General features: G+C 48.4%; 5 protein-coding genes and 1 long non-coding RNA gene across 8 annotated transcripts; 1 reads left to right on the forward strand and 5 right to left on the reverse strand.

The window, feature by feature from the left end:
• Positions 1 to 14,376: 14,376 nt before the first annotated feature.
• UBL4B (ubiquitin like 4B) lies at positions 14,377 to 14,874 on the reverse strand. The gene has a single exon (XM_061119982.1). It carries the CDS (start codon positions 14,872 to 14,874, stop codon positions 14,377 to 14,379), a length of 498 nt encoding a protein of 165 aa, XP_060975965.1.
• A 2,737-nt stretch (positions 14,875 to 17,611) lies between these two features.
• LOC133040210 (uncharacterized) lies at positions 17,612 to 56,726 on the reverse strand. 2 transcript variants are annotated; one of them, XR_009688921.1, is made up of 4 exons: positions 56,643 to 56,726; positions 53,440 to 53,510; positions 51,902 to 52,102; positions 17,612 to 17,976 (listed from the first exon to the last, which is right to left on the reverse strand). It is a non-coding gene; the product is annotated as an uncharacterized LOC133040210 (long non-coding RNA). The 2 variants fall into 2 exon arrangements; XR_009688920.1 differs by lacking the exon at positions 17,612 to 17,976 and having other exon boundaries at positions 51,789 to 52,102.
• On the forward strand, positions 55,778 to 65,907 carry ALX3 (ALX homeobox 3). Its single transcript, XM_061119961.1, has 4 exons — positions 55,778 to 56,054; positions 61,108 to 61,424; positions 64,413 to 64,541; positions 64,911 to 65,907. The coding sequence occupies exons 1-4, from the start codon at positions 55,778 to 55,780 to the stop codon at positions 65,217 to 65,219; spliced, it is 1,032 nt and encodes a 343-aa protein (XP_060975944.1). The 3' UTR covers positions 65,220 to 65,907.
• Positions 65,908 to 70,080: 4,173 nt separating this feature from the next.
• Positions 70,081 to 88,568, reverse strand: STRIP1 (striatin interacting protein 1). Its single transcript, XM_061121201.1, has 21 exons — positions 88,347 to 88,568; positions 85,899 to 85,968; positions 85,104 to 85,178; positions 84,548 to 84,682; positions 83,737 to 83,857; positions 82,904 to 82,972; positions 81,801 to 81,907; positions 81,567 to 81,694; positions 80,136 to 80,318; positions 79,541 to 79,758; positions 78,284 to 78,349; positions 78,112 to 78,175; positions 76,959 to 77,030; positions 76,396 to 76,470; positions 76,103 to 76,200; positions 74,735 to 74,861; positions 74,426 to 74,526; positions 73,616 to 73,682; positions 72,959 to 73,063; positions 72,107 to 72,311; positions 70,081 to 71,014 (listed from the first exon to the last, which is right to left on the reverse strand). Exons 1-21 carry the CDS (start codon positions 88,524 to 88,526, stop codon positions 70,767 to 70,769), a joined length of 2,514 nt encoding a protein of 837 aa, XP_060977184.1. The 5' UTR covers positions 88,527 to 88,568; the 3' UTR covers positions 70,081 to 70,766.
• A 9,351-nt stretch (positions 88,569 to 97,919) lies between these two features.
• Positions 97,920 to 138,281, reverse strand: AHCYL1 (adenosylhomocysteinase like 1). 2 transcript variants are annotated; one of them, XM_061121202.1, is made up of 17 exons: positions 138,112 to 138,281; positions 112,946 to 113,057; positions 110,628 to 110,771; positions 109,179 to 109,279; positions 108,671 to 108,773; positions 107,002 to 107,096; positions 106,313 to 106,419; positions 105,378 to 105,494; positions 105,059 to 105,122; positions 103,935 to 104,023; positions 103,533 to 103,603; positions 102,862 to 102,956; positions 102,684 to 102,782; positions 102,216 to 102,284; positions 101,695 to 101,773; positions 100,471 to 100,591; positions 97,920 to 99,978 (listed from the first exon to the last, which is right to left on the reverse strand). In XM_061121202.1, exons 1-17 carry the CDS (start codon positions 138,229 to 138,231, stop codon positions 99,972 to 99,974), a joined length of 1,593 nt encoding a protein of 530 aa, XP_060977185.1. In that variant the 5' UTR covers positions 138,232 to 138,281; the 3' UTR covers positions 97,920 to 99,971. The 2 variants fall into 2 exon arrangements, with proteins under 2 accessions (XP_060977185.1, XP_060977186.1); XM_061121203.1 differs by lacking the exon at positions 97,920 to 99,978 and having other exon boundaries at positions 100,467 to 100,591.
• LOC133041142 (M-phase phosphoprotein 6-like) lies at positions 120,442 to 121,050 on the reverse strand (the record flags this gene model as incomplete). The annotated part of the gene is made up of 1 exon (XM_061121534.1): positions 120,442 to 121,050. A coding segment is annotated over one exon (537 nt), but the record flags the coding sequence as incomplete, so codon positions are not given.
• Positions 138,282 to 141,992: the final 3,711 nt, after the last annotated feature.

The raw sequence follows: 141,992 nt of genomic DNA on the forward strand, positions 1-141,992 counted from the left end.
CTGGCCCCCTCCCCCATGCCCACACTGCTCAGCCCGTCTTTGGCTAAGCCGTGGTGTGGTGGGCAACACGACCTCCCGCAAACCACACGCAGAAGGCCCAGAGAGCCAGGGCCAGAGCCTCAAAGTGGAGGTCAAGGTCCCTGATGGCATTGAGCTCTGAAGTGCAGCCCGCTGCCAGGGAAGCCTGCTTCCCCATTCCATTTTCTTCCCTTCCCCACCCCACCACCGTCACAACTACTTAGAAGTCTCTCCTTTTAAGAGGTACAGAACTGTTGGGTGGCCAATGTCCAATCCATAGGCAGTCTGTCAGGGAGGGCCTGGAGTCCGCTGCAGTGTGAGGTTCTCAGAGACTGGACTTCCCACCGCCTTCAGACGCCCAGGCACCCCCTTCAGGCTGGTGTGAAAGGAACAGAGGAGCCCCAGGCATGAGGGCTGGTCATGGGATTACGGCTTTCTGGGACACCTGGCCCTGGGCCCCCAGGGCCTGCGAGGACATCAAAGGCAGACGGCCCTGCCCCCACTGGCCTTGGTACTCCATAAGCTCCCAAGAATTAAAGCAGTCCCAGGGAAAGTGTCCGGGTTCCCCACCAAAGCAACTGAGGTGACATTTTCACCACCTCGTGGCAATAGAGTCAAATGAGGTTTTAACTGTCATAAGAAAAGAAAGAAAATTTGGTTTGTCTTACCCCCGAGTTAAGGGGCTTCCCTGGTTGCTCCACGGTAAAGAACTCACTCGGCTGCCAATGCAGGAGAGACAGGAGACGTGGGTTTGAGCCCCGGGTCGGGAAGATCCCCTGGAGGAGGAAATGGTAACCCACTCCAGTATTTTTGCCTGGGAAATCGCACAGACAGAGGAGCCTGGCCAGTCCATGGGGCCGCACATAGTCACAAGTTAGTGACTAAACAACAACCACCCCTGAGTTCAAGATTAAGATTCTTACCTTCTACAGTTTCCTATTCCTGTGTCTTGTTCCCTCTTCTGGTCTGCCCCTCCAAGGTCTCTTTTTAACACCCCAGCTCTGGTGTTGTTCGCTCTCTGAATGCTCCCACCTCACTCCTCACCCCCAGCCCCATGATCCCCCCCAGAATAAATCACCCTCTCCTTTGAGCTTCTCCACAGACAAGCCTCCTGATACTGCATTTAAGTGTCACACACATGTCTGTCTCCTCCTGCAGGGCTCTTCCAGGGCAAAGAGGGGCCTTGGTCATCTCTGCAACCTTCAGGGTTCAGCTCAATCCAGCCAGAAGGAGGGCTTGGCTCAGTTCATGGAATCTAACTAAACAGGGTTCATGTGTATGTTAGCGACGCAGAGACCCTAAGAAGACAAGCAAGGGCTGGAGCCCTGGGCTGGGAGGTGGGGATGTCATCAGACTCTGCTTCTCTGGGCGCCTGTCCCCAGAGCCCTGGACCTCAGGGCTCTGACAATCTTTGGTGGGAAGCAGAGCCGTGTGCCTGAAAACCTCAGTCAGAGTCTATCCCTAACCTCAAAGTCCTGGCCTGGCTCCTCACCTCACTGGGATAAAAAAAACCAAAGTCCTTAGCAAAACCCAAAAGCCCTGTGTGACCTGGTCCCCAGTATCTCTAACCTATCTTATGCTGTGCTGTCTCCTTTCTGCTCCAGCCACAGCAGGCCTCCTTCAGCACCCACCTCAGGACCTTTGCACCTGCTCTCTCCCATTGCTCAAGTGTTACCTCTAGGAGGCCTTCTCTGATCAGCTTATTCAAAACCACATACATGCACACACATACACACAAGCATGCTCTCTCTACCCCTTCCCTGTTTTCTCCTTATTATTGATCAGCAACTGATACCTATTATATTTTATTTATTTATTTATTTATTATTTCTCTCCCCAAGTAGAATGGAGATTCAATCAGAGCAGGAAATTTTATCTGTTTGATGTTTGTTCTTCTCTTAGTTAATTCATGCTCCTCCTTTATTTATTTATTGTTTTCATTTATTTTTATTTGTTGGAGGCTAATCACTTTACAATACTGCAGTGGGTCTTGTCATACATTGACATGAATCAGCCATGGATTTACATGTATTCCCCATCCTGATCCCCTCTCCCACCTCCCTCTCGACCCAATCCCTCTGGGTCTTCCCAGTGCACCAGGCCCGAGCACTTGTCTCATGCATCCAACCTGGGCTGGTGATCTGTTTCATTATAGATAATATACATGTTTCTATGCTGTTCTCTCAAAACATCCCACCCTCGCCTTCTCCCACAGAGTCCAAAAGTCTGTTCTATACATCTGTGTCTCTTTTTCTGTTTTGCATATAGGGTTATCATTACCATCTTTCTAAATTCCATATATATGTGTTAGTATGCTGTAATGTTCTTTATCTTTCTGGCTTACTTCACTCTGTATAACAGGCTCCAGTTTCATCCATCTCATTAGAACTGATTCAAATGAATTCTTTTTAACGGCTGAGTAATAGTCCATGGCGTATATGTACCACAGCTTCCTTATCCATTCGTCTGCTGATGGGCATCTAGGTTGCTTCCATGTCCTGGCTATTATAAACAGTGCTGCGATGAACATTGGGGTGCACGTGTCTCTTTCAGATCTGGTTTCCTCAGTGTGTATGCCCAGCAGGGGGATTGCTGGGTCATATGGCAGTTCTATTTCCAGTTTTTTAAGGAACCTCCACACTGTTCTCCATAGTGGCTATACTAGTTTGCATTCCCACCAACAGTGTAAGAGGGTTCCCTTTTCTCCACACCCTCTCCAGCATTTATTGCTTGTAGACTTTTGGATAGCAGCCATCCTGACTGGAGTGTAATGGAACCTCATTGTGGTTTTGATTTCATGCTCCTCCTTTAATATCTTGTAAAAATTTTTGAGATATACAGTTATTTACTCTTTTAAGTTACATTAGACGGTGAGAACAAGAGAGGAAGAAAAAAATATTTTCTTAATACAAATATGCATACAAGCATATTCGTAAGGAAATCTTGTCCTTGTTTCCACAACTGGCAGAGTATTTATAATTCCCTTATTCCACTGGATGATCCCTGTTCCCTATGCCCTCAGCAGGTACCTCCGTCAGTTGCAGTCTTTAGCAAGTGGGGGTGGGAACGTTAGGGCACATAGCAGGCCTTCAAATAATATTTACTACATCAGTAAGGAAGAGGCTGGTCTACATGGATCATTGGAAGTAGAAAGAAGCCTGTCTCTGATTTGTGTAGACAACCAGAATAGATAAACCAACTAGAAAGCTCTACTCACCACATAACTATGTGAGCTAACACCCAGGTCAGGAGATAGTCTCTTGTTAGTTTTCGTTTTCCAAGGTGCTTGGACACACAATCAGAGAGCTGTCCCTTGGGCTCTACCCACGTCAGGTGAGGTAGGTGAGGCCCTACCTGCCTCAGTGGCCCCACATCTGTGGAGCGCTCTCTCGGGCTGGACGGGTAGGAGGGCTCAGGCGCTGGGAGACGGTGTGGAGGAGGATGAAAGGCAGTCCTCAGCCCCCTGTGCAGCACCTCCTTCAGTACTTCCCTCTGGATGACATTTTCCAGTGCCCTCATCAGCGCCACTAATGAGACCCAAGGGGCCCTGGGGAACTGCCACCAGGGCTTCCGCTGGTGCGCTGAGGGCTCTCCACTCTGCCTGGGCTCAGAGAACCTACCTCCGTAGCAGCTTCTCCTGAGAACTGCTCAGGACAACCAGGTTCAAGCAGGCAAGCCAACTCCAACCCACAGCTCCCTGAAGGCCCAGCATCAACCCTCATGCAGCCATAGACCCAGAGAGACACCTAAACTGGAAGCTCCGTGAGGGCAGGGGAACAACCTCATCACCCTTCTCCCAGATCTCTGACTGCAGCACTGGGACTTGACCCCAGCGAGGCACGTGACACACTCAAGCAGTTCCAAAAGCAACAAGCAAATGAGCAGTGCTTCTGAGAGGGTCCTGGGGACCATCCACTCGCTTCTGCCACTCCTTGGCTGAGTCACTTGCATTCTCTGAGTGCTGATTCTGATTCTTTATCTCAAAGGGGAGAATAACAATGCCTGCCTCACCCACTGTTTAAAGGTCCTGATGTGACCCTGTGTTTACAGCCAGAGACTTGCAGAAGCTCCACAAATGCTGCAGCCGGGCAGGCAGAGGCAGAGCTCCCCCAACACACCCACATGACAACCTCGGACCATCAGACACACCTCCCTGCTCTTTCACCGACGCCTCCTGCCCTGCTGTGTGCCAGCAGGAGCACCCTGTGTCAACCAGTGAATCAGACCCAGTAGGAGATGTGCATGGGTATGTTACAGGAAGGGGCTTACATGAGTGTGGAGCTGGCTAAGTGGGTCCAAGATCTGTGGGGTGGGCAGGCAGGCAGGAAGGGAAGATTATGGGTAGACTGAAATCCACAGGCACTAGTTGAAGCTGCTGGCCAAAGGCCTGAGTCCCTCTCAGGAAAGACCCAAGTTGTCTCTATCTTTTTAAAAAAAATATTTTTTATGTATTCATTTATTTGGCTGCTCTGGGTTTTAATTGCAGCATGCTGGATCTTTAGTTGGGGCATGTGGGGTTTACTTCCCTGTCCAGGGATTGAATCTGAGCCCCCTGCATTGGGGGCACAGAGTCCTTAGCCACTGGACCACCACGGAAGTCCCCCAAACCTTCTCTTAAAGCAGGGATCCCCAACCTCCAGGATTCAATGCCTGATGATATAAAGTGGAGTTAATTAATAATAGAAAGAAAGTGCATAATATATGCAATGTACTTGAATCAACCTGAAACCATTCTCCACCACCCCAGTCCTTGGACAAATTGTCTTCCACGAAACTGGTCTCTGGTGCCAAAAAGGGCTTCCAATAGAGTGAGCCAGGCCCACCAGGATTATCTCCATAATTTAAAGTCAACTGATTAGGTGCTTGAATCACCTGTGCAAAAGCCCTGTAAAGCAGCACCTGAGTTAGTGTTTGATTTAGTAACTGGTAGATGGGAAGTGTATGCTACAAAATAGCTGCTTCTTCCTTTCTGTTGTCCAACTCCATGAAAGACTAGCACACAGGGATTCTAGCCAAGTCAGGCTACCAGGAAGCCCTTACATATCCCATTTGCTTAAACCTGTATAAAGACACTTCTTGTCGACATACAGTCATGGTTTACAAAGCACATTTAAATTTCATTGTCTCACATAATCCTCATGACAGCTCTTTGAAGGGAATTTATTTTATTGCTGACTTACCTAACCTCACACACAGCTGCTAAGTGACAGAGTCGGGACTTAAGCCTGTGTTGACCTGATTCATTCACATCCTCACCAGAGAGTGAATTTGATAAGCAGAGGAAGGAGAGAAAAGCTTCAGTTTCTGGCTACATTTTAGGAAAGGGCAAAGGAATAGAGACCCAGATTTGTGAAACAATCTTTGCCTAAATGTTGGTTTTGCTGGGGCCCATTCTAGATGACAACAAGATAAGAAGTCACAAACAGGGGATTTTACTCTTCTGCATATGGTGCTTAAAAAGTCCCATTTCGTTCCCCCAATTAAATTTAACCTGTCCAGAGGGAATTCAAGGTGTTGCTATTGGAGCTTCCTTGTCCACTATCCATTAGAGGTGAGCAAAGATTCTGGAGTCTCCCCCATCACAGTACATTCAGAGAAGGGCCCACTGGCCTCTGTGTGCGCTGTCCACACAGCTCTGCTCATGACCAGTCCTCATTTGGTCTCTGCCAAGAGTCAACTTTCTCAGGTCATCTTGCTGCCATTGTCCTCTGGCTCCTCCCAACCTCCTGGGAAGCCCTGTCCCTTGCCCTTTAGCCTGTTTTTCTCCAAACTGCCCTTCCCATCTCCTTCAGCATAATCCCTTCAATGAACCTGTATTTTTTTTCTTTTTCTTTTTGGTTTTGGCTATTATTTTTTATTTGTTTATTTTAATCAAAGGATAATTTCTTTACAGAATTTTGTTTTCTGTCAAACCTCAACATGAATCAGTCATATGAACCTGCATTTTTACAAAACAAAATCCAGGAAAGGGTAAGAGTGGTCTTCTAGGTGTCCTGACAACCAACTGTTGTAGTAACAATAAACTTACTGAATATTTATTGTCTACTAATCACTTATGTTGCCTCATTTAATCCTATTAATAAGGCACTATTATCATTAACCACTTTTAAGTATGAGGGAAACAGAGGCCTGAAGTCACATGTCCAAAGTCAGCTCAGCTCATGAGCATCTCCCAGCTTTCTGACTCCAGGGCCTGTGCTCCAATCTCTGCCCTGTGCCATCTCTCCCTAACACTGGTGTCAGGAAAGGGGGCGCAAAAGCCTGCCTGTGTGACCTTGGGAGAGAGGAAGGACAATTAGCCACAGAAGCAAAATCAAGTCACAAAACAAGTTGCGGTAAATTATCTCATGCAGGTGGGTGGGGAGTGGGGAAGGGGAGTAAAGGAGCCAGATTATGGTTCTGCCATCTACCAGCTCCCTGACTTACCCTCTCTGTCAGTCTCCTCCCGCACAAAATGAGGTGGGTGAGCCCAACCTTCCAAGCTCGATGAGAGGATCAAAAAAGAAAAACTATGGAAGAGCTCTTTGTAAACTCCGAATTCTGTAGATGTTTCATGTTAAGAGTATGGGCAGAACATATGCCTTGCCAGCGCCTGGGCTTAATAACATCAGTCGTGGCAGCCCTAAACAAAAGATAGCCTTGTGCCAAGGTTAGGTCACTGTTCTGGGAGCTAGGGAGCCGGGCAAAAAATTCTCTTAAAAACTGAAACAGAGAGTTTGCTTTCCTGTGCTAAAGATGCTGGAAAACACAGAACTACATTTCCTATACTTCTTTGCAGCCAGGGCCCACGAGTGACCGACTTCCACCAGGAAAATTCCTACATGAGACTTGGAGGGGCTGGGGAAGATAGGTGTGGAGAAAGAAAGAAATGTAAGGCAGAAGCGGGGTCAGGGGAAATGAAGCCTCTTGGGTGAGCTGTGGAGGTTTCCAGTGCCTGCTCCCTGGGTACAGGGCCGCAGAGCTGTGTCTTCACCATGGCAGCCCCCTGGGGTGCTCGTGGAATTCTCCTGGCTCCGTGATGTCTTGGCCCTCTCCAAGGTTCTATAAACTACCTAATATCCTCTAATAAATTCCTTTCTGCTTAAATCAGCCAGAGTGGAATCTGTTCTCCCAGACTGGTATTGGAAGAGATTCCGAGCAAGAAACCCTCGAGGATATGAGAATCTGGGACTGGTTTCCGAACACGTTGCATTTCCAGACAACAGCGAGTCAGCACCAGAAGACGGGATTTCAGTGGTGGTCGGCCATCGCGATGGAAGAGCCACTGCTCTCAGTCCAAGGGGCCCACAGGAAGGAGTCCATGGGAGGCAAGGCTTTAGCAACTTGGCCGCTGCTGAAGTAAACCTCTAAAATAAACTTTTATATGAAAAATTTCAAACCAACACAAAAATAGAGTAGTATGCACAAACCCTCATGTACCCAGTTTCTACAGTCACCCTGCTATCATTCTGTCACTGCAGGAACTTCCTCTGTCCCAGTTCACTGGACTGTTCTGAAACAAATCTAATGTAACATTTCACCCCGAAGTACTTCAGCGTGCTTCTCTAAAAGGTGACTTTTAAAAATATAACCATGACAATATCTCACTGCCTAGAAATTGACACTAATTCCTTAATGCCACCAAATATGCAGTCAGTGTTTATATTTCCCCATGGTCTTGCCTTCTTAAAAAATTTTTTTCATATGGACCATTTTTTAATGTCTTTATCAAATGTATTACAATACTGCTTCTATTTTATGTTTTAGGTTTTTTGGCCGCCAGGCATGAAGGATCTTAGCTCCCCGACCAGGGATCAAACCTTCATCCCCTGCATTGGAAAGTGAAGTGGACCACCAGGGAAATCCCTTGCCTTTCATTTTTTAACAGTTTATTTGTTCAAATCAGGATCTAATTAACTCTATACACTGCGATTAGTTGATACACCTCTTAAATTTCTTTTAAATCTATAAATTTCTCTCTCTCTTTCTCACTCATTTTTTTCTTCTTGTTGAAGAAATTGGGTCATTTGTTCCATAAAATTTCCCATAGATCAACCTCCCCAACTAACTTCTTGGAAAGTTAAAATCCACATATCCAAGACTCTCTTTTAGCTAAGCTTTCATCACAACCTGGCTTCTCCCAGGCAGACCACTCACCTGGTACTTGTAGGTGGAAGTGGGCTAGCTCAGAAGAGGCAGCTCTTCATCGTGGGGCTGGAGACAGCAGAGTCCCTGGTGCATCTGTCGTGGGGACTCTGGATCATCCCTGGAACCCAAGGAGCCAAGTGGTAGGTGAGATGGCAGTCTGGGTGTCCCTCCTGGCTAAGTGTCCAAACCTGGTCACTTGGCCCTCCCAGGGATCCTGTAAACCATAACCCCTCCATGCAGTACACCCCTTTAGGTGTGAACTCGTCAGAGTGCATTCTGCTGACTGCAATAGAAATCAATGTGGGTTCAGGGCAAGGGTAGAATAAACCTTAATTCTGCAGAGCACGTTAGGGTTCATAAAACACTTTCACATCCAGTGGGTGCTCTTAACTACCCCAATAGAGGGCATTGAATAGATGTGTCAGACCAAGCAACCAAACCTCCCAGCTAAGGAGTACCTCAAGCTCAATCTCAAATATTCAGATTCCAGGCCTCACACTGTTCTCACCATCCGCCTCCATCTCCTCACGGGCTGCCAGACTCACAGCACAGACGAGGGGTGTCTGGGGCTACAGTGGCCCAGGAAATAAGCCAACACAGAGAGATGCAGAGGCTGTAGGAAGACTCTTCCCTTTGGGTAAGAGGAATGCGCATCCTCCCCCAAAACTCCCTGCCCAGTGGTGTCAGGGTTACTTGGACAAAGTCCTGGGGCTTGAGCACCCCAACACTCCTCCTTTCAGCCAGGCTGTGCTGGAGGGAGGGGCAGCAGTGGTCAGGAAAGACAGCCCTCCAGGCGAAAGCCCACTCTGTCACCCCAACTCTGTCCCCAAAGCCTCTCAGAGTCCCTGTTCCAGTGTGTGTGTGTGTGTGTGTGTGTGTGTGTGTGTGTGTAAGTGGGTGCACTGCGAATTGGTCAGGGAAATAAAGTGGAAGGGGGTTCAGGGGACCCTGAGAGGACCAAGGCTTTCTCCAATGCATGGTCACTCAAGTTTAAGTAGTGGCAGTGGCCTGAAAATATCTAGGTAAGAGGAGAGGCTGGGGAGGGAGCTCTGAGGGCCTCCTGCCCTTTCTGATGGACAGCAGTTTTGATCCTGGAGTCTGAGGCTCACAAATAACATCCCAGGCGCAGGTGCCCTGGGACTTCTCCAAGGGCAGCTGGCTGACAAGACCGACTCTGCCAGGCCTTGCAGGCAGGCCTGGCCCCGCTGCAGCGGGCCATGACGGGTTTATGGCCAGCAACCGACAGTAGTTACCTCAGATTTATCACCCGTCTACAAGGGCAGGGGGAACCACTAAAGGCTGCCAGGGAGCCGTTCAATCACCGTGATGGGAAGTGCAGTCGGACGCGGCGGAGAGCAAGGAGGTAGGAGCATCCTGGGAGCCTGGGCTTCCTGCTGGCGCCTTGGGTTACAGTCCGTTCCTGAGGGGGATTTACAGTCCTGGAGCCCACAGGAGTCAAGCCACCTTCCGAGAGGGAGACAGCTGAAGGAGAATGAGGATGCCAGTACTGTTGGACTGGCCCAGGCAGAGCCGTGAGGGGAAGCGCGGGGACCCAGCACCCAACCTGCTGGCCACAGTGCCTGTGAGAGGCAGCTTGCCACCTTGGCCAGCACTGCCTGATCGCCTGCCTGGACAGTTCTGGCTTCCTGGGAGCACATCCATCTTCAAGCAAGTCTGTTCGTGGCAACCCTCTGTGTGAGAATACCCATGCCCTTTCTCTGGATGTGTGTCTGTTTGGGGGTTTACATCAGCAAGAAAGGTGCATGCATGCAATGAGGCCATTTCCCATCGTGCTCAAACACCAGCCTGGACAGCTATGTCTATGAATTAGTACCACATCAGTGCACAGGTAGGGTGGAGGGCGGGGACATCATCAAAGGCAGAGGGTTCTGGGTCCTTGTCCACGCCTATCTAATGGGTGAGTCAGTAATACAAGAATACAAGAGAGAGGACACAGGAGGACAGGGAGAAGGGCTGGTGGGGTTTAATAGAAGGGCAACTATGGATGGAACGGATGGGAGGAAAGAGAAGCTGGGTAGGGGTGGGTGGAAAGAGACTTAAAGATTAGAGGGAGAGCCAAAAAGCGCCCAGATGTCCACACAATGCAGCCAACTCGGCCCCAAATGTGGTCACGAACAGGAGGGAAAGGGTGGAAAAGAGGTACGGGAAGAAAAGCAGAAAGGACAAGGGAGGAGGAAGCCAACCCGAGAAGGGGGAGCAGCGTGAGGCAGCTGGTGGGAACGTCATCTGCTCCAGGAGCCTGGGACCTGGCTCTACAGCTTTCTCACCTCAGCCATCTACACCAGTTCTAGCTGGCTCGGCAGCTGGACCTGAGCGCAGGTCAGCCTGCCCTCTGGCCACTCCGCAACCACCCAGGCCCAGCTCAGAGCCCAGAGAGAGTGATCCAGGGCTGGGCTGGGTGAGAAGCAAGCTTGCCACCTTGGAGATTTCACGCAGAGAAAGAAGTCTCTGTCCTCAGACGTGAGTGGGCTCATGCCAATACAAGTGTGGAGCACCATTGCAAGGCCCAACTGCTACCTAGCACACAAGTGTGTGCACCCACATGGCCATCTCCATGTTCCTACATGTCCTGTGAGCACCTGGGTCCTGACCATATAAGGCATCACTTGAATAGTGCAAAGCTGGTCCAGGTCCCCTCTTCCTGCAGCCCTAGGAATTCCTAGGTTCAGCTCTGCAGTCTTCTCTTTCTGTTCTTGCATTTTCCGTGAGGGATCTTCTGGCTGGACTGCCTGGGCTCCAGCAGCCTGAACCCCAAAAGGCCAGGTGTGAACCCAGACACTGCAAGTGGAACAGAGCCTAAAGCTTACTTCTGCAAGCCTGGTTCTGCCACTACAGACCACACCCTATGGGTGTGAGGTGTTGAGGAGGGTGTCTGTGTGTTTGCCAGTGTGCACCTTGGGTACGTCACATGACTCTGGGTATCATGGGGCACCCAGCCAGCTCAGATGCTGGGTGTGCTGAGCCCAGCAACAGTTTTCCAAGTGTGACATGTAGACCCCTGGGTGTCAGGAAAAGTCCTTGAGGTAGTCTTCAACTTTTCCCCTTTCCTATGCTGCACTGGTGTCCGGCCCTTTGTGAGATCCCCTTTCTCTGAATGTGGGCAAGACCTGTGACTTGGTTCTACTGTAGCATCAGGCGTCCAGCGTCTCTGGAGACCTGGGAACACTGTAAGCCCTCTCCCTCCCCAACATCTACAAGAATGTTCATCCTGACAGACCGTTCCCTGCCCTACCAGGGCTGCAGGTGAAAATTCATACAGCCAGTTACACACGCGTCCCCACATCTCAATCCTGGGCTATGTGGCAGGGCTTGCTTCCCTGAGCCCCTCCGCAGCAACAAGCAACCAGGGGCAGCAGGGGGCGCACTCCTCCCCGCACTGTCTTCTCGGGGAGCCCAACCCAGGTCCCCAGCACAAAGCAGAGCCCATGGTAAGACCACCATCAACCTGTATTCATCAAAGACTAAGGGGCTTATGAAATAGCACATGAACCAGGGTGCGACACCTGTTTCCATCAGAAAGACGATTTCGCCAGGGACCAGGGGACAGAGGCTGTTGGCCTGTGGTGAGGCAGGAAGGAGCTCGGAGGAGAAGGCAGATTTCTGTGTGGCTGAGAATGCAAAGCTGGAAACCTAGATGCCGTGGCTGCCCTGCGATGACTCCCACTTGAGCAAAGCGGTTACCTCTAAAGGGATCTGTGTGTCCTTTTGTGGCAGGAGAGAGATGCTGTGGGGAAGTGGCAGAGCTACATGCCCAGGGCTGCAGTTTAAGAACAGCGCGCCCTCCCATTCCCATGGTCCCTCAGATGCTGACAGCAGCCGAGGGAGCCTTCAGTGGGTTTGCTGGCAGAGGTTCCAATCCACCTTTGAAATGAGGTGAAACTGAGACAAGGAAGGACCTCCAGGGCAGGATAGGAGCCAAGTTTCTCCACACAGGGGAGGATTCTAACCCGTTGCAGGAGTGTGAGTGGCCACTCTGCCCCCAGCCTCCCAATAATCCCTAATACCTGTAAGTTCATCCATTAGGGGACAAACCCCACAGTGAGAAATGCAGCATTGAATAAAATATCCCTGGGAGAGAGAACAGAGACACGTTCTTGCTCAGTTCCACGAGGCAATGCATTCTGCCCTGGGCTCAGCTTTGTGGGGAGGGCTGGGAGCAGGGCCATCCCGGAAGGGTGAAGTCAGAAGAGAGAGGCCATCATAGGCACTGAGAGCAGAACTCTCCTTCCTCCCATCTGGGACCTGGAGTCCCTCCCCCACAGCACCTGGGATTAGCAGCAGTGGTTGCCGGCCCTGACACTCCCACTAACCAGGGAGACAACAAAGCTGTCCCCCATCCCCTCGTGCCAGCTCCTCTTGACAAAAGGAATAAAACGGCCCACTTATTTTTATCACTCACAGATTTCCCAGGAAATGGACTATTAGTTCCCCTAATGTAAAGATAATAGGCTTGTCCCCCTCCATACGTGGCACAACCCAGCATGAACATACTTGAAGCTCCATCAGGAGGTCTCTCCTGCAGAGGATGGGGTACCTGGGAGCAGGGCCTAGAGAGGAGCCAGAAGCTGGGGTTCCCCCACCCCCAATAGCAGAGACACGGTTTCAGGAGTCTCTCCCTGCCCTGTAGCTGACCCCATCCTACTCTCAATTGTAATCTTCATATTTTACCCTCACAAACACCTATGGGGTAAGTAAACACTGCTATCACACACCCCAACAAATAGGATGTGGGGGCCCCATAGGCCAAGGACAGGATGCTTCCCAGGGACCTGTGTATGCCTGTGTGTACTAAGTCTCTCCAGTCGTGTCCAACACTTTGTGACCCCATGGACTGTAGACCACCAGGCTCCTCTGTCCATGGGATTCTCCAGGCAAGAATACTGGAATGAGTTGCCATGCCCTCCTCCAGGGGATCTTCCTGACCCAGGGGTTGAACTCGTGTCTCTTACGTCTCCTGCACTGGCAGGCAGGTTCTTTACCACTAGCGCCACCTGGGAAGCCCTGGAACTTGGGTGCCTCCAGTTCCTTTCTAGATTGTGCTTCATCCATTTCCCTTCCTCTCTGCAGACCCACTGTGGAAACAGCACTGCCAGGACTTCAGAGCGCCAGGCTCTCAGTGAGTTCCCTGACCTCTCGCACACGGGCTGTGGGAGCTCCTCAGCCCTTGGCGAGGGCCATTCTCACACAAGAACAGAGAAGGGGGCCTGGCTTTCCTGTGGTCTGTGAGGACTGCGCCCTGCAAGGTGGTGGCTGGTGCCTGGGCATGTAGTCACACGGGAGCACTCTGGTTTTATGTTGCTGCTTTACTTGTCACACGTATGGCCTCTCTCTCCACCCAAGCTGCATGCTCTGTGAGAGCAAGAGCCCTCACTGATACTCTCTTTGCTCCCAGGAAGCCTGGGCAGTGATGGGCAGGAAATGAGGGCTCAGTGAGCCCCCGTGATTGATGAGATTTGGGGCAGGGCACAGGGGGGCCCGGCCCTGTGCTGCTCATGCTGACCACAGTGAGTGTGCAATGATGCAAGCTGCCTTTTCAGCCTGAGCCTCGGCTTCCTGCTCTCCCGGGTGTGTGTGTGTGTCCCTGAGAACACCAGGCCTGCACACAGTAGGTGCCCTCCCCCCACTCCTACCTGTGCTGCCCCTTACGCTGTGGAAGCACAAGCAGGCAGAAAGTAGGGACAGCCTCTCCTAGAGGGCAAGGGCCAGCTACCAGGCACTCCTTTCCCCTTGGCCATCGGAGGTCTGGGGGTGGGCGCCATGGCCTGGGGATGGAAGAAATAAACTCACGTTATCTGTCTTTCTGCCCCCAAGGTGAAAGACAGTCTGTCTGGAACCACGAAGATTCTGAGCCAGGAGGTGTGCTGACAGCCTGGGCTGTTGTTGGACAAGCAAGGTCAAAGCCATCCAGCCCAGGAGGTGCTGCCCTTCCAGAGGGGCAGAGGGTGGGGGCAGCCTGTGACTACCCCTTTTGGGCTGCCCATGGAGTAACCAGAGCCACTTCTAGTGATGGGGAGGGAATTCCTCTGTGTTTCAGAGGGAATCCACAGGCCCAAGAGAGAGAAAAAGGTCCCAAATCCCTCCAGTTGCTTTGAAATTTCAAAAAGAGGTGAAGGTGCATCTATGCCAGCAAGAACTTGTGAGGAGTCACTGGGGGAAACTTAAGGATAAGGCGGGGCAAATTTGAGTGTGCAAACAAGCAGGATGGCCGGTTTACTGAACAGCCGCCTTTTCCTCCTCCTTATCGGGACTCGGAGCCTCAGGCTCCCCCTCCCCAGCAGGCTCTGCCAGCGGCTCCTTGGGCAGGAGGTACCGCGCCAGCTGCTCCAGGTCCCCCAGGCTTATCCTCTGCAGGCGCTCCTCGTGCTCCCGCCTCAGCAGCTGCAGCACTGCCTCGGTGTCCTGGGGCCCATAGTGTTTGGCCAGGACCTGGCCCAGATGGTGCCACAGGGGCTGGGGCTGGCGGGCGTCCTCAGTCGCCGGCTTCTCCAGGGGCCGCATGACCACACTGATGGAGGCATTGGGCCCGATGCGGTAGTCGGAGAGCTGCTTGTCATCTGCCAGCAGCTGGCCGTGGACGAGCAGGTGCTGCTGCTCCTCCGGCACATGCAGCCGCTCGGACACCAGCTTCTTCAGCATGGCCACGCTCTCCTGTCCCGACACCTTCAGGCTACATCTCCGGCCCAGGAGCAGCTTGACTGTGAGGAACATCGGGCTGCCAGCAGATTCAGGAGGGATCCATGCTCTGGCGGCTGCCCTGAGGGTGAAGGGGTTCTGCAGGAGAAGGTTTATGTGTGTGGCTTCTCCTTATCAATGGAGGGCAGTGGTCCCAGGAGGCCGAGGGCCGGGCCCAAGACGACAGCCATTGGCTGATGCGTGGTGATGTCACAATGCCGCTTATCAGAGGGCTAATTTCCAGAGTGGGAAGGGAAATGAGAGGGGCATTTGGGACACAGAACATTCCTTCCTCCTTTAGAGGAGAAATGAGGGGAGAAGAGGGGGGGAAAAAAGGAGGGTAGGGAAAGCCAACATAGGACTAGGAGAAAGGAGAGCAGGAGGGTGAAACAAGAGGGTCCAAAGGACAGGGTGGCAGAAGGAAACACGTCCATGTTACCTCATTCAGCACTATTTCATGCCCTTTCTGCTGGAATCCATCCCCAAAGAGAGATCATATCATGATAGATACTTCCTGCTCTAATTTATCAAGGGTCCTCCTTCTGTCACACACTTGACATGCTCTCTTGGATTGGGTTTCCCAGACGCAGAGACAGGGATTCTCAAGCACATACATAGTTGGGAGGTAACCCCAGGATTCTCCTGTAAGCAGGAGCGAGGAAGCAAGACCGATAAGGGTGGGCAGCCCACACTGCATCAGTGAGCAGATGGCCTTTGTGGTCAACTAGGAGCCCTTAGTCCCACCGGGCACCTTGGGAGGCCACATGGAATACACCAGCCGTGCTGTTGGGGAAGTAAAACCCTGAATCTGTGTGCTCTCAGTCCTGCCTTTGGTCAGTGGGGTGCTAACTTGGTACTGGTGGTCTGAATGCGTGCAGAGCAAGCTCCAGGGACCAAAGGAGACCCTTAGGCAGAGACTTGCAGGAGCTGGCAGTAACTTTAACTCTCTCCACTCCCATCTCACCCCCATCCCCTACTCACAAATAATTCTCTCTTGTCGAAGTTAAAGCCCACTCAACCAAAAGAATGAGACAACCTGAGGGAGGCAACCAGGACACAAAAGTCACTGTAAAACCTGGCAATGGCGGCTAGCTGCTCCCACCCCAGGGTCAGGCCACCTGGGATGATACACTCTCCTCTCATGGGTTGAGACAAGATAAAAACCTAGAACCTAAACAAATCCCTTGTGACCTTTGAATTCCAGAGCCAGCTAACCCCACCTGGGCCCAGCCCCTTTTGCAGAAATTAATCTGCTGGAACCCATCTTAAGCAACAGGGAGCATGGAGGGGCTCAGGCTGGGCCGCCGGCAGCGTCTGCTGCAAGGCCCGACCTTAGTGAATCCTCCCGGCCTCTGGGGCAGGTACTGTCCTAGCCTCCACCTGCCCGAGGAGACGGTGGGGCTGCTTACTCTCACCACCAGCGGGCGGCACACTAGTTTGGCCTCCTGCGACATCTGCTCTGTGCCCTCTGGGTGCCCAAGGGTGCCCGGGGCTCCGAGGCCAATAAGGAGGGAACATGCTTGGGGCCTCTGGTGTCAGCAACTTCTGTGGCCTCAGTAGTTTTCTGTTCCACTTGAAGGTCTCCTGGGCTGAGCCTGGTGAATGTGCTGACACATTTAAGTCCATGAGGAAGGCAATGGGTGCACTTTGGAAATGAGTGAGCCTGGAGGCCTGGCTGACGTCCCACAGCTGGTGGGGAATATTGTCAGGGGTGCACTCACTTCTCCCCAACGCTTTGTGCTCCATGGCTGCTCTCGTCAAGAACCTGTTCTTTCCTCTTGTCCCCTCTTCTTCCCCCTTTCCTTCCTCTCCCTAGGGCCTGGGCTACACTTGATTGAGACTGTTGCCAACAGCCCTGGATTTCCAGACCTCACCCTTCCACAGCACTGGGCTGATTCCCTACCCAGGTTGCGCCTGCCTCCACCCCTCTCCTCTGACTCTAGCAGCCTTGGACAGCAGAAGAACACACCCACGAATGCCACAGACTCAGCTGCCTTCTTCCTTCCTCCGAACCCATGTTCTCATCTCCAGCAGGGGACCAAATTCTAGTCCGTCAAGAAACTAAGCTAAAAAGTCAGGAATCTCACCCCAAGAATGAATGACCCTGAGGGAGCGGGACTGGAAGGAGGCGATGCGCTATGAATTCTGAGCCACTGGCTGGAAGAAAGTGAGGGTCTGAACTGGGCTGGGATTGGTGGAGATGCAAAGGAGGAGCAGATTTTGGATTTTGTTCCAAGGAAGAACAGAAATAATAAGAGGGCTCCTGTGGTTGGGAGAGGAGAGGAGGAGGGAGGTGGGGAAGGGGCAGCTGACCAGGTGGCACTCTTCTGAGTGACACCATCTGGTTTCACCCTTTTGCTTTTGGAATCAAACCTAGCTCCTCAGCCTGGCATCCAAGGGCATCATGACCTGGCTCTGCTTCCCCCCAGCCTTCCCCACTTGGCATCCTCCACTCCAGCCACACCCACCAGCCTTTTCCTCTACTTACGTGTTTCATTAGAATGCTTCAGCTCATCCTTCTAAACGCTGGTCAAAAACCACTTCCTCCATGAAGCCTTCCCTACTTTCCCTAGTTCTAGGTGGAGGTAATCCCACATGCCTCTGTGCAGCCATTACCCTCCTTGAACATTACTTGTGATATATCTATACATGTCTGTGTCTCCCTCATTGACTCTCAGTGGCAGAGAATGGGTCTCATCTGTTTCTCTAACCCCGCCTCCAGCACACAAAGACTGGTACACAGAAGGCCTCACATGCATGTTTATTGAGTGAAGATGATAAATTTCAACACGCTGAGCCATGCAGGCAGATGCAGGGTCCAGAACAGCAGGCTGTGGAAGCAAATGAACCTGCCTTCAGCCTCTCTATCTCCCCCAGAGAAATGAAAATCCAAAATTACATAAAAAAATAAATCGGAAAGTGATTGCAGTCTTTACCAAAGGATCTTCTATAGTATTCTTTAAATAGCCACCTCCCTTGGTGCATTTGAAATAAGATAGAATTTGCAGATGTTCATACAGTGCGGGGGGGCCCCGTGGACTCCATGATGGCAGGACGTCTGTCTTGCTGAGGGAGCTGAGGATGGATGAGGTTTCTCCTCGGCCATCTGAGAGTTCCCAGCCTCAGGAAGGAAGGACCCTGTGATGGACAAACCATGAGATGGACAAGGTTGTGGTGGGGGGAGCTACTGTGAAAGATGCCCAGAGCAGAGCTAACCTAGGAAGGCTTCCTGGGGGCAAGGTTTAAGTCATCTTCTGCTGGAGATGGAAGGAAAGTGAAATGGGGAGGGGAGTGGCCTGCAATCTCTCTCCCAGGCTATGGAATTTATGAGGAAAGAGTAGGGGCCCGAGTCCTGGGCTTGGAGGAAGAAGAGAACCAGCTACCTGCCTCAGCCAGACCTCTTAGACTTGCCCCAGCCACTGGGGAAGAAAGGTTGGGCCTGGGCTTCTAGAAACAGGTAAGGCCATACCTCAGGCTCCGGCTCCTCAAAGCTAGTGACCACTTGCAGACTGGCACCTCTGTGACCAAGGCTTCAATGGCCAGAGCTGCTGGGTCACACTTTCCAAAACCACTTCCTGGTCTAGAGAGTCCCAGTGTGCTAGGGGGCTATAAGGCAGAAGCCTTAGAATTAGCGGTATCCCCATTAGGAGAGATGGTCACCACTGACCCCTGCCTCTGTGTTGGAGCCCCCATTACCCTCCCCAGCGAGGGGAATGGAGGAACCTTGCTGGGCCCCCAAATCATATTTGGAGCTTGGAAATTTCATAATTTTTTCCCAGGCGATTGCTTGTCTTCATTATGCAATTAGCATGAGAAAATGCAGTTGTGTAATCAGAGCCGGCAATCAGACAACGATTGTCATAATTAGGGAGGAAGATTAGTGGGAATGAGTGGGTTTTGTGACTTGAGGGAAAGGAACAAATGTGTACAGAGAGAACGCTGGTCAGTGGTGGGTCCCAGCCCCTCTGAAATACAACTTTAAGTGCAACTGTGTCACGGGAAAACCAGCATAAAGTCTTCAGGAGAGGAGGAGGGGGAGGGAGAACACTTGGTTGCCTGGAGCCTTTGGTGTAGGACTCTGGGACATTGGCACACAAGGGCCTGAACTCCAAAGGATAAAAGCCAAGGGTCTAGCGGTCAGCCTGGGGCCACCTTGAGCAGCCTGCTCCTTGAATCTCGTTTGCTTCCTCTAATGCCACCTCTCCCTTGTGAAGGTCTCAAGAGACAGGTCATGCCCCCAGGACCCAGCACAGTGACTGACCCATAAAGACATTCGGTGCGTATTTATAAAAAAAAAAAAAAAAATTATAAAAATTTGGAAATGTGAGCTGTTACCCCCAACTGTCAGGGGAAGACCCCATTGCATGAAGCCAGATACCCACGTGTGATGACCCACAGGCAGGCTGAGCCTTCCTGCTGGCACAGGTAGGCAGCCCAGCAGTCTCTTCAGACCCAGCAGGCCAAGGGCAGGAAGCGGCCAGAAGATGCTGGCTGACAGCTGGCAGTGGCAGTGCCCTGAGCTTTGGTTAATCTACAGCCACTGACTGGGGCTGCTCAAAAGGCTCATGAGCAAGGAACACTATGCCTCTGCCCACCTCACTCTCCGGGTAAGTTATCAAGTTATTACTACACTTTAGAAGTGTCAGGGGAGTAGTGGGGGTGGGATGCTGGCTGGAGGGGGACTGAGAGATACTGAGAAGCCGGGGAATGGAGACAAAGCAAGCAGAAGAAAGGCAGGTGGAGCCACAGAAACAGTGGAGAGAGGAGAGGGTAGAGAATGCAAGGGCTGAGCACAGACCATGCTCAGAAAGGAGAGAAGTCTGGAGGGATAAGAGGAGTGAGGAGCAGGCAGAGGAACCGTACAGAGGCGGCAGGGAGAAGGGACAAAAGGACATTTGTGCCTGGAAAGGAAGGAGGGGGAGAAGGGGAAACAGGAAGGAATTGTTACTGCAAAAAAAGGACAACGAATACCTCTGCAGGCCTCCCTGCTGAGAACAGTGTCCCTCATCCCCTCTCCTTACAGTCTGGAAATGGTTCACGGGAAAACTCTAGCAGAGAAAGTGGAGTCCAGGCGTGGAGAGCCTGAAGTCCTGGTTCCAGCAGCCCCTGCCTCCTCCATTCCAGGTAGCCCCACATTCAGCACTTCCTGAGCACACACGCGGTGCTCTGCAAGGCCCGCAGGAGAGAGAGCTGACCAGCAGGCAGGCAGAACACAGGCCAGTTCCCGGACGCAGCCCCGCGTTGAACCTGCCCTCAGGCCACCACTGGGGAGTCTGTGCCGCTGCCTGTAGCAGTGATCAGGGAACCCCTCCCTCTTTGAGGAGGGGTCTCCCAGAGCTGCTCACGCCAGGCCAGTGAGGGCTGGCCTGGGACCAAGCAGGCAGCTCTTTGGGTGGCCCTTGCCTTGGGTGCTTTCCAGGATGCCTGACACACAGTAGGTGCTCAGTAGGTAAATGAGGCCCATCATTTGTCCCTCATTCGCTGGCTGGTACTGGCTGTCTCAGCAGCCGTACCCAAGTCATCTGTGGCTGCTTCAGTGGGGACCCAAAGCCCCCAAGGGGCCAAGGTTGAGGTAGATGGGCCCAAGCTTGGGCAGGCAGGAAGAGGGAGCTGGAGCAGATGGAGGGTGGGGGATCGCAGGCAGCCTTGGGAGCCCAGGGGATGTGACTGCAGCTTCTGACTGTGGGCTGCCCAGCCTCTCTCCAGGCCTCCATCCTTGCACCCCCAACTTAGGTCCTGCCCTGAACTGCGGGCCTGCCGCCCTGGAGATGTCACACTGGCTGGGAGCCCCTCAGAAGCCCAGCACAGTGCACACATGTGCCACTCAGACGCACACCTTCTGGAAACCCTTGTGGGGCTGCAGCCTGCTGTGACCACTAGATGTCACTGGTGACCTCCCTGGCCAACTCCAGCAGTCCTAACCAACCAGACCAAGGGCCTCCACCCTCTCTGGGCCTGGGCACACAGTCCTGGGACAGGGTCCAGAGCCTCATGGGGGATGAGCCCTGTCCTCCTGCAGATGGCAGTCACCCCCCTTCCACCCTCAGGGGCAATGCTCTGGGCAGCCGTGCTCCGGGCGCAGACATCGGTGCCCACCCTGAGCTGGGCACAGTGCCAGGTGCTGCGGCAGGGAGAGAGGATAGGAAGACATGTCCCTGTGCGGAGGACGCATACACAGAAACCTGTCATTTTAGCACTGGGCATAAACGTGACCATGGAGGGGAAGGAACCCCCAACTCCACCAGGAGCGAGGTCTAGGTCAGAGAAGCTTCATCCGGGAGAGCGCTTGGTGTGTCTGAAAGGGGAGCAGGAGCTTGACTGAGAGCCCAGGCGGCATACGGCTGTGTGTAAGAGTGTGGGACTCACTCTAGCTGGAGTGGCTAGGGGTGGGGTGGTCAGGGGGCGAGAGATGGGGTGGGATAACTGGGCAGGGGCCAGTCACCTTCACACAAGAATTCTTTACTGCAGCCAAAACTGAATTATCCACGTCACAGCCTAAATCCTTGCAGTGCATGTAGGAGCAGCCCTCAGCTATTGTTCACTCTTACACACACACACACACACACACACACACACACACACACACTGCCAACCTAAGCTGGGGTCCGCAAAGGGCTTTCTTTCCCACACCATCTCTGCTCTACCAGGGCTGTAGGAAGGCCCAGCCAGCACTGCTGCGGAGTGGGTGTTCCCTGCTTCCCAGGCCCTCTCCTGGTGAAGACCCTGCCCATCGTGTGGCTGGTGGCCCATCATCTCCGTTGGGGGTGCTTCCACCATGAGCCACACCAGGCATCCTCTCAGCCCATCTGCACCCTTAGCTGCGTCGTTTCAGATGATAAAAAACAGTCAGCTTCAGGCTGTAGCCATGGTACCTGACACTCATTTAAACATACTAAATGTGCTCTGAACTTCAGAGGGGTGCATTACAGTGCATTCTGAGGTGCAAGCCTCAGAAGTCAGCAAGATGACCTCTCAGAGGTGGAGCCATCAGCGGGTCCTGGGAGTGAGGGTGGGTGGGAGGGTGGTCAGCTGCTTGGAGCCAGAGCTGGTTATTCATGATGCATCCATGCCTGCATTCCACAAACATTCCTCACACACTAAATCTGGGCCAGACGTCTGCGCTAGACCGTGGGGAGGAACTCTGCACTGCCAATTTACCTGGAGTAAGAGGTGGGGCTCAAGCTGGACTCAGACTTGGCAGGTGGGGCAACGAGAAGGGCAGGTGAGAGGGGGAGAAGCAGGGCTCTTCTGTCCTAGAGAAAGGACAGATACGGGGCTCTGGGGAGAAAGCTCAAGCAGAGAAAGCCATGACCAGCTTCTCAATGTCCGTCAGGGCAGCATGCAGGGGCTAACCATGAAAGGCCTTGTCCCAAGCCAATGTTAAAGTCCGCTGGGAGGTTATGGGTGCCAGAAGCCTGGGGCGGGGTTGTTGTTGTTTAGTGGCTAAGTTATATCTGACTGTTCGCGACCCCATGGACTGTAGCCCACCAGGCTCCTCTCTCCATGAGATTTCCCAGGCAAGAATACTGGAGCGGGTTGCCATTTCCTTCTCCAGGGGATCTTCCCGACCCAGGGATCAAATCCACATCTCCTGCATTGCAGGCGGATTCTTTGCCGCTTAGCCACCAGGGAAGCCCCTAGGTCGGAGTTGGGGAGAATGTGTGGGGCCCAGTAGGAATCTGCCTTCCTCATCTGGGGTCAGGGAGTAGGGAAAGCTACAGGGTCCTGGTGGCTGAGGTGGGGGCTGATATGCCAGGCCAGGCACGGTGTTATAGGGCAGATTCTGGTTCCACTAGGACTGATGCTCTGTAACCCATCATGTGTCTTCCAGTTCCGGAGCCCTATTCCCCCCTTAGCTTCCTAAAACAAAACAAAATTATAGTCTTATCTCGGCTGCAACAATAGAAAAAAAGATTTATTCACATCTAAGCCAGATTAAGTGGAGAAGCAAAAGGGCTTCAGGATCAGGCGGAATGGTGGCAGCTACAGAGAGTTGGCTGAGGGACAGAGGGGTCCCAGAGGGCCTAGCATTGGTGGATACACCCCTGGGAAGAGCTTTGATTAATCTTCCCTCCCTCTAGGGATGACAGCTCCTTTGAAGATCTGTGTCATCAATCAGAGTGGCAGGAACCCTCCACTATGCAGCAAAGATCAAACATGATATGTTAAAAGCGAAGACAGAGGAGGTGCCCACAGAGTCCTGCCCTGAACCAGCCTGCTCTTGCTGGTTTCATGAGTCTGCCATGGGGTCGGGGTGGAGAAGTCTGTAGGCATCTCTAAAGATGCTGCCGCACCCATTCTGCAGGACCAAAGGGGCCCCTTGTTGCTCCTGGGGAGATGCCAAGGCTGATCCTCCAACAGGGCAGCTTGTGCCACCCTCTCAGCCTGGCTGTTGACCTGAGGATGCTCAGGCCAGCCTTTAGTTGAAATTCTTGCCCACCTGCCCCTTCTCTGAGTTGAGCTATAGGCAGGCTCTTGCCAGGGAAGATGGCATATAACCACCCATGTGACTGCTGCTCCAAAGACGCTGGGACCAAAATAGAGGTCCAAAGAGAAAAGATGAAAGAAAGCTGGGAACAGACCAGGTGAGGCTGCGCTTGGGGGAACCAAATGACTCGGCAGGCAGGCCTCTGTCAGGAAGAGAAGTGCTAAACTACAGTCGACAAAGCAGCTGGTCAACTTGGATTTGATTTGGGCTTGGATGACCCCAAGGAGTTTCAGCTGGCAGGTGGGGCACTGGGCTGGGCAGACTGCTGATCTTGTAGTGGGTGATTTCTTGCTCCTCTAGCTGACAGCACTAACCACATGCAGCTGGTCATTAGAAAAGGCAGGAGCCAAGAGCAAGACGGAAAATTTCTAATCCAGCCCACAGCTGGTTGGATGTTCCAGGGAACAGCATGGAGTATATCAACCAATGGAAGAACTCGGGCCCAATCAGGGGGCTGCCTCACCTCCTAGGAGATGATCAGAACTGAGTCAGCCTGGGTACTGAAACCCAAGAGACCAGTTGCTGGACCGGCAGCCTGAGCTCCCAGGTGATAGCCTTCCTGAGGTCACCAACAAGGGCTCAAGAGCTTCTCAGCTGGAAAAATACCATGCTGGACATTAAGTTCATTCACTAACAAGTGCTCCTGGGTCTCCTAGACAAGTCAACCCATTATTCTTGCTCACAGGGACCTGATTAAGAGTTAAGTGTCTCGAATGGCAGGGTTAGGATTAGGGCAGGAGCTCTTTGTCTTGAAGAGAACCAGAGAATACCCAGGGGACCATGAGCAAGCTGTCAGACCTGTCCTTCCCTTGGCCTCTCCAAAATACTGCCCCCCCATTGACACTCTTAGTATATTAATACCCATGTATTCCCGCTTACAGAACCCTACACCTCAGATTCAGTAACTGAATCTGAAAATTGGCATTTTCAGTTGATCTGGACACAAAGTGCTTCAGAGAGGCCTGGGAGGTGGTGGGCAGTGGCCGGGAGACAGGAGATTCAGGCTGATTGGAGACTGAGTTGGTCTTGCAGCCCTAACTCTGGACACAGGCTTGCAGATGCCCATCAGATGCCGATGTCTATTCAAGTGGTGTGTCTGCAGTGACAGCCTGGGACCAGGAAGCAGGGTGTGGGAGCCAAGAGGGGAAGAGGAAGCCTCCAGCCTGGAAAGCTGTGGGGAAATGGAATTGAGACCCTGGCTTCGGACCAAGTTTATGTGCTGGAGATCTGGTCTTCAGCCCTGAGACCCTCTGGCCCCTTGGCTGAGCAAAGACAGAAGTAACCGGGCTGGGTTCTTTGCCAGACAGAAACCAGTGGCCCAAGAATGGGGTCTGGTGGGAATCTCATGGGTTGGCAGAGAGGCTCTTCTCCCCTCAGTTGCTTCAGGGGTCACAGAGTGGTCAGAGCAGGAATCTCCTGAGTTGTCCAAAACCACAGAGCATCCTCTCTAGCTCATGACTGGGGAGAAGGGTAAAAGGGGATCTTGGTGCAGAAGAATTTAGGGTAACAATTAGGGGAAATTTTCTGATATAAAGCTGGTATGCTGCTTCCTGTAAACTTTTAGCAATAAAGAGAATGTGCATGTCTGCATGCTAAATCACTTCAGTCATGTCTGACTCTTTGTGACCCTATGGATTTTGCAACCCTATGGACTGTAGACAGGCTCCTCTGTCCATGGGATTCTCCAGGCAAGAATACTAGAGTGGGTTGCCATGCCGGCCTCCAGGAGATCTTCCTGACCCAGGGACTGAACCCATGTCTCTTATGTCTCCTGCACTGGCAGCAGGTTCCTTACCACTAGTGTCACCTGGGAAGCCCAGTAAAGAAGAAAAGCCTTGTTTAATTGAACCAGTTAGCCAGCAGCAGGAGAATGGGCAAAATGACCTTGACACGCAGATGTTTTTGACAAGCCTTTGTGGTAAACTCAAGCAGAGGTGCCTGGACAGAGAGAACCCTGAGCTCCCAGTCCACCAGGCCTCACACTAATGCAGCAGGAAGAGGACAACTGAGGTGTAACCCTCCTGTTCCACTCAACAGAAGAGGTGATGAGACGGTCCTACCGTGGCCTAGCCTGGAGACCCCAGGGTGGTAGAATCATAGACTGCCAGAGGAAAGGGAACTCAAAGAGCCAGACTTGCTACCCCCAACAAGAAACTGGGGCCAGAGAGGTAGCTTGCTGCTTTCAGCCTTCTTCTGGAGGGTCTCCATGCCTGTGGACCCCTGGGAGAATGTCTTCCAGGAGAAGAGCCGGCACCTAGCCAGAGGAAGTGAGGGGGGACAGCCGTGGGGAGCTGGGTGTGGAGAATGGTCCCCATGACCCTAGCCAAGCTTCTGGGCCCCAGATGAAGAGTGCATCGCTGGTTCCCCCTGGAGGGGAGTAGTCAGTCACCCCGTAAAAGTTTATTTTTATACATGTCTGATCTATCTCACATCCGCTCAGATATTTTGACACATATACAGGAAATGTAACTCTCTCCCATATGGCAGTGTGTGTTTGGCCAGACCTGGGGAAACTCAATAGGGTCACAGAGGAGCAGAGGGGAGCTGCAGTGTCAGGGAAGAATGCCAGAGGCCTGAGGCCACAATGGGCACCTGGGGCCAGCAGGCTGGGGACAGGGGTCAGAGCAAGGTCAATGCAGAAATCCTCTGCCTGGGTACAGGGCCCCAGGGTCTCATGCCTAGGAGGCTGAGAGTGCTGTGGCTGCTGCTCCCCAGGAGGGATGAAGTGATCCAGGAGAGGGCAGCTAGAGCCAGGGGATGGGGCGGTTAGAAAAACAAAGACAAGTCAGGCCTGAGGGCCAAAAGCTGAGACTCCTCAGACATCAACAGAGGAGTGGGGCTCTTCTCCCCACTCCCACGTGCTGGCATCTGGGCACAAGCACCGCAGGAGACCCACAGCTCAAGTGAAACAAAGGGAGGGGTAAGGCACTCTGGGCTGGGTGCTACCCACCTGGACCTTCCCCGAGTCAACGAACTCCTGTGGGCCTCCATTTCCTCATAAGCAAATCAGGGTTGATATTCTTAGCTGGGAGGTAGGGAGGATGAAAGGGGAGAAGGCACATATTGTTTTTTGGATGGGTCTGATGCAGGAGAAGAGGTTGGCACTTGCTAGTTCTCTGTTCTGAACTATAAAATGGGGAGGATGCTGGTGTCTTCCTCACAGAGCAGTGGGAGATGGAAATGGGACAATATGGGACGACGTGAGTGAATCACCAGGCACAATGCCTGGCTCCAGGGGTGTGCTTTCCACGTGGCACCGTGGTGAAGAATCCACCTGCCAATGCAGGAGACACAGCAGAGGTGGGTTAGATCCCTGGGTTGGGAAGATCCTCTGGAACAGGAACGGCAAACCACTCCAGTATTCTTGCCTGCAGAATCCCACGGACAGAGGAGCCTGGCAGGCTGCAGTCCACGGAATCACAGAGTCAGACATAACTGGGCACACATATGCACAGCAGTGGGTTCCTGGTTCTTTCCTTCAGAACACGCTGGGTCTTCACGTGATGCTGGCAGGCCCCATGTGGGTGTGAGCACAGCATGGTCTGGAAGAACACAGAGGAGCACCTTGCCCCTCCACACCGGTCAGGGAGGGTCCTTCTCAGCTCTCGCAGAGAGGAAAGTAAACTCATTGTTCCATGATGGATGGTAGCCAGAATAGCGCACTAACTTTATTGGGCTTCTCCCTTTTTATTTTTTGAAGTTTAAATTCATTGACATAGCATTCCTACAGGGTGCCCCATGGAGGCAGGTTGATGGACAGGCATCCATAACTCTCAGAGTCGAGAGGGGAGCGGATGCCCGGCTCTCTCCCCATGACCCCTTAATGCTGGCATCAGACACAGGGCACGGCAAGACTGGTCACGGGACAATCTCTCCAAACAAAGCCATGGGACTCTCCTACTCCTGTGTGCTTGAACACCACACGGGTAGCCTGGCCTCTGCCTCTGTTTCCAGGGACTCCTTCCCCACAGCTACGGGCGCTACTGGCCTGGAATACGTCCCTGCCAGCGAGCTGGTTCAGGATCTCAAAGGGCCGAGGAGGAGCCTCGCAGTCCCTGCTTGGTAAATGGGGTGTGACAGCCGAGAAGTCACCAAGCCCTCCCCTTCCTCCTTTCTCCTCTGGGACCCAGAAGGCTGAAGCTCCGAAAAGCCCAGGGAGTGTCAGTAGGTGGAGGCTGCACTTGGCCTCACCTCACCCCACTCCCCCACCCACCTCCCTGTAAATCCTGGCGACACAACAGGAAGGCCCTTTAACTAGCACATAAAAGTGCTTTGGGCTTTCAAAGGCCTGCTCTGCATTTATGGGGAGCCCGAGGCTTTTACGGGCCATTTCTAGTCCCCCTGCCCCTGACCTACTGATACACTGTGGTTTCTAGCTGTGGTGTGGGGAATTATCACAGCCCAAGCCTAGTGACCAGTGGGGCAGGGAAGGAGAACGAGGGAGCCTTGCACCAGGGAGGCAAGGATATTTCAGCAAGGCCCAGCCAGTCATCCAGCCTCCATGGGCCAGGCAGTCTTCTGAGGTGTCCCTCTGACTGGCCTCTCTGTCCTTTGATAGGGCTCAGAATAAGGCCTCACCAAGCTGGTGCTGACGGGTTGACTGATCTAAAGCCACAGTAACCATGGATCAGCCTCAGAAGGGGCTCAGCAAATGCTCCTGAAGGGCAGGCAGGGTCTTGTCCTAAGAGATATTCAGCCCGTTCTGGAGCTGGCCAGGCAGGTGACCCAGTCAGACTAGTGTTCAAACAATGCATTTTTTTCTTATTTATTTTTAATTGAAGAATAATTACAACATTGTGTTAGTTTCTGCCATACATCAACACGGTTCAGCCATAGGTAAACATATGTCCCTTCCCTCGTGAGCCTCCCTCTCACCTCCTACCCCATCCCGCCCCTCGAGGTTGCCACAGAGCCCTGGTTTGAGTTCCCTGATTCATACAACAAATTCCCACCGGCTATCTGTTTCACATATGTTAGTGTATATCAAACAATGAATTTTGAAGATCTTGTTTGGCCCTGAAAGACTGAGCCTATAGGCTTGTAAGGATGTGGCACGGGGGGTGGGGTGGGGGTGGGGGGTGCAGATTGTTAAGCATCTCTCCAATGTAGAAATGTAGAGCTGGAACTTCATCTCAGCAGCCTTGCAGGAGCATTTTCCCCAGCTGGGCCTCTGATCCTCCTTAGTACAGAGAACGCTCTGGCTCTGAGTGTGTGGGCAATGGGAATAGAGTAGGGGGTGTGGTCCCCAGCTTGGGAGATGTGAAGGCTGGTGGAAAGGAAGAAGTGGCCAGAGTCTCCACCTGCTCCCATCTTCTCCTGCCTCCAGGCTCCCAAAGTAGACCCCAAGACCCCTCACTGAGGTCTGCCAGGAACCCCTCTCCACCCTGCTCACTGCCCCTCCCTTCTTGATTGTCTTCTCTATCAAGCCCCTTCTCTGCTATTTTCTTTTTTTAGTTTTTCCTCTCCCTTATTCTCTCCTCTTCCTCTTCATTGGTCTCCCTTCTATTCTCATCCTGTGGACCATTTCACTTTGCTTTTACCTTTTATTTCTCCTCTTTCCCTTTCTATCTTTATTTGATTTAACCATCTTCCTCCCTCCTCTCTTGTATAAGACTGTCCCTTAAGGTCTCATTTAACAATGAAATCACATAATTTTTTAAGATCCCATAAACATAGGCCATGCACAGTGTCAGGCAATTCCCTGCTTATTATTATGTTTAAACCTCACCATTATCCTCTGAGGTTGAGGCTCCTCGCACTTTATAGGTGCAAAACTGAGGCACAGAGAACAGGCATGATTGCCTAGGACCACACAGCTATCAGATGATAGACCTAGGATTACCTCGATAACAACAATAATCAAGATTTCTTATAGCAGTGGCATATAGTACGCCTCCAGAATATAGTACAGTACATGCCAAATAGAGATAGTACATTTAGTGCAGTTTACGATACACGGCCAGATACTGTTCTGAGCGTTTGTGTTCTCAGCTCACACTCCTTTGAGGCAGGTACTGCTGCTTCCACCCTCATTTTACAGACGACGAATCTGAAGTGTAAGAGATGAAATAACTCTCTATACTATAACTAGTAGGTGGCAGAGGAAGATTCATGCCCAGGCCCCTGTATACACTATCATTGGGCCCTCCCTCCTCTCCATGTTCTGTGGCAGGCGGTCCTTTCATTGGGAGTTTCCGGGTGATGGAGGCATCACCTCTGGCTCAGACAGTAACAGAGTCCACGGGGGCCTATGGGCCAAACCTACCAAGGGAAGGTGTCCACAGCACATGTCTGGGGCTGTGTGTCCTAAGGAATGCCAAGGCCAAGTGCTAAGCACGGATGTCACAGGCAGGGGTTGGCTGAGACAAGAGGATCTTGTCTTGTTTCCAGACTAGACAGAATAAAGGCCTCTATTTGGAGTCCCTGCCCCCCAGCTGGCTCCTCTGCTCCCGGAAGGGCCTCTCATTCGCCTCCTGGGAAGGCCTGGAGAACGTGCCCTTCCTCCTGACCTGCTCTGGGAGCAGCAGCTGACTCCTGCTCAGGGAGGGGCCCTCTGCTAAGGTCAGGCAGCACCCCACTTGGGCCCATGGCTTCCCCAGCCACTGGAGAGTTCTTGGCGGGTACCTAGTCTGGTTCTCCCTCACCCTGGCATGGCAAGGAATGTGCTTCTGTCATCCTATCCTCCCTCCCCAACCCTAGCCCAGCGCAGAATTGGATTAAGAACAAAAATATGAGCTGTGTTTGTTTTAATCAGCTTCAAGACATGGGGGCTTTTAAAGGGAAGGAGAGCAGGCCGGAGCTGGCCCCGGGGCAGGCAGGCTGGGCGGTGATGCCATCCCAGGGTCAGGAGCACGCCGAGCCATGAGTGCATCTGCAGGTCAGATCCTGGGGCAGATAAGGGCTGAGAGGGAGAGGACCTGGGGGGCCAGGGGGCTGGAGGAAGGATGAAAAGGATAGGAAGGAGGGAGGGAAAGACAGGGTTTTCCCTAAGAGTGCAGAGGGCCGGCAGCCAGCAGTCCCTGTGCTGGCATGGCAGGAGGCAGGAGGGGAGGATGCTGTGAGGCTGGGGGAAGCCCCTGGAGCCCAGAAAAGCCAACGGAGAATCATTTTTTCCAGAAAAGGGCTTCCTCCTGGCCTTTGGAATGAGGGATAATGGGAAGGAGTCGAGGGAGAGTCAACTGCGGTCTCCACCACCCGATGGCAGGAAGAGCCCCTGCCTGGGGTCACCAGAGTCCGAGCAAGGGTATCTGGGCTGGAGCTGGCACCAGAGGGGACAGGTGCTGACACTGAGTCAACCACACAGAACCCAGTGGAAATTGCGAGGTGTCAGGGTCACGTTGAGGGAATCAAGGCCTCAAGGAGCAAGGGGCTGGGAAAACAATGATCTCCCTGGGTAGATCTCAGGTTGCATGAAGACCTGGGGGCCATGGGGTATGGGGAAGGATTCTGAAGAGGGAGCCAGTGGGTGCTCTGGGATCCTGGAACAACTGCTTTTTTAAAAGCCCCTGTGGCCATACGACTGTACACTTGCAATACAAGAGGTTATCCTTACATGTGCCCTGTGAGCCAAGGAAAGCTGCCCAGAGAGTTTCAGGGACTAGTCCAAGGTCACAGAGCCAAGGAGAGAAGAAGCTGGTACAATCACCTCAGGCTCAGGTTTTCTGGCCAGTGCTCCAAGCTCCATGGATGGGACAGCCTTGGCTAATTCTCAGATCAAAGCCTCCAGATGGAAACGATAACCTCAGACAGCTCAGGGCAGAGCTCCCAGAGGCCTTCCCCAGAACTCTCCTATTCCCCAGCCTCTGGGCATCAGGAGAAAGGCCTGGACTGGCTCTGTCCACATGCCAATCACACTCCAACACTGTGGGCCATCCTCGCCCGGAGGGGACTGTAAGGTGATAGCTGGATGTCTGAGCCAATCCGCAGTCCCCTTTAGATCAAAGCATGAGCTCCTCAGGACAGAACCGGGTCTTCTAATTCAGGTTCACAGACGGGTTTCGGTCCATGATGACACTTTTGCCAGTCAGAGGTGAAAGAGAAAAATCAGTAATCCTTATATGGTAACATTTGGATTTCCCTGGTAGCTCAGTAGTAAAGAATCCACCTGCTAATATAGGAGACATGAGTTTGATTCCTGGTTGGAGAAGATCCCCTGGAGAAGGAAATAGCAACCCTCCAGTATTCTTGCCTGGGGAATCCCATGATCAAAGGAAACCTGGCAGACTCAGTCCATGGGGTCGCAAAAGATTTGGACACAACTTAGCAACTAAAAACAATAAAATATGGTAATATTTAGTCAGCTTTTAAATTTGAAATATCATTCCTGTTCTGATTTAAAATGTTCTTTTTTTCTTGCTACAAAACATGATGAAAGTGGGACTTCTGGAAAACCTACTCTTGGGAAAATTCTAATTGTCAAACCTATGTCCATCCCCTTAATTTTCAATTGGTCCATAAAATCCACAAGTTTGAAAACAACTGTAATATTTTATTTGGAGACATTCTTACCTAACCTGAGGCATAGGCTTCCCAGGTGGCACTAGTGGTAAAGAATCCACCCGCCAATGCAAGAGATGCAAGAGATGTGGGTTCAATCCTTGGGTTGGGGAGATCCCCTGGAGGAGGAAATGGCAACCCACTCCATTATTCTTGCCTGGAAAATTCCATGGACAGAAGACCCTGGTGGGCAACAGTCCATGGCTGAAAAGAGTCGGACACGACCGAGCATGTACACACACACACACACACACACACACACACACACACATGCGCGTGCACACACACACACACACGCACACACACACACACACTGAGGCACAGTGCAGAGCTCTGCACACTAGAAGTACTCAGTACATGTGGAGCAGGGGATGTCTTACAGTCCAGGTCAGCAGGCACTTGGATGTGGAGACCTGAGCCGTAGAATCTCCAATGGCTGGGCAGGCCTGAGCAAATTCCTGCCATTTTCAGCCTCAGTTTCCTCTTCTGGAGGATGAGACAGGAGGAGACAGGACTTTCAGGCAAACTCTAGGATGAATCCCAGGGACAACATTCCACGGCTCCCAGAAAAGAGACCCGCCAGCCTCAAGCACTGAGTCTGCAGCTGTGCCCCAGGCAGAAGACTGACGGGGGTGTGGGGGGCACTTGAACAGATGGCCCATGTGAAAGAAGCTCTAGTAACAACAACAAAGATCTGATGGCCCTGAGAAAAGAGACTCAGGCCCAAAGCAAATGAATGCCCACTGGCCCATTGGCCCATGCCTCTGGATGCATCTCCCAGTTCTCCCAGGCTGGGATCAGGGTCAGAGCTGCCCTTTCATTGTGAGTCTTGCCACCCTTCTGTGGGTCAAGTGGATCCAGTCCAAAGCAGCCAAACTGGACTTTGCCCCTTCTCTGTGCCAAAGGCCAGGGATGCACACATTATTCAGGAAGATGTGCATACAGTAGTGCCACATTAGTCAAATTTCAAATAGAAGTGTTCCTCTATTCATGAGGAGGGCATGGCAACCCACTCCAGTATTCTTGCCTGAAGAACCCCCATGGACAGAGGAGCCTGGCAGGCTACAGTCCATAGGATTACAAAGAGTCAGACACAAATGAAACGACTTAGCATGCACACACATGTAAGTACCCCAGCGTGTTAAGTGGCAATTGGACTAAAGAAATATAAGCAGCCTCCACTCTCAGAGACCAGTCCTTGACAAATACCCTACTGACCCAAGGGGGATACAGAGGGGAGGAGACCCAGTCTTCCCATAACGAGCATTCTGGACCACAGAAAAGGTGGGTGTCATGCACAGACACAGCAACAAGGTAAAAACAGGGGCAGAAGGCATGGACTGCTGGCTGTCAATGGGATCTGGAATGAAGCCATCTCTCTGAATGCTGGAGCAAGATCAGGAAGGGCGTGTGCTGATTCAGAGCCAGGCACCGGTACCCCAGGCGCTGTCTCCAGTGTGTGGGTGACTTTTTAGCTTTGGTCCAGCTGTGAAGTAGAAAGAGGTGTCTTTGCCAGGGTCCTCAAGTGCAGGCGGAATGGGTACAGCTGTCCACACTGAGCATGGAAGGAACAGGGACCGTGGGGGCAGGGTGCTCACAACCCTTCCACCCCCTTGGGCAGCTGAGCTCTGCACAGTCTCAGCCCCATTCCCCAGACACCAAGGGACACCCGCTGCTGACACCACGGCATTGGGTTTCCCCTGGGCCGGCTCAGGCTACTGTCACCAGTCTGCCAGGAAATTGCTGCTGACACTCGGGGAAGGGCCCGGGGAGTGGGGAGGCCGGGGATTGTGAAGTCGGTGAGTTCTGAGCAGGCGCTAGACGGGGCTGGAGCAGGGGAGACAGCTCTGGTTCTGAGTCTCCATCCCACTCCTGCCCCTTCTGGGTCACTGCAGAAGGCCAGGGAACCTGGCAGCTTGTGGCTAGCCTGGCCACATGGAGTGCCATGGAGGGGAAGAACAGGACTCCCTCCATACCCCAAACCCAGGGTTATACAAATCTGTCCCTTAGCATCCCTCCAGGAGGAATGCCACGCCTGCCCCATCCTCATCCGGCCATGTGCCCAGTACACTGAAGGGTCCACCTCAGGCTTTAATCTGGAGAAAGACCATGTTCCTTCATTGTGGGTCCCGCCAGGTCCCAGGCAGTTCGCCATGCAGCCTCACCTGGGCCTGTACACCATGTCTTTCTCACTCTCTCTGCTGGGTTTACTAAAACAAAAACATGCAGTGGCTCCCAGGTGCTCCTGAGTATTTCAGAAGTTTGGGACGAAAATGGGAACAAGGCCAGGCGTAAGCGGCAGGAAGGGGAAGGGACCTTCAGACTGGGAATTGGGATCCTCTGACTGTCACTGCCCCTCCTGTTCTCTGACAGGAAGTACGTGCACATGTATGAACATGTGCACGTGTGTGCACACCTGTGTGTTTGCATGCATGTGTTGGGGACCTTGGGGATGGAATGACCATCAGGGCCACAGAGGGCCACAGAACACTCTGGGCTTCCAAGGGCAATAGTTGCAGGATTTGGGGGCCCAAGCCACTTGGAAAGAAATATCTGAACAGCACCACTCTCCCTGCTCCCCCATGAAAGCCCTCAGTCCTGGAATGTGCCATCCACCCTGGCTTTGATCCTGGATTGCCCCACCCTAGTCCCCGGCCAGGAAGGGGAAGAGGAAGGCTAGAGGTAGAAGCCGACCCTATGAAATTCTGAAAGGGGCTGGGCCTTCTGGGAGAGAACCGGGGAGTGCTGGGAAGGGAGGTGAGCCTCCTGTGAGTGTGGGGTGGGGTTGTGGGTGTCCAGCCAGGGGACTCCAGAAGGCGACGGACAGTTCCTGGTACCAGGCTGGGAGCCACTGATCTCGCCAGCCAGCAGCTTGGAGCCTTCGACCCAGACAAAGATAGGCCTCTCCCTGGGAGCCCCTCCAGGGCAGGGATAGGGCATCTCAGAGGAGGACCAGTCAGTCTATCCATCCATCCACCAGCAGGTGTTTCAAATACCTGCCAGAGGCCAGACGCTGTGACAAAAATGCAGAATTTTCTCAAACAGGCCCGCCTCTCCCTCAGTCTGGGAGACCGCAGAAGGCGCCTGACAGCAGGGCTGGGCAGGGGAAAGCAGCGCCTAATTTCCCTGAAACTATTACCTACTGTTCTCACTCTTCATTTAATCAAGTAAGGACATTAAAGACAGATAAAAGCATTTTAACACCTTCTTTAAAATAAAGAGGATAAAAGGCAGTTCTTCCCAAGATCAATTAGTGACAGAGGTTAGACTAGAGGTTACTTTGTGGGGAACTGATTCAAAGCGACACCAGGAGGCCTGGGGGACAGTAGGCAAGCGCTAGCTTCAGATCGGGAAAACACGGAAATTCGCTGGTCTGTACTCGGGTTAGTGCACTTTGTTCACGTAACTTACACCTCAGTAAAAAAAGCAGACAGACAGAAGTCAGACATTAGCTCATGAAACCACATGGACTCGGGCAATGCTTCATGAATTCAAATTTTAGCTTCACCTCTTGGTATCTGTGTGGCTTTGAACAAATTACTTAGCCTCTCTGGGCTTCAGCCACCTCAGCTCTAAATGAGGGTAATAATTACACTTACCTCAAAGAGCTCTTGTGAGGATTAAATGAGTTAAAACATGTGAAGCCCATCCAACCACGTTTGCCATATAGTAATCACTCGGTAAGTGCTAGGCACTGTTATTAATATTATTTCAAGAAAGTGCAGCTGCCAATTTCATACTGAAATACAATAATAAATTTAAAAACTTCACATTAAGAAAACATAAAATGACACTTTATAATGTAAATTACATGCTGTGACATGGCTTTCTTGCACAAACATAATTAGAGACTCTGTATGTGATTACTCATTAATTATTCAACAAATATGTATTGAATGCCACTAGCTGCTAAAACTATCCCAAACAGTAAAATAAAGCAGTGTATCAGTCACAATCCCTGTCCTCATGAATTAACATGTGGGAGACAGTACAGAAATAAGCAAATAAATGTGTAACACAGGGCTTCCCCAGTGGTCCCGTGGTTAAGAATCTACCTTGCAATGCAAGGGACACTGGTTCAAACCCTGACCTGGGAAGATCCCACATGTCGCAGAGCAACTAAGCCCATGTGCCACAATTACTGAGCCCACACTGCAACTACTGAGGCCCGTGCATCTAGAACCTCTGTCCACCACAAGAGAAGCCACCACAATAAGAAGCCTGCACACCACAACGAAGAGTAGCCCCCGCCGGCCACAACTAGAGACAGCCTGCATGCAGCAACAAAGACCCACCACAGTCAAAAAATAAAACAAAAATAAATAAACAAATCTTTAAAAAACTTTACCGTATACATTAAGCATCAACAGAGGACATCAAGCAGGATAAATACCAAAAGATCTACACAAAAACCACACCACACCGAAATGGCAGAAAACCAGGACAAAGAACAAAACTCAAAAGAAGTCAGAAGGGAAAAAAAATGCAAACGCTTTACTTACAGAGGAACAAGGTAAGAATTACATCAGACTCCTCCTCAGACACCAAGCAAGCAAGATGAAAGGGAAGTGAAATATTTGAAGTGTTGAAATAATTCTGTATCCAGTGAAATCATCCCTTAAAAGTGAAAGAAACGGACTTTCTCAGGCAAACAAGGTCAATAGTGGTAAATGCTGTGAGAAAAAAGAAGGCAGGCTAAAGGGTTAGAGAACAATGAGGAAGGTGCCGTCTCAGGGAGGTGAGGACATCTCCCGAAGGAGGTCCATTTCCATGGAGACCCGAACAAGGAGAAGGAGCAGAGCAGGCGCCACACGAGGACAGAGGGACACACGGACAGAGGGAACGGCAGGGACAAAGGCCCTGAGGTTCGGGGTGTGCTGGAGGAGCAGAAAGATGCCATCCCAGCTGGAGTAGGAAGAGCCCGGGGTGGAGGATGTGAAGAACACAGTGCCCGAGGCCTGGGTCACAGGAGGAGTTTGAGTTCAGTTCTGAGTGCCAGGAGAAGCCACAAGAGGAGTCTGAGCTGAGGGCTGATACCGTCAGGCCTCTCTCTTCCAAAGATCACTCTTGGCCTTGGCGTTTGAAGAATGGGGAGGAGCAAGGAGAACAGGTCCAGGGCAGCATCCAAGCGAGAGATGGTGGGGCCATGGACCAGGATGGGGGGCAGAAGGGGGTGATTCACTGGATTCTGGATACTTGGTGGAGCAATCGGATGAGGGGCGGAGTGGATGTGGGGGGTGAGGCAAGGAAAGGGACCATGTGGGTCTTTGGCCTGAGCAACTAGAGAGGGGCAGTGCCTGTGGCTGAGATGGCGCGCCTGCGAGAGGAGCCGATTTTTGGCTGAGTCGAGGGTTCTGCTTTGTTAGGTTGAGGAGAGGACACGCGGACAGCTGGACATACCAGTCTAGAACTCAGGGGAGCGGGCAGAGCGGAAAATACCACTGGGAGTCATCAGCAGCAGCAGGAAGTCAAGCTCACATGCCCTGCCTGTTCTCACGCTTGGGGTTTTCTCATAATCATTATGGAAAATTCCCTGTAGCTCTGCTAAGAAAAGTGGAAACAGTTTTTCTAGGGTTGTCTCATTAAGGCTGGAATATTCTGGGCAACATCAGAGAAGGCGAGACCAGCACACCTCCCCGTCTCCAGTAACTCCATCCGTCCTCTCCCTGTGGGTGGTGAGCAGGTGTCTGATGGCCGAAGATCCAGGGATCCAGGAAAGGCGTGGTTGACGCTTTGTGCCAAAGGCCAGAGAAAAATACCACCTGGGCAGGACCACTCAATGCCCTGGGTAGAACTGGAAACAATGTTAGATGGTGCTCTGAAGAGAATGAAATAATCATTCCCGTCCACTTCTCCCTCAGACCTGATCGCAGTATGCCCTTTGGATAATAGCTGCGTCTGGTCACTAAAACTGTGGCTGATGGGACTTTAACAGCCTTTTACAGTGGCTGACATTCCTGTTTAACAAAAGAAAGCAAACTTTAGACTCAAAGCCTTCCAAAGGCAACTCGAGCTACAATGTAATCACATTCTATGCCTTAGTTTTATTTATTTTTCTGGCTACCCTCTGTTTAAGACAAGTGCTACTGGTGTTCCATTTATAGTAGGACTGTACAATGTCCTTTGAAAAGATACTCATGTGTATGTGGACATGCATGCGTTTGTGTGTGTGTGTGTGTCTAGTGAGTTAATTTAAAGAAAAATGTTAATAGTACAAGTGGCACTCAGATGTGGCCGAAATCATGAAGGTGCTACTCACATTACGAAAGCCTGAAAAAAACATGACTATAAAAGATGAAAAAATGGAAACAAGAGCCTTGAGTCTCAGATTGGTACACAAACCCCATAACCACCCAAATCACCCAGGATCAAGGGCAGGAGCATTTTACTTTTCCTTTATAGCCCCAGCGGGCTGCAGGTAGATAACTTTTCCGCTTCCACAAAGAATGTTGCTTTTGTATTTGCTGTGGCTATATTCCACCAAAGGGCTTCTCTGGTGGCACAGACTGTAAAGAATCTGCCTCCGATGCAGGTGACCCATGTTCAATCCCTGCGTCGGGAAGATCCCCTGGAGAAGGAAATGGCAACCCATTATACTATTCTTGCCTGGAGAATCCCATGGACAGAAGAGCCTGGTGGGTTACAGTCCATGGGGTCACAAACAGAGACCACTGAGTGATTAACACTTTCACTTTCACAGGTTTCACCAAAGGCAAAAATTCTCTGAATATACAATTCTCACCATCTCAAGTCCACAAATTTGATGTTATTAACACAAATGGTATTTTCCCAAGCACTGCAAACTTATGAAATGCTTCTGACTCAGCAAAGACTACAATATGCTCTTTAAATAACAGCTGCATCCAATCATACTTCTAACTCACGGAGATGGAAGTTCTGGACCAAAATGTTGCCAAATGGTACCCTTATCAAAAACAAGGAGTGGGTTTGGGCATGACTCGGGGCTTTAAGAGGCATCTGGCCTAGGCCAGACCTCAGGTGTCTCTGTGTATCAGGTGGTCCCCACACTGGACTGCCTGCCCAAGTCAGATGAGAGTGTCCATGTGGGGTCCCTAGACCCAGGCAGAGAACGGAGCTCAGGAAGAACAAGAACAGAAAACATTCAGATGTTGGTCTTGCTGTCCTCCTAGGACCCCAAAGAAGCCACCATACCCCTCCCCTGGAGACCTTTTGGCCTGCTGATGCTATCCCAAAAGTAGGAATTATGGGTCCTGGGTTCTCAGCACCTCCAGCTGTGACCGGGCTGAAGGAGGCACAGCTGCCTTGCCCGAGGCTGTGTCTCTTGTGAAGGAGAAACATCCGGCCAATTCCACCAAGAATGTCAGTCAAAATGCAGGGCGGGACTCGGTCAGCTCAGCCATCCTGTCCAGCAGTCCTTGTGTCCTGGGAGCAGGCACCTGGATAGGCCAGGATAGGACCTCATCCCCACAGTCCTCCCCCATCTAAAACCTGCAGCCTGGGGGGGTGCAGGATGCGGAGGATGTGACCTAGGATGTGGGGACCCGCGGGCTCCGTGGAGAGATATGCAGAGGTGAAAGGGCAAACCTGCTTCTAGTCTCCTTATCAGGAATGGCCGAGGGAAAGGGAAGTGGGCAGCCCTGGAGGTCAGGCTGGGGGGTCATGGCTGGGGCAGAGTGAGACCCAAGAGACCTGAGAGGAGAGCCTGCTGGGTGGGGGAGAAGGAGAAAGGGGTGGGGGTGCAGAGGGAGGGTCACGGAGGAACCAGCTGCATGGCCCTTTCCCGAGGTGGTGGGCGGGGGGAGGGTGGTGCAGAAGCTAGGGTGGCCAGCCCTCCAGGTTTGCCTGGGACTGTAGGGCTTCCTGAGAGATAAGACTTACAGGCTTAAAATGAAGGTGTAGCTCTGGCTGGGGACTCACCACACCACCGTGCTAGAATGCCTTCTTACTTCTCCCCTCCAGTTCTCCACACAACAAATAATGACACGTCCCCTCTGTGCTGGGTCTGCTGCCAGACACAGGGAGCTCAGCAGTGAAAGGACCAGCATGGCCGGGGCCCTCGGAGCCCGCAGACTGAGCATCCTCCCCAGCACACGCAGGTGGACTCCGCATCGCACACCCGCCCGGCCAGACCTCTGCAAGGTGCCTCTGGGGCACATTTCTGGGAAGCTTTTTGTCTACCCCACCAAACCCCAAAGGTGGGGACTGGGTCTCCTTCACAGCTCTGCCTCCCAGTGAGCCGGCCTAGGGCCCTGAGCAGCATGGGTGCTTAATACATGTCTTTGGCTTGAGGGGCTAAGGCACTCAGGGCAGACTGGAAGTGGGGACACCTGTGAATGACCAGTCCCTCACCTGCACCAGCTCACAAACATACACACACGTATGCACACGCACACACCCAGACTTCGAGCAACATTCTTCCTGACTCAGCACAGATGGGTGCCCAGCCCTCTCAGCTAGGAAGGGTGAGGAGGACACACGGGAGGCCTGTAGGCAGACCCCAGCCTAGGTTAGGGGGAGGTGGTCCCCTAGATGGGGGGGGGGGGGGGGCAGAGCTGGCTTGTTCTCCCCTAGCTGTGAGGTCTTAGCCTAGGGCTCCATCATTCTAGTCCCTGAGGGATCCCACCTGCAAGGAGCTCACAATAGTCAATGTACCCCATGTATGTCTGGGGTCATCACAGGGAATCAGAGACACGCTGAGGCTCCCTTGACCTTGGTCCTTGCAGCTGGAGAAAACAGTGGGGACCCTGAGGGGAGGCTAGGCCTCTGGGGGCACATAAGGGTCTGCAGGGGTGGAGGGCAGTGCTGGAAGAGGGTAGGGGATCCAGCTACAACTCCGACCAACTCCTCTGCCTGCTTAGAGAGTAAGGGACTGTATCACTGAAGTCACCACAGGACTGTAAGCTTCTTGCAGGCACACAAAACTGTGTGCACTCATCTTAGTCTACCCAGAAGGGCAGTGCTCAGATGGACTCTCCACACTTTCCATGGATGACGCCCTTAGAGAGCAGCGCCCCACGTTTCTGTCCTGCCCCCTGCTGACGTTTTATCATATTGCAACTCATGAAATATAACGAAAAGCAAGAGGTGGGATTTCTGACTGGCTGTGATCAGCCCGCATTTGGGAAGTCTGGTCTTGAGATATCATTAGGATAAAACCCCTGAGTGTTCCAGGAATAGCTGGAACCTAGCCACTCCCAACCAACTGAGGAGTGGCAGAAAAGAGCAGGATGTGGCGAGACAACTTTAGAGAAAACAGCAGCCTGCGGCACACGATCCACAGAACACAGACAGCAAAAGCACCAAAGGGACCTTGGGCCTTTTAAATCAAAACTTAGGTGTCCAGAGTTGGATTATCACAATCTTTGGCAAATGCACACTCATGCTTTCCTTTAGTTAGTTATTCACTTAGCAACTTTTCATAATTCATAAACACGCATGAACTAGGAATTTTCTTTCTTTTTAAACAGTAGAGACCCCCCCCCCTTTTCTTCCAAAGGAAATTTCACCAGAATCCTGGTAAATAAAAAGTGGAACCTCTCTGGCTGCAGTAGGGGTGGGGGCTGGCTGCTGCCTGCTTGGCCCCCTCTTTCACTGCCCCAACTGCCCTGAGAAGCCCCTTAGACTTCTGTGGAACACGATCTAAAGCAACATGATCTATGCCCAGAATGGCAGGAACCTGTCTTTTTCATTCCTATGTCCCAGCACCCAGCACATGCCCAGTTCAGTGCCTGGTTTCAACAAATCTTGGGTGAAATGAACTGAATAAGCGAAGCTTGCTCCAGTGTCTACCCAGGTCTGATTTGGGAAGAGGACACTGAGAAGTGTCTCTGCCTCCAAATGTCTCCCCCATCAGCCTACCACAGTGCCCACCATTCCCCATCCCCACGCAGTCTAACTCTGCCTGTTCCCTGGGATTCAGAGCAGATCCGCCTCCTCCATGAAGTTTTCCCAGATGTCCCCAGCCACAGTCATCTTGCTGCCTTTGAACGCTGTGGCCACTTTATAACACCTCTTTCCTGCATTCTTCACACTCACTCAGCCCAAGGTATTTGCATACATCTCATTTCCCCAACCGTGCAGATGCTGCCCTCCTTAAGGGTAGGACAGGTTTGACTGACTGCTTCCATCTCAGCGCCTTCAAACAGTAAAAATCAATCAATGTATTCGAGGTAGAAGTCTCCTGATTTAAGGACACTGTGTCTCCGGGAAGGCCCGTTAAAGTTCTCAACAGGGGCACCTGGAATCAATCTGACTACTAAGACATGAGCGCAAAGTAGCTTCTCCACTCCAGGAACCATCACCAAGGAGAGAGCATGCAAGGAGATCCAAAAGAGGGAAGTCTGGCTGGAAAAGAGACACGTAGGGCTGCACTAGTGCCAAAACTGTGTGAAGAGGTTGGGTCCCTGGCTCTGAGAAGGATTTGGAAAACGTGGTCCAGGAAGAGCTGGAGGAAGGGAGAGTGAGAGTCGAGACGGGCTGGAGGAGGGTCCTGGGTCCTGGGGCACTTGAGTTCGCCTCCCCACGCCTGTCTCCAATGCCTGGCAGGCTGGGACAGGGGGACCGGTTCCCTTTTCCTCCCCTAGAACATCTGGGGCTGCATCAGACTTAACGATCTGGTAAAGAAAATTGTTATGGAAATATGTAACCGTGAGACGTTATCAAAGGCGTCTTTAAAGTCCCTTTTCAACCCCCAGCCGGGTGGAGGGGATTGGAAATTGGAAAACTGGGAGACGATTACAGGACCATCAAAGTGGCCGAAATTCAATCCAACCTGGAGGTTTAAGGATGGCTAACAGACCCCTGCCCCAGCCCAGAAGGCTGCAAACCCACTGTTTAAAAACCAAATCAACGGCATCATCAGATCCGAGTCTGGAGCAAACAAACGGCGCCCACAAAGGCTTCCCTGGATTTCCCTTGTGTTGAGGAAATCTGAGAAGTGAGGCCCTGGGGAGGCGCCTAGCCCTGGGAAGGCTCCCAGCTTCCAGGGCTTCTATCTTCTCCACCCCGCCCTACCCCACCCCACCCCCATTCTGGGCTCCGCTCTTTGTCTCTTCATCCTTCTTGATGCCTTTCTTCTACATCTCTTTGTGCCTACTCTTCCTCCTTCCATCTGTCTGTCTCTCTTCTCCTTCCATCTTTCTTTATATATTTCTTGTCCTAAGTGTTCTTCCTCTCATTTTCCTCTCTGTTTCTCTCTCATAGTCTGTCTTTTGTGACTTCCCATCTCTTTGTTGTGAATTTCCATCCATTTTGTCTTTCAGCACTGCATCTGTCTCTTTACATTTTGTCTTCTTTCTCTTTTTCTCCCTTGCGATCTTTCTCTTCCTTTTTCTTTCTTTCACAGCAGAAAAAACTTATTTTCTTCAGCCTCTATTGAATTTTTCTGCCTTTTTCTGCTTGAGGATTTCTTGTACTATCAGGCTACCTATGAAAGGAAATCCTCTTTGGCTGGTATATTTACCATTATGAATCCCAGGTATTTCTCCCAGGTATTTTGTATTTCTAAATACAAATAGCCCTCCATGCACGCCCATCGAAAGACCCTAGTCTCAACCTCCATCACCAAGAACTGTCCATAGCGGCAAGATTACTGTGCCCTGTGCCAGCATACACAGGCACTCAAAATGGACATGTGGTTTTACCTATGAGCAGGCTCTGCAGACATGGAAATTTATGTCCGGAGGGGTGGAATGCTACAGCACATAAAACTGATACAGGCTGAGAACCTCGGTAATTTACAATTCTTTTTTATGTGGAGTGAGAGAAAGAGACTATATTTTGCTACTAATAAAGTTCTCCATATTTATTCTCAAGATGTGAGGGTTTATCTTCATTCATATTTCTTGCGGTCGTAACCTTGAAGACTCTGTGAGATCGCAGGTTTGTAATTAGAAAAGAGTTCAATTCGCACGTCTCTTTGGAAACACCGAGGAGTTTCATTCCGCCCTGCAAAAGTTGTCGGTGACCAAGCACGAGAAGAAAGCTCCATTTAGTCATTCACCTTCTAAGAATCGTTTCGGAGGCGCAAAGGGAAACACATACATGTTTATGAAAGAACGGGATAGAGAAAGGGCAGAAGAAAACGAAAGCAAGCGCACGGTCCGCGCCGCAGGAACCCCGGGAAGGCGCGGGAGCCCGCAGGCTTGTTGCGCATAACAGACGGGAAGCCGCAACCCGCTGCTGGGCTGCTCACCACAGCCTGAGGCCCGGAGGAGAGCGGACGCGAGCCGTAGCGGCGGGTTCGGGGCAGGCGGCAGCCACCCTCCGGTCGGCCACCCGCCCGTCGTGCCGTCTGTCCGTCGCGGGCTCCCGTGCTTAGAGCTCCCGGCTCGTGCGTTTTCTCGGCCCGCCGCCTCCACTTCGGCTCCCGGAGAGCCTGGCCGCGCTGCGGACAAGCCGTTAGTTCACCAGGCCCCAAGTTCACGAGCGCCGCGCGGGTTCCGCTGGCGTGCGCAGCAGCTGGGCTCAGGCCCCAGGCTGCGGTGGTGGAACCCTCGGCCCCGGCTGGAGAGAAGAACGCGCCGGGCAACCGTAGGCTCGACCCCCGGCGGAGGGCCCCCCTGAGCCCCAAGGCCGCGGGTGATCCGGGAAGAAACCAAGCGCCCGTTCTCTTTGATCTGGTTTTATAGAGATTTGATGTTGACATTAAACTTTGAATGCTTTTATCTATTTCGATCTTTCTCTTATTCCCATTTTGGGCGGGGCTGCTGTGCCAGAGCTTAGGGCTGGCGAGGGCACGCGGGCGGGACGGGCACCGGGGTCGGCGGGCCCAGAGGGCACATGGCGGTGCGAGGGCAACGCTGGACGTAGCCACCTACCCACATCCACATGCAATTCCTGACCCCCCCCCCCCCCCCGCCCGCCACGTATCCCTCCTTCCCCCACTCGCACGCCAGGCCGCTCTCCGTCAGCAACGCCGGCGCGGAAGGCCGAGCAGAGCTGAGGCGCCGCGGAGAGACCAAGGCTCGGAGGGGCGCAGGGCGCGCAGTCCCGGAGGAGCTGCGAGCCGCCGCCGCAACTCCGGTCTCCCTCCGCAGCCCCTGTACCCATGCCGAGAGGCTCAATTACTTTCAGGTGTGGACCACTTAATAAAATAAATCTTCCGGGGCAGGAGGCGAGTTTTCAGGAGCTTAATTCAAATCAGCAGACTTCGCATTTGTAAAGAGGGGCTTCCCTCAAATCCTGGTGGTTGGGGGGCGCGAGGGAGTCAAGAATAGAGGTCTCTTTCTGGGGTGATACTCTCAGTGGCTGGGTTGGAGAACCCGGGGAGCCTGTCTGTCTGCGTCTCTCCTCGGCCGTGTCTTTTTCTGACTCTGTTCCGGTACATCAGAACGGAATCAACCATTTGGGGACTGAATCACTCTGTTAAACCGACTAGAGCCCTCTAGCCCAGACAGGAGACCCAGTAGAAACCAAAGGTCCTGTCTCTCTCCATGCCGCACCCCCCCACCTCTTTCTCTCTTTTCTCCTCCTTTGTCTCCATCATCCGTTACCCAATGTCCTCTCCGTCTGAGATTTCCAAACCTGGTTTTGCAACACTGAAGGGAAACTCCAATTATCTCCAAGGCTTTGTGAAATGCTCAAAATGAAATAAACCTTTAATTAACTTTAATTATTTAACTGCAGGTTATGGACCCCCCAATTGGCAGGAAAAGCAGAAGAGAAGGCTGATGGATTAAATAAAACATCCCAGGGTGTCACAGCTCCCTGAAGGTGAGAAATGCCAGCTTTAGGGATTTCAGGGCTCCGGAAAGAATCCCAGGCTCAGAAAAAGAAAGTTCCCTGGAGGACAGGGGCTTAGTTTATTAAGGTTTGGGGCCAGGGAGGGCTCTCTAACATGAGGGGCCAGAGACTCTGCTCTGCCCTAGGCTTTCTCCCCTCACCCTCTTGCCAACTGTCCCCATCTAGGCCTTTAGGGGAGGGAGTGGGCTACTCTCTTCCTACCCCACCCCACTCCCATTTAAGATCCTTCAGTGAGGTCCAGTTTACATCAGACAAAGCAAACTGGTTCCTTCCTCTTTTTGCTAGGAAATTCAGACCACAACTGAATTCTTGTATGAATTTCCCAGGAATCGGGCTGGCGTAAACATTCTATCATAGTTCTGCTCTTTTAGAAGAGTTACTCACCCCAAAGTCTCGTCCTCATACCACAGATCTAGGAAACTGCCTTTCTCCTGGGCTCAGGGGCGGGAGCCCCCGAGAGGTGACCAGATGGCTGAGGTGGAGGGCAACTCGCTCCACAGCATCTGACAAGGGCCCACATGTTTCCCGTACAGAGAACAAATCTGCCCCATTAAAGCGTTACTCCGTTGGGAAAAACACTGATGCAATATTGGAAACATGCTGGGCCCACAGTGAGCGCCCGGAAGGAGAGGCAGTTCTTCTCAGGAAGGCAGAGGCGGCCAGTAGGTGAAGCTAATCCTGCCACGTCTACCCTCGCTTGGCCCAGCAAACTGAGGGAGGGATTATGGACCAAAACATCCAGACACAGAGGGAGCCTATGGGGCTGGTGGTGCATTTACAGAGAGAGCAACTGGGGATAGACAGGGGGAAGGAGGTGCTGGTGCCCCGAGGGCGGCAGCAGGAACAGGACTTGGGGCCAAACTGGAAGGAGAGTCCACTTCCCGGAGCCCAAGCTTTACAACCAATAACTCCATGGTTTGGGCCCCAGCGACACTGCTGATCTAAATAGTTTATTAACAAATGGAAAATACATAAACACATAACAATTGCCTCTAAGAAAAAAACTTATTAAAATCCCCCTGTGTTGTTTGTAAAATAAATAGCCGAGACCATATGGGTGAGGGGGAAAGTGGTCGTGTCCTAATTGGCTCTCTGCTCCTGGCAAAGGTTCCCTCTTTAGGCCTCAGTTCCCTCCTGTGTAAATGAAGATGACAGCCTAGACGCAGACTGGTGAGTCTCAAGTTTTAGATGGCGTCAATATCACCCAGAAAAAAAAAAAAATTAAAAACTGCTGGCCCTACCCCGAGAGTTTCTGACTTAGTAGGTCTCGGGGAGTACCAACAATCTGCCCGTCTCACAAGTTCCTAGATGTTACTGCTGTTGGCCTGAGACCCATACTTTGAGAATCTTTGGACTAGATGATATTTAAACTTCCATCTAGATCTAACACACTCTTCCATCTCCATACTCCTGTGTCTGCCCCGTCAAGCTCTGAGGAGTTTGGAGCCACATTTGAGAGGGGCTGATGTTTTTACACTCGAGCATCATTACCCCTGTCACCAGTGCAGAATAAATCCTTCCCTGGCCAATAGGGACTGGTGCCCCTGCCCACTGAAGGATCCCAGTCCTCTCACTACACATATTCCAGTCTGAATTAACCCCAGCTGGCTGGCTGTAGGGCCTGAATCTCCTGCAATGGCTAACACTGCTTTCCCTTTGTACCAAGCAGGGCTGGGCCTAATCCTACTTAAATGTCAAGCAGGCCTGTTGTGTACAGGGCTGCCTTCAGAGGGGCTGGCAAGAGCCCAGGGTACATCTTCAGGCCCCTCGATGTAGCCTAGTGTCTGCCAAACACTTGGTCCGACACACACCCGCGCACATGCATACACTCCGTCACACGCAGAGCCTGGGTCGTCAGGAGAGCTAGTTTTACTTTGATGTACCTCTCCGCTGCACATTTGTTTCAGCTCCCCTCCTGGAGCCATAGCCTTATTTATCTTCTTGGCATGGGTTCTTAGAATACTTCCATTCAGGCAGCAGCAAAATCACTCAGCTCCACTGTTTTACGAAGTTTATCAAACAGCAAAATATCCGGTCTCTTTGTCCAATGGATCTGGTGTGAATGTGCCTACAGAACTGCCTTTCCTAGACGCCCTGGGGTCTGTGTGTGGTTGCATATACCCTCCCCTGAGAGGACCCCACAAAATTCAGGGCCTGCCTACTCATGCTGCAAGGGGCCCCCCAAAGCAGCTGCAGGACTCAGAGGCATCTTCCTGAATCAGGAGACCCAGCCACATATACTCCGCACATGCACGTGCCATGCTCATACTCCACCAGCAGAGCCTCAGAAGCCCACAGCAGACTACCAACCCTGAGCCCCACCCCAGTCGCCCCTTCCCCAGGCCTGCCATGGTGCCCTCACCCCCCAAAGGACGAAGCTTCTTCTAAAATCACTGCTGTCATCTCAACCCCAAAGTTTGGGAGCTCTGTGGAAGGACGCACCTCCCTCTGCAGCTGAGGACTCGGGCCCTCTCCACCCACTTAAAGGGACCAAGGTTTCATACCCTCCACAGGCTGACTCAGAATGAGGTCTTTGCTGTTCTCCGCCCCCCCCCCCCCCCCCCGCCCTGCCCCAACCCACTCCAAGCATCCTGCGCTGGCTTCCCAGAAATCATGCCAACTCCAGGGCTGGGCTCCCTACCTACAGCCCCTCACCTACCTGAGGCCTACCAGCCAGGGCTATCTGAAGAGCAAGAGGGCCCACTCAGCACCTGCTATGCCCTGTGCTGTCACCAGCATGGCCCTGATCATGGGGTTCCAGAGCGTGGAAGTTCACTCAGTGCCCTCCCTGCTCTGCCTCTTAAGGAGATCCCCAAACTCCAACAGGAACTTCGTAGATGCCCTGGCTTTACAGCTGACAATGTGGTAAGTGAAGAACCCCTTTCAAGATGGAAATCTGGCTCAGGGGTTCAAAATGTCCTCTGAAGCCATGTCTCTGTGCCTGGTCTCTGCAGCCCCCCTTATCTTGGCTGCAGGTCATCCATATACCCCACCCCCAATGGCTGCAGGTCATCCATACACCCCTATAAGTCTGGTCGTTCCTTCCCACTAAATATTAACACCTCTTCCCTTCAGCCATTCCTCCGTGGTGGTTCAGATGGTAAAGAATCTGCCTGCATTGCAGGAGACCTGGGTTCAATCCCTCGGTTGGGAAGATCCCCTGGAGAAAAGAATGGCTACCCTCTCCAGTACTCTTGCCTGGAGAATCCCATGGACAGAGGAGCCAGGTGGGCTAGTGTCCATGGGATCACACAAAGTCAGACACGACTGAGCGACTAACACTTTCACTTTTCACTTTCAGCCATCCCTCTTCATTTCCTCGGCCACATCCTGTCACACCTTTGACACCTCATGCCTGGACCACTGTTCTATACACTGTCTTGTCCCCCTCTCCCATGTCCCTGGGGAAATAATGCTACCTCCCTCACAAAATTAGATAATGCATTTAAAATAACTGGCCCAGGGCTTCCCTGGTGGTCCAGTGGTTAAGAATCTGCCTTACAATGCATGGAACACAGATTCAATCCCTGGTCAGGGAACTAAGATCCCACATGCCACAGAGCAACTAAGCCCATGTGCCACAATATTGAGCCCATGCTCTGGAGCCTAAGTGCCACAACTAGAGAGTCTATGCACCTCAAAGAAAGAGATTGCACACCGCAACTAAGACCTGATGCAGCCAAATCAATAAATACTGTGTGAGTTCTGAGGCTGGGTCATAAATAGCACCTCAGTTTCCACCTTGGTCTATCGGCTCATCCTCTGTGGGACAAGCCAGCTGCCAGGTTACAAGGATTGTTTGCAGCAGCCACGTGAAAAGGCCCACATGGGGAGGAATTCAGGCCTTCCATGAACAGTGAACACCAACCTGCCAGTGATGTGAGAGGGCCACCTTGGAAGCAAATCCTCCATAGAATGACCACTGTCTGATTTGGGGTCCTGAGGTACCCCCGAGACAGACCATTCAGCCAAGGTGCTCCTGAATCTCTGACCCACAATCACTGACTATGCTATTTTAAGCCACTAAGTTTTGGGGTGATTTCTTATGCAGCCTTAGATAACTAATATACAAACCAATCTCAGCTTCTCCATTCTGTAAAATGAGAATATTAATATCCATCTTATAACATAATAAAGAAGATACAAGATGATATTTGACCAGCACGTTGTAGGTGACCTATGAGTGGTGGATCCTACTATTATAACCCATCCTGTTCCCTCTTCTTCTCAAGAGACTTCGGAAGAGGCTGGTAGAGCCCTTCCACACTCTTCACTTGCTTTTCTCCCAGTCTCTTGTGAGGTTTAGGCCCAGTCTTCGTATTCTCTTCCACCAACACAGGAGCAGACCCTGGGCTGGAGTGTACTTCTGTGTGACATGGTGGTGAGCTCCATCCAGAACTCTGGGGTGGGTCCCACTCACATTTCTAAGGGGGTTCAGTGGTGTGTGTTTGCATTTCCTTTGAAGGGCCCCAAATGTGATAATTACATACTTGTTAGCCCTATAAAATAACAAATCTGGAATCTACACTCTGGAACCAATGGATTTCCTGCTGAAATGAGTTCAAGAGGTGCCCTGACCAGCATTCCTGGTAAGAGCCTGGCCCGAGAGGCCCTGCAGACCACCCGCCCGCCCACATCCCACAGCTCCTCCGCTCAGCTCTCCACCTCATGGCTCAGGCGAGCAGATGTGCCTTTTGTTGCAGTAGTTTTCATGTTTTCTTCATATCTGCCCTCTGGGTGTGGCTTCCCACTTAGTGTAGGGAGATTTCTCAGGCCTGAGGCTCCTTCCTCCATGGCTTCCACTAGCAAATCCAGTGCTTGGAGCTGGGCTTGACAGATGCTAGGGGTGGACACCTGTGGAGCCAGCCTGCCTTCCCCCTAGAGCTACCCTTGACTCCTGTGGACTTCTCCACTTTTATCTGTCTTCCTCCTACCCTGCCTCAAACTCTCTTCTTGCCTAGGCTCCAGCAATATTCAACAAATCCAAGTTCCCCAAACTTGGCTTCCTCTTTCTCACCTCTGGGCTGTCTTTCTGGAATGCCCTCCCTCCCTGCCACCTCCACACACCTTCCTCTGGCTGACCCTCACTCAACTTTTGAGATTTATCCTGGAGGTGTTCCATGGCAGGTGCCTCCAGCCCAAGGCGGTGCCCATCTCATGGCCCCCACAGCCCCATGTGCCCTCCTGCCTCAGAACAACATGCCCTGCTGGATATCTGCCTGTTGCTCTGTGTCTCTCCTGCTAGAGTGGAAAAGCCCTGAGAATAAATGGTCTGCATCTCTGACCCTATTCCCACTGCATAGCCCCTCTCTCTGGCACATGGCAGGCATTCAATAAATGCCTGATGAACAAACGAATGAATAAAATCAATTGATCAAAGTCTGCCAAGAGGTCTAAACCTGCCCCCCTCTGTTTCACACCGAGAAAGAGTTCGTGAAAAACTCTCCCACAAAATGACTTCTCTTGGTCCGAGCCAGCACTTGCCACAGAACACATTTATTGTAACACCATGGCAGTAAGGCAGATGTCAGGGCAAACCCGGCCTGCAGAGCACCGCCACATCCCAGATGAAGCTCTGCCTTTCTGGCCCCTGCCCCCATACCAGCCCGACCCGAGGAGGGTGGGTGGAGAAAATGAGCAGAGAAATACAAGTTCAGGCTCAAGAAACATCTCTGTGAACTCATTCATTCCAGAAAAGCTGAACTACAGACTCACTCCCCTCCTTTTTCTGGGGAAGAAACGGGTACATACAAGTTAACTGTTTCTCCTATTGAAAGACAGCAAATCAACAGAAGAGAAAAAAGTAGCTCCCTCCCTTTCCAGAAATTTTATCCCAAAGCACAGACTTCAGCCTGGGTTGTCAGAATGACAGCCAAGGATCCTGGGTATCCACAGCACAAAGCTGCTGCTTCCCCCACCCCCCTTCTTTTCTTTCTTTTAAATATCATGGGTGAGGGGGAAGTACCGGATCTAAAGGTTTATTTACCATTCCTTAGTCTGACCTTCCAGGAAGAATGTCACTAATGAGAAACAATCTACGTGGGCTCCCCATCCCAGAATTTTCATAGGGATCAATTTAGGATTTCAAAGTCTAAACAGGACAAGAGTAATATTGACTGTCTTGCCTTCAAAGAAAAAAAAGAAAAAGCAACTGAGTTTTTCCTGTCTGGAAGGAAGTTTTGTAATTCAAAGAAATGTCAGATCTGAGGTTCCATCTTTCCCGTTGTTCTGACTGCTCCTGGACATCCCCTGGGAGATAAAGGGGCACGTTCCCCTTCGTGTGGCATAGGCTGAGGGCAGTCAAAAAGACAAGGAAAGCTGAAGTTGGGACCAATGTTCAGTTCAAGAACCAACCTTAAAGTTGAGGCTAGAGGCCAGGAGTTCTGCTCTGGAGACCAGATTCCATTCTTATTCACATCCAAATGATGATTTTTTTTTTTCATTGTGGAGGAGACATTTCCATTCCAGCAAAGTTGACATGTGGCAGGGGTCACGTCTGTCTTGCTGTCTGCTGTATCCCACTGCCAGCAAATGCCTGTCACAGAGTAGGTCCTCCTATTAAACGAATGAATGAAACAATCAGCCAGTGTAAAACAGTTGCCTAGAAACAGCCAGTAAGCATCATTTCCATTTTAAAAGTAGTTTTTCTCAGCAGGTGGAGCGATTTTTCTTTTCTTTCTTTTTTTAATGATAGGACCCAGAATTATCTGGATCATCCTTTCAGCTCATCTCGCTGAGCCTCTGGACGCTCCATCAGTGACAAAATGCTATTGTAATTCAACTGGTTATTAAACAGCACGAATGGTGAACTCACAAATTCTCTTAAAACTCTGCCCCACATCTGGCTGTGTTGGTGGGTCATAAAACCTCTCAGGTGTTAGATGCTGTTTCACTTGGTCTCAGCTTAGGAGAAACCCCCCTCCACCTACTGTCCTGACCACCACAGTTGGGTGTGGCGAGTCTCAATAAACTGTCACTCGGTGATCAGAAAGGCAGCAAAATGGCTCCATCTTGGACCAACTCTGTTCCCATCCACTTTGGCCTCAAACTGCATCAGGAAGAAGCTCTGAGAGCTCCCTGGTGGTCCGGTGGTTAAGAATCCACTTTCCAGTGCAGGGGATGCAGGTCTGATCTCTGGTCGGGGGAACTGAGATCCCACGTGCTGCAGGGCAACTAGCCCACATGTCACAACCACAGAGCCTGAGCACCACAACTAGAGAAGCCCATGTGCCACAAGAGAAGACTGCGCGCTGCAACTAGAGAAAGCCTGTGTGCCGTGAATAAGACCCAGCACACCAAAGGAAAAAAAAAATCCATAAAAATAAAGAAGTCCTGACCTTCCCTTGGGAGAAGGAGGTGTGCATCTAATGGTTCCAGTTTTGGTAGGTTAGCTGAAGAACAACTGAGAGATAGCTGGTGGGAACCACGGACCTGAGCATAAATTTTCGATCTGCCACTGATATCCACATTGGACAAATGGCACCCTTCTGTGGCCTCAGTCTCTCTCTGATAATATGGGTAATAATTGTGTCTCCTTCCTGGGGTTGTTGTGAGGGTCAAGTAAATCAATAGACAGAGAATACGTTAGATAGTGCCTGGCACACTACATAACACTGCATGTGTTAGCTATTGTTTTTATTTGTAAAATGAGGTCCCCTATGATACTTCATGATTTCTCAGCCCTCCTAAGAAAGAAAACCTTGAAACTCTGAGGTTGCATTTTTGTTTTTTCTATGCTCCTGCCCCATCAAACTGCCCAGACCACATATAGATAAAGATGAGTGTGCCCTAGTGGTGTCTAAGAGGGGACAGGAAGGGCCCCTCTAAGAACTGTTTCGCATGGTCCTGGAAGAAAACCCTGCCAGAGGGGCAACCCCATCTACCTGACCCACCTTAAATGGAATCTGGGATTTCCTGCCACCTCGGTTCAATTGGCAACACCATCTCAGCATGGAAATTAGTTCTGTTCAAAGAAGGGGAGAAAGGCAGAAGGAATTACTGGGTTTGGAAAAGAGTGTGGGTCCCTAGGTCTTTCTGCTCAGCCCCCAATTCTGGAACCTTCCATCTGAGGTCATGGAACCTTCCACCAATTCAGTGATGTAGCCCAGAAATCTGGCTGCAGTTTCTGGATCCTTAATGATAATAAAAACCTCTTAAATGAACACAGTTCGTCACATCCATCAAATAAATGTTCCTCAAATATTCCTTGTTCATGGGTAGGGCCCACTTTTATGATGAGTAAACCGAGATTCAGAAAGGTTATCATTGGAGGCAAAACAGTTGGCACTTAAATTTGGCTGCCGTGTTTAGACTGTTAGTGATGTTTTTCTGTCATACTTTCATCTTCCACAGTAAGCTGCTTGATTACTTTGTTGAACAGAAAAGGTGTCCTGAATTGACATTAACATGCTCCTGAAAAAAGTCGTCAATACCTACAGTCCTAACCCAATAACTATTATTTTCTAAATTGAGGTAAGTTGATTTACTAACTCAGTATTTATTGAAAAAACCCTTATGAATGGGCAAAAGTGATCAAGTTGGCTGCCCAGAGCTGGGATCCACTGGATCCTAGAGAATGGATGCCCCTGGTAAGACCAGAGAGGAAGCTTAATTCCAAGCTAAGCCTCCCTCTTGGCTGGAAATAGTAGCTCCAGGTGCTCCCATCTCACTACCCCAGTCTGTAGTCTGTGATTAGGGGCCCTAATGGCCATAATGCCTCCAATGTGGTGTTTAAACCAATAAGGCTTCAGAGAAGTTACGGTATGTTTAATAATGGCTTAATGACTACTTGTGAGATGCAAGGCTTCTGGTTCCTGTTTGCCCTTGATTTACAGCCCAACTCTGGCTGAGGACAGCCAAGAAACCCCCTCTAAGCCCCCAGCGGAAGAGGGAGGTGTTCACACCAGGCCCCTTGGATTCCTTTAAAAATTGAGAATTCAAATGAAATACAAATGATGTTCAACTCCCCACCCTTCTTGCTAATCTCTGGAGGCAGTGAAAATAAAAAACTGTGTGACCCAGAACTAGGGACTCCTCAATCCACAAAAGTGAGCAGAGTCCTAGGGCCCACAGGTATTTCTTCCCAGATCTTAGGTAAGGTGGAGGTTGTTTCACTTTTAAGAAATTCTAAGCTACTGCCCTAGTCCTGGGCTTCCTTTTGGCTAGGGAGACCCAGCTCTTAGGTGACATGGTCCTACTTTGTCCTTCTAAAGTGGCAGGCCTGGGGCAACAGCACCCAAGGTCTGAGCTGCAGACAGCCCCTCTCCAGGCGGTCCCAAGGCACTTTCAGATCATTTGCTCATTAAAAGGCATTCACTCCACGCCTGCTGTTCAAACACAAAACTCTCTAGGAACTCCTCCACCTGCTCCTAAGGTAACCTCTGCTGGACTCTGTTCAGTCCTGAGATGCCTCTGCAGCCCCGCTGTCTTCTCTGGCCTTGCCTCTGCTTCTGAAACTCACCAGGAATATACAGAGATTCAGAGGACTGACTGTCCAATGTCCACAGTCAGATGGGGACTCTAAGTGACTAGTTCAAGGCCCCACAGCTAATTCATTATCACACCCAGCTCCCAGACCCCAGCACCCATTACCAGATTAGAGCTGTTTCCACACAACAATGACCCCTTGCCCGGAGAAAAACAAGAGATCTCTATAAACGGAGGTGTTTTTGCTGAACGCCAAGTTTTTCCAACTCCCAGTAAAGAAAATAAACGTCCCAGCCCAGCCCCTACCTGTTCTCTGGCCATTATCCCAGGCTAAAGTCAGGAGACCGGACCTAAAAGTATTTGTTGGGTCTGGAGGGGGTCTCTACCCTGAAGTGTCTCACCCCTCCAGAGTCAAGCCGCCGGGCCAGATTATCTGGGCCAGTGCTGCTCTAAACAAGGGACTCACCAAGATGCACAGACAAAAGGGACTCTACTCTCGAGAGAGGGGGTGGCTTCCTCCCCCTCTCCCACTGCTTCTGATACCGGGACTGGAGTGAATCAGGGGGCTACCGGGCTCCGAGGGGTTAACCCGCGCGGGGCTGCACGTGACGTGGATGGTTCCAGCATTAAGTCAGAGTGCGGGCCCCCTCCCCTGCCCCCCTACCCCCCACCCCCCGCGGCGCGCGCCGCTCCCGGGGGCTCCGCGCCCCCGCGCCCAGGTCCCTCCCCCTTGGCGGGCGCTCACAGGCCGCGCGGGCAGCGCGAGCCCCGGAGCCCCCGGCGGCCTGTGCGCCCCGAGCCGGCATGGACCCGGAGCGCTGCGCGCCTTTCGGCGTGGGGCCCGGGCCTGGCCCCTACGCGGCCGCCGGGGACGAACCTTCCGGCCCCCAGGGAACCCCCGCCGCCGCGCCTCACCTGCACCCCGCGCCACCCCGCGGCCCGCGGCTGACCCGCTTTCCGGCCTGCGGGCCCCTGGAGCCCTACCTCCCGGAGCCGGCCAAGCCGCCCTCCAAGTACCTGCAGGACCTCGGGCCCGGCCCGGCGCTCAACGGCGGCCAATTCTACGAGGGCCCAGAGGAAGGTAACGCGCGGCGCGGGGCGCTCTCCCTCTTCACACCCCGGGCCCGCCGGGGCCTCCCCGCTTCCTTCTCCCGGTCGCCTATTTCAGAAGTTTCTACCTATCTGGCCCCTCGGCACGGCTCTCTGAAGCCGGACCGGAGCTGGTCCGCACTGGGCGAAAGCCAGCGCCGTGCGGGGAGGCAGAGCCACGCGTGCCTCTGGCGGCGGGAAAGGGAGGCGGGAGGTCCAGGGAGGCTGGAGTAGCGACGGCCCGGGGCCCCTTTGGGCCGGAAGACAGCCAGAACCGGGAAGCAGAGATCGTGCCTTGCCGGAGTTGGGCGGGAACTGACACCGAGGCCCGGGAGCCAGGCTTAACTCTTGGCCCCAGTGCGGGGAAAGAAGCGCGGCTTTTGTGTCTGGCGGCCCTGAGGTTGGCCCCGATCTACAGTGGACAAGCCGGACTCAGCCGAGGGAGGTTGCGGCCTGGCCTCCCCCGGGAGAGGCGCTGCTGTCTGCGCCTTAAGGCGCTCGGTACAGTGGCCGCGGTTGGTGAGGCATTCCCGGGCCATTCTCAGTGCAGAATAATTGTGTTCTTATTTCCCAGACTAACCTGGCCTCTCCGTCGTATGCACGGCGATGGCCGCCCTTCTAGCAGTCTTGGCTTCCTCGCACTGGATGATCACCGCGGGGCCGTCGGGAGTGGGCCTAAGCCCTGGGCGCCTCCGGCTGCTCCTGGGCTGGTGCCCTGGACGCTAACGCCAGTTGGACCGTGCGGTCTCCAAAGAGCGCGCCTGAGCGGGCCTGAACCCAACCCCGCGGCTACCACTGCACCGGCTGACCTGTGGAAGTGTCGGTGCCCGCGCCCCCCTCATCTTTGCTGCCACATCCCGAAGCTTAGGCCCAGAGCTGAATCCTTCGAGATCGCCTCCCAGCTCGCCTCCGCCCCGCTGGCGCCTCGCGGGCCTCTGCGGAGTGGCCAGGCAGCTCCGGCCTTCGCCCAGTCGGGGCGGTGAGAACGTGTAAGGGAGGGCGGGGAGGTGTGTGGGGGTCAGTGGAGGAAATGAGCGAGTCCGCGGAGCTTCGTGTCTGTGCCCTTTGAAAGAGGCTCTCCTGATAAAAACCACAGTTGGGACTTAATGAGAAGCAGTTGGCCTGGCTCCTCTGATCCCAGCCAGACGGCGGCGGCCGCACAGCGCCGTGAGCACCGCCCGGGACACAGGTACCTCGCCTGGCTCGACGCGCCGCGTTCGGCAGGACGCACCCTGCGGCTCAGCGTCCCTGCTGGGCACGATGGATTACGGCCGGCAGGCTGGGATCGCGACCGACCCCGGCGCCGAGCAAACTGCTGAGAGCGCTGGAGCGGAAAGAGCGGCGAGGAGGAATCTAGCGACCGCGACGGTGTCAACAACGAAATGCGTGGGGGAAAAAATAAAAAAGTGTAAACAACCAAAAAGAGGGAAAAGGAAATTCGACAGAAAAAACAGTGGAGAGAGGAAAGAAGGAAAGGTAAAAGGCAGTCAGCGAACTGGGCAGAACGGAAAGAAATAAATGAAGAACGAACGAAAAAAAAAAGCGGAGGAGGATCGAAGGAAGAGGGCAAATGGAGAAGAAGGGAATGGACGAAAAGAAAAGCAGCAGACAATATGAAGAAAAAGAAACATCCTTAAAGTGCAGAAAATAGCAAAATGGGAACAAGTAGGAGAAGGAAATTAACCAGGCGAGATGAGCAGAGGACAGACCAAACGAAAAGGAGGCGCGGCGGATGCGAGCCGAACCTGGGTAGAGCCCCCAGTCGCCAGTGGCCTTCCCAGTGCCCTAGCGGGTGGGCGGGTGGCTTGCGTCCCTGCTGCAGAGACGGGCTGCTAGGGAGGGACTGCTCGGGGGAGGCGGGCCGTGCAGTCTGCTTGATGGGAAATGTTGGTCAAAAGGGGGAACCCGCCTAATTTCTCGGCTTTTAAAATAACGTGCTCAGAGCGTTTCCAGTTTAGACCATGAGCGCGCAGCTGTGCCCCCTCTTTTGCGCGATCCCGGTGAGGCCCTTTATTGAGCGCTCGAAGCCGAAAGCCAAGCCGGCGCGCGGCGCTCCTCTCCAGCCCTTGGCCGCTGTTTGCGGAGAGCGCGCAACCCGGGTCTGGACCGCGGTAGTGTCGGGGCAGTGCCAGCAGCCTTCGCGCCCTCAGCGCGTGGCTGCTCAGCGGGCCGGAGAAGTGCCTGGTCGTCCCCTCCTGTTTTGCCGGGGGCCTTCCAGTCTGTACTCTAATTTGGCTTCTTGATGTCAAAACGCGCTGGCCACCGCATAAGCCCTGAGCCGGCTAACCCTGTTGGCCGCGCTTCCTGGGCCGCCCTCTGAACTTCGAGAAGAGTACCCAGTCGTCAGCTCCGCTGAGACTAGGGCAAGGTTGGAAACCTCTCAGGAGAGCCCCAAGGCCCCACTGGGTGTTTCCAAACGGCGTGTAGGTCCACACCGGCTTTGGATTTTCAGCCCAGCTGGGGAACCCCAGGCTTCAGAGACCTCTGCGGGTCTCTTGGGCAGGGGCACGAGGGGTCTACGCTTTCCTTCCAAAGCTGAAAGCCGGCTAGCTGGTCCTGCGGCATCGTGGACGCCATCCATGGGGGCAGTGCCGCTCCCTATAGGCAGCCCGAGTTGTGCGGCTTCCAAGCTGCCATGGCTTCCGGGCAGTCGCTAGTAGGACCCGGGATAGGGGAGTGCACTGGAGAGAAGGAAGTGAGGGACAGAACTCGCTGATGCTCGTCCTGACTCTTGCCTTTCAGGCCGACAGACTGGTTGTGCAGGCCACTGGCGCCTCAGTGCTGGGCTCCAGGCTCCCAGTCTCCAAAACCCGCTTAATCTCCCGGTGGCCCCAGTGGGTACAAGTGACTCCAGTACAGAGCCCGTGCACACTTTGGATGTACTCCGGGCTTACAGTGCATCGTTCCCATGACAAGCTCAGATTCAGACTACTGGCCTCTGTTCCTGCTCTGCCTTTCCTTGACCATTGCCCTCCATTTAGCCCATCTCCACCTCTTTTCTCTTCTGGGCCTTGCTTCTCAGGAGGCTGCTTGGTGTTCTGTGATCCATGCCCCTGTCCCACTGGACTCCTCCGGGCAGACAGTGAGGCAATGGCAGTGAGGAGGGGAGAAGTTCTGTGGTGCTCTGGGAGGGCTGCAGAATGGGCAGTCCCGGGAGGCCAGCAGAGGCCAGCCAGCTTGGCTCTTTTTTTGGGGTAGCTATTTCTGAGAAGGCTTGCTGTGTTTTCATCCCTGGTAGCTGGGTGGCTTAAGATCAAGAAGGCAAGTCCTGGCCCCAGGTCTGATCCCTTCCAATCTGGGCATATCCTATCAAGACAGACACTGAGGGCCCGGTGACAGCTGAGCAAGCCCTGGAGCTTTGGGGAGCCTTCTGCAGGGACATCAGAGCTCCTCTGACCCCCATCCCTGAGCCACCCTCACGCTTCTCTGCCTGGAGTCCAACCATCCCTCCCTCTGAATCTGAGATACCAAGACCCCTCCCTCTCCAGCCTGCAGTTTGTGTGGTGCCCTCTCCCAGTTTCCCTGGTCTTCCTGACCGCTTAAAATTATTTGGTTCAAACTACCATTGAGTTGTCCTTCCTCTGGTCCTACCTGGTGGTGCTACCATTAGAATCAAAATGTATTGCCCAGGAATATAAGTCAAGGACTGAAGCAATTTCCCCACCTGTGCTCCACCTGCATCATGAAGGAAGTGTCCGAGCTGTCACTATATTCAAGGGCAGGCCCTACCTGACTCTCCCCAGCCTCCAGGACACATTCGTGAAGCATAGCTTTTTTCACAGCCTGGGGAGTCCTGGGAGGTCACTCACCACCTTCCAGCTGTGGGGGGCGGGGGGGGGGTGGGGAAGGTGAACCTCACCCAACTTGTCCTCCACAAGGAGACAGGGACTCATCAGATCCAGAGCTCCAGAACCCACCTCTCTGATCCTCTCTCTCAGTCTTTTCCCTCCTGCCCCTCCCCACTTTAGTGAGCCAACACCAAGTCCTGGGAAAGAAACTGCCTCTTGGTGCCAGCTTCCTGGGCTTCCTGGGGGCCAAGCCCCAACTGGAGATGGGCCTGGGGCCAGGGAAGGGTCTGTGTGAATCAGTTGGGCGTCTGTGTGGCGTCGCTCCTGACATCCCAGAGGACTGTTGAGAAGAGATTTCATGGCGACGCTGCTGGGGGTCCTTGCCAGAGGGAGAGGGTGGGGTGATCAGGGTGACCTATTTTTCACCATGCCCCGGTCGTGGTGGAGCTCCACCAAGCTTCCCAAGTGAGGATGAGCACGTCAGAGTGGGGCTGCTTGTTAATCATGGGCAATGGGGGAGCCAGAGACTCCCAGGGAGTGGGGATAGACGACAAGAATGATGGGCTCTGAGGCTGTGCTGTTCCACACTGTTCCCCACCTCTCCTTCTCCGAGTATAGCCTGTCACCTGTCTCCTGCTCTCTAACGCTGGAGCTTCAGTGCTTGCCCAGACATCAATATCTTATGAAGAATTTGACAATTCCTCTTAAAGCTTCTTTGTCCCATCTTGCCCTTTCTACCCCAGGACAGGAGGATTTGACACTGTCCTGAGACTGGGGGTTCAGAGAATAAGGCATCCTTGTCTGGTCCTGGAGCAGAGGCCTGGGTATTGGGGTATGGGAGCCAAGGCCTGCAGTCAGGGCTAAGGAGGTAGGGGCAGGGAGATGTCGACCACCCCATCCCTACCCCCTCTTTCCACCCCTGGGCTTGGCCCTGCTGTGGCATCAATCCTGGCACCTCCACACTCTGTGGGATGCGCCACCACAGAGCACTTCCCCGAAATGAAACCCCCTCCGGGCCCAGCAGATCCGCCCAGACCACAGAGCACATGGTTCCCCAGGCCCCCCTCCCCAGCTGGAGGCTCAGCAGGCAGGCCTCCGAATGCCAGGCTCCCTTGAAGGGTGGCTGCTGGGAGGACGGGAGGAAAAAGGAAGGGGGAGGCGGGGACTGAAGCGTCAACGTTCTTCCCCCTCCCTCCATTCCACCCACAAAACCCCCTGGTTCGGTTTCCATCCTCCTTTTTGTGTTTTCCATTGCAGCTGAGGAGAAGGCCTCCAAAGCTGCCAGCTTCCCCCAGCTGCCCTTGGACTGCCGAGGGGGCCCCCGAGACGGGACCTCTAATTTGCCAGGCTCCCCAGGCCCCTGCCTTGCCAGCCTGCGTGTCCCTCTGTCCCCGGGACTCCCTGACTCCATGGAGCTGGCCAAGAACAAGAGCAAGAAGCGCCGGAACCGCACAACCTTCAGCACGTTCCAGCTGGAGGAACTGGAGAAAGTCTTCCAGAAAACCCACTACCCTGATGTATATGCCCGGGAACAGCTGGCTCTGCGCACGGACCTGACCGAGGCCCGAGTACAGGTGAGGGCACCTCGGCCACAGAGCTCCCTGGCTGCCTTGACCACCCGGACTGTGAGCCAGGCCACTCGGGGGCCAGGAGAGGTGGACGCTGGCACCACAGCGTTGCCCTTCCCCAAGCCTGCCCCTGTTCGCCCTCCCGGGTTCCCCTCCACGCCCAGCTTGGCTGCAGCCACAGGCTCGCAGCCCAAGTTGAGGCTCCTGTATGGGATGAGGGTGACAGCCTCCTGGAGTCAAAAGACCTGTGTGGGTGTCCTAACTTTGCCACTTACTAGCTGACCAGGTGACTTGGGGCACGTCACGGTCTTGGTTTCCCCATTTAGGAAAAGAGAATGATAGTACTAACGCATGAGGAGTATCTTGGACGATCACAGGTGTGACAGCATTTTAGAAGATGTGAAAGGCTAAACACGTCTCAGGGCCGCTCTCAGGGTAGCTGCCCAGAAAGGGGAGGGTCCCTGCCGGGGGTCTCAGGATCAGTGGTGCTTAAAGCCAGCCTGAGCCGGTGACCTCAGTCTTGCCAATTCCCAGACCGTAGCTGGGAGAGCCTGGCGGGGAGCCCCTGCCCACAACAAACAAACTCTCCCCAGCAGAGATCAGGCCCTGGGGCTGGATGGAGCTGTCGCCAGCTTCACTTGGGTGGAGCCCAGCCTGTGTGGATGGGGTGGGAGGACAGAGGGATGCTGGGAAAGAGAGAAGGGAAGGGAATCCATGTCCAAGGCGTGCTGGAAGTGAGGAAGAACATGAAGGTGGTAAGTAGGAGGTGGGGACAGAAAAGGGGGCTTCAACAAGAGTCTGGCCCGAGGAAGATGGTCATTGCTGCCTTCCTCTGAACCCGCTGCGGAGCTCCCTGATGCCAAGCTGGAGGCACCAGGAGAAGGGTTGGGTTTGGCCTTCTTGGGAAGGCAAGGAGGTGACCTCTAAGCAAAGGAGAGTCCCTGTCCCAGTGGACCCAGGGCAGAGCTCATGCTTATCACAGCCTGGGTGGGGGCCCCTCTAGAGGCTCTAAGGGCCTGAGGCAGGGAATGTGGGAACCAGCAGTCAGTCTATAAAGAGGCCAACTGCAGCCTGACAGAGAATGCCCTTCAGTTGAATTCAACATAGGACTCTACTCTGCTGGGTCTTCCTGCTTCCATGTTCCTACCAGGTGGCCCCCAAAACAGACTTTTAGAACTGTTCCCCAGGGCTCCTCAGGGTATGGGACCATCAGGGTAAGAGGCCCAGCTTTTGAGATAACCCCAGATCACATAAGCCATGGAAGTCCAAACGTCACATCTGCAGACAGCCCAGCAAGCCTCAGTGGGGATCGGGGCAGGGGGCTGCTCTGAAGAGCTGCCCCCATGGAACTGCTTTGGGGAGGCAGAACACACTTTCCCCACTGCCCTTCTAGGACTTTTCAACCCTAAAGGGGTGAAGGGATGGCCACAGGCCCCCAGATCTAGTCTAGAAGCTTCCATGATGCCTGAGGCCCAAGAGCAGTGACGCTTGACAAGAACATGACACCACCCATAGGCCCCACCTCGTTGGGAGGAGTAAGGGGACCACCTACGGGACAGTGCAGGGGGCAGGTTCAGAGCCCAGAGGGGAGAGCGGGTGGTGACAGAGAATTACAAGAAAAATGATCAGCAAATCCAGGCTCCTCCATCTGTCCGCAGAGGTGGTTGTTGCTCAGTCGTGTCCCACTCTTTGCAATCCCATGGACTGCAGGGGAGGAAGAGCAAATTAAAGAGCAAGGAGGAACCGGTAGTGGGCCCTCCCTAGCCTTGACCCAGGCCTGCTCTGGGATCTGCAACCCTGGGTTAAGGGCCAGAAGTACGCCCAACTTCTTATAACTGTCGGGCCTTCCCTTCCTGCGTGAGTGGGGGCGTGGGGAGTGAGGGACTCAGGTAGGGTTACTTATACACTCATGCAGCTCCTTTTGTTGTGGCTCCTAGCTGAATCCCTGGAAAGCAGGAGAATTTGGTTTGGTTTTGATAGTGCCAATATCTAGCCTGGAGCTTGACACATGCACCGGTACACACAGCATAACCAGATGACAAATCCATCCCAGGTATGTGGGTAGCACACAGATATGCCACGCTCACCTGCCAGGAGCTCAGAAATGAGTGGGAAAGAGGTTCCAAAACTGATAGTGGTATAGGATGTGATGAGTATCATGAGAGCTATGTTGGGCTTTTCAGGAAGTCCAGCAGAGGGTGCCGAGCTCAAATGTATGTGTGGGGGGGGATGGGTAGCGCAAGCTGGAAAAACCTAGGCAAAGGCAGGAGGAGCAAGATAGCAGTGTTTCAGACGGCAGCTAGGAAGAATTGAGTGTTGTTGCCTGACAGGAGATGAGGCTGTGGGGAGGGGCAGGGGTCAGTGCCAAGGGACCATGGTAAGGAGCTGGGCTCCAGGCTGTGGTCTCCAGGTTAGTTTACTGCATTTCTCAGATGCGGTAAGGTGCGAACACTGGGAAAGAGATAAGACTAGAAACCTGTAAATCCATGGCTGATTCATGTCAATGTATGGCAAAAACCACTACAATATTGTAAAGTAATTAGCCTCCAACTAGTAAAAATAAATGGTAAAAAATAGAAAAAAAAGAAATGAAAATTAAAAAAAAAAAAGAAAAGAAATTTTAAAAAATAAAAATGTTTGGAAAAAAAAAGACTAGAAACCCAACACATGTACTCGCCCTGGGGCTCTGAGGCCACAGACCCCAACACTACCCTTACCAGACACAGCCAGACTGGAGAACCAGTATGACTCAGCCTCGGGAGCAGGGGAGGGCCCACAGGGCCAATAAATCCTCTCTGGGCTGGGCTTCTTTTAGGCCCCATCCCAGGCCCTGAGAATGATATGAATTTACCAGTTCCTGCAATTCAGAGAGTCCACCAGCCTGGAGCCAGCTCCCTACCACTTCACAGGAGGATACAGCCATCAACTCTCTCCCCAGTGGGCCCCACGCCTCATGGAATGGGCTGCTTTGTCACCTCCTCAACCTCTCCCCAGGTCTGGTTTCAGAACCGCAGAGCCAAGTGGCGGAAGCGTGAGCGTTATGGGAAGATCCAGGAGGGGCGGAACCCCTTCACGTCTGCCTATGACATCTCCATGCTGCCCCGGACCGACAGCCATCCCCAGGTGAGACCCCTCCCCACCCAGAGCCAGGGCCTGGCGGTTCTGTGGGAAAGCCAGCCAGAGTGTAAGCTGTGGCCCCGGGGAGACCAGGAGCAGCCCCAGGGTTCCATGTGACTGTGGCTGAATCACTTCTTCCTCTCAAGATGGGCTTTGACCAGTCTCATGAAGGATGTAGAGCAGTTGGAGATCTCAGTTTGAGAAGTAATGGCAGGGGTCTTCTGAGATGTCACTGTGAGTGTTGGGGGGTAGGTTTTAGACCTGCGCCAAGAGGAAGCTCTCTCCAAAGCTTCTGGAGCCCCAAGGGCAAGAGAATCTCTAGGTTAGGGAGGCCCCTGGGCCTCCTGATTCATGGGCTTACTTCTCTCTTTTCAGCTGCAGAACTCCCTGTGGCCCAGTTCAGGGTCTGGGAGCCCCGGGGGTCCTTGCCTCGTGAGTCCAGAGGGCGTCCCCTCCCCATGCATGTCTCCATACTCCCACCCTCATGGGAATGTGGCTGGCTTCATGGGGGTGCCAACCTCTCCTGGAGCCCACCCTGGCATCTACTCCATCCATGGCTTCTCCCCCGCCCTAGGGGGCCACAGCTTTGAGCCTTCTCCGGATGGCGACTATAAGTCTCCAAGTCTCATCTCATTCAGGGTGAAGCCCAAGGAGCCGCCCAGCCTGCTGAACTGGACCACATGATCTGTCTCATGGACATGCAGACTTGAGCTGCCCAACCCCGTTTCTGCTCCCAGCTGCTCCTACCCCACCCTGGCCTGGATGCCAGAGAGGACGCACCTCTGCCTCCAAGCCCAGAAGGTTCCTGGAGGCCCCGGCAGAGCAGCTGGGACCCTTAGGCTTCCGCAGGGAACAAGCTACAGAATCTTTCCTGTTAGAATAAGGCGAGGCTGCCCAGGAGAAAGGGGGCTTCAAAGCAGGTAGGACTCTTCCTACCACACACTGGGTCCCCTCCCCCAAACTCTGGGCAGGAGGGAAAAAGATACTGCCCTGCTTCCTTCAGACTTCCTTCAAACTGTCAACCCTCCAGCTGAAACAACTGGCACCTCATTCAGGGAATGCAGGAAAATGGGAGGATGAAACAGGTTGAACTAGGCGTTCCTTGCCACTTGGAAACTGGAGGTTGGCATAGAAGGTACCCCTTCTCCCCTGCTCCGCCATCTCTCCTCGTGTTCTGTGCCCCCTCCTGCAACATGCTATGGAATCCTCTTCCCCTTCCAAGGGTAAGAAATTCCACCAGAAACCGCCAGTATTTGAATTCTCTTCCATGAGATCAGGCCAGATCTCCCTTGGTTTACTCATTGGATGTTGGTAAGAAAACAGATTTCCCCAGACTCAGCCCTTGAGATTCCAAACCCCACTTTTGTAAAGATACTTTTGTAAAAAAAAAAAAAATGTGCTGCTCAGCATAATAATAAATGTGGCAGTATTTTTTATACCAGGTGATTGTGTATCCTCAGGGTTTGGCACTTGGTTGCTCTAGGGCTGGTCTGTGCCTGGGGTCCAGACAGGGATCCTAGAGGCTAGAGGAAGATGAACATGCAGCCAGCCCTCAAGGCCCATGCATGTCATTCACCTGCCTAGGGTTCCTGTGGCTTCAGCTGGTACAGGAAAGCAAGGGGAAAAGCCTGGCTCTAGGGTTGCTGGGCTCATCTGGAAGGGAAAACCAGGGGTGGGAAGCGGGGTGAGACAGCTGAAATAGCTTGTGGGTGAGCTGACACTGGAGGGGAGATGGAAGTCTGGGGAGCCCACTGAGGGTTCTGAGCTTCCCTGGGCAGGGACCCCAGAGTAGTGGGGGTGGGGCCATTCCCTGCTCCCAGACGCCCCGGGAGCATGTCTGAGCTGTAGGGCAGAGACGAAAGCCAGGACTCTTTCTTGTGGTTTCAGAGTATTACCCATTCTATCCTTCATCCCTGCTTTCTGCCTTATCTTCCTGGAAGGCAGGAAAAAAGCAGGCCCGGCCCTCCCACCCTCCCAGTAAACACAACCACATTGCTCAGAGCAGCTTGGCCTCAGCTAGCAGCCCAACTCCCCCCATCCTGGGCCGCCTCCTTCTCCAGGCGCGGAGAAACCCAAGCACACACAGACTCCAGTGGCCAGCGCCTGCTTCTTCCTGAGGAGGGCGCAGATCCATCAGATGGGATAGTCAGTGGCAAGGCTCAATCACCTCCCGCCCCCGAGGACACCAGTGCCTTCCTTCTATTCCCTTCATTTGAGGGCCTGGCTCCCGAGGTCCAGGTGTCCTGAGCCCGTGTCCATCAGGAAGGGAAGAGCCTGGGCAGTAGGGAGTAGCAGTCCCAGCGACCACGGATGAGCAGAACCCAGCTGGTCAATAGTGAACTGGGGAGCAAACCCACCCTTGTACTTGGAGGGCTAAGAGCACTGCACTATAAGCTTCTTCACCTAAGGCGTAGCCAGCAAAATTTTGGACTGTCTCACAGAAGTCAGAGACGCAGAAGAGAAAGATTAGTTCTACAGATACTGAGTGCCCACTTGTGCCATGTCTGGTGCTGGGTGCCAGACGCAGAGCGGTGGTCAAGAAAAACCACGACCCCCTCACTTTCACAGCTCAGAAAGAGGGAAGAGGAAGGAATCCGTGAAAGCAAAGGAAACAGAAGTGGGAAAGAGACAGACAAGAGAAGAACACAAAGTTGAGTCAGAGATTGACGCAGCAAGGACGGGAGAGGCGGGCAGCGGCCAGAGCGGGCCGTGTGCGGGAGGGCGGCCCTGGTTGGGGAGGGCACGGGGAGGCCAGAGACCAGCTCCTGGCTGCCATCCAGGGGCATCTGCCCACAGCTCATATTTTTCTGTCTGGTGACAGCTGCATGAAGAGAAAGCTGACTTTACAGCCGCCCACTTCACACATAATGAATATGAATGGGCATCCCAGAGCCTGTTCCCTGGGATTATCTGTGAGTTGACGGCTTCTCCCACTGACTGGGCCATCCCAGCCAGCCTGTCCCCTGGCTGGGACTCGGGCAGCCCTTCCACCTGCTTCCCATTAGCCGTCCTCCCGTCCTCCCCTCCTCCTCCTCCACACCCTAGGCGTCTCACCCCAAGACACAGCCCCCAGGTCTCCAGACGCCCCTGCCCCTAGCCTCACTCCAGAGGCAGCCTTACTCCTCAGCCCAGTCAAGGCCAGGTTGGGGGCTCTAGTTCACCCTTTTAGAAAAGGAAAAGGGAACTGACCCCACTTGGAATCTTGAGAGGAGCTAGACTTGGTCTCCTTTTGCTAAGGCTCCTCTCTGCTCCTGTGGGTCCCACTCAGAGAAGCCCTAAATCTTGATCCTGGCAGGGGCCCAGACACCAGACCCGGAGAGGAGAGCCCTAGCTAGCATGCCCTTCAGTCTCAGCTTCCAGTGTCAATCCAGCATCAGGAAATGCTTCTCATTAGAGCCATTCAATCTTCAGCCCCAGGCGCTCCCAATCCTTTATACATCAGCCTGAATTATAACCCCAGTGCACAGACCCTCTGCAGCCCCAGACAGGAACGGAGCCCTCAGGAACTGGGCATTTCCTGTATCCAACAGGGGGAGAACAGCCTCGGCCACTGGCTCATCCCTGCTGTGAGCACAAAGCATGTGCTCTCGGAGCCCTTGTTCCTGATGCTGGAGCCCCCGCCTTCCCCTCAACAACTGCAGGCTCCCCTCGCCCTGCCCCTACCCCAGCGGGAGGGCACTGGCTAGGAGCAGCGGGCCCCGTGAGGCCCTCCAGGTGTCTGTCTCTGCCACATCACTGCTTCCACTTGCCTTTCTGGCCAGCTGTCCATCAACCGTGAGCTTCTCAAGGAAAGTAAGAGCGTGGTGTCCTGTTCACCTCGACACTCAGGACACCCACAGCAGGCTCGGCCCAGACCCGGCTTCAAATGGCCAACCTGCCAGAGCACTCTCTGTGGCCATGGTTAAGGCCCTTCCCCTCCTGCGCCAGCAGATGTAGGATTCACCTGCCCAAGCTTTACTGGCCTGTGCAGCTTTGATATTCTGTGTTCATTCTGCATAGATATATAGAAAGATATTTACAGATCTTTGCAAACCAAGAGAGAAAATGGCACCTTTGTTAAGGTGAAGCTTCAGAGGAGAGATAGGGGAAATAAAAAACTGGGAAGGAGGTCAAAGCCTCAGCTTGGTGGCTTCACGGAGAAGGCAACGGCAACCCACTCCAGTACCCTTGCCTGAAAAATCCCAAGGACGAAGGAGTCTGGTAGGCTGCAGTCCATGGGGTCGTGAAGAGTCGGACATGACTGAGCGACTTCACTTTCACTTTTCACTTTCATGCATTGGAGAAGGAAATGGCAACCCACTCCAGTGTTCTTGCCTAGAGAATCCCAGAGACAGGGGAGCTTGGTGGGCTGCCGTCTATGGGGTTGCACAGAGTCGGACACGACTGAAGCGACTTAGCAGCACCAGCAACAGGTGGGTTCAGGAAGCCAGGCTGTGTGGTGAAATAAGAATGTGAAAATTTATCTTACTCAGACTGCAGTCTCAAAATACACACTTGCTATTGATCCTAGTAGAAAAGAGCAGAGAATCCATCATGTACACATAAATTGTGTTGAATCCCCTTGTCCTGTGCAAGTTACTTTGTGGTAAAGGACAATTGCAGGGACTTTCCATTTCTTAGGCCGTGTGACTTACACACAGAACACACTGCTGGCTGCACCAGGCTGCTCATAATCACGCTGGTGCATCAAGATCCATCCTGAAAGCCCAGCTCTGGGCCTGGACTGAGGCTTAGTGGGCAGGTACTGAACAAAAAGCCAACAAAGGGGAGAATTCCCCCAGAATACATTTCCTTCCTAAGTCAAGACCCCTTGGAGACTTAGAAAAACCCCATACATGGCCTACAGGTGAGAAAAGGAAACTTGTAGCAGTTCTGGAAAGGGGGCACCCTTTCCCAGCATCAGAACATAAGATCCTCAGAAGCAGAGCCTCAAGATCGAGTGAGGTGTATACATCGAGGCAGATGTATCCAGGGGTCCAAAGGCTGGAGGCAGGCTCCAGGAGGCCTCACACTGACACTGAACACAAAGGTGCGCCTTGCTTTTTCTTCAGCCACGTGGGCCTGCTGACCCTCTCTTTCCCAGGACTCCTCATGGTCTGCTTCCCCAGGCTCTGGGCACTTAAGTCTCCTCTCAGTCCCCAAGCACCTGCCCAGGGAGGGCCCAGGACAGTCCACCCCTTCTCTAACCTGGCCCCTCCCCTCCTAGTACTGGAATTGGTTTGGCTGAGGCCAGCTCAAGGGTGTGAGCCAGAGAAACCTGGGGCTCCTAGTGTAATTATCTCTAACCCAGGGGGGGTGCAGACAACTTAATCACTTCAGCAACCCCAAGCCCTGGGGCTGGGAGCCCTGGGGCAAAACCAGATTGACTGGGGTAAGAACACTCGGGCCAAGTACCAACTCCCCCTCTCCTTCCCCCTCAGATGGGAAAAGTGGGCAGTTCGGCAGGGACAAGGGGGTGATCTATCAATGCTGGCAAGAAAACCCACTTTCTAGACCTGGAGGAGATGTTCAGGGGCCACGTTTCCTGCAGACAAGGCAATGGGCATTGGTTTTGCTTCCTTTTAATGTAAACAGAATACACAAACACATTAAAAACCTCAACATGACACAATACACACAGATGTATATATAGATATTTACAGACCTCACACACCAAGAAAAAAAAAATGGCCCCTCTGATTAAGGGAGGCTTCTTCTCCTCCCCTAACCCTATCCAAAACCAAACTGCTGAGGCAGCTGCAGGAGCCTCTGCAATTGCTTCTGGATGAAACCTAGCAAGAGGCTGGAATGACATCAGAAACCCCCAGAGCAAGGCCAAGATTCCGCTCTAATCCCAAGCCCTCCTTCTTTGGCAAGCTGACATGCCAAGGATTTGTGTCTCAGAAGAGTGAGCATGACCCCTGAAATTCAGACATAATGCATTCCCAGCCCATTCCAGCCTTGGGTGGAATGACAGAGGAGCTGCAACCATGTCCAAGAGAGGAGGGCAAGGAAGAGTGAAGGAAGACAGGATCTCAAGCAGAGAGATGACCACTCCGGAGCAGGACCCTGGGAATCAAAGAGAAGCCAGATCCAGACTTGCCCACCAGCCCAGCACTGGCTCAGAAGGGCACGGTAGGGATGTGCTGCCACCTGGAGGAGGAAGGGAGCACTGCAGCAAGGAACCAGGACAGCCCCTGGGGTACCTGGAGATCACCCCTTCTTTCATTTTCAGCCTCTTGCCCAGGAGCCTCACTGCAGCAGCTCTTCCCAGGAAATGGGCTTGGAGAAGACCTCCCTTTCTAACCAGAGGTCATAGTTCATCTGGAAGTCCTCAGGGAGGTCCACTCGCTGGCCCAGGACACTTTGCAGGCAGTTATCCACAGGCAGAAAGTCAGGGTTGCTGTGGGCCCGGTCATAGCGCCGGGCGTTGAAGCGCTCGATGTTGGCACGGAGGGCACACTCCTCTGCCTGGAAGTCCCAAGGCCGGGCATCGAGATCTACGACGAAGCAGAAGGACATGTTATGTTGGGAGCCAAAGCCTTGTGGCAGCTCCCCTTGGGGTCACTGCGGCTCAGGGCCATGCAGGCCTGGGCTTGGACTGTTCAATGTCAACCAATAGCAGGAAACTTCCAAGCCCAACCCTCGGGAAGACTTACAGGACTTCTTTCCCAGGTACACAGGAAAGTCAGGTCAAAGGCGAAATGCCAGAGCTACAGAGAAAGAGGCTATACAGCAGTTTGTGTGGATCTGCTGAAGGAAAGCCAGGAGCACAACACTTCTCTGAAAGTCACATTCCCCCTGGCTCTCCCAGATAAGAGGCAGGAACCTGCAGATACCCCCGTTTGCTTATTCTCTCAATTCCCTGACCACGTGCTGTGGGCCACCCTGGCTCTGTACAAATTCAGGGTGTTAGGAGTGCAGATGCAGTCCTGTGGCCCTGGTGCCGTGGTCAGGAATTCTAAGGGTGCGGCAGCATGCTTGAGGGTACCAGGAAGACCCACTCTGCCAGGGAGACCAAGGTGGGGAGGGGAGGAACACGTGCAGATACAGAGGGGTACAGGGAGGCATTCTGCCAGGAGAGGGAACAAAAGTCCGGGACAGGATGGCCAATGTGCTCAGAGCCCTAGGTGTGATGGGAGCTGGGCTGAGAAAGTGGAACAGATTATAGAAGACAGGGAGGGACCATGTGTGGGCCTTATGTGTTAAGAGTTTGGCTCTAATTCTCAGGGAAATCAGAAGTCAAAGAGGATTTTACTCAGAGAGATACCACCACCAGATCTGGGTTTTATAAATATCACTAGGGCAAAGTCTGCGGCACTGATGGGAGGGAAAGGAACTAGAGGCAGGGAAGCCATCAGGAGCTGTGAGAATTTCGGTGACCAGGACCAAGGCAGCTGCAGGGGTGAGAGAAAGGATGAGAGGTCGGAGAAAGTCTTGTGACAATTCCTGGACAAGGAGAGAGGAGGCCCAGAGAGGAGCCAGGAGGACCACAGCCACAAGCCTGGCAGGTTCTCCAGGTCCCTCCTGGGCTCCCCATCCCGATGCTACCGAAGCGGCACTGGGCACGTGCGGGCTGCTCGGAGCCTCACCGTTGCCGTAGGCCCAGTCGTCGTTGAGCCGGTGCCGCACCTTCTGGTAGATGGCAGACATGGTCTTCATGTTGCTCTTCCGCCACTGCCGCCCCAGGTACTTGGTCTGCACCTTGAGCAGCTTCAGCACGTACAGCTGCATCATGGCCTGCTTCACCTTCAGGGCCCGCTTCAGGATGGGGGCCGACTTGAACACCACCAGCATCTGGGAGGGGGCAGGAGGGAGGCCATGTTGAGGGCAGAAATAAACCCTGCTCCATCATCCGCTGCTGTCCCTCCAGGGTTACGGGCAGGGTGGCCAGCTGTTACAGTCTTCCTCAGACTAAAGAGTTCCTTAGGACATATGACTTCCACTAAAGTCTCCTGGCTAAAACTGGGAAAGTCCCAGGCAAACCTGGATGGTTGGTCACCCGAGTTATGGGTCATTCTGGAATCTGAAGAAAGCTATGGATTCCGTCACCCAAAGTATCCCTATGTGCAGGTACATACACTTTCAGGGGGTTAGTGGGCCTCCCCACCCGAGGCATCCACAGACTCAGGGTTGAGACGATTCTCAGAACCCTGGTTATGTTACCAGTGGAGATTAAGAGGACAAACAAAATTCTGTCTATATTACACGTGAATTTGTCTCAGTGCATGACTGTGCCTCTTCCAGCTTCTAGTTCAACTCATCAAGGAACGAGGGATCCACCCTCAACATCTAAGGATGTGGCCACAGGAGAGTTAGGTGAGGAGGATGTGGCTGCTCCAGCAGCCCTGAGGACTCCCTGTCCCCATGTGAAGGGGACAGGACGGTGTGTGGCACTCTGCTTTAAGCGCTGGGACTCATGCCTGCTGGCTGTGCTGACTCACCATTGTCCTTGAGTGCTTCCATTTTGTCAGCTTGTTCAAGATCCGAAGCAGATTAATACAAGAAAAGAGGTTTCTCCAGCAAAACTGGTTATTGTCACCTGCTTCCTGCAGGGAAAACCCAGGAACCATCATCTCCTACACAGCTGCAGGTGCCCCACAGTTTCCCAGGCCCTCCCATGTAGGACCTCAGCACTGCTGGGTTGCTCCATGTGGGTACCAGGAACCCTCTCCTCTCCTCAGTCCAGGGGGAATGCCATCCCAGAAGCTGGCAGAGGGTAGGGGGTGCTCCCTAGAATCTTCCTGCAGGAAATGTGGAGCATGATATTGGGGGCCCGGCCTCAGCCCCCACTACCTGACGCACCCAGGCTCCCTCAGAGCTGTGGCCCCAGAGTTCCAGTGTGGGGAGAAGGAAAGAACTCGACCAGGTGAGCTCTGCGTCAGCAGCCCCTGAAGACCACAGTCCTGACAAAGTTATTTCTAAATCCAAATGTTCCTACAAGGTTCCCTCTCTGGTCCTCCTATGCAATGTCAGTGCTTCAAAAGCCAGGCACTCAACAGTGAGCTGACCTGTAAAGACACCTTTCCCCTGGGGGAGGAGGCAGGATCTCCAGTCCGGCCCTTACCCAGGGAGCGCCGGGGCACAGGCCAGCTACTCACCAGACTCTCGGCAGTCAGCTCTGGCAGCTCGTGCACCACGCAGTGAGGGTAGTCCAAGACAGAGATGCTGCAGGGGGCAAGAGAACAAGGCACCCACCGTGAGCAAGGGCTGGGGCCTGGCAGAACAGCCGCTGGCGCCTGGCTCTCCTCTCTGACTTGCAGGAGCAGCAACAGTAATCTACCTTGCCTGCACTACCCTGACAGGAAAACACCTGCTACAAGAGGACACGTAAGACCCCTCTGTAGCCAGAAACAAGCTTGTAATCTTGTGAGGGGTGGAGAGAGCACGGTATCCCTCAGCAATAAACCTGGGGTCCGGGGGTAGATTTCTCAAGGCAGTTAATTTACGCCAAACCCCTACTGGAGACTGTGTCTGGCTGACAGCTGAGCTTGTGGTGCATCACAGTGACAAGCAGTCAGAGTCAAGTACAGCCGGCACCAGGTGATGAGGCGGGGTAAGGGCAGACAAGGCATCACACTGCACATGGCCAAGCTCCTGGCAGAGGGCAGGCAGCCCCGCCAGTCTCCTCAAAAGAATGGGGGATGCAGGAGGACCGAGGGCAGTACTGGAGCCCAGGACGAGAATCCTCCCACCCAGGCACAGGCAGACTGAGTCACCTGTCACCAGACTAGCCAGACTCAGGCTTGACAAACTGGCATTTTCTACAGACCACGTCTCTTTCATCTTTGGATCCGCACATCTGGCAAAGCACCAGCTTGTGGATGCTGACTGGGCTCAGTGGAAGAGGCCAGCCAGGAGCCCTGCCATCTGGCCATACCCACCCCTTCCTGATCCCTGGTCCTTGTCACCTGTTCTTGGCAGTGATGTAGGACATAATGTTTTGATTGAAGAACTTTAGGATCAAAGGGATGCAGTTGGCAAACACCAGGTGCTGGGCCATGTACTCAAACTGAAAGCAACAGGAGAAAAAATAAGCATGCCCCTTGGGATCTCACCCTTTCTCTAGTGATAAGAGGCCTCATGTGGAGGACTGTTTATTTGCACATTCACGCAGAGCTTAGGGAGGTGTGAAGCCCAGGCCTCTATTCTTTGGGGCCAGAGGAGCGGCACTGCCCAAGGTCCTGGCCTCATGGACAGAAAGAAGGGGCTGTAGATACCTGATAGACGTGGTTCAGCTTGAAGTGCTTGAGTAACAGCAGCAGGACGGCAGAAATGGCCTTAACGATGACCTCTTTGTGGCGGTTCACATCCACTCCCAGCTTCATGCTCTGCAGCACTGTGGTGCTGGAAGCACAACCCCTGGTGAGCTCCCAGCACGTGCAGCACCTCCTGCCTGGCGCTCCCAGGAGACAGGACCCCAGAGCCTTCTTGGGGCAGAGCTCCCACCTAACCCTCCACCCTACGGACATCTCAGAGGTTAGGCCCGGCTCCTCTCACCCACCTCCCAAGCAATCTGGCTCAGTACAACTGACTTCTTCCTTGTGATGCCCCAACATATTCTTAGCCTATTTCCCTGCTTTTCCTCCAAAAATGAACTTCTCATCTCAAGATCTTCCTTAAGCTTCTGCCACCATACGTATTTGTGTTCCTCAGAGAATGTTCTGTTGGAATACCAGCATATTGAGATGGCTCATGTTATGGGGAAAAGGGGTTCGGAGTTAGATAAATTTAGGAAGCATTTACTTAAATCAGTTTCTTAATTTAGGAGTTAAGTTCTTAATTAAGGAGTTAGCTATAAACCTTTACAAGAGGAGATTTAATATTTAACTCTGGAATCCTTTTTCCAAGCACCACCGGATGGCCTGGTGGTCTAGAACGCCCACTCTGGTGTTGGCCACCCCTCCTACTCCATCACTGCGCTATCCCTGCTCCACTCAAGGGGCGAGCCCACCAGAGAGGCTCAGAGCTGGGCAGTTCTGGCAGGCGGGCAGGAGATCAGGTTCCCGGTCCTTCTCAAAGTAGAACGTGATCTGAGTTTGTACTCTCACATCAAAAGGATGAGATCAGGGCCCCAGGGAGGAAGAACCCCTAAAGATTTCACTATTACCCTGAGACACACAAAAATATTTTTCATGCCAGTTCACTGGTGAACAGTAAAGAATCTACACCCGGTTCCAGTAAGGCTGATTTTTGTGCAGAAGCTGAAAATGTATGTCCTAATGTCCTAATCATATAGCTTTCAAGGGAGCACTTGGGGAAATGTCAGACACAGCTCCATTCATTTAACAGAGGAGGAAGAGGAAGTGACTTCTCTGATTTACTCAGTCGCAGAGACTACACTAGAATCCAGGCCAACTAGATGAAAATGTCCTCACAAGCAGTAAAACTAAGTATTTTACCCAGTACATTTTCTTTCTTTGAAACCAGGAACACCCTAAAGTTAATCTGCAGAGAAGCTGAGCTAACATAGCAGCAGCAGCAGCAGCAACAACAAAGCAAAGAACCACCGCTGCTGGCAAACGTGGGCTGAAAGGCAGACACGCCCCCTTTCTGTACATCCTCAACATGCAAGACTTGGTACTCACGGCATCTCCTCAGGCAGGACATCAGCTAGGATGTTGATCGAGTCTGTTTTGGCCTTTGAGGTGGGAGCTGCGGCCAGCAGGATCTTCAGCAGCGCTATCTGGGGAGGAGCAGACATTCACACAGCGTGGCTGAGGGCGCCCCGGGCAGCACAAAGTCCTGAGAGGCAGTGCTTTTAGAGGTGCTCAGGGGGCACAAGGAGGGGCTCAAGGACACCGGTGGGCAGGCTCTCAAGGCCTATGTTGTGGGGAGGTGACCCCATGGCAGGCAGAGCGCTCAGGAGGCGCGCACTCACCATGTACTGTGGCAGGCTGGGGAGCAAGCCTTGGTAGAGAGTTTCTGCAGGGACCTGTTCGACTTCCTCTTCTCCCTTTCAACACAATGGGTATAAGGGGCACTGATACAAAGCCTGGTCCTGACAGTGCCCTCCTGAGCCTGCCTGCTAGCTGGCTGCAGGAGAATCTGTAAGGATGGACGGAAACGACAATGCTAATGATGATCACAAACTTTTAATAACAAAATGTGCCAGGTACTTCACTTGTAAAGACACAATGAATCCTTACTACAACTCTATGAAAAAAGTACCATTGTTATTTCCATTTAACAGGCGAGGAAGGGAAAGCAGAAGGAGAGCGAGTACCTTGCCTATGTCACCATCCACCAAGGGTGGAGCTGGGATTCAGAGGTAGGTGGCGGGCCCAGAGTCTGCTCTGACCCCTGCACCTGACACGCAGCAGCCCAGCAGCGGGAGCTAGACTGGGAGCCATGTGAGGGCAGGCCAGGGTACTCTGCAGCCTAGGCCCATACACTGCTGGGAACGGCCAGGATCCTGGGAGCTGAGGAAGGCGCCCAACTCACCCCCGAGAGAGGAGAGCGAAGGTACTCCTCCTCCATCTGTGCCTGGACCTCTGCAATTGACGTGTACTTGTGCTGGAGAGAGAGGGAAAGAGGCATTAGGATAAACACCCCACATTCTCTGGCCAAATGCCCACACCTGGGAAAGACCCCATGCAATTTTCCTCAAACATCATCTTCTGGAAGAGCGCTAAATCACCACAGAGATCCTGAACTAAAACCCAAACCCAAGATATTTTTCTAAGTGGGCACTTATCTCTTAAAACCAGTATAAAAAAAGCACACAACAGATTAGGGGGAAAAAAGGCAAATTAAAGGAGAGAAGGGGACCTTCAGATAGCTACAGCTATAGGAGGAAATTTAAAAGCAGAATCCAGGACTCAAGTACTCAGAACCAAGTACTCAAATACTCAAAAAGCCTAACTGCATGAGGCCCACCTAATACTACAAATTTCAAAAATATATTTCAAAAACATGAACATTTACATTCCAGATACGCTCTTAGGGGACACACCTCTTCCTCACTGTGCTGTTTCCTCCCACTGGAGGGACACGTGTGTACCAAACGCCCTGGTCTCTCCCTGCCGCCCCCCCATCACTCCTCCCCTTCCTGACTGGCCAGTATGGGAGGAGGAACCGGACAGTCTCAGCCCAACCTCTTTCTCTTCTCTCTTAAGGAAAAAGAAAAGCCTGTGTACTCTTCCGCTCCTTGCCTAGGCTGAGCAGGGTTCCGCCCTCTCTGGTCTGGGTAGGCGAGAGAAGGGAGGAGTCAGGACACCTCCTGCAGCTGTGCTCTCGTATCACTCCATCGGCAACAAAGCTGGCATTTGAATCTCCATCTGCCTGCTCCTCTAACTCAACTCCCTGAACTCGGGCAAGGAAAACGGAGGCTATTTCCTAGGCCCCTTAAAACGCCAACAGTCAGTTAATATAATTTTTAATGGGTACCCCTGTAAGTACCCAACAAAAAAGTTCAGTTAAAATAAGTAAAATGTATGAAAAAGTGTTTTCAAGCATACTGCCACTGTCCACCTACTCCTCCACCCCTCGTTCCTTCAGGCAGACAGAAATTTAAAAAGGCTTCTCCCAACAGGCTTGGTCTCACTTTACTCACTTGGGACCAAACCAGGCCAAAAGCTTACCTGAGGCCACCTACCTGTTTCAGAGTCTTGATGCTTTCGTGGATTGGCCTGGGCAGCCCCACCACTGTGTTCGTGTCACTGGAGAAGAACAAAGGCCCCGTGTTAGGTCTGGGTTCTCACACAGCTGAGGCCGGGAGGGTGACCTTCCCACTACCTTTCTTTAAAAGGCACTCAGATCATACTCACCTGCCCAGAGTGTAACCTATGAACTTGCTGCGGCTGGACTCGAGGAACATCTCAATGTCTTTCTCCCTGGCAAAGGAAAAGACTGTGGTTTTCTTACAAGTTACCTCAAGGCCTCATGGTTAGCAAAACACAGAACGTCCAGAAATTGTGAAGCCAAAAGTCTCCCACAATTGTTTTTTTGAAAAAAAAAAAAAAAAAAAAAAGAACTGAAACCTTCAGACTATTTTAAGGTCCTTCATAACGCTGTTGGATCAATACTCTGAAAACATACTAAGTGTAACTAATTTACTCATAAAATTAAGGTGCTACATCAAACTTAAAAGCATACTTTATTCAAGCGTACTTGACATTAATAACAAGTCTGTCAACAGAATTTCTCAGATATTTATGACAGTTCCAATTACAGCTGTAAACTACCCCTTTTTTCATATGAGTCATATTGTCCTGTCTCAGACTATTAGGCTAGCTTGCATTTTCTGATGACTTGTTCTGTATCCCCATCACAGATCACTGAAAACTGGGGCTTTACTTAGATCAAGAAAATGACTTCTATATCCTTTCCTATGTTCATCTATTTCTTAAGTTGATACCCTTTCAAACAGATTCCATTTATATGCATACAGGAACCTTCAAATCCATGGATTCACGCACATGTATCTCAAACGTCTTAATTATGGTTCCAAAGAAATTCTTCCTTAATCTATAAGCAAGTAAGTAAGTAAGTGAAATCGTTCAGTCGTGTCCAACTCTATGCGACCCCGTGGGGCTGTAGCCCACCAGGCTTCTCCGTCCATGGGATTCTCCAGGCAAGAATACTGGAGGGGATTGCCATTCCCTTCTCCAGGGGATCTTCCTGACCCAGGGACCGAACCCAGGTCTCCCGCATTGCAGGCAGACCCTTTAACCTCTGAGCCACCAGAGAAACCCTTAATCTGTAATTTTCTGTCAAATGTCATACACAATCCCTGGGAGAGTAGAGATGGGTTCCCTTAAATGTCCTTGTTTTAATTTTTTTCTATTTCCTTTTACTAGTATCACGTCTAACCAAGAGCTAATCCACGTTCCTGACTTGAGAGCCATATAAGGCCTCTTTGTGCCAGGCCAGCACTGGGCACTTCAAGAGAGGTTCATCCCAAGGTCAAGGACATCCTGGCCTTGCACAGGACCTCATGTGACAACTCAGGCCAGATGACAGGCCTGCGGGAATGATGACTCTGGTTTCAGGAGTGAAGAGCATTCAGGAGGTCTGAGACTCACCTGACCTTGGGAGCCCACGGGAGCCCCTTTGGGCAAGTCAGCCTGTCGGTCTGGGGGTGCTGCAGTGGGGGAGGCATGACCTCATCCCGCTCAAGGGGGAACGTCTCCCCCTCCAAACTGTTGTCGTCATCATTCTCCTCCTCCTCCTCTCGAGAGTCATCAGCCTTGTAGGGATCCCGCTCGTTGAAGGCATCCAAGTTGTCCTGCTTTATGAGTGCCTGAAAGCAAAGGGAAGGGAGGTCACACAAGAGCCAACCAACGAACAAGTAAGGGGCACGGAGGCTGGAGAGGCAATCATACAGAAAGGTGGAAGGAAGAGCCAGGAGCAGTGGAAAAACCCGAGAGCAAGGCACGGTCTTGGGCCCATGTGACAAATCATTTCTTGCCCCAGAGTCCCTCAGAAGTGCCACGTGCTTAATGCCCACTAGATCCTGGCCCCTGGGCTGGGGACAGAGTGTCCCTGCCCTAAAGGCATGCACACTGACTCACTGGTCAGAGGGGACTTGCAGCAACCTGGGGCTCATCAAGGGACCCTGCCACTGCACCTGTGTACCCTGAGAACCCTCAGGAGTCATGGGGACCTCGTCGCCCTCACCTTATGCTCCCGACGGCCCCGTTTCTGCTGCTGCTCAATCAGGTCAGAGGCAGAGGCTGGGGGTGAGGCGGCCCTCATGTTGCGGATGACCTTGATGCTGTCCTCAGGCAACGGGGGGAGCCCCAGGATAGCGCGCTTCTCGGCCTTCATGCTCTGCAGCTCCTCAAAGCCGCCCAGAGTGCACTGCATCAGACAGGCGTGGAGCCAGGTCAACATGTCCACAAGTCCCTGTCTGTGTCAGGCTCGAAAGTTATCTGTGACACCACAGCTTTACAGAGACCACGCAACCTCTGAACAAGGGCCTCGGCCCACCTCCAAGAGAAGCAAGCGACATCATCATGGGAGAGGAGAAAGGGGGGGCAAGGAGAGACAGACAGGCTGACAGACAGACAGGCTGACAAAGCCTGGTGCAGAAGCACACACAGCTCGGTGTGGACCACAGACTCCTAAGTAGGAACAAAGGCTGTCTGAAGAGCTTAACCCTTCAAGTTCCTAGAAAAGTAAGTGACACTCAAATGCTTCAAAAGCTGTACATGCTAGTCTTTCAAAGTTAAATTGGGAATACAATGCTGGATGCTCAAATTAAGAAAACAAAAAAATCTTCACCTAAACATCACCCTAGAAGTAAAACCCCAGTAGAGCTCAATGATTTTAGGTTGCTTCATTTCATTGTTTCTGAGCAGTACAACTGCTTTCCTCTCTGGCTTCAATGAGGCTTCACAGGCAACCAACAGGCTTCTAGCCAAAATGAAATGTGTAGACCACTCTGAAGGGGCCTATACTCACTGAGCTCTGACTCCGCAGAGCTGGCCCATTATGGAAGATGGGAAGGTGAGGCCCGAGGAGAGCAAGAGTACAGACTCCAGCTCCTCTGTCCTCCCGGGTCACTCCTCCTAGCAGAAAGTGCTCCTGGTCTGGCAAGGGTCTGGCTACTGAGCATGGCCCCCAAGCCAAGGGTGAAAGCCGGCCTGCTCTCCTGGACCCAATCCTTCCCTAGCTAGAAAGAAAGTAAGCTTTTACACCATACCCTGAGGATAATGTAAGCTCAGGGCTCACCCTTTCTTCTTTCCAGTGACATCTGACTGAGGGGCCCTATTACACCAGCTCTAATCTTGCCTCGAATCACTTTACAAGCTCCAGGTTCAAAGAGCAGCCTGTCTGGGGAGAAGGTGTTTCATGACTGCAGAAAACAGTTTCCAGGAACCAGGGAACCAACCACCTATTTTGATTCAAACGCCAAGTCCTCTTTGGCTGCTGTGAGCTCAAAGTGACACTTTTTTGTCATTTCCTTTCAGGACCCTTCTTTCAGAGTTTTATTTAACTAAAGCAGTTATGTATTCATATAATTCAATAACCAAAAGGATACACAGTGAAAATCTCCCTCCTCCCCTGCCCCCGAGCACCTGAGTTCCCCTCCAAGGAAATGCTCACCAACACTGTCTTCCAGAGCAGCAAGAGAACCTTTTTCATGGGAAAGTGAGGCGCATGGCCACTGCAAAATTTGGTCACCATCCCAAAGAGCATGATGGCAAATGGCTCACTGTTGTACAGCGGGGAACCTGGGGGACACCAAGGTATCACGACCATCGGCAGCAATAGCACCCTCCCAAAGCCCTCCAGCCTCCATTCCCAGGAAGGCCTCCAGCCAGGGCCCCCGAGTCCTACCCAGCTCAGCCCTGAAGGTCTGTCGCATCGTCCTCCACTCGGCCTTATCACCCTCACACTCCTGGTGAACGGTCTCCACAATCAGGTACATGATGTTGAGCAAGACCCTGGGAACAAGAGGCAGCTCGTAAGGGGGCAGGATGGAGGATCAAGGGAGCACCCCTGGCTTCCTCACATCCCACCCGACATGAGAAAAGTCTGCACACAAAGGCTGGCTGGAGCAGGGGTGGAGGTAGGGGTGCGAGGACTGTAAGGTAGCAAAAACTGAAAACTCAGTCCCACAAAACACCTTGTGATGTTTCCTTCTTTGTCCCTGGTGCTAAGGTTGAGACCAGACCTTCTATTCTGTGTTTCTAGGGTCTGAGTGCTTACTCAAAGCAGATGCTTAATAAATGGCTACTGAATGGATGGACATGAGCAAGAATAGCCCAAAGCATTTACTACCCTAAGCTTCCTGGAATGAGAAAAACAGAGGCAGGAGTGAGCTGTGGAAGTGGGTGCTGGATCCGACAAAGCAGAGGATGGTCAAGGTGAGAACAAGCAAGTGTTTACCCCATGATGGAGCAGAAACAGGAGCGAGCAGGACGATGGGCAGGGACCCTAACTACAGTAGGGAACGCTACCAGTATCTAATCTGAAAACTTCCAAATTCACAAAAAGAGGTGTATTCTAATCCTCACAAAAATGGAAAGGTGATCTTGCTGCCTAGCAGCTGCTAAACTTTGGACACAGCCAGGAAACATCCTGAAGCCGTCAGGACTACCCCATGCAGATGGGCATCAAGCTTGATACAAGAAGCCACATCGCGTGCTTCATCCCAATACAAAAGCCACTCCACCAAGCTTCTTGGCAGCAGTGTGGGCAGGAGGCCACACTTCTAAGCAACTTCACCCTGGATTTCCTCTGGGGGTCTCATCCCAGGGCCCACCCAGGGAGCCCTCAGTAGGGCCTACTCATCATACACCGAGCCCATCGCATCCGCAGATCAGTGCGTGCAGAAGAGCAGCGCACACAGCGAGGAAACCCAGAGCGCCCGCCCCTGCCCGCCCTGCCCTCCTTCTCTGGGTAGCGCTCGGGGAGCCCCGGTGTGCGGCTCGCCTCACCTCAGGTCCGTGCTGTCAGCCAGAGAGATGGCTGGCTTCCTCACCGCACTGCTGCAGGCAGCACTGTTGCTGTGGGAGAGACGTGAGAGTCAGCGCCGTCCCCCAGGCAGGAAGAGGAGTGGCTCCCCCAACAAGTGCTGCCCAGCAAGGAGATAACACCCGATGCGATGCACTCAGACTGCACAAGAGCCCACAGGACCCAGCGGGCAACACTCGGGCCCTGACCCAGGCTGCCAAGGTTGGAATCGTGGCCCTAATGCTGCCTAGCCACATGCCCCTGACACTCAATTTCTCCATGCCATAGTTTCCTCATCTGCAAAATGGGGACGGTCACAGCAGCTACGTCACTGATGAGTTAGTGTGTACAGTGTCCTTAGAACAACGCCCGGGACATGCAAGCACCCATGGGGCCCTTTTACTACTGATGGTGTTTTCCTTAGATGAGCAGCAGCTGACCTGTCCGAACAAAGGACTAGGGGAGACAAAGGCCAGAGCAGGTGTCGTTTGCGCCCATGTGTCAGACTTGTGTCTGGTCTCCTGCTCAGGGGAAACTCAAGGGAGTGTGCAGGTTCACACTTTTTCTTTTTTTTGGAAGGGCACTGTAGGCCTGGGCAGGAGCTGCATTGTCAAATGAGCTCTTTGGTGTTAGTGAGCTGTGGGGCCCCTCAGTGGTCTTCGAGGTTTGGGTCAGCATCTTGCCTGTTATTCAAACTGACTGATCAGAACAGAGCCCCATGTGACCCATTTAACCCTCTCAAAACTGGTTGTTCTGCAAGCTCTGCCCCTCTGCCCCGCTTCCCCTTCCCCTACTTAAGCCCCTCAGAAGAACTCACTCTATTTCCATGTTCAGAAGCTCCACCAGAGCGTTGAAGGTGCCCACCTCCAAGAGCAGAAAGGTGTTGTAGCGCATCCAGGACTGAACCTCGGCCTCTGAGCTGCACTCCCCAAAGGTGCCTGCAGACACAGGGCATGGCTCGCTGCGCTCCCGCCCGCATCTGACTGGGCAGCAGACACAGGGCATTGCTGCATCCCTGCCCGCATCTGACTGGGCAGCAGACACAGGGCATTGCTGCATCCCTGCCCGCATCTGACTGGGCAACAGATACAAGACAGGGCTCACTGCGTCCCTGCCCGCATCTGACTGGGCAGCAGACACAGGGCATTGCTGCATCCCTGCCCGCATCTGACTGGGCAACAGACACAAGATAGGGCTCACTGCGCTCCTGCCTGCATCTGAGTGGGCAGCAGACACAGGGCATGGCTGCGTCCCTGCCCGCATCTGACCGGGCAACAGACACAAGACAGGGCTCGCTGCGCTCCTGCCTGCATCTGACTGCGCAGCAGACACAGGGCATGGCTGCGTCCCTGCCCGCATCTGACTGGGCAGCAGACACAGGGCATGGTTGCGTCCCTGCCCGCATCTGACTGGGCAGCAGACACAGGGCATGGCTGCGTCCCTGCCCGCATCTGACCGGGCAAGAGACACAAGACAGGGCTCACTGCGCTCCTGCCTGCATCTGACTGGGCAGCAGACATCTGACCGGGCAGCAGACACAAGGCACGGCTTGCTGTGCCCCTCCCCACAGCTGACTGGGCAGCATCACTGAAGCTGGCGTCAGGGGTCCCTGGGTGTCCACTCAGTACCTTGGGCAACATAGAGGATCGCCCGAGCCACCTTGAGCCTCTTCTCCCTGGCAGTGACCTCCAGGCCGTCCAGCAGCCTCATGGCGTGGGTGCGGTGCTGGTTGGTGTCCAGCTCGGTCCACTTCCGATCTGTCACTGCCGGGAGAGAGACTGCTTAGATTGGAGCCTGGAAAAATCCTCCCAGTGGAACAGACACCATGTTAACCCATCAAATTCAGGACTGCCACAGGATCAGAAGCTCAGAAAGATAAATTACTCCTTACATAAGGGAGGGGGTCACACCACTGCCTCATGAATTTGAAGTGTGATTGAAATACTGCTATTTTGGGTGCAATTTAATTACATAAAGTTCCCCTCATGATACACACTTCTGAAAAGCCCCCACCAGAGTACCTGCAAGCCCACCCTACATGTCACATCTGGCCTTGAATAACTACGGTTCAGCAGGCTTCTCAGGCCACTCCAGGATGACTGAGGTCATTCAGATGACTAAGAGAAACCTGTAGCTCTCAGGATGCAGGGTGAAAGGAGCCAAGAAGTAGGGGAATCGTCTCACCGTGCATCCGGAAGTCCTCCTCAAAGCATTTTCGATTCATCAGGAATTCTGGTCCTTCCGTGTAGCTATAGAGCTCTATCAAGAAAAAAGGTCATTATCTCCATGTCCATGTCCCATAGCAGGGTCACAAGTAGCAGAGAAGGTAAGATGTCTGCTTCCAGGCCCAACTCTGTCCCTGAGTCATAGTGACTCCTGGATGATGCTATCTAATTACTAAGGGGGGTCTCAGTGCTCTAATGTGCACAACAGAATGCTGACTACCCTTGCAGCCAATAACCAGATGCCAGCTAGGCATAAAGCCTGGCATTTCCAGTCCAATGCGCATTGATCCCACCATGCCATGCCAAAGGCTGACTGCCACCACGAACATGTCTCTCTCAAGGGGTATGAGAACAGGGCCTGTACTATGGAGGCTTAAGAAGCAGCTCGGGCTGATTTCATACTACATATGAGCAGCAGCGGCAACAATAGATGGGCACAGAGGTAGACCCACTCACTGGCATTCCTTAGGACTCCTTGTTCAAGGAGAGACCACTGTCAGGGGGATTATGTATGGCCAAAGAACATCAATGTCCACAGTGGGACTGGGCCACAGCCAATTGAGTTGACCATGTGGAGATGTTTCATAAAAGTAAAGGACAAGTCAAAGTTATGCGATACGAAGGGCTTGAATCTAATAATAAATTTTATATAAACATATCATTACTAGTATTAATCAGGAGATAAAATGAACTCCAAAATGACACTCACTCTCAATTTTATTAAAGACCAAATAATAGACAGCCTCTGCCTTACCTGAGAGCTCTGCAGCCCACTTGTCTGTGTCAGCATACTCAAACTCCAGGTCTGGAGACTCAGAATAGCCCTGTTGAGAAAAGGAGTTATGTAAAAGATCACTGTGAGTGTTTTCCAAAGGAACAAACACACATGCTTCCAGAGACACCACTGTGTTATAAGACATCACTGCCTTCACTTTTCTGACCTTTTATCACAATGTTTTTGTCTTCTGGGTTAGTTCAGCTCTCCCTACCAAGCCCTCTCAGAGTACCTTGCACTACTCCTTCATGGCACTTACCATAACTCATATGCATCCGTTTAGTGTCCATTCTTCTCACCAATGATTTCACAATGCCCAGCAAAGTACTTGGCATAAATGACTGAATGAAGAGTGTATACTCAAATAAATACTTGTTGGATAAATGAACACTAAAGCTTCCATGTGTTCCATGCAGTAAAATGATCATTCCACATGGCGCAATGATTTTAGAAGCCTCATTTCTTTCTGGCTAGTGGGCTATCAACAGCTCAGTACAAAATAAGTATTGACACCCTCAGTCTTCCTGCATTTCTCTCAAATTTCAGCAAGAACTGACAGAGAAGGCAGCAGCTGAACAGAAATGGCTTCCCTCCCACACACAGGAGAGATTATGCCAAAGAATCTTTCTACTGCTGGAAATATGTGAGTACTGAGAACACACCATCTGGGAAGCCTTGTTCTGGGAAAAGAGAAGAGGTGAAGAAAAAGGTAGTCCTCAGCTTAATTACAATCTACTTGGGAAGACAATGACCACCCACAAAATGACATAACATGCCCTCAAACATGAATAACATAAATAACTCTACTTCTTATTCAGAGGCATCAGACTGCACACTTTCCTAAGTTCCTGAGCTTCAGTTTTGTCATTTATGTAACGAGGATGACAAAAATCTATCTTGAAGGTTTTTTAAGGACTAATCAAAACGATGTAGCACACAGTGGGCTCTCAGCAAATACCTGCCTCCCTGTCCTGCAGGCATGCCTCCAGCTACTGATTTCAGCTTTGACTCAAAAAAGAGCTATATCAGTATTTCTAAGAAAATAGATTTTGACAGGTCTCTCAGCTTAAACGTGTTCACGGAATGACCTTCCATGTGTTGAATCTACATAGAAATTAAAGGGTAGAAAGTACATTTAATGGAAACACTTAGGAAAATTGTTAACTATTTAAAAACTATGATGCCTCTGACGATGAAAGTGGATTCACCCCTACCACTTTTAAAATCCTCCATACTTGAAAAATTATTAAGAAGTCACCAGTGATGTGCAAAATCAGCCCATCATGCAAGGGCTACTAAAAGGTCAGTTTCATTGCTTTTTCAAATAATTCACTTCCAGCTCAAAGTGTATCTGATTGGAACTTGTCAAATTTTAATATTTTACCAGAAGTTTGTTCTTGCCAACAAAAACCAAGAGCTTGAGAGGTACTGATTTCAGGTGTCTGAAGATAGCATCATCACTCAGGTATGACCTGATACATTATATCTGGACAAGAAAAAAAAATGCCCTCTTATTAATAAGCACCTGATTGCTAATCAGCCTCGCGGTTGTCTCAGGTGAAAGAAATTTCCTAGTAAGTGCTCTGGGAACATGCTGATTAAGAAGCCCTAAAACGCTGCTACCGTGTGTGTCTTCATTCATGAATTCTACAATGGAATGCAGTGGGAGTATTCTTTAACTCGGGGTGAGGTGACTAGTCAGCTCCAGACTACGGTGTCTCCGGAATGGGTGGAACAGCCCACGAACGAGAGAAGAGAGATGTTGAGCCCCAACGCCTGTTTAAATTATTCCTGATCTGGGCACACCGACCACCCGGCACTGTCTAACCGTGGCCTGAATCTGCAGTGGCTGAGGTCAGAGCACAACAAGACTGCTCCCCTTTCCAAGCATCGCGACCTACAGGCGCGGAGTATTGATACTATTAGTGCTGATTAATTAGCTCAGTCCTTCTCGATGGGGCCTTCCCAACCCTCGCCAGCCCCTTCCCAGCCCACACACGCCCTCCACCGTGCGCCGCGGAACCCATAGGACCAGAAGCTGGAGATGATTAGGGGGTCGGGGGTGTAGCCGCCCCGCCCTCTAGAGCGCACGCAGATCACAGACTCTTCACCCGAGAAACGGGGCAGGGGGCGGACTTCCCAGGGGCTGGGGCCCGGAGGCCGCGCCCACAGCCCGGGCCTCAGAAAAGCCGATACCGGCTCCGGGAGCTTCTCCCGGTCGGCAGAGCTCGGGGCGGGGACCCCAGCTTCACTCCTCCGACCCCCGGGGATGCCAGCCTTGCTTCCTGCTCCTTTCGCTGTAAATGACAACTCCCCTGCCGAACCCTCCAGGAAACCCAGCCTGGACCCGAAAGTGGCCCCGAACTGGAGCCCGGGTCCACCGGCGCCGCCCGCCTGGTGCTAGCCTCGCCCCCCGAAGCTCCTGACCTCCGAGTCTTTTCTCTGGTTGCGGTTGAACTCTCGGGCTTTGCCACCAGGCAGGAGGCCTCCGGCGGTCCGCGGTGCCCCAGGTGGAGGCTGCGCGGTTGCAGGTGGCGGAGGTGGCGGCGGCTGAGGCTGCTTGTTGTTCATGATCAGAGGGCCGGGAGTGCCGGCTGCCGGCTCCATCTTGGCGGCTCCACACCCCCGGCTCAATTCACTGACTATGGCTGTGATGCAATTCTCGCGTGATTTCCTCTCGGAACGCGCCCTAGTCGCCATATTAAGTGTGGCGGCAAATGCCAGAGCCATCTTGACTGCCCAACACCTCGCGAGATTTTCCCTGTGTGAAATTTTACCCTTGTTGTAGTTTCTGTTTCGTTTCCAGTTTAGAGATCGTTTTTTATCTGCAAAGCCTCGCTTAACCCCTCAGCCAGTTTAGTGGAACCCCTCTCTTTCCTTTAACATCGCTTTGCACTTGTTACTTTCACAGCTCTGTCCAAAGCTTGGGGGATATTGTAGAGAAGAAAATGGACACGATCCCAGCCTTCATGGAGATTACCTTCACGGGGGAGATGTGGGAAACGAATGAGTAAATCAGTGAAACAATTACACTTATGCCATTCTTTTAATCATTCTTTCAACAAACATTTAACGAATGTCTCCTAGACTTCAGGCAGTGCGAGAGAATGGGGAACAAAATCAAGTTCCTACACTAATGAAAAAAGTGAAATGATGTATAACATAGAGCCTGTGGCTGAGCCAGACAGTGCGCTCACAAATAGACAAATACGTGCTGAGAAGAAACAAAAAAAGTGTAAGGCATTGGAAGGTGACAGTGATCGAGGTACGGCTGGGCTGTGTTAGGTAGGCTGCTCAGGAAAGGAGGGGCTGAGAGTGATTTTGAATGAGTTCTGAAAGAAGTGAGGGAGAGCCATGCCAATATCCATGGATATCCGGACAGAGGGACCCCCTAACTGCAGGGCCTCCTAGGTGGCTTGGCAGGAACTGAGTGAGCCAGAAGAAGAACAGTAGGAGATGAGGGCCATTTAAATGCTGGGGCCAGATTAAATGAGGGCCTAGAAAAGCATAGAAAGTAGTCTGTATTTTATTTTAAGTAAAATGGAAAACCATCAGAAAGTGTTGACCTTCTGCTGCTTTTGGAGAAAGGATTGGGGTGTGTAGGTAGATCTGCTGAAAGACTGGAATCCTATCAGCAGAATAGAAAGGAATAAAGGATGAGTCCTAAATTTTTGGCTTGAGCAACTGAATGGGTGGTTGTATTGCTTATTAAAATAGAGAAGCTGGAAGAAAATAGGTTTGGAAAATCAAAATGTCTGTTTTGGACATGTCATGTTTGAGATGCCCATTTGACATCTCAGAGGTGATGTGTAGTAATTACCTGACACTGTGTTGTGAAATCCTTAAAAGCATTTTATTTATCCTTGTTTCTCCAGAACTACATTTTGGCTGCTCAGTTCTTGGAAAGTCATTGTGATGCAACTCTTGAATGAGTTCTGCCAAGGTCCCACCTGGTAGTTGCTTTAAAAGTCTTTGTTGCAAAATAATGAATAAATCCCAAGCTGCTGTGTTGGTACTTCCTCCTACCTATGTTCCTGTCCTTTGGTCCAGTTCCTTTTCAAATCCAGTAATATATTTCATAAATTAGCATTTCATCCAAGCTGAGCTGGTTCGAGCTGATAGGAAAAACTAAAGAATTTGCAGGAAAAGGACCAAAGCGGAGAGAATTCTTAGATAATACCAGCAAACCCCACACAACCAAACACCTGACATCTAGTTTCAGGGACCACAATTTGATCACGTTCCAAGACTGACCAAAAGCTTAGAAGCTTTGATCAAGTTCCAAGACTTATTACCACAGGTTGTATCACCTGGGGAAAAATTTAGACCTTTGAACAGTACACTATTTCAGCTACATTCAGAATAAGGAATATTTTGATTTAGTAATTCCACTTAAAAAAATTGTTTTTATTATTTTTGGCTGCACTGGGTCCTTGGAGCACAGGGCCTTCTCTAGTTTTGGTGCAAGGGTTCAGTAGTTGTGGCACGCTGGCTTAGTTACACCCCAACATATGGGATCTTAGTTTCCCAACCAGGGATTGAACCTGCATCTCCTACATTGGAAGGTGGATTCTTAACCATTGGACCACCAGGAAAGTCCCAGTAATTCCACATTTAGTGATAAGTTCTAAGGAGATAAAACTTTAGACAAAGATATTGTGTGATGATTTTCCAGGCAGTGATATTTTCTTTTTTTTTTTTCAGTTTTAAATTGAGTTTTATTTATTTATTTTAATTAATGTATCTATTTTATTTTTCTATTTTTTTCATTTATTTTTATTAGTTGGAGGCTAATTACTTTACAATATTTTCAATAGTGTAAAGTTGGTACAACCTAATTTGAAAAATAGTCAATAAGAAAACAGCTAAGTAAATAATGGGGCAAGCAAAAGATTGACTATGGCGAAGTCATTAATATTTATGTTTAATATTAAGAATTTTTAGTGGCATAGGAAAGTACTTATGATATAATTGAATATACAGTTGGTTCTCATTGTGCTTGTGTGTGTTTGTGTGTGTGTATAGAAAAAAAGACTGGAAGGAAATACACAAAATTGTAGTAGGTTTAATTTCTAGATGGTAGAAGCTTACATTATTTTCATTTCCTTCTTTATACTTTTCTGTGTTTTTGAAAATTTTATTATTAAGGTGCTATTTTTTGAGGTATAATTTATGTACAATAAACCACATATGTTTGAAGTATACAATTTGATATGTTTTGACATATGTATAAACACATAAAATCATGACCATATTCAAGACAAGAATTTCCCTGGTGGTCCAGTGGTTACGAATCTGCCTGCCAATGCAGGGGAGATGGGTTCAGACCTCTGATCTGGGAAGATCCCATATGCTGCACGGGAATTAAGCCTGTGCACCCAAACTACTGAATCCCATGTGCCCTAGAGTCATGCTCCACGGCAAAGAGAAGCCACCACAAAGAGAACTCTGCACACCAAAACTAGAGAACAGCCCTGGTCACCACAGTTAAAGACAGCACAGCAACAAAGACCCAGTGCAGCCACAGAGTAGAAAAAAAAAAATTTTAAAGATAACAAATCCATCATCCCCAGAAATTTTCTTGGTAATCCTCTCCTACTCATTCCTGTGTCCCTCTCCCATTCCCAGTTAACCACTGTTAAGTTTTCTGACACTACCGATTAGCTTGCATTTTCTACAGTTTACAATAACAGAATCTGGATTCTTTCTTTGTTGGGATTCTTTCACTCAACATAATTATTTTGAAATTCATTCATCTTGTTGCCTGATATCAATAGTACATAAATAGTATTCCATTGTTTATCCAATCACCTGCTGATAAATATATGGATTGTTTCCAGTTTTTCTTGCTTGTTTAAACTTCATATTGAGAAGTAACATGCCTTTTTTTTTTTTTTTTTTTAAATAAGAATTGTCCCAGCTTGTGTGGAAATATTTCCTGAATGAAAGCAGGGTCTCCAAGCTGTGACTAACACAAGAATTCTAAATTGGAGAGCTACTTAAATTAGTACCACTTTGAGTTCCAGAGAGTACTCACTTCACCCTGAGAAAAACTCCTTGAACTATATGTAGTCCATGTGGCATTTGGTAGGAAGAGGAATCTCCAGTGTGAAGGAGCTGAAGCAGAGCTGGTGAACTCCCCCTCCCTCACTGGCTAAGACACTTTCAGAGAAGCACAATTCAGCAGAGGGTAGAAGTTGCAGAAGTGCCTTGATGAATTTCCAATCTTCTTTCCTCACCTACAAAAGGAGAATAATACCACCTCTCTCTGAGGCTATGGATCAAATGAGCTAATTTATTGGAAACCTTTTTTTAAAAATAATAAATCATTGTTTTCAAAAGAGAATTATTTTTGTTACCAAGAGGTGATGCCTATGATGAGAAGGCCCTTCCTTTACACGGTCATGGTTCAAGAAACCAGAGGAAATGAAATTTCAGGTGTGAGCTATTACAGCATTGTAGGTACTGTCAAAAACATAGTTGTTGTTCCAGCTGGGCACTGTAGAAGGAAATTGGCACATACTGTGTGTCTACAGAAAAGGAAACGGCAACCCACTCTGGTATTCTTGCCTGGGAAATCCCATAGACAGAGGAGCCTGGTGGGCTATGGTCCATGAGGTTCCAAAGAGTTAGGCGTGACTTAGCGATTAAATCAGAGAAGGAAATGGCAACCCACTCCAGTATTCTTACCTGGAGAATCCCAGGGACAGAGGAGCCTGGTGGGCTGCCATCTATGGGGTCGCACAGGGTCAGACACGACTGAAGCGACTTAGCAGCAGCAGCAGTGTGTCTATAGGGTGTCAGATACTGGGCAAGGTGTTTCACATTCATCCATCTGTGAACTACCAGCAGCCAGCTTTCCTGGCAGTAGAAGAATAAGAGCCTGCAGTCCTGGAGGGGGATTTGGGGCAGTGCATCACAGTATCCAGGATACACCACACATTAGTTTCTAGTTCTGTGTAGCAAATTACTCTAACAGAGGATTAAAACAATAGTGTGGAGTCCTATCCCAAGGCCACAGGTGCCAGGCTTTGTGCCAAAGACATAGACACAGAACTCAGAACCAAGGTCACCTCTGAAACTGACTAATCCCCTTTGTAACCATTGCCAAAAGCCCCCCTCATCATCGCCAGCCAGCTTCCTGACCCATTAGTCAAAAACACCCACCCCAGTACTCACTCTATATAGCACCTTAAAGAATCATCTAATGCTACCCTTCCAGCAGGAATTTTCTTTCTCTTGAGGCTATGAAAATTGGCTACTAGCCCCTGAAAAACATCAGCTCTCCCTTGAGCTGGCTCATGGCTGTAACAGCATCACCCACTCTAATAAACTCTATTCTCCTCTCATTCTGTCTTGTGTCTGGAAATTCTTTTCCAACTTGTGTTCGGACTGCCACGACAAACAATTTTCCTGGTGGTCCAGGGGTTTCAGTCTGCCTTCCAATTCAGGGATGTGGGTTCAATCTCTGGTCAGGGAACTGAGATGCTATACGCCAAGGGGCAACTAAGCCCACAAGCTGCAACTACTAAGCCCATGCCCTGCAACTAAGACCTGATGCAGCCAACAAAAACACACCAAACAACAACAACAAACCCATGTATTATCTCATAGTTTCTATGGGCCAAGAGTCTGGAGATGGCTTAGCTGGGTGCCTCCAGCTCAGGGTTGTTAAAAAAAAATTATTCTTGACATTTGTTAAAATGTAAAGACTTTATTCAGGACAATTGTGATAGGTGTCAATGCTACTGGAATAGGCAAGAGAGGTTGGGATCAACTCCAAGTGTGACAAAGACAGCTGGGAATTTGTAGCCAACGGTAGAATGAAGGGGTCAGTGGGTGAAAAGTTACTCAGAGGAGACATCAAGGTTAGGGGAACTCTTGCTGAGTTAACTGAATAGAATTCTTGCTGAAGTCAGGCTAGGGTGATCAGATAGCGTGGATAGGGGATGGGGAATATGATCAGATAGCAAGGGTGAAGGGATTCTTGCTAAAGTGACTTAGCTGGATCCTTGTTACAACTGAGCTATTCAAGATGGGGCCAAGGTCAAGGCCTAGTCAAGAAGAAAGGCCAGAGGACGCTGACTAGAGTTTGGTCAAGTGGAGAGTCTTTGTCAAGGTCTCTCCTGAAGTTATAGTCAAGCTATTGGCCAAGGCTGTGGTCTTTTCTGGAGGCTCGATTTAGGGAGGGGAGACCCTGATGCTTGGAAAGATTGAAGGCAGGAGGAGAAGGGGACGACAGAGTTGGTTAGAAGGCATCACTGACTCAATGGACATGAGTTTGAGTAAACTCTGGGAGTTGGTGATGGACAGGGAGGCCTGGTGTGCTGCAGTCCATGGGGCTGCAGAGTCGGACACGACTGAGCAACTGAACTGAACTTGTCTATGGAATGCTGCTCCACATCCACATAAGAGGTATAACATAATAAATTATGTATTTGTGTATTTCCTAAAAATCTAAAATATTCTCAATTTTAAAACACAGGAGTTTCAGAGAAGGAATTGTGAACCTATTTTATTATCCTTTGTTGGCCAGAGACCCTACCAGATAACCAGACAATGAGAAAACTCGCCATCTGGTGGTTCCAGTGGAGAACAAACAAAAATAAAGCAAAATAAACAAAATACCATTATTAAACGTTCCAATTGTGTAACTTCCAATACTGCATATATACAAAAAAATTGATTGCAACTTAAAATTGATTACTAAGTTTAAATTGATTACACACTCTAAATTGGAGTCACAAAATTGTTAATAATTTTAAAATTATTATTTATCTTTGGCCATGTGGTTATGTGGGATCTTAGTTCCCCAACCAGGGATCAAACAATGGTTGCCCCCCTGCATTGGCAGTGCAGTCTTAACCATTGGACAGCCAGTGAAATCCCTTAAAATATTTTAAAATTGCTTTATTGGTTTGCTGAGATTTCCTGATCCCAGATTCTTTACCATCTGAGCCACCAGGGAAGAAAAAAGAAGTTAATCCACGGTGCCTCAGTGGTAAAGAATCAGCCTGCCAATGCAGGAGACACGGGTTCAATCCCTGTGTCAGAAAGAGTCCCTGGAGAAGGAAATGGCAACCTATCCCAGTATTCTTGCCTAGAGAATCCCATGGACAGAAAAGCCTGGTGGGCTACAGTCCACGGGGTCACAAAGAATCAGACACGAGTGAAGCAGCTTAGCATGCATGCCCTTAGACTAGAATACTCTTTGATATTCATTCTCCTTTTTTTAGAATGTCATGTATATTTCAAGGGATGTATTCTCTTTTTTAACTTATTTTTAATTGGAGGATAATTGCTTTACAATATGGTGTTGATTTCTGGCGTACGTCTATCTACATAAATCACCTAAGGTATATGTATGTCCCTTCCCTCTTGAACCTCCTTCCCACCTCCCATGCCATTCTACCCCTCTAGGTTGTCACAGAGCACTGGATTTGAGCTCCCTGCATCATACAGCAAATTTCCACTGGCTATCTAATTTTACATATGGAAATGTAGATGTTTTAATGCTATTTTCTGATGCTTTCATTCTCATTTTCTGCTGTCACAGACTTCCTCTTCTTACCTAATAGAACGCAAGTCAAATGCCTTCAGGGGGCTTCCCAGGTGGTGCTAGTGGTAGAAAACTTGCTTGCCGATGCAGGAGACATAACAGATGCAAGTTCGACCCCTGGGTCAGGAAAAGTCCCTGGAGGAGGGCATGGCAATCCTCTCCAGTATTCTTGCCTGGAAAATCCCACGCAGAGAGCAGCTGGTGGGCTACAGTCCATAGGGTCACAGAGTCGGACACGACTGAAGCGACTTAGCAGCAGCAGTAGATGCCTTCAGATACATCGTTCCCATTATCCTTTTATACCTAACATAACCTTTACGCCTAGGGTCAGCGAAGTTTTTACATTGAGGACTACTTTGGACTTAGTGGGCCATTTGGTTATGCCTCCTCAACTCTGCCATTGTGAATGAAAGTAGTCATAGACATTACATAAACTAATGACTGTGGGTTATACTCAAAACTTCATTTATGGACACTGAAATCTGAATCCCGCCAGGACTGCCTGAATCAGAACTAGATTCTGAAGAACTACCATCTTCTGAGATACTAGTATGTAACTGCTCGGACAATTAGAGAAAGAATCTGCATAAAATTCACTGAAAAATTCTTCACTCAAAAGTTCATGATGCATCACTTTTGAAAATTTTCCAGTAATAATTTTGTGTTAATAATATACACAAGGTTGGAACAAAAACCTAATGAAGCAAAGTGTGAATGATAATCGTTGAGTTGTATAATGAACCCTTATCAGTTTCAAGCTCTAACAAATTAGCATGGTAATGTTAATTGTATCACTGTCTAAAAATGTATTGATGTTGTCCCTGGTCAATAATATTCAGGTAACAAAAGGTATATTAATATGTCTCTGGTCAATAATGTGTTAAGAAGTGTTTTATGGAGAAGTGTTCTGTAATTACTTGTATATCTCATTCTTTATTAAACTACTGATTCATTTATGTCAGTATAGACTTATAGTTTCCTCTTCTATTCAGTGCTTTATAAACCATTACTTGGATGTTCAGATTTTTCCAGATTTGCCCAGTATAAGTCCCTTAAAGATTGGTTTCTGTGTCCTTTTGACATGCAATCGTTTTTTGAGTACTTCCTTGCTTTCCTGCTCTTCACGTACTTCTGCACAGCCATAGAATCAGCCATTTCTCCAGAGTCCTCACTCCTTTAAGTGGAGAATGTAGTGCTTGAATCTGGATGCTAGGAGCATGCACTGCACTGGAGGAAGAGGGGAACTGCTGCTCCAAGGCTCACTTAGTAGACAGAGCCAGGGAATGTTTGTACATACACCCATTCCCGTTTCTTTATGTTGAAATTCATGAGTTCACACCAAAACCCTGTACCTCCTATTCAAACTCAACACTAGAGTTTGTTCTAGTCTTTTCCCTTTCTGATAACAACTCCTCTAAAAATCAGAGAGCTGGCTTCCATTATCCTTAGTATTTCTTCAGTTTAATCGAGTTCCCTGTTCCTACACAATCCAACATTGCCATCCATTTCCTGCATGGATGTCCTCCCCATCCCAAGTGTAAGAAGACTCCCAGAACTAGGCCACATCCCAGCTCTCACCCACACATCCCAGGCTGGGAACCCATTTGGGATGGCAGCCCTACCTAATGTTGAACTGTGGGTAAAGGAAGAGATCCTGGTTTTCACTGATGTATCCCAAATATCTAAAACAGTTCCTAGCACATGGAAAGCAATACAAGACACTTTGAAGAATTAATTTTATAAAACTGCACAGTCAACAGTTCATTTAAATTCTTTATATTCAAATACTTAACTTCCAAATATTTTCCCATTATAATAGATAAACTTTTTATAAAGTTATCAAACAGATTCAAGAAACAGTTTTTTAAAAAGTTTCACTCTAGGCAATGTGAAGTTTATCTTATATTTGGATTTATGTGCATGGATAAAACCTTGCAGAACTAAAAACACTCATTTTACCAATCTGTACTGCAAACATCAACATTGTTTGGGATCAGTTTAATAAAATAGAAAAGGTATTACTTTTGAACAATATTAACAGATACACTGTTAAATCAGAAAATATGGAGACTACTTCAGAGATGGATACAGGTATGGTGTGGGGTGGGGATGGGCTAAAACTTAGATAACTTTGGAGGCATTTTTTAAGAATTAGGTACAGGGTCTTATGAAGGGGACTGTGTACCTGAGGAGGCCTGAATTTTAGGCAGCAAGTTGAAGGAACGAAGTTAGAGTCAAAGTGTTCAGACCCAATGCTGGGCACAGAGCAGAAACAAAATTTAAGATATTACTGAGGAACTCTGCATCTAGCCTGTTCCTCTACATACTAGGTCCTAAAAAATCTCTCTTAGATATTGCTAACTGACTCATGACTTGTCTCATCTTGGAAAATAGATTCTAAATGAAGGTGTTGTTCAACCAAGAATGACACAGGATTCCAATGAGGTCTTATCATTTTAATTGACTTTAATGATTATTGCTCATCTGCAAGGATTAATATTGCATTCATTAAAAATCATTCAATACAAAATAAACTTGTTCCTCCTAAGTTGCTCTCCACATGCTCCCTCTGATGCCAGACATCTTCCCACAGTGTCCTTTGTTACATGGCTTGACAGAGACGGAGCCCTTACCGAGTATTCCTATGGACACAGTAATAGATATGGGAGCAGGGGGCAAGCCAGAGGGCAGCAGGACCTGAGCCCCTTCCCTCCAGCAGAGCTGACATGATGGCTACCACTGTTGGCCAGGTCATCTCCCCTAAAGGATGTGCTGTTCTGATTGGTTGGTTAAATGCCCTGGGAAAAGGGCTTGAACTGTTAGCATCTACAGAGAAGAAAGCATGGTTGCACTGGCAAGGAGTGGGAAGGGGCAGGGTGGGGAGAAAAAGGAAAGGGAAAAAATTTTTGGCAAGATCACTGTCCCCTGATAGGAAGTCACAGGGTGGAAGCTTTCCTTTCTTATATTTCTGTTTTTAATTAATGCCTGTCTCTCTGATCAATGGCAATAGGGAAACGAAAATTTCTAGTATCTAGCACTAATGCCTGACCCAACTTTGAAGGATCACAAGCTAGAACAAGTTGAGGATTTAGAATCCTGGATAATTATGCACTTAAAGCTCATGAGCATAGAGCTCATCTGACCATGCAGAAATGCTGGTAAGCAGGGTTCATGGCAGGGGAATACATCATCTCGCTGATCTCTGAGAGCGCCTCTCTGGGGATTCTTAGAGAGCGTGAGCCAGGACATACCGATTACTTTATGCACAAACTGCCCTTTGAGGTCTCAGTTCACACATCTTCTGTGTCACGTGTAAATCAAAAGTGGTACTGCTTCTGTAAAACTAAAGTTATATGGGGCCTAATGTCCCAGACAAGTTAAACAGAGCTAATTTCCCTCGCCCTGGCCCAATTTAGCCTTCCTCCTCCCATCCACACCTACCTCCCTTTAAATATTTTAAATTGCAGAAGCACAGCTGATCAGAAATTTGCTCTTAAAGAGAGTTCAGTGCTATATACTAAATAATGACTCAAGAAATTTGCTTCCAGCACAAGCTGATGGGCAGAGCTGATAAAATCCGCTATTATGGCCCCAGTTCATTGATGCTATGAACTATGGGCTAGAAACTGGGATTATCAGAGTTTGAAATCAGCATTTCTCTAGACTCAACTCTGTACTTTTAGCTCCAAAGGTTCAAAAGATAAATTGATAACAACTAATCACTCAAGCAGCTCCTCAATATTAAGACTAAACATTTTTCTTACTTAAAAAAAAAAAAAACAAAAACCCTAAAACAAAAACAGAAATAAATGCTAGGGGACAAAATTCAACTTAACAGAATAGTCTGGTTGAAAATCTGGAAAATGAGAGGGTCTGGTGGGAGTGGAGGAAGGGCTGTACTAAATCCAAGTGGGCCTACTGGGTCTTAACAAGCAACGCTCCCTAGTATACGTCTCCGAACCAAACATACCACCTTTGCACAGGAAACAGGGCTTGGAACATCTAGGGGAAATTAACATGCACCACCTACGTCTAACCTACCAGCCTGGTAGGTACCATCCCTGCTCCTCTGAAGAAGTGAAAGAGCACTGATTCCAGCAGCTGAGAAATGGGCTCTTTTAAGGCAATTTAGACATTGCAGATTGTTCCACACAGATGGTACCTTAGCATCTCCTGTTAATAAGGTACCCAATTAAGACTATTAAGTCCCCAGAAATGGAAAAGAAAGGATCACCTTTCTGGGCTGGGAGAGTAAAATCCTTCTTTAGTGACTAGGGTGAGAAACCTTTAATCACAGTTTCATCTAAAGAGCCATGAAGCAAGTTCCTGTGTGGTCTGTAGAACTTGGATAATGAGATGAAAAAAACAAGAAAGAAATTATAGGAAAAAAAAATCAAAAGGAAAGGATTAAGAAGAAAATAAAAGTTATCTTAAAAAATATTTCTTTTAGAATTGTGTGGTTCATGTGTTCTGGTCCTTGGTAATATGGTCCATTAGTATCTGTAAAGAAAGAGTGACTGGTTAGCACTTGTGTCTTCCACATGAGAGTTCCAAGAGAAGAATGAAAAATCAGGCCAGGGATTCCTGTAGTCATTCCCCAGGGATCATTTCTCACTGTGCTTCCACAGGATTTCCAACAATGCCATCTCTAGCTTTCTCTCCTACTCCCTAATAAGTCAGTGATTTTCAATGTGACAATATGTTAAAATAATCTGAAGAAGTTTTACAAAATAAGCCTGGGCCCCATTCTAGACTAAATCTATCAGAATCTCTGTGGGGGAGGCTCAAGCTCCAAAATTTTAGAATTTTTTTTTATATCTTCTTTTTACTGACTTCTTTACATCTACTACTAGATAAATAATTTCTCTGTTTGCTTTTTAGTGTGGGGCAGAGTTCTTGTACATTTCAAAATCAGCTATAATACTATTTAGAAAAGTCTGCTTGGCATTATATCAGGGAGAATATCTTTTCATTTACTTTCCCCCAAGTTACCTGTAATAATTGGGTTTGAATGGCCCATTTTTGTTGAGTCCCAGATATTTTGCTTGGTCATCTGTCAGCTCTGTCAGGTGGGCATCAAATGATGGCAGGTGCAAGCTGGCAACATACTCATCTAAGAAGAACAAAGCAGCAGGGAGCAGACTCCATTTAAATTATGCCTCTCAGGGCATAACCTCCCATTATTTCATCTGAAGCTTTCTGAGAGAGAGGACAAGCTTGGAATAACCCTTAAAGAATCTAACTTGGAATATCTGCCTAATTAAAAAACCACTCAAGGTTGTCTTTAAGGTATCTTTCAGTACAACCAGAGCGTATCAAGAAAGCCATTTGCCAGGGTGACAAAATATGGCAACTTGCACCCTCCATTCTCCTCTGGTAAAGCTTTTGGGTTTACCACCTACTACCCTCACCTTCCTGCAACAAATTCCTTAGCTGAATTATAGTCAAATTCTGAATCAAGGTGGATCCTAGTGAGCTCCAAAGAGTTAAGTCATCAACACTTACTTAGAGTAAGATCCATAACGGCCTCAAATCTTTGGATCATGGATTTCTAAGGCAGCTGGCACAACTATATTAGTTTTCCATAGATAAGCTTCCTGGGCTTTTACCTTTATGAATATGAATTAAAAACCAAAAAGCAATCTGAGATAAGCTGCTGGAGGGGACAAAACCAAGGTGGTTTTCAGCTTTAAGAGGACAGGGGTTTAGGCTGACGAATGAGAGGGGAGATTGGCATCCTATCTAGAAAGGTAAGGATCTAATGTGTTAGATGTATTATGTCATGTGAATACAGCACTGCTGACTGCTGTAATGACAGGAGACTGTTTGTATGTGTCACACAGGATGGACAATAAAACCTAGACTTGGTTTCTGTTTCTTCCATTTTGGTCCCTGGCTGTAATCAGTGGTAGTTAAGTTTACTAAACTTCATAAACTACTTGGGATAAGAGCATCTACCCTAAACCAATGTGCTAAAGCACCTTTACTCATTAGCTGTATTTCTTGCTACAATTTTGCAATGTATGTATTCTCAACTTACTGATAAAGAAACTGAGGTTCATGGAGATTAGAACTTGTCCTGAGGTCCGAAAACCATTAAGTGCCAGAAGAGGGATTATAATCCTGACTCTAAATCCAATGCTTTTCATGATACTCATTTTACCAAACCACGCAACAGTCTAGGGATCAACACAGGTTTCTACTGTTTTCACTCACCCATTTTCTTAGGGAGCAAGTATACATCTTGTTTGTATCGTCCCTCAGGCGCATTATAGAGTTCTATCAGTGCCAAAGCCTAAGGCAGGAAAAGTGGGTCAGAAAACACAGAAACAGTTCTTAGGGACATTAAAATAAAACTAGGTTTAACAAGGTCTTGGGGTAAGTACTCAGTGAACTACCACAGTGGCAGCACCCAGGACGTCGACTGTAATAAACACCAGCACACATCATAAGAGGATTTATTGGTGCTTTTGTTTAGGTCCTAATAAAAGAACAGACTAAACACAACTAAGCTGGAACACTGTATTCCTAATGAAAATAGTTAACGCAAAGGAACACAAACACTGACTCTAACTAACGATTATTTTCTATACTTGAGAAATCCTAAATCTTTACAACTTGTAACTTGAAGAAAACAGGCTGCTAAGAACATAGGAGGCCACGCTCTCACTGGAACTCGGATCCAGGCCCAGATCCAGTCATCTCAGTGCGGGCTAGGCTGACATTTGGTCACGTACCTGTGTTGTAGCTGTGATGGACAGAACAAAGGTGGGAACCGTGGAACAGCTCAGGTTGAGCAGACGACCCTGAAATGTGGGAACAGAGCCCTGGGGTGAGTTGTGTGATCCCTGTCCCATCTCGAAAGCCACACAAATGCAGGAAAGGACTTTATACCCCTCTCCACTCAGCTGGTAGAGGAAGAAGTACAGTTCCAAATCAGGACTCTAGGTTTTATCTTATTTTCTCTAAGTCCACCTGAGTCTGACACACTAAGGAATCAGTTGTGGTCAGGAAGTAGTGTGTTGTTTAGTAAAAAGGAGATACTTTTTGAGTGATTCTATTTTGGGAACCAGACTATACTTGAGAAATATACTTCCATCCAAAGATAGAGCTCAGGGAAAAACTGGCCGAATGTGTTTACCCTGCCACCCCTCCCCGGGGGCTAAGCCCACTGCCGCGCGGCCCAAACCCTTCAGGATGTGCACCTCTGCCAGAAGGACGACACGTTTGCCGTCCGGCCAGATGACATGATCCACCTGAGAACGTACTCGCTCCCATGTCAGCTCAGGAGTGCGGAGGCTGGTCTGAAAGGAAGAGAGCGAAGCTGACTGGCTATAATGGAAGAAGGGAAAAAGGTCTAGCAACAGGTAAGAGAAACCTTACCACATCAATTTCTGTGTTTGAGTGGCCCATATTGCATACGATACAACTGTTTTTCATGCGATCCAAATGCTCCCGTGTCACTACATTCTTATTTCCTAAAAGTAAAACAGAGTAGCTGAGGAAAGAGATCCTGTGGGGGAAAGGTACTGACTTTCAGTTAAAACATGGGAAAGAGAACTCCTGGCACTAAAGAGCATGTGAGGAAAGACATGTGTGTTGCGTAACAGCTCTTTAAGGTTCAGTTATTTCCTTTTAAGATCAAGCAGTACATAAAGACATCAATAAAAAAGGCTCTTTGTTCCAGAAAGTATGTTAAGGTTCTGACTGCTTACTCTAGTTCTCAGACTTTTATGTAGGACACAGGTCTTACCTACTTTATATGAAAGTCAACTAGATCACATTCAAGATTTAACCTCAGTTAATACTCTTTCATGTACACCAAAGCACTGCTGGGCTTCCCTGATAGCTGAGACAGTAAAGAAATTCCCTGCAGTGCAGGAGACCTGGGTTCCATCCCTGGGTCGGGAAGATCCCCTGGAGAAGGGAATGGCTATCCACTCTAGTATTCTTACCTAGAGAATTCCCGGACAGAAGAGCCTAGCAGGTTACAGTCATGGGGTTACAGAGAGTCAGACATGACTGAGTGACTAACACAAAGCTCTGACACTCACCTGTGCAAGTTATTACAACATCAACTTGCCGGATGACTTCATTTAGCTTTACCACCCTGAACCCATCCATGCTGGAAGAAAAGAAAGGAATACTATGAGCAAAAGTGGGACAGAAGCTGGTCACAAAATGAGGCAAATCTGTTTCTGAAGTAGGGCTACCTCACTGGAATGATAAGTGATAAGCTGTGCTAAAATATACACACTGGCCCCTTCAAACTCCCCAAGGTTCCATCCAGGAAGGGAAAATACCAAGAAGCTCTATGAGTGCCCTATGATTACAACGGAGAGAACAATTATAGCTGTCTCCTTCTTTGAGGAATTTTCCCAGTACAATCAATCACAAACTCTTGGAAATATAAAGTACCTGGAGTGAATCTAATGGTATGACCACTCTGTTCTTACCAGGCCTGCAGCGCACAGATGGGGTCAATTTCCGTGATGTAGACAATTGCTCCAAGGGCCTTGAGGGCAGCACAGCAGCCCTTTCCCACCTGCAGATGTAAAACAGAGTCAGGTCCACTAAGGCGTGGGTATTTAGGATGGGTTTCCCTGATGGCTCAGCGATAAAGGGTCCACCTGCAGGAGGTGCAGGTTCGATCCCTGGTTTGTGAGTTTCCCCTGGAGTAGGAAATGGCAATGCATTTCAGTACTCTTGCTGGAGAAGGGGATGGCTATCCACGCCTGTACTCCTGCCTGAATATCCCAGGGACACAGGAGCCTGGTGGGCTACAGTCCAAAGGGCTGGACACGATTGAGTAACTGAGCAGAGCACACACACATTTGGGCAGGCAGGCTCTCTGGGAGATGGGAATTAACCTCCTCGAACCCATCAATCATCTAGCAAATCCTGGCAAAGACGCTTCAATCCAAGCAGAGGAGAAACTGATCCTGATTATATTGTGATCAGAGAAGTGATTTTACCAGACATTTCATAGCAAAGGCTAGAGACTGGGACAGTAAAAGAGATAAAGGAAATAAAAGTATCACCATCAGGGAAATGAGACCAAGGAAGAGCAGCTTGGTCTGAAGGTTACCTTCAGATTCTTATTCTAGGAAAACTTGATTAACTGTAACTTGAGAAGTATCTAACTCAAGACAGTCTAGCAGCTCAGGAACTTCTGTGGATCACTGTTTATGATAATAAATATAATCTCATCATCTGTTCTAGTTTAGAGATAATCAACTATAGGCCACTTCAGATTCTACCCTTCACTGGCCACCTGTGGAGCCAAAATGCTACATATTTAACTTGAGTTAAGTCTCATAAAAGGTTACTGTTATAACTGGGGGGGAAATGATGCCAACATTCCATATCATAAGACAAAGTGGTGCAATCTGAAAACTCAATTCATTCCATATGTCTGTATTTGTGTGAATAAAGGACTTTTGCTACAATTTTGAGATACTTTATCTAAAAGCATATTCTAAACTCTTTATCAGTACTCTACACTGACAACACAAATCTCCTTCATTCAACATTTGTAACAAGCCCGTGAAAAGGCAGACACTGAGGCCCAGCTACTTACCTCACCATAGCCACAGACTACCACTTGTTTCCCACCAAACATTACATCTGTGGTCCTCTTCAGGCTGTGGAAATAGACAAGGGCTCAACTCAAACATTATCAGCTGAAACACAGTCCCTCTGAAAATAAGTGTGGCGCAGCGCCCCATGAAAACTTCAACTAGAAGCTGGTTGGGCTCAGTATGAGATAGCACCCCTCTAACAAACTTTTAAAGCCACTGGAAGACCAGGGGGCAAAACTGGAATGATATCAGACTAACATTATAACCCAACCCAAATTTATCTCCTACAAATATGAATAATTATACATTTCAACCTACCCATCCAAAATGGATTCTCGGCAGCAGTATAAGTTATCAAACTTCTGTTTGGTAACAGAATCATTGACGTTCATGGCTGGAACACAGAGCTTCCCAGCTTTGGAGAGCTGATACAGCCTAAAGGGAGAAGAAAGCCACAAAAACAAAAACAAAGTTAGCTGGTAAAACACAATAACTGGCAAAGTCTGCCTAATTCTCTTCAAGCTCTGTGCTGCCCTCCCCAGTCTTATTTTTTTCCCAAGAATATCAGTAAACAAGGTATTTCCTTGTTATCCCTCCTCATGCCTTTTCATTTTCTCTTCCCCAACCCCTACTACTTTTTTTGGAAGGAATAAAACCAATCTTTCAATTTAAGAAATTTACTTCTCTTCCATAAAAGGGGATATAGTTCCTTAGACCAAGCATTTTCTCAATCTTAAAAAAACAAACAAACCCACGCCTACTTCTGATAAAGATTATCAATGATTCTGATGTGGTTCCGTGCGTGTGTGTGTTTAAGCATATGCAAGGTACCCCCAAATGAGAAATACTCTCTCAGGTATTTTTTAGGTATTACAACAAGCAAATCATATTTTGCCAAGGTTTATTTTTTATAATATATATAACATGTAGTTTTACAATAGATTTTTAAATTTCAAATATAAAAGTATAATCTAAAATTGAATACAGTTTTTCAAGATATACTCGCTCCCTACCTCCCAGCACTGATTGGGAATCACAGTGAATAAACAGGTGAGAAAACGTCTGAACTAGAATCTGAAATAACTTCTTTTAGGGTCTCCCTGATTTTTTAAAGGTAAAAACTCAAAAGTGTTATCTAATGAAAATACTCCCATTTAAGTTACAAGTCTGAAACACAGCCCTAAAGCCTAAAAGAGACCAGAAGAATCTGCTGAGGCAAGGACACAAGGGGCAGCTACTCCAGAATCTGTTACCTGTGAACACCAGTCACGCTCTCTTCCACAATGCCTCGGATCTTCTTAAACACGTTTGGATACTTCTTATAAACCCAGTGGGTTAAGTCTCCCCCATCATCCAGGATCTATAGAACAGCCAGAAGACTTCTATGGGCATTCAGGCTGCTAGAGCTGGGGGGAACTTTGAACCCACTTTCTGCACTAGTAAGAGAGCCCTGTATGTTTTGGAAGAGCACTTCTCAGAGCTCCTTAGAGCAGGTTTAGATAGTGGAAACACAGTCAAATTTGTTGGTGTAAAATGGTTAAAAGGATTCCTAAGTTTGTTCTAGGCTATAATGAAGAGTAGCAGTAGGCTAATCACAGACTCATTTTCAGTCTAGAGCCCTGAAGTACAGCCCCTTGGAACACAAAAGGAGAGCTGGGGCAGGGAGGAAAGAAAGCATAATTCTACTCCACAGAGACACCATATCATGTTCTTCTATACCATTCTGCTGTGTTCGAGCCACATGTGTTCAGTTGGTCTTACCCTTCCCCCGCCTTTCCATTCAGTACTGAGACCCATTTTGAAAAGGTATCAGGCTAACCACTTTGGCAACAAAGTAAGTGTGTAAGACCAAACATCCAAAACATATTTAGGGAACCATGCTTTGAGGGAAAAAAGGAAAGAAATCCATTGTCAAAAGTATAGGATGGATATGCATTATTACCATATTGGCTTGCCACCCATCCATGTTCACACAGCGGTCAATACACCACCAGAAGTCATCTTCTGACTCGCCCTTCCAAGCAAACACTGCAACTCCTGTAGAGATGAAAACAAATCAGCTGATTCCTCCTTTGGGGAGTGTCCTATCCCAACATCTCTGAGACCTGAAGAGAAAAAGGCTACAGAAATTCTTCTGGAAAGGAAACAACTTACGAAGGGCAAAAAGTTAAGGGAGCATCTTTAGTCCAGAAATCAGGCAAGAATTTAAGGGATTTTTATTTTTAAAAGTATTTTAGAACCTTAAAATGTTATTCTCTTTGGTCAAATTTTTCTTTTGAATGATTTATTTATTTTTGGTCGTGCTGGGTCTCCGTTGCTGCATGGGCTCTCCAGCTGTGGCGAGCAGGGACTACTCTACTTGCAGGCGTGTGGGCTTCTCATTGTGGTGGCTTCTCTTGTTTTGGAGTATGGGTTCTAGAGCACACAGGCTTCAGTAGTTGAGCACATGGGCTCAGTAGTTGCGGCTCCTGGGCTCTAGAGCACAGGCTCAACAGTTGAGGCGCACGGGCTTAGCTGCTCCGTGGCATGTGGGATCTTCCTGGATCAGGGACCAAGCCCATGTCTCCTGTATTGGCAGGTGGATTCTTTACCACTGAGCCATCAGGCAAGCCCCTCTTTGGTCACTTTTTATATGCAACTTTCTTCTAAGGAGATAAAATGAAGCGGGAATCCAAATGAAGTTGTTCATTACATTGCTTATGTTAGAAAATATCTTGAAACAACCTAAATGTTCAACATTAGGAAAACAGTGAAGTAAAAATCACATGGTCACATGACTGTTATAAATGATATGGTCAAATTTTTGAAAGACATGGAAACTACTTCTGAAAATGTTATATTTAGGTTATAAAATTGGATACATACTGAGACTTATTTCATCTCTGTAAAAAGTGAACAGAAAAAATGAGAAATATGATAATATATGATAATAAAAAAAGGAGATAATATATTATCTCTGTGTAGTAGGATTTTAGGTTTTTTTGGGAACCTCTAAAATTTTCTGCAATAAACATCTGAAAAGAGTAAAGAAGAAAAACAAAAGTGAGATACAGTTGCTTTCTGAGGATTAAAGGAAAGTGGAAGACCCTTAAAAAAACTTCAGAGTGATTTTCCTTTGAACATTTTAACAATAAAAATTGTTTTATGTTTAACTAACTCATAACTAGTTCATATATTTTCAGTGCAATACTGAACACCAAATTATCTAATGAACTATCAGATCTAATGAACACAAGGTACTTCTTGTGTCCTCTCAAAAGTGATGAAACTTTTGTGAAAGGAGACCAGCTGAGCTCATACTCATATAGCTCACATAGTTTAAAGTTCTTATTCATTTAACATTAGAATTAGGCATTTCTCCACATATTAGATTCTTTACAGAGATCACTTTTTAAAAAAGTGAATGTGTACAAAGATCATTTTAAATGACTATATAATGTTCCACTATGGATCTGGATCTTCACTGTCCATTTCCTTCCTTTTGACATTTTTTATTACCCTCTACATTTTATAGCTCCGAGACATACATGACAGTAAAGATAATTCTGGTATGTAAAAATGATGTTTGGATATTTACTTTGAGGTAAACAGTGGACAAAAGCTGAACTTACCAGCCTCAGCCAGGGCTGCAGCCACCTCATTCTGAGTGGAGTAGATGTTGCAGGCAGACCAACGGCACTGAGCCCCCAGGGCGCAGAGTGTCTCAATCAACACCTGTGCAGGTGTATAAAGAGAGGGTGAGGAAGGCGGCCAGGCAGGAGTGCTGATTAACAGAACAATACCTAGGAACTCAGTGGCAACAGGCGCAACACTGGCAAGTAACAACAGGGTGTAATCCACTACTTAATGCACCAGAATCTACCTTGACCCAAAACAGGTAATCTTAGTAACATATTTATAGCTATCATATTTTGCAAATCTAGATCTCCCTAAGGCAGGTTTGTTAAAAGTAAGTTATACAATCAAAGTAGAAAACCCCGTTATAATGTAACTGGAAGGTCCAGTTAATAGTCAGCATTTGGAGGTTAGATAGGGAAGGAAAAGCAAGTAAAAAAAAAATCACCACGCCCCTCCTCAACCCACCACCAGAAGTCCATCATTTTCTGCCAACAAACTCACCGCTGTCTGGGCTGTGATGTGTGTACAGCCCACTATTTTAGCACCAGCCAAGGGCTTCTCCCCCTGAGCACGTTTCCTGAGTGAAATCAGAGCAGACATGTCTGTGAAAGAACAGAGGATTTGAGCTAGGTCTGCACTAGTGAGATCATTAATTTCTGCCCCAGCGACATTTAGGGCTGAGATATGGTGCGGTAAGGGAGAAAAACTATTTTTCTTTTTTGGCCTTGCCACACAGTTTGTGGAACTTTAGTTCCCCAATCAGGGACTGAACCTGAGCCCTTGTCAGTGAGAGCACAGAGTACTAACCACTGGACCACCAGGGAATTCCCTCTAAGCATATTTATTTGATGTCTGGCAGCTTCAACTGTAGAACAAGAGCAGGGAGTTGTCATCCAACCACCTGGAATTTCTCTCTTCCTCTACTATTTCAGACTTATATGTAGAGGGCTTGAAAGTGAAAAGTGAAAGTGTTAGTCACTCAGTTGTGTCTGACTCTTTGTGACCCCATGGACTGCAGCCTGTCATACTCTTCTGTCCATGGGATTTCCCAGGCAAGACTACTGGAGTGGATAGCCATTCCCTTCTCCAGGGGGATCTTCCCAACCCAGGGATCAAACCCAGGTATCCTGCATTACAGGCAGATTCTTTACCATCTGAGCCACCAGGGAAGCCCATAGAGGGTTTATATGTAGTCAAATTCTCAAAAGTGGAAGGTGAGTGTCATCCTTCATTTGGGAGAAGAAGGAGTAGATATGTCACTGGGTAATGGATTCTACAGAGTAAAATCATCAGATCTGGAAGAAAGACTTTGCACCAGCAGAAGCCACCTGCTTCTGTTTATCTATGCTGTCTAATCCTATCCGTCGGTTTTTTTTGAGTTCTGTACTCCCACCCAGTATAGAACATGTCTCCAGTGTGATAAAAAAGTAAAGAGACATTATTTTGAGTGGGGCTGGGTAGAGAAACCAAGATTTAACTGATTGTCAAATTATTTTTACTCTTGATCCAGCAGAGGGTGCTTAGGATCAAAGACCAAAAGAGACCCTAGGTCACCACATCCTTAGCTGAAAACCCTCCCAACATTTGCTACTTCTGGGAAATCTGGGTCTCTGAGATTGGCAGCGATGGTAGGATCCCGCAGAACTAACCACTATGTACTGATCCAGGATTTGCTGACTCTGCAAGCAGATCTCTGAATATGGTGTCATGGGGGAGGAAAAGAGAAGCTACTCTGTAATTACCACACGCTGAGAACAGGAAGCAGCAGAGAGAACAAGAACAAGAATCCTGAGGCTCGAGCTCCATACAGAGAGAGCTGTTTATTTAAAAGTTCAGGATATTGGAGTTTCCCAGGAGACTTTCGTTAGCTTTCAAGTCTTAAATTGTTTGTGCATCCTGATGACCAGCAAGTGAGTTGCTTCTGGTCCCCGACTCACTCCCTTTCTTTACCTTGCTCTGCAATCTCAATCTCCCGGCGTCCAAATTCCGCCTGCTTGATGTTCTTCACACAGAAATTGCTGCTGCCCTTGGAGTTGGTTTGCTGCTTTTCTCGGGGGGAAACCTCATCATCAGAGCTATCTGTGTAGGATGCAGCTAAAGCCAGGAAAGAAAGAAATGAGGAAAGAAAAACCTCAATGGCCCCAACTCCACAGAGTACAGTCCCCAAAGGACTCTCATTTAAGTTAAGCAAACGCTCTTAATTGGAGCCACCTTTTACATCACTCTCCGTTCTACTTCAGGTCTAAGAAATGGTATGAATGAAACTCCTGTAGATCCTTCAGTGTTGTAGCTCTTTTACCCATCCTGATAATTTTGCCATCAGTGCCTGTGATAAGGAGTTATTGATCCCAAAATATGCACCAGCTCATGGGGCACTTGGTCCCAACTGCGACTGGAACCAGACATGGCAAAAATGGAAGAGTAATTTAGGGCATATAAGGAATGCTATTTCTATAGATCACCAGTTCTCAAAGTATCTAAAGCATCTATCAGAATCATATGGAAGGTTCACTGAAACACAAAAGGCTAGGTCCCACTGCCAGAAATTCCCATTCGGTAGGTTTCAGGTGGCACCCAGGAATTAACATTTCAAACAAGTTCCCAAGTGCTGCTGATGTTGCTGTTTAGAGGAACAAACTCTGAGAACCATTAATGCAAAAGGATAAAAACAATAAGATAATCTTTTATTACAAAATTTTATAGAGATTTTACATTAGGTTGCACCAAGGAACAGAGAAATGACACAAAAGATAAGCAGCTCTGGTTCTATTGCCAGCCCTGAGATCACTCAAGATAGTCAACTTTATAAAAGAAGCCTCACAAAAAGCTAAAAATGTCCTTTCAGATAGATATGCAAGAGGATATATAACAATCGCTTTTTATCTTTCAAATCACTTCTTTTCCGCTTTCCTGATCACTGTCTCAGCCAGTATACCAGGTCTCTCACTGACTGCTACATACACATCCTCCTCTGTCCAGCTAGCACAAATAGTACTAAAGGTTATCTACCCACTAGGACAATTTAACTCTATCACTAAGCTTTTTAAAATGCTCTACTAGGTCCCCATAAAACATGGCCATCAAGATCTTTGAAACTTCCTTAAAGCTTTTGTCACTCATCTCAACGTTCTTTCTCTTATAACTCAATCTTCCAAAATTTTTTCTTTCTTAGCTATAACTAGCCTGCTTGTCACCTATCACTTTTCCTATCTATCTCACTCCAAGACACTTTTTCATTTATGGCAGCCATTATATTTGGAACTTTCCCTGCACACACGCCCACAGTGAGTGCGCATATTCACTTTTCTTTTTTTTTTATATTCACTTTTCTTTTCGAATGAACCATGTACATACACTACCATTCGTACTTGTCTGCTTATCCTGTCCATGGTGGGACACAGTGTAGTGGCACAGGGCAGATAAAAAGTTTTCAAAAACTGTTTATTTTTTAAAAGTCCTTGTACCTCAAGCCCAGTCCTTAAGTTAATAATACAATGCAAACAAGATTCTGGCAAAAGAGAAGAAATGGTTTTTGGTACAAATTCCTTTGCTGACATTTACAGCAATCTATGACCTTGGGCAAGTCTTTTAATCTTTTAACAATGTTTCCTCAAGTTGAACATTGAGGGGGTTGGATTATATGCCCCATTTCCTCCAGTACTCAAACTAAGATTGTATATCCTTTTCCATGGTAATTTTCTAACATCCTCCTCTAAAGTTGAGAGTGGCACAATTCAAAGCAGAAAAAAAAAAAAAAAGATTACTTACATAAGGTTAAGATAGAAGAGGAAAACTTAAAAAAGTGAAATACCAATTTTTATTGTGATGATTCACGTAGTTAAAAGACAAGAAAAAAAATAGGTGGCAGGGTATATCTTAAACAAAGAAATCAGAAATTATGCTTCCAAAGTATACCTCTTTCTCAAGGCCAGCTCTGTCAGCCAAAATGACTTTCTCCCTTCTCAATGTGGGTAGATAAACGTGGGAATGGGAACCAGCCCAGTACTATCAACCACGCACTGGCCACAAACCACAATCAGAAATCATCAGGGGAGGAAAGTCTCAAGACAACAAAAGCTTCTCCAGCTATAAGCCTTGCTGGGAACATTCCCACTGCCACCTGCTAGTTATCAGCTTTGAGCACAAAGATGGGCAGTCCTGACAAGAGGTATTTTCAGATCCTAGATAAGTGAAGAGAACTGGGTAGAGCACTAGCTCAAGGCTCTGGAACAGGGAAGAGAGAGCAGAGAGAACACGTTTACACCTACCTGAACTGTAGCTGTCAGTGGAGGACTGAGAGATAGAGCGAGACAAAGACCGCCGGCCAGTCTTGGTGGGAAATTTGGTGAACTCCTGCATGTCATCAGCAAACTGAATTTGCTGTAAGAGGAAGACGAAAAGTTTTAACTTAAAACAAGGATTCTATGAAATGTTTCATTTTTAAAGGCCATACAATGTCTCCCCTAAAAGTTAATGTTATCACGTGAAAGTGAAAGTGGCTCAGTCGTGTCCGACCCCCATGGACTACAGTCCATGGAATTCTCCAGGCCAGAATACTGGAGTGGGTAGCCTTTCCCTTCTCCATGGGATCTTCCCAACTGAAGGACAGAACCCGGGGCTCCCGCACAGGAGGCGGGTTCTTTACCAGCTGAGCCACAAGGCAAGCCCAAGAATATTGGAGTGGGTAGCCTATCCCTTCTCCAGCAGATCTTCCCGACCCAGGAATCGAACCAGGGTCTCCTGCACTGCAGGTGGATTCTTTACCAACTGAGCTATCAAGGAAGCCCTAATGTTATCATGTGGCTCCTACTAAATCAGCAATTCTTCCACCAGAAATGAGGGTGGCAGAAGCTATTCTCTGACTCCTCCCAAAATGCCAATTACTATCTCTTCTCAAAGGTTTCAGCAGAATTTGGGGCGGGGGGAGGGGGCAGCGGAGAGAAGAAGGGGAGAGAGAGAGAAAGCTTAAGATCCAACTTCATTCAGCATTTGTCTAATTTTACAGGTCTTCTTTCTCACATTCCATAAGGTTTTCTTTCCTCTTATAACCTTGACACATTAAAGTAAACTTTTTACCCCCTTGTTCACAACTCTATCCAAAAGCAGGCATAATCTCTTAGGGTTTCTTCTTTTTATTTCAGAATATTCTCTTGTAGTATATCTTATCCTGAAGTTAGCAATGGTTTTGTTACTTGAAAAGATTATGAAGAGATGCCTTAAATGGCGATGGGCATGGGGGTGCTAATAGCCAGAGTCCAGTCATATACCTATCCTTTACAAAGGCAATGGAATAACACCAGAACCTGCTATATCCAGTAAAATACTAGAATATCCTAATAAAAATTTAAAAACACTCACCATAATAAATTCCAACTAATTTGAAGGAAGGAGAAAATAATAACTTGGTAAACTCTGTGTTTAAAACTTTCTTTAATGAAATAAAGCAGAACAAGATAACTGTTGAAAGGATACTTGGAAGACTGGCTTTAATAAATGGCAAACAGCTTACAATTAAAATTACCTATAGATAAATTCATGAGTGTCTCTAAAGTGTAGGAAAACACTCTATGAAGTGGTTTAGACCTTCCTGAATTCCTGTTTAAACTGATAAACCCTTTCTTTGAAATGTAAAATAAACCTCAAACTCAGCTGAAAAACAGAACCTGAGATTCTGAATTGAGAAACAATTTAAGTTTGAGAACTTGAATCAAGCTTCTCCTCACAACCTGACTAAATCTGAAAAGGTTCCCACAGAGCATTCATTAATCTAAGCTTTCAGCAAACAACTGGAAATGTAACCTATTACAGATGAAAATCTTCTCTCCATAATGCTGGCAGCCTGGTTATAGGCATTTTGAAGCCAGCATTAGTAAACTGTCCATTATTTACCTCTGCTAAAGGTTCCCCTCCTGTCACATATACCCTCCAGCTAGGGCAGCATCTGGTGGCAGTATAAGAGTCAGGCTTAAATGTGCAGCTAATATGAACAAGGCGATTACTGAATTAGGAGGAAAAAATAAGGAAGCAGTAATCAAGAGAATCAAGATTTGTATTTTTATACCAAGAATCAAAGCAGAGAATACTGTCTTTGGCATTCAGCCTTCTTTATGGTCGGACTCTCACATCCATACACGGCTACTGGAAAAACCATGCTGACGTTACTTTGCCAACAAAGGTCCGTATAGTCAAAACTATGGTTTTTCCAGTAGTCATGTATGGATGTGAGAGCTGGGCCATAAAGAAGGCTGAGTGCCGAAGAATTGATGCTTTTGAACTGTGGTGTTGAAGAAGACTCTTCAGAATCCTTTGGAGAGCTAGGAGATCAAATCAGTCAATCCTAAAGGAAACCAATCCTGAATATTCATTAAAAGGACTGATGCTGAAGCTCCAATACTTTGGCCACCTGATGTGAGAACCAACTCATTGGAAAAGACCTTGATGCTGGAAAAGATTGAAGGCAGGAGAAGGGGGCGACAGAGGACGAGATGGTTGGATGGTATTACCAACTCAATAGACATGAGTTTGAGTAAGCTCTGGGAGATGGTGAAGAACAGGGAAGACTGGTGTGCTGCAGTCCACGGAGTTGCAAAGAGTTAGACACGACTGAGCAACTGAACAACAATAATACTGATGTCATAGGTATCCAATTTTATGGTTTTTCTTTAGGTTATTTTGTAAAATAGAGAGGAGGCAGAGTCCACAAACTTTCTTTTTTTTTTTTAAAGTATAAGGACAGATCCTAAAGGTGTGGAAGGGAAAGAGAGCTACATTCTTGGCACCTAGCCCAGGGTCTTGTACATAGAAAGCATTCAACAATTATCTGTGGGATGAGTGAGCCTTTCATATTTCTTGTCTAAGATCAAACCAATCAAATTTCAAAAACAAATACTAAAGACTCAAGCAAAACTACATATACTACACCTGAACTTAATTAACAAGCACCTTTAAGTATCTGAAGAAACAGCTTTTTCAGTTTAGGTGCTAAAACTTTAAATAGCTTAAATGTCAAAAACACAACTGCCTTTCCAAACCCAAACAAACGCACTTACTGAAGTGGCCACTAGTCAGCATGTGGCCTTCTAGATAGGATTTCCCACTGCCTGTTCACATGACTTTTGCAGTCAGCAAAGCTAGTTTTACTGAAGGGATTAATCAGGACCAAGGTAATGACTTTCAACCCAATATGCAGTTATTTTGGTGGCAGAAAAAACACACAGTCAAGAGACTATCAACACCATTCAACACTGTGCAGAGGCAGCTCCTCCAACAGCTTCCCTGCTCCTGATATGGGCAGCCTGTTTGGAAGCCGCTCTCCTGTCTGTAATAGCTGTTACAATTCCCTCCCCTGATCATCTTTTTACTTCCAAAGGTTCTGGATATATTTTCAGATACCACCTACCTGGGGGTAGACGGGTGGGGGAGAAAACTGCAGTAACCTTTTCAGTTTTTAAAAGAGAAAACAGAGAGAGAGCCTGCTGTGTCAAGATAGAAATGTATTTCTTTGGCAACCTAAGAACTAACAGTCATAATCCCACCTTGTATTATTACAGCTCATCGGTAGCCTAAAGCTTAGCAAAATCTTTCCCATCTAAAAATACGAGACTGTTGCAAGTGGCTTACTAACCACTGCAGCACCTCAACTCTCAAATAATGAACATGGTCCATATTTGAAGTGAGTAAAAAGTTAACTCAGGCCGTGACATGAATGGGTTACTGTCTATTCTTGCAGCATTTTGACAATCTCAGTGCTTACAAGCAAGACGATTCAGATACACACAGATGCACGATAACCTTGTCTTCTCTCCGACCCTGAATAACTTGCAGAAGAGAACCTGTATCAACAGCTGCTGTTGTGAAATGCAGCTTCTCTGCCAGATTCCACCAGGCCTGCAAGCTCCACTGGCTGTCTTCACAGCAAAAAGCTCTGTCTTCTCTGTGGTGAAGTACCGCCTGGAGTGTTATTCACCTTCACATTGTAAATAAAGACAGTGCTGCCAAAAGCAATTTATAGATATCACAAGTTTTCTCTCTAGTGAAACCAGATCTCAATAATACCCTTCTAATTGGATTGGACTCACTCCATTTAAGCTAAACCCGGTCATTTAGGTGAAAACAAAATACAATGACTACAAAGTTGCTATGTTTGCATTACTTCCTATTTATTATGATTTCTTCTAAGCATTATTAAGTTTTAACTGGTATGCTTTCATATTTCTTCAAATCTAGATCTGTAAAGACTGCCAGGTCTAAATATGAGGTAGGATGGGGATGGAAGGGAGGGGAAAGAAGACAGGTTGAAATCTAAAGTGGATCTGAAAACCAAAAAGTCCTATGCTAAAGAACTAATCTGTGTTTTGATACTCACCTCCATAAACAGCAAACACACAGCAAACATACCAGTGTTCCTCTTTGTTTGTTTGTTTGTTTTTGGCCATGCCACATGGCCTGTAGGATCCCGGTTCCCTGACAGGAACTGAATCTGGATCCACAGCAGTGAGAGCACCGAGTCCTAACCAACGGACCGCCAGAGAATTCCCACCAGCGCTCTATTCTTGAACTAGTATCAGTCACATCTGAGAAAGGTTAAAATATCAGACTGACCCATTCTCCAAAGAGTACATCTAAATATGGAGGTCTACTTGCTGTGCCTTAAAAACGCAATTAAATGTCAGGCCAATTTTACATGCTAACTATCTTAGAGCACTTTTAAAAACATGATTCTTATCTATGTGATACTGAGAATGCTAAAAAAAAAAAAAAGTTCTACTGAAGAAACAAATTGGGGTATGGTATACCACCATCTCGTGGTAAGTCTGGTGACAGTGAGCTAAGAATTGCTCTATAGAACTTAGCAAGAAAAAGGAATCACAGGCAATTGAAAACAACTCCAGAGAAGAAAAACAGCTGTTTACTATTCCTTAGTTGATCCTAATTGTTATTTTTTACCATCAGAAGCTGAGAAGTTTACGTCCACAAACACATGGTCTATCTACACAGATATTTAAATAGCTTAGTTACACTTCCTTCCCAGGTACCACCCGACTTTGCTTTCTAGCTCCTAAATCAGAGAATTAACAGCCACGAGAATTCTACTATGACACTATAGCCAATGGACAGTCATCAGGGTAATACTCAGAGTATTACATTCATTTAGTCAACACATCTAGTAGGCACCAACTAAGTTGTCGGTGCTATTATAGGAAAGAGCTAAGAAAGGAAATGTGGTCCCTTACAATCTGTAGAAGTGTTCTGATCCACAGTGTAACCACCCAAAGCCATATGACAAATGGCTTTGTCATAGAATTTTACTGCTTCTTTAGGAACATGCTAGATACTGTAGTCTTCACAGCCTAATCTGGATATTGTTTAACTGAGGCCCCCAAAAACCAGAGGTTAGGCTAGACAACTTATTATTAAGATATAATTTCACATGCCTATCTAATAGTTTTTAATTTCCTCAGAAAGGTTTCCTCCTAAGGGTGAAGAACTAGGCTCAAAGGTAAACAGCAATTATTAGGAAAACACATCATTAAGAAAGCACAGCTTGGACGTGAACAGAGGGATCGGTCCTCCTTACTGCTGAGGATTATCTGAAGGGCCAATATACCTTTCCCGGTATACTGCTGGTTTTCTGAGATATTCTCAAATTTACATAATGTCCCCCTGTCCCCAGCATGTATTGTGCAATCTCTTCTGTTTAGAAACCATGGTCAGCGCATCTCTTAGCTAACCCTTGGCAACTGAGCAAAAAAGTGACTATCAGAAGCTAGAAATTTTAACAAAGGCAATTATTAAGCAGTATGCTAGAACACCTTCCAGGATTCCTACCACATCTTTCTAATCTTTTTTTCCCACACATCTTTTGGCTAGTTTATTCTTTCTTCTACAGATTTTACTCTCATCTGCCTTTTTTTTTCCCCCTCAGAGGAAAAGAAGAAAGTACGGCTATCAGGATAAAAAGGTCCAAGACCTGTTCTTAATACTTATCATTGATCAGTCTGATTCCCATTTCAAATGAATCCAAAGAAACAGTTATCAATAAACACTAGCTTCTTGGTACAAGGACTATATAAATCTGAACATCTTTCAGACTTGTAATTATGATGGCAAAAGAAATTTCCCAAAGATGAAGGACATCCTTTTCTCAACTTGTAGCCTGCAGGTATATCAGAAAACAATTATCTCAAGGGAATTGATCTCAGGCCACATAGTCAAATCCAGAGCCACCTCCAGTCATTTCTTCCATTCCCTGGCGCAGAAACCAGTCTTCTGAGACTTGGTAGGTTTGGGCTGCTCACTCTCCTGCTTCCCAAGTTTCTTAAGTTCTCAGTTTCCCCAGATGGACCCTGAGTTTCTAGAGGGAGGGCGGTAGGCAAGCTGACTACTTACAGCACATATCTCCCTCCCCCACTCCACCTGGCTCTGTGTCTCAACAGTAACAGGATGTACACACACATACAGCCAGAGGCCAATTCTACAGTCAGAAGCAACACTCCTTTCAAGATGGAACTCAACCTGATTCCTCTTGAATGTTGCTGGAAGCAAGAGGTGAGGCAACACCAAGCAAGGCCCATGCTGTTGAGTCACTTAAATGGTAAGTGAAGTGAATGTCGCCCAGTCATGTCTGACTTTCTGCAACCCTATGGACTGCAGCCTGCCAGGCTCCTCTGTCCATGGAATTTTCCAGGCAAGAATACTAGAGTGAGTTGCCATTTCCTTTTCCAAATGTAAGGAAGGGACACAGAGCTTGAAAAACTCTGCCAAAAAGTGGTTTTACCCTATAAGCTACTCGCCCTTTCTTCATACCAGACTGTGCATTTCATACGCTTTCTACTGATATTATCTCCAAAAGTGCACCAGTGAAAATGAGTGATTTAGGCCTCTGACTGCCAACTAGAGGTAAAATTAATAGGTTTAAAAAATGGCAACAAGTAGGAGGAAAGGCTTCCTAATCTTCTGAAAACCACAAATTACAACAGAATATAACATATATCCAGACTATGTTTCAAAGCATTATTTAGCTATCTGTCTGGCCAGTCCCTAGTTTCTTGTTTTCAATCAATACCAATATTGTATGAAAACATGCCTGTCATTCTTTTTCTCCTGACACTGAGTTATCATTAACTCCAGGTTAATTTTTTTGGGCGGTGGGTAATAGGTGACTGAAGAAATCTAGGTTCTTGAAATACACCCATATCTTTAGACATACACTAAAACTCCTCCCCACCCCAACCACTGCAACCCCCCCATCACCACTCTTGTATTTTATTTGTCTATCTTTACTTTTTTTTAATATGAAAACAGGTATTTATTATAGAACAATGTCTAAAAATTAATTAAAGGCTTAAACAACAAAAAACATAATTCCACACATTGACATTGACTTTGCAGCATGAAAATTCTTAGCCAGAACAGGCACGTTTGTTCTTGATGAATTAACATATAATAAATTCTCATGACATGATTCCAAAATACATGTAGAACTGACTTGACATGTTTATAAACATAAGGGCAATTTAAACACTGGTATTAGTTTTCATGAGTTCAATTTAAGGTTAGTGACTGGAGAGTTATATTAGAAAAAAAATCTGAGATAAAATATTCTTTAGGAAGCTACCACATACCTATGTACATTGAAGACCAAGGGTTAAAAGTCCACTCTTAATGAACAAAGGATGTATAACATCCATCACACGTCTGTTCCAAAAACAGCATGTTTCCAAAAGTATGTATTTCTTTACAAATAAACATTACGGCCCTAATAACGATAGAGGAGCTGACAGAGTGCGTTCCAAAATATGCTCTCATCCCTGAGCCATATCTTAAGGCCTCCACTTTAATCTTGGGGCTTTAAGAACATCTTCTTTGCTTTAATTGTTTTTATGTCTCCATTTTCATCTTCTTCGTAAATGGCACAGTCTCTTTTCTTGGCAAACTTTTTCCCAATTGTCCCCACCGAGGTCTCATATCTTCTAGCCATTTCTTCATCTGACACATCGAGCTCCACTGTTTGCTCTTCAACTTCTTCTGCTTTGTTCTTAGTGTTCATCTGAAGCATTAATTTCTCAACCTCAGGATTAAATCCTCTGAATGACATTCTTCCATAGAGAAGATCTTCACACAACAAGAAACTCTGCTCTTCTATAATGAAACTCTCTTTCTCTTTCAGCTCAGGCAAATCCAAGTACCAGTGCTCTTCACTAATGATTTTCTTTTCTTCCTCTTCTAGTTGTTTCTTGGTTTCCGAGTCCAGTCCCCTTTGCATGAACTTCATGCGCAGCAAGTTCTTGGACAGCTTAGTTTTGTGCTCGGCCGCCACACTGATTCCCACCGGGCGCCGCGGTCTGCAACTGGACCCACCGCGCAGGCTTGTATGATCATTTTCAACATAAAAAATTTAATATAAAGGACATTTGTATACCCTCTGTCTAGACCGAAACTTTCCCTTTTCCATATTAGATTTCTTTCTCTATATGCACACATGCATACTTTCTAGCAAAGCTATTCTCCTGAAGAACCACTATAACATTATAATACTTAAGAACATTAACAGTTCCATATCATCAAATATTCAATCTGTATTCAAATTAATTTTTCTCAAGTATATCCTTCATAGTTGTAAACTCAACTCTACCATCCCAGGATGGAATCAAGGTTCACAAAATGCATTTGGTTGTTAGGTTCTTTTGTCTCTGCTAATCTAAACAAGTTCTATCCGTGCCCTCCCCCCACCCCCCACCCTCCCACAAAATTTTCCTCGAGTCCAGGTCAGTTGCATTATAGAATCTCCCATAATTTGAATTTTTCAGATTGTTTCCCTCCTGTGAACTGAAAGTTCAGCTTTGAAGCTGGATTAGAGAGAGATTAAATTTGGCAAGAAATAGTTGATGTTATATATTTTACTTTGCACATCAGGAGGCACCTAAAGTCAGGTTGTTCCACCATCAGGGACACTAACTTGAACCCTTGGTTAAAGTGATTAACATCAGTCTTTGAAAAGAATATTTTCTCCTTTGCAAGCAAAGGTTAATTTGTGCAGTGATCCTTGTCAGCCTGTGAATGTCCTGTTCCCTAGTGACTTTACCATCTGTTCATAATCCTTGTCTGAGTCAGTTATATTGGGGAGGGGGGGTTACAGAACTGTGATTTCTGTCATTCCTTCCACATGTATTAGCTGGCATTCTTTTGCAAAGAAGTTTTTCTTCTTTTATTTTTAACTTGTCATCCATATTTTTATTTATCTATGTTACACTCAATTGCATGAGTGCACTGAATGCTCCAAATGTCCCAAACTGGGCCAGCGGGAACTTCCTTTAAGCTGACTTTTCTTCTGACATGATCGCCTTTAAATGACTCCTCTCTTTCTGACATAAGAAGATAGATCAGACTCATCTTGTTCTTTCTTTGCTTCCAGTCTAAAATCAGTCATTTCTCCAAGAAGCCCTCACTTCTTTCAGAGGGAAAAGGTATTTAGATACTAAAATCTGGATACAATGTCTGCCCATTGCTATGAGAGGTGTCAGTGTTTCTAGGTTCTTGCAGTAGAGACAGAAATTAATCTTTTGGTTTTACTCATGAATTCACATCGATACTTCTATTTCAAATTTAACACATTTTTTATACTTCTAATTTTCCTATTTATATCTTTTCTCTTTGGTGACAATCCTGACTTTGAATAGCAATAAAATATTTACTTATTTGCTTTAGCCTATAATGCATATAAAATAATTTCAAAATTACAAGACTAATATTATTATTAACAATAATCTTTGCAGTGAAGTGTCAATATTTCATTGAAGTTCTTTTTGTCCTTAGGATATAATTTCATACAAAAAAGGAATATATTTCACAAAGAGTACTGCATAAGCAGAGTACTTTTTTTCTAGGTGACTGTGTAATCTTCCAGGTATGCAGTCAGGTTCATCTGTTTGTTTAAACACAATTTTAAGGTTTCCTTTGTCTTCTCTAATTTTATTTTTGACATATAAAATACATCTCAAATTTAAAAGATATACTCAGGGAAGTCTCATTTCCATTCCTATTCCAACTCTGTTCCACTCTCCTCTATTAGTTTCTGGTTTATACTTCTTATGTTCATTTTTGAGGTGAGGAAAGCAAATATGAATTTATATTCTTATTTTCCTTCTCTTTTTTCTACATTTTCTGAAAAGGTAGCATGCTAAAATATTCTGCACTTTTTTTTTTTCACTTGGAAATCATTTGTATTGGTTCATAGAGTATAAGAATCAACAATTCTTTTTTTTTTTTTTTTTAAAAAGAATCAACAATTCTTGAATGCTGGGGAAGACCAAGTCTGGTTACATATATAAGGTGTGTGTGTGTGTGTACATATATAAGGTGTGTGTGTGTGTGTGTGTGTGTGTGTGTGTGTATAAGGTTACAAACCTTATATGTTGTAATCAAAAGTCATCAGCCTTAATTTGCTCTTTGGTGCCAATATTGATTTTAAAGGAAGCTCACAAGATGTTAGGAGCTTCCCTGATGGCTCAAGGGGTAAAGAATTTGCCTGCAATGCAGGAGTTGTGGGTTCAATCTCTTGAGTTGAGAAGATCCTTGGAGGAGGAAATGGCAACCCACGCAAGTATTCTTGTTGGGAAAAATCCCAGGGACAGAGGAGCCTGGTGGGCTACAGTCCACAGGGTTGCACAGAGTTGGACACAACTGAGCACGCACAGGCTCGTACAAGATGTTAAACTGGCAAACCTTACTGCCAAGTATGCTGGAATGTTCTTTAAGATGAAAACTTGTCAACTGCTTACAAATTAGGCAAATCTGTATTCTTCAAAGAAATCGCTATGAGAAAAAAAAGTTAACACTGAAAGCAAGTAATCAGTGGACAGCTCTAGGAGGAAGACAGAGTCTGTGGCATTTTGGAAGGAAAGCCACATAGATTGAATAAATGTCATCTGTGTAATTTCTTAGCCTATCAAGTTGGAACAAGATTAATTCTTCCTTCCTTGATTTGGAAGACTAGCTTAAATAAAGTTGAAAGTCAATGGCATCTTAGAAACTTAAACAAATCCTCTTCACATATTCATCTGAGTGAGTGAATCCCATCTGTGATATGGCAGAAGAAATACAAGTAACTCCCAATAAGTAGTAGCTGAGTCTAAAAAGGATCAGTTTCCAGAACCCTAGACTAACACTCAACAAAGGTTAATGAGACTTTTTTTAAGTCACCATCTACTGCTTCCCATCAAGGGAGGAAAAAACCATCAAAACTCAATATTAAATAACATAACCTGACTTTAAAGACCTAACATTAAATACTAACTATGTAGTAACAGGTATTGTTTCTAAAGATGAGTGGGTCAATGGGACCTTTCAGAATCCATTCAGTAGTTGGACTGGATATTTTCAAGTTAAATGGACAAGGTGAAACCACTTTAAAAATAAGCAGCACAAGCTTCAGTTTCCCAGCTCTTTAAAATACGTAATATTAAGCTTCTAGAGTGAGAGTAGAAACATTAATACATGGACAAGAATCTATCAAAGATAATCAGTCACATTAAAAACATAATTGTATTTTTAATTGTAGAGAGGCAGTATTTGCCGTCCTTCTTGACTTTCTAACTTGAGGTGTTTATGTTCAATTTTAGTTAAAAATCTCAGCTTAAAATCATAACCTTAGATAGCCTATAAGAAACAAGCTGGCTGAAAGAAACTGTCGGCTGCAACTTCTCTGGAGCTACTGAAACCTGAGAGATACCTGTTGTTCCAGAGTGAATACAGTACAATCCACTCTCTGCCTCCCAGACCAGAAGACAAAAGTCTGGGTTTTCCTGACCTATGACTTCCTGACTAGCCATTTTCTAATGAGTAAAGCGGACAGATGCACAAAGATAAAGGTCTCTTGCTTTGGGCTGTACAGTAAATGAAAAGTCAAAATCAACTTTTGCATAGGAAAAGTTATTCAGCAAATTTTACCAGTAACACTGCTAAAATAACATTAATCTAAATGTCTTTTCACACCATTTTTGTTTAAATCTTGACATACAAAAACAAGTAAAACCACCTGAGAGCACTCAATTAGACCTTTTACTTAAAGCTGATTAGAAGTTTGAAATTCACATTTAATAGTATAGCGAAAACCAAGGTCCCGAATGCCAGGATTTCTATGCCTTTCTAGCTTAAGCACCTGCTTCAAAATTAGTGGCATGTGACTAAGATTTTTCTTATAGAGGATTTGTATTTTCGAAACATTTTGGAATCCTCTGACTGCTGGATCTACCCTTTACAGATGACAGAACAGGGGGGTGGTTAAGAGTCTTGGTCAAGGCAATTTGCTATCAACATTAAGATTAAAACAAGAACAAAAACTCAAAGAGTAAAAAGCAACAAACAAACCAAAAAACCCACACACAAAAAAAAAAAACCCTCCAAAAATGGTACTATTATTTTTCTTTTGGAATAGTCTAGGGGAAGCAGCAACTTTCCCTTTATTTTCAGAGGGTTAGTTTACAGAACACTCCACTATTGCACTATTGCTTTCGGAACTTACAATACCAGATGAACATGGTAAGCTTTGGGATGGGAAAAGAACTTTCAGTTCCAAAATCCAGACTGATTTTGGAGAAGTGAAACAATGCAAAGAAAATATTTTAAAGTTGCCTATGAATTGCCATTGAGAGATACCTTAGACTTGGAAAGGGTGAGGAGACAAATTAAGCCCAAACATTGTGGAAGCAAAAAGCTCCACTCCAATATATACGTCCAACTGTCTTTTGGGGATGGAATGGGGAGGAGGAGAATGTATAGGGGACCCAATCCTGACACTTTACTAGGATGAAAGAAATGACCCCAGAATTTACCATCAGAATCAAAAGCAATTTTAAAACTCCACCTCTATTTATTTATACATACAAGGAGATTTTCAATTTGGTATGGTTAAAACTGAATAATAATTTTGGGGGTGTCATTTTGGAAACCTGCTGGCTATTTTCATAAGATATGACCATGCTTTGAAACATGCAAAAGAGAATATACTTTAAATTTGGATTTTATCAGTGTTAGTATTTATCCTGTGTAGAATAGTGATGGGAGGACTTTTCTTTCACAGACCAACACTTAGTGTAGTTAGAGAATGTGTCCTAAAATTAAGAACATTCTACTAGGTTCTTTTCTCAACTGTGGCATGCCACTCAAACACCAGCCACCTCAACTCACCTTGTACTTTGTGCATGTCTGAAAGACCAAGTGAGGTTGCATTTTCCCAATTCAAAAGGAGCTATAATAAGTTTGGGGACCTCCCAGTAAAAATTTTAAATAAAAATACATTTTGTCATTGATGCTTTCCCATTTTCTGGTACCACTTCTCTAACTCTACAAGTAACAAAAAGTTCCTGTAAGGTTATTAATTTTATTGACGTATTCTGGACTTACATGACATGATATGTGATTATTGGATCTTGGTTTCACATCCATGGTAGACATTATTTAAAGTACTCATTTAATGAATAAGTAAAAAAATCTTGGCTATACGGTTTTTAAGAATAGAAATTTTCCAAAAACTGAAGAGCAGGTTTTAACTATAAAGCTTTGTAAACTGAATAGAACCTCAAAACAAATCTAAACAGATGCAGGAAGTGAAGTCTGAAATTTCTTTGATCATTTTAACGGGTTTCTTTAAAAAATAGAAAACAAAGATAATTGGTGGTATGATTATATTCCACTAGATTAGGTAGCTTTGGCTTCAATGCATCATTAAGCAAACAATGAGATGTCTTTTATGTTAAATAGCAGGTTGTAAGGTTTCACAGCAGAACTGTTCTTCCATATGCTAGAGCAGTTACAACTGGAATCATCCAGTCTCCTGGCTCCTCTGGGAAGGACTGTGATCTCTGTTCTCTGAATTTACAGGTTTGGCCTGAAGGGCCTTGAATACAGCACTTATCCAGCAATCCCTCAATGTGGGTCTGGAAAGCTTCCCTTAGAAACAAGACTATCCCTGTGAAGACCACCTGAAAGAGGTCTTGGCCTGTGGGTCAGAGTGCGGGGCGGCAAAGGCAGAGTTGGCACAGGGTTCTGCAGTGACTGTGCTCCAATCTCTGAATCGGGCTGTGTCTTTTTTATGTAATTCTTTCTCCTATCGCCCAAATGAAATTTCATTCACATTTCTGTAGTATGTTACACACTGTACTAACACTGGGCAATCGTTTGGCCATTCATGCAGGTCAAACACCAACTTTTCTAGGGATAGACATGTTAATATTTGTACCAATAAAGCCAAACCTTATCTGCCCTCCCCCTTTCATCCTGAGTTCTATTTGATAAAAAAGCAATAGTGACAGGCCCCTTGAGGGCTAAAAAGGAATAATCTTTTGTCTGGGTCTCAAGTCCATTCACTTTGGCTTAAGGAGGAAGCTGCTCTCCTGGCTACCTGGCTTACCAGCTTAGTTAACTGTCTTTCTGAGCTGTGCCCTCCTTTTTCTTCTACCATCTTTCTCCAATTTTTACTCTTTGGCTATTGCCTCAGCCCCTCAATCAACTCCTGTGGTTTTTCTATGTTTTGAAGCCAGAATTTCACGAAAATGTCCTCTCGTATAATTTTACTATCACCCTCAGTCCAGGAATTCACAATATAAATAACCATGTTAAGGAAATCTTATATTCTGACCTGACTTTTATTCTACTGAGTCCAAGAAGCTCAGCCAACCAGAAGCTAGAGGTGGGAATGCAGATGGAGAGTCAAAATCATTCTTTGCATTTCAAAGACAACACAGACTAAAGAAACGCTATTGGTTTAGCGGAGTTCTAGCCATTCCTTATACTTTTTCTAGAGGTACCTTGAGTTCTTGGCAAACTGCCTTGGCTATATGGATGAAGAAACCACAACCCAGTCTTGTTAGGAGAAAAAAATGTCCAAACACCCAAACTCCTGGCCTTGCTTTATCCCAATCACAACATTCTCAATTCCAGGCAAGTTTTCTAGATTTTCAGCCTGGGGTCCATGGATGGGCTTCAGGCTGCCCACTCCCCCTTATATGCAAACTGTTACACATATGTAAGTTTTCTGGAAGATAAGCATAGCTCTGATAGGGCCCTAAACTCCAAATTGTTACGACTACTACACCAGACACACATGACCCAAGTAATAACCTAAGAAGAATATAAATGCCACAGTACAGACAGGGATGCTTGTCTTGTTCACCGATGTACCCTAAGTGGCCGGCACAGGTCTGGGGACACCGGAGGTCCTCCACCTTAAGCTGACAGGGTGGCATGACTTCTGGTTATGGCTTACTCTGTACACCTTGGAAAAGGAGAGCAAGTAGAGGCTGTTTTCAGGACCTCTCACATGGGGCACAAGATTTCCCTCAAGGCCAAAGTCATCCAAGACAGGTGGTAGCTGCATTACCATCCAAATATCAGATTTCAAAATTTTGACTAGCCTTGCTAGATAATCTAAAAGAGTGTTCTAAGTCCGGGATCTCTCAAGTTTAACTAAGGAAGCTGTACCGAAATCCACATCTCATCCCATTCTCCACTTGCCCCTTACTTTCACACCCCTCCCCATTCTGATTAAGTAGGTTTAGGCTAAGGCCCCGGTAATGAATAGGTAATGAATATTTTGGGGAAAAAAACAAACCTGCCTAGGTGACTGTACCTTTTATCCCTTCCTACCGCATAAGAAGGACTGATCTGAGACAATCTAAGCAGGATCTGAAAAAGCAAACACAGGCACATGGAGTTTACCAGGCTCTTGATAAAGTGACTCAAGGAACACAGGGAACAAATGAGTTAGACAGTATTCTTCAGAAATAAATAAGGCCAAGGAAATAGAAAATCTGCTTTTAATACCAACTCCCTCTGTCAGTTGTGGACAATCCATTAGACGGATCCACAGAGGTTTAATAGAACATGACAAAGAGCCTGTCTAAGGAAGAGAGACTGTATTTTTACAATGGGTTTGTCCAAATTCAGTAAAAATTGGCAAGGTATTCTCATTCCAAACATGCCCAGTGCTCAGCTAATCCCTTCCCTGTGGAGTCAGAAAAGAATGTGCAGAATTCTGAACCCTCTACTCGCCAAATAGGAGAGGTTCCTTCTCCTGAATGCAAAGGTTGAAATTAATCCCATCAACTCTCCACTCCTAATTACAAACAAGGTAGAGAGGAGGTGCCCCTCAACATGGGTGTTCTCTTTAACCTTCATGATTTGTGAACACCCTTTACCCCACCACACTAAAATACCAAGCCTCTGCCAACCTTGATCATTCTCAACTGGCAAAAAAGAACAGAAACCATCACCAGAGTAATGCTTCCCTCCGGGAAATTCCGGGGAAGGGGTGTGATAGGGTCAGTCCGTCCAGTATGCATCTTGCTTGGACTTGCACTTAGAACACCATGTTCCCAACCAGCTTGGTCTCTTTTCTGTTACAAACCCGAAGTAAACAGATTCTACAGCAGCTACAAGCCTGTTACCAAGGTCACTGTATTGATCAGTATAATTAACATTCACAATTCATCTAGTTCAGTATGACAAGCCAGCTGGGCTATTCTCCATAAGAGCTGAACACTGGGAATCTTCATGTCTTGCTTGCAAAGAAGTCTGGTGCTCTGGACACCAGAAACAACTACTGTATTGGAGGCTGGATACCACCTGGCCACCCACAGGGAACTGAATTAGTTACCGGAACAACTGAACATTTGCCACCTCTATAAAGCACAGATTTCTACTTTCAAAGCTGAAAAATTCTGGAGGTCCTCCATTCCCCTGAATCCTGCCTGGGTTACTTACTATAGAAAAACAACCTACACAGAATTTTCAGTGCCAACCAGAGTCTAAGTTCTTGATTACGGCAAGCACTGGCCCAGCTCCCTGAAGACTGTGACTTTGAAGAAGGTGTGTTTCAAAAACAAGGGCACATACAGCTTTTGAGCACAGAGCTCAGCCTCTGGTGCAGAAGGGGCAGTCGGGATTGCAGAATGAGAAGAATCACAAGTTTGCTCAGCACTGCCAGGCAGAGCTGTTGTTTATTGCTTTTAGGATTCCAACACAGATTCCAAAATGAAACTGCTCAGCTCATCACTGGCCCCCAAATCTCAAGCACCCTAAGAGTAAGCTTAAATCAAGAGTAAACCAGAATACCAGTTTCAGCTGGTATTCTGTGGGCAGTGTCTTTAATGCTAAGTGTTCAAAACTTGGTGGGAAATTCAAATTACCTTTCCCATTATGTCTAAGGATACCTCTAAGCTTCTAGCCTACTGTCTTGAGGTTCTCACCATGTTAGCTCCAAAGATCCTCTGACCTATTTCTGGCATTACTAAGCTGCCGGAAACGCCCATCAGTTTCTCAGTTGCAGTTCTTGGTGCTCTGTTAGCGTTCACATTGGAGGGGTTCAAGAAAAACAACACTGGCCAGCTGAAGGGGAAAGTAACACAGAGTCACCAAGAGAGTCCAACCCACTTTCCCTTAGGGATAATCATCTCACAGTATTTTACTCAGTAAACAATTATTGACACGGTAGGGTGCCAAGCCCTTCATACTATACATATGTATGGTCCTTGTCCTTAATAGAGTTGGTCTAGAGAAATCAAATGAAAAGTAAGATTCAGATATCAAGTCAGTACTGAAAACAGTCTGAAAAGTACTATACTGAAATCAAACCTGCTTCTGAGACACACAGTGAAGCAAATAATTTTATTGAGTTTTGATATTCAGCCTAAAGATGTGAGCCCCCTATTCTAAATACTCCTATGGAATGAACTCTAGAGCTCTTGGGGTATCAAAAGTTCATTTGAGGGCAATGGGGCTGAGAAGGTACAAAACCCCCCCAAGTTACTAAAATGCTGGTTTCAGTGCACACAAGTTCCTGAGTTGAACCCTCAAGGCATTGATAATGAGTCTCTTAGAAAGCTGAGGAGCATCCCAAAGAGGGGGGTGAAAAGAACACAACAACCTCAGCTTTGTTCCAAGGACAAACTGCAAGCCTGGAAATTTAATCTCAGCTGCTTCTGAATCTGTAAGGGAGAAAGATACCATGGCTTAGAGCCCTGTCCTTCTAAATCAAGGTTTTTAAAGCCAGGATCCAGAGTTGAGTTTCAGAGAGTCGCATAAATTCTCTGAAAGCGTAAGTAAGTTTTTGTGCTCTGGAATTTTGCTGAGGAAAGAACAGTGATTTTTATAAGATTTTTAAAGGGATCCATGACTCAAAAGATAGGAATCACTGTTCTAGAGTCTCTAATCCAGTGACTACTTCACTGGTTTGAGCATTCCCTCAAAGTGGCAAAAGAGAAACCTATTTATCTAGCTTTCACACAAATTTGTCTACTGACTGACCTCTCTTTTGAAGTTAGAGACAGGATGCTGCATTTTGAGAATTCAAAGCAAATAGCTCTTTTCTTCATGCCCAAAATAAAGCTAACCGTCATGAGAGCCCCAAAAGGTTTCCCTTAAAGCCTCTGAGTAAGGAAACAGTGCGGGGTGGTCGAAGAAGGTAGAGAAGAATCAGTCCTCTTAACTTTCCTGACAGGTCTCTTTTCTGACTTCAGGATCTTCAAACCGTAATACGAATAGGTCATAGCCCCGAAACTTTGACTTGCAGTCAAGCCAGTCCTGGGGTAAAGGGACACAGTGATTTCCATTATGCCATGGAAATCTATACTCCAAAGGTTCACCTTAATACAATTAAAAAGTACTAGAAGAGTTGGAGCCATTTATTAAAAACAGGACTTCCAAAATCCTAACACTGCTCAAAGCTCAGAGATATGAACAGCTTCATTAGGGAGGCCAAAATGAAAGAAACATGGTTACATTCATCTGCCCCAGGCCTTCAGCCCTTCATTCTGCTGCTCACCAGCTCACCATCTAGCTCAAAGCCATGCGCACTGCAGACCAGCATGTGAGCATCTTCCTTGGTACCTGAGCACACAGGCACAGTGGACCCCACTGATGCCATTGCACACACACAGGTTAGAAAAGAAGGGACAAACACGGAAGTAGCAGGGCTTGCTCGAGCTGGGCAGTTCTTCAGATTGTAAAGAACTAAACTTGTGGCAGGTCCAAGATTAACAGCATGGAACAGTGAGCAGTCCCAAACCCTTCCTGTTTAAGCCTCCCTGCTAGCACACAACTAAGAACAGGGTGCCCATTTTAAAACAACTGAACTGGTTTGGGCTGGTAAAGGAGAACACTTTAAGTCCATTAAGCCGGAGAAATTAAGTACAGAGGCAGATTAGCTGAGGCATTGGGGCTTTCAAGACAAGAGAGCAGACACAAGCTTTGCAGTCCTAGATCTGAGGTTCTGTCAAAAGTCCCTTCTCAGTCTCTACCCAACATCACAAATACTATCTTTTACCAGCAGTTCATTACACTTTTTTACTGTGTGTCCTGTTTGGGCAGTAAATGATTAACCCCACTGTACATTGCTAAGCAGTACTAATCACTATATACATTCTGAGATTAAGGTACTTGACTGAATTGTTTTAGAAAAACTGAACAGAGATAGGAACAAAAATGAAACCCACACGACTGTTAACAAAGGCAAAGGGTGAGCCACCCTAGGTCCATAACTGCTGTGGGGTAAAGGCCACACATTTCTACAAGAGAAAATCGGTTACACACAATCAAGAGCAGGCTGTCAGAGGAGAGAGAAACAGAATCTGAGTGGGTCTGGATGGAGCTGGGGTACACAGGGACGGGATCTGAAGGTGACTGTATACACAAAGCTAAGGTTACAACTCAGAAGAGCCTCTGGAATTGCTTCCTGTGATTCAAGGATTCTAGTACTGATTGCAGGTTGAGGAAATAAACTCCTGGACTCAGCTAGGCCAATGTCTGACAAACACCCATACTCTATAGGTACACTGTGTGTTACAGGGAAAGAGGTGGGGGAGTGGTCAGGTAGAACCTACCTCATTTCCATTGTAAGCTCTAAGCTCTCCCACTGTCTATGTACCTCCTGGAACTCAAACAGACTAGTGTTCAACAAGAGTAAGCTCTACATAAAATAACATTTTTGTCAGGGAAATTTCCTGTTGAAAGATATTCCAATAGAAACATCTTTGTTTTGGCTCTTTGAGAGTATTTTGAAATTCCATATAAAGCAGGGTACTTTTGTGTAAGAAGGCACTTGTTGAATAGCAGGCTGGGATAACAGGCATAAGCCAGAAATGTACTAGGCAAACCAGGACATATGGTCACTCTAGTTATGAACAAATAAAGACACTAATTAATCTTTATTAAATGCTAATCTCAACTATCCTGTAGTACTATCATAATTCCTCATTTCACAGATTAAAAAAAACAAACAAAAAGAACACGGAGGTTCAAACAGGTTAAGCCACCCAAGTTGTCCAAAGGTCACACAACTTCAAGATGGTAGATTCTGAAGGCAAACCTTACTCCAAAAATCAAGTGCTTAACTTACGTTGTACTCCTCCTCACAGTTTTAGAAACAGAAAGGGGGACATTAAGAGATCTTATGTAACAGCAAAACCAAAGTGGGATCGCAAGAGAACTACCTGAATGAGACAAAGGGAAATGAGACAAAGGGAAATGAGACAAAGGGAAATATGGAATCAGAACAGTAATTCATGTGAATAGAAATCGGTGTGAATTTTTAAATACTTACCAAATTCAAGGCACTGATAGCACTGACAAGAGTTGGAAGGAAAATCTGTGGTAAGAATCTGTCCTTAACTTTGGATTCTTGGATTTCAGGAAAAAAATTCTAGTCTATGTGAATGGATTGTTCTTCATATATGAGGGGTGTGCTTCTGACCCACCTCAATGTGATGTATTCTTAATTATTGTACACAGTATAAGGGTGGCCTTTGTTTATAAAATTTTAATATTCAAATTTCCAAACTTGAGAAACAGTCAGGTATACATAATTTCCCTTTACTGGCAAGTTCCTTTAAGTAACAGCTTCAAGAGAGCATTAAAGTGTTTATTTACAGATTATAACTACTTGAGGTGGCAGAATAAACTTTTAGGAGTCACAGGCAACTAAAGATCAACATGATTCTATGTATCAAAAAATCTTTTGCAAACAATTTTACAAGAATATTATATTGGGTAACACACTGGAGCCAGATGACACCCTCCTCAAGAAACAAAAGGTACAGATTTATAATACTGACAGCAAGGAATGTAGACAATGAACAGATTTCTGTTACAAGCTAAAAATCTAAAGGAACTTACAAAAAAGTAATATGAAAACTGTGCCTGACAACCTGAACAGAATCAAATAAGAAAAAGAGAAGTAATCAGTATCTGTAGAGAAATCTAAAAGAGATAGGATCTTCTTACACCTCCGACTCCTGTTCAAAGACTGGCACTAAAACAATGGTCATTCTAAAGAGAAGTAACAGATACTAATGATGTGGAGAGGATAGGAAATGCCAATCTATCAGATCACTTCTCAGTGAGTCTAAGAAGTACTGGTGTGAATTTTATAAACTGCACCAAGAATTAGCCATAAGAAAACCTTGATTAAAAAAAAAATCATCCTGGATTTCACCTAATAGGTTAAACGTCTAAGCATTACTTACTGGGTCTCTACCTGGTACGCTTCCTAAGTCTCAGCTGACCCTTCTGATGAATTAGTTCCACATATGCTTTATTCAAATATATCCTACAAAGAATATCCTACAAGCAAAAGCAGTTCTGTTGTGTTCTTTTTCTCTTCTTCCTTACTATGTTGGTGGTAAGGTTTGACTGTATAGATCCTAGTCAAATGCCTAATGTTCACTCTAAAGAGTCACTCCATGTGTTCAAAAGTACAGGTGTTCTGACAGGCCTTCCAAAGAAACATGTCTGTCTTAGGAGGCTTCATCAACAAGCTTGGGTTTACACTATAGGGGGAAATTTAAAAAAACCAACAACCCAATTTGACACAATCTCAATTTCCAAAGGCCCAAGGACAAATATTACCACTGCAATACAAAGTAGCAGAAAAAGAGGGATGAATACCCAGTGAAGATGGAGAATTAGCTGACTTGTTCACTTTGACTGATAACTGCCAACATTAAACAAGGATCCTCTTCAGCTGCGGTACAATGTACATGGACCACACAACTCAAGGTATCCTTTTCTCTCCCAAATTTTCCTGGCAATTCCATCTGAAATCACCAGTGACAGTTGGCGAACAAGATTTAATACACGAATCATACTATAGCTATTAATACTATCACATAAAAATATCCTTTAGAACTTAGTGTCAGCAGAACTTGCCTCCCTGAGGAATTGGTATAGATTATTTCCCATGTCTGCTAACGAGACTGTAATTCTGATTCATTCTCCAGCTCCTAGGAAGCTTAAGGTTGCATGTGATGATCAGCCAGCCTCATCAATTGTCTTAGCCCTCAGGGTTAACAATATTTTTTCCCTTTTTTCTATAGTTTGGGCTCCTCATTTATATTGTACGTGTCCTGTGTTATAAGTCATTTCAAATGCTCATTAAAGACAGACAGTATAAGTATACTAATATATTTCTTTTTAAAAATCATTTTTGCTTACTCCCAACATATACCCATCTGCACATGTTCTAAACACAAAGCACTTATCTGGCAGATAAGGAAATTGAGGCACAGAAGCTCAATTGCTCAAGTTGGGACCCATTTAGTTGGCTTTCTGATACTCAGATCAAGCTGTGAACAGGACTGTGGAGTCATATTATCTACATAGTACTGTGGTAGATCTCACGGCATACAAAAATGAGTAACTTGTGATTACAGTTATAGAATCTTGCTATTTATGCATTTAATAGAAGGACACCCAAACTTCCCCTAAGTGAATAAAACTTCACAAGTTACACAGGAATCTGATCTGACTGAAGACCATCAGGGTCACCCTGAAATAACCTATAGCCTCTGGCTGGCACCAGAAATGTCCTCATTTCCTAAGGGGCCTCAGGCTTAGAATGATCCAAGGATTAGCTGGTCTAGAGTCACGCTGAATTCTCACAGGCAAAGGACAGCACTATTTGAAGAGGCCTTTTCTCACACCATTCAATACACGCCAAGATAAAATTATTTCTCTTACTTTGCTCATGCTTTCTCACATTATCAACACATGGCAGAAGTACAAGAGTGACCTAAGTCATAATGTCCAGTCAGCTATAGTGATGAAAAAACAGTTTACTTAGGACTTGCTATGTGACCTTGACTAGTCCTCAACGAACCCATTAACTAAATAAAGGCCTTTTTTATCATCACTAGGGGAAGGGTAATTAGTCATCATAAAGCACTTTAATAGAAAGTGCGGGGAACTTCCCTGGTGGTCCAGTGGCTGAGACTCTGAGCTACCAATGCAGGCGGCCTGGGTTCGATCCCTGGTCAGGCAACTAGATCCCACATGCTGCAACCAGGAGCCGGTATAGCCAAGTAAATAAATATATTTAAAAAAAAAAAAAAAAAAAATAGAAAGTGCGGTGCAAACACTAAACAACAAAGCTCAGAACGAGCAAGATTAATAAGAAACACAGGGGTACATTTACCAGCAAATGGAAACTTACAACAGGGTCTTCCCACATTCCTGGCAGAGACCACTCCTTTCAGCTAATGGAACATGAAATTTCTAAAATCATTAGTACTTGGCCTGACAGTGATACACATTAGCAACATTCCTCCTTGGAAAAAAAGGGGGGGGGGGGGGAAGAGTTATTTATTCCTGGTAGGCAGCCATACAGACATCTCAATTACCAGTTTGCCAGCCAGATGGGCAATTACTATTTGAGTACCTACTATATGCTTGGTACAGAGCTAGGGCACTATGGATACAATGGTGAACACGTGTCTCCGCCTTTATGGAGTTTACAGTCTACAATACAAACTTTTGTTTTATTAAGAGTGGCACCTGCAGGAATAAAACCTTACTAAAACAAAGGCAAGTAAGACTAAAGAGGCCTAATCCCTGAAGCCACTAGACCGACAAAAGGCTCCAGGCAGAGGAAGAGCTCAGGGAATGAGGGTACCAGGGCGTTCCCATTCTTCTCCCTAACTCATCACAAGTACTATCCTTAAACATTCTGCTTATGTACACTTTGTCTCCACCTAGTGCAGATTACAAAGGGTTACTGCTCCAACAAAGCAGTCAGCTGAACTGAGAGCACTAAAAATAAGATTAATCAGACTTCTTAGAATCAAGGGATCTTCTGCAAGGTTTCATAAGTCATTCTGTTGGATAAGATTTAAATTTTGTGGGAAGACAGCGCTACAGCACACAATGGTGACCTATCTTTTCAATCCTGTATTAGATTTCTGGAGTGGTAGGTTAATTTCCTTAAAAGAAAAAACAAACAAAAAAATCATCTCTCCCACAGCCTGAAGGACTGTCACTATCTACAAATCTTGCTTTGTGCAGCTTACACCAGCAGTCATCCCATCAAACACTGCAGGTGTGGACAGCCTTGAAACTCTGTCTTTATATAGGAGGGAAATATTTACCCAGGTTCTCACTGGTTTCAGAAAGGTCACCTCTCTGCAAAGGTTCTCTTGTTCTCCGTTAACTGGTGCCAGTGATGTAGAAAATAAAAATGTGGTTGGCAGCAAACACTCAGAAAGCACCAAGGATCCCAATTCCACCACTCAGAGAACTGGTTAGATTAATACTTCCAAAGGCTGCCATTTAATCTTCCAAAATCAAAGAATTAGAAGGATGTTCTTTGAGCTCAACCCACAGCATAACAGACTGAACTCGTTCTGCCTCAGTAAGTGCAGTAAAGAATGAGCAATCGCTCCTTACCACCCACCCCTCCAACCCACCCAAGCTCCTTTCTCAAGGGATGCCGAAGTGATCTATTCACACGACTCTACGATCAACCTGTATCCATGACAGTGTCTGCTGTCACCAACCTCCAAATGTTAATTTCTTACATGTGTCAAAGCAACTAGACGACCACAGAAGGTGAAAATTAGTCTTCAATTTCATGCTGCCCTCATGCTTTTAACCTGCATAAAAGAGCTAGCTAGCTCCACGCATTTTTTTTTTTCCCCATCTTGCCTCCAAGATCACACGCAGTTGTTGGATAAGCCGGCCACTGCTCTCAAAGAAGCACTATCAGATTTACCCGCTCACCTGAGGGGAGAGTTCCCGTACACCCTCATCCCCTGGGGCTGGTCACTGGGGTCAGCAGATTTCGCTCACCTCTCTCCCACTCCCGTCTCTGAGGTCCTTCATCTAGGATAAGTCAACCGCAAATTTAAGGCCTGGCCCTGCCGGGTTTCGAAAAGATCCCAGAGGACTTGGGCCGAGGGACAAAGGAAAGTGAGGTCTAGGTCGGCCTTTCCAGCTTGGGATAGGCCTGGGGCCGCTCACCCTCCACCCCTCACACCACCTCCGTAGTCCTGGGTCCCTGAAACCTCGCTCCTTAAGTCCCAAACTAACTGGAGCCCGGGGCCGGGGCTGGCTCGCGCCCCTTCCTCGAGGCCCCAACCCGGACCCCCGCCGCCACCCAGAGCCCCCGCACCTTCTTGGGCGCCTTGGTGACGGTGGCCATGAAGGAGTACTTCTCGGCGTCCTCAATCTCCTTGGCCTGCTTCAGCTCCTCCCCGACACCGGGCAGCGGCATCGCGTCAGGCATCGACATCCCCCGGCCGGCCGGGCCCGCGGCTGACCCGCCGCCCCCGCCTCCTTCCCTCACCGGCGCCCGCCCGCCTGCCCGCGCGGCGCCCTCCGACACGCGCTCGCCCACCCTCCCGCCGGGCCCCGCGCCAAGCCGCGTCGGGTGCTGAGGTGCTGTGGCCCGAGCCTCCTCTGCTCCGCGGTCCAAGACAGCCGGACAGCGACAGCGGCGACAGGAGCACCAGAAGCAGCAACGCAGAGCTCCGACCGGCCCGCGCCGCCACCTCCGCCGCACGCAAACACGGACGCAAAGTAAGGGTAGAGGGCGGTGACGCCACGTCGAGTACTGGCAGCTCCCAGCGGACTGGGGGAGAGGCGGGGAGAACGGCGCTCTGTCATGACGTCACCACGCTGGACTGGGCCGCTGAAGCCACATTTTCTTCCTCGCTCGTGGGTGAAGGGGAAGCTCAAGGGGTGCGCCGCGCCCTTATATGCCGCCAGGTGGCGCCATTACCTCGCGAGCAGCGCGCGGTTCCTGCAAGGTTGCCGCGGTGCTGGAGGGCCTTTGGACTGCGGGATGCCAGGGGAGGCCTCAGAATGGTGTAGGGATGCTTGGGAACGAGTACCAGAGCCTTACACAACACAGCCTACAGCCAGTCCTAGGAAGCTTCCGGCGCCCTAGGTAGCCCACTAGCTTACTGCCCCATGCCCAAGCTTTTTGAGCCAGAACCTCCTTCCCAAGAGGCAGCGTTTGCCTCTTTGACACTGTAAGAGTGGGCAGAACAGAACCAGAGCAGTGTGGTTTCTGCGCAACACTTTGTGACCTCCTCCACCACCGTCTCCGCTGGGCCTTGCTTGTTTACAAGTTCTTCATGTCGCGAGGCTGATGGGATAGGGTTAATGATGGGTAAGAGGGTGGGAGAGAAGAAGGGGTGGGGGAGGGGAAGAGAAGTCGACATGCCCCTCCATGCCCCCACCCCCAAGCGTTTCACTCTGCCAGCTTCCAGGGCAGCACTAGGGCACTCAGTAACTATTCACATGCTTTTACTGGGCCCGGCTATGTGCTACCCCTGTGCCAAGGCCCTGGATAGTACAGATGTGTGTAATACGTTTTTTGTTTCTAAAGGCTTAGTCCAGCTGATGAGGCAATGTCAGCTGAGGTTGCTTGTCCTTTGACATTCAAATGACATTGGCTCAAACTTCTATGTCCTGTGGAAAGTCCAATGCTCCCCCCTCCCCGATTTCTGTGAATTACTGGGGGGACAGAAATTTTCAAGGTTATCTCTGGCTCTAGTTTTCTGCCACATCTGAAGTTTTAGTCACCATTCTGGTCTTTGTGGCTGTTTCTTTAGTTCCTGCTTGTCAATTCAAATGCAGAGAACAGTATCTTCTCCTTTCAACCCCCACCCCTATTCCAAAACAACCACAAAAATAATGCTGTAACATGTAGCAGAACTTTTAATGAAGTTTTGTGGGCCACAAGGGAGAGGTTACATCACACCACAAACAATTTGAAGTCACATTTCTGAAATGTTCTGAAAAGTTATTTTGGCCATCTCGTCACCGGGGACTTCTCATTAGCCCCACCACCGCACAAAGCTCCCTAGTCCATTGCTGGTCTCATCCCCCTTCCTCCTGTTCCTCCCTTCTCATCCCTCTGCCTCACCCTTCCCTCTTTGATTGACTGGGAAGCCAGATTCCTCTCCACTCTGCTGAGTGTTCAAGACTTCCCAGGGCCCTTTTCCTAAATTCCTCCCATCCCACCTTCTTCCTCCCACCTCAGAGACCCAGCAGGTCAACTCTGAAGAAAGAAGTTGTGGCTTGAAGTAACGTTTTCTCCACTGGTTTACAAAAGGTTGGGAAGAGTGTGAAATACTTGCTTCTGGGGCCTCAGAAGTCTTAGTCAGAGAATCCCATGTTTCAACCGCCCAGCCCCATGAGGTTGCCTGTTTGAAACAGGTTGTGGAAGTGTCTGGAAGGATGCACTTAGGCAAATCTTCATTTTAGGATTCTCTCCTCTGCCCACTCTTTTTTAATTAAAAAAAAAAAAGTAAATTCAAATATAGTTGATTTACAACGTTCTGTTAGTTTCCGATGGTGTAAATACTTTTTTTTCTTTCTGGCCACGCCATCCTGCCTGTGGGATCTTAGTTCCCTGAGTAGGAATCAAACTCAAGCCCCTGCAGTGGAAGCACAGAGTCTTAACCACTGGACCACCAAGGAAGTCCCGCTTATGCCCCTCTTTCAGGCCCCTCGACTTCCCTCTCAGAAGTATTCGTGTAGCAGAAGGGACAAAGAGATTGGGGAGCAGAATACAAGATTGATCCATAAGGGTGCCAAGTCTGCCAGTCGGCACTTTTCTTATTTCTCAGCTGGGGCCAGGAGCTGTGACTGCCCAGCCAGGACTCTTTGGATATATGGCCTGAAGTAGCTTTCATCGTGTGGGTTTGCCCAAAATGTTGTCAGCATCCAGGGATCAGAGCTGTCTTCTTAGAGAACAGAGACAGAGCTAGCTAGAACAGAGGTGAAAACTCCATATCCCATGAATAGGAAATCATGTGACTTAGGTTAGCTTATTTGGAAAAAAAAAAGAAAAAAAGCATAGGTGTCTTTGGATTTGATGTTTTAAAACTCCTGTTGTCTGAGAGCTTTGTGTCTCAGCCCCAGCTCTGCCATGCATGTTAGTGTTCAGACTGCTAGAGAGCTGGCTGGGGAGTGGAGTTCAGCCTCTCTTTTATTCCGCCTGAACCAAAGTAACAGGTTTTCTCCTCATAGTTGACTCACAGAATTGCCTGCTGCTGCTGTGGACAATGGTAACAACAGGGCCAGACCTAGAGGAAGCAGTAACTTTGCAGTCTGAGCCGAAAGAAGATCAACAGATGTGACTTCACTTACCTGAGTGCCCGGCCCAAATGGAGGCTGGGGAGGCTGACCGAGGGGAGTCAGAGTGCTTACACTGAAGGTGGGGGGGCCAGCACTCCTTGCCCTGGTGAAAAGGCAGTAGGCCTAGGTGGTTCATGTCAGGCGAGAGCCACCAAGGGCATTCCTGGAAACCAGCCCTCTGCAGAGGACGTGGGTGGTTGCCATCCCACCCGCCATGTGTGGGCTGCAGATCAAAGAGTTCACGCAGTCAGAGTGTGCTGACATGACACTGGTGAGAACCACTGCAAGCTCCCTCCTCCCTCCGGATGGCCGCACACCGCCATGGCTGTGACCACTTATGCGTGAAAGAAATAAATGTCCTACCCAGCCTGGCCTGGGTCTGCTACAAGCCTACCCACCCAGCTCTCTGGACTGAGCCTCTATGCTGAGTCAGGTGGGTGAGTCAGGGCTTACTCCCCTGAACTGCACCACCCACCCAGAGATGGCAGATGCTATGGGGACCCAAGGTTTGAGGACAGCAGGGACCCAAGGACAGGTGCACCTGTTGTGTGTGGTGGAGGGAAGTAGTCTCCAAAGAGTCTAGAAATCAGAGGGGCCCATGCTCTAGAAAAGAGCACTGTGAGGAGAGAGAGGAGAACTAGGAGGTGTCACCACAAGCATGGTAGCACACAGCTACCATAGTGGGCTGGGACAGCTTAATCAAATTCATTCTTCTGTCTATCCCCCAAATTATACTCCATGTGCATTCTTTTTTTAATTTGTAAAATCTACAGTGAATGCTGGGCTTCCCTGGTGGCTCAGATGGTAAAGAGTCTGCCTGCAATGCAGGAGACCCTGATTCGATCCCTGGGTTGAGAAGATTCCCTGGAGAAGGAAATAGCTACCCACTCCAGCAGTCTTGCT

Source organism: Dama dama, chromosome 20 (assembly GCF_033118175.1).
Source record: "Dama dama isolate Ldn47 chromosome 20, ASM3311817v1, whole genome shotgun sequence".
Taxonomy (NCBI): domain Eukaryota; kingdom Metazoa; phylum Chordata; class Mammalia; order Artiodactyla; family Cervidae; genus Dama; species Dama dama.

Coding starts and splice junctions, on each gene's coding strand:
- STRIP1 (XM_061121201.1), bottom strand. CDS start 88,526: ATGGAGCCGGCAGCCGGCACTCCCGGCCCTCTGATCATGAACAACAAG. Junction 79,759..80,135: donor GGGGCCGTCGGGAGCATAAG/GTGAGGGCGACG, acceptor CTTTGCTTTCAG/GCACTCATAAAGCAGGACAA. Junction 71,015..72,106: donor CGACTGGGCCTACGGCAACG/GTGAGGCTCCGA, acceptor GCTTCGTCGTAG/ATCTCGATGCCCGGCCTTGG.
- AHCYL1 (XM_061121202.1), bottom strand. CDS start 138,231: ATGTCGATGCCTGACGCGATGCCGCTGCCCGGTGTCGGGGAGGAGCTG. Junction 103,604..103,934: donor ATCTGTGCGCTGCAGGCCTG/GTAAGAACAGAG, acceptor CTTTTCTTCCAG/CATGGATGGGTTCAGGGTGG. Junction 101,774..102,215: donor CCATCACAGCTACAACACAG/GTACGTGACCAA, acceptor TTCCTGCCTTAG/GCTTTGGCACTGATAGAACT.
- ALX3 (XM_061119961.1), top strand. CDS start 55,778: ATGGACCCGGAGCGCTGCGCGCCTTTCGGCGTGGGGCCCGGGCCTGGC. Junction 61,425..64,412: donor TGACCGAGGCCCGAGTACAG/GTGAGGGCACCT, acceptor ACCTCTCCCCAG/GTCTGGTTTCAGAACCGCAG. Junction 64,542..64,910: donor GGACCGACAGCCATCCCCAG/GTGAGACCCCTC, acceptor CTCTCTTTTCAG/CTGCAGAACTCCCTGTGGCC.
- UBL4B (XM_061119982.1), bottom strand. CDS start 14,874: ATGTTCCTCACAGTCAAGCTGCTCCTGGGCCGGAGATGTAGCCTGAAG.